This window comes from Rissa tridactyla, chromosome Z (assembly GCF_028500815.1).
Source record: "Rissa tridactyla isolate bRisTri1 chromosome Z, bRisTri1.patW.cur.20221130, whole genome shotgun sequence".
Classification (NCBI taxonomy): domain Eukaryota; kingdom Metazoa; phylum Chordata; class Aves; order Charadriiformes; family Laridae; genus Rissa; species Rissa tridactyla.
Genome location: NC_071497.1, coordinates 13,287,822 through 13,432,000, shown reverse-complemented (window position 1 = coordinate 13,432,000; position 144,179 = coordinate 13,287,822). Strand labels below are relative to the sequence as shown.

The following is a 144,179-nucleotide window of genomic DNA, read 5'->3' as shown; positions in this document are numbered from 1 at the left end:
GGAAAAATTAAGTGATTGACTATCTCAACATTTTCATTTTACAAATACAAAACGCAGATTTCACAGATAAAGCACTAAAAGCACTGTTGAATCTAAATAGTATTTTCTTTCCACATTTTCAAAACAGGCAGGAAAATTAAGTGCAGGTTTGTGTGGCATACAAGTGAGCACAATTAAGGAATCTTGCATTGTTGTCTCCTGAATAGACTTGTCACATTACTATTCAGAGCTTTTGTCTAGTGACAGTGGAATATCAAAAAGATACTGAATAATATAGCAAAAATCTATTGTGCCATGGGATCTAATCTTTGTCTGCATGTAATAGCCTTATTAAAAGATTTGCAAGCTTACTCTTTCTGTGATTCTGAAGTAAGCCACGAAAACCATGTTTAAAAAAAATAGTTAAAGCTTCTGAAACGCTATTCCCTGTGATATGACAATACTGTGTAACTTAAACTGGAAATTAAAACTACAGGCCTCTAGTACTATAGCAATGGTAAAGATGCTTCCAGTGCTGCAATTATCATGGGAGGTACAAGTGGCATTTTGTAGGTATTGTAGGTTTTGTCTTCCCCCCACACCCTGCCTCCTCTGTGAGTCTCGCCGGCTGTGATGCACCAGTGGCATGGTGTTCTGTAACGTGTGTTATGTGGCACCTCATCTTCTGTCTGCTGCTTGGTACCTGTTGGCAACAGCCAGCAGAGACCGGGTAGGACAGGACCCCCCCCAGCTCCCCCCCGTCCTCACGGCTCCCAGGCTGCCTGCAGGCAGAGCAGTGCCACAAGCCAGCAGCAGGAGAGAAGTAATTGCACCTTGCTGTTGCCAACACCCATTACAAATTGTCAGCTTTCATAAATAGTATGACTGGATGAAACATTTCTTTCAGCCCTTCAACCCATTTCCTTTTATTTATTGTGATGGTTTACTTCTTGACTCTATGGAATGCTTGGGATTGCTACCCTTAGCAACAAAAACGATTGCTTTTTTATCTGCAGATAAGGCAGCGAGACATAATGCAAGCTTCCCTACACAGTGTTGCGTTAATTCACCTCATGCTTGGCCTGGGCACACCATTCTTTTCAGCTGAAAGAGTAAAAGCCAATTTTGTTGTTCCATCTGTCCAAGGTGTCATTTCAGAAACAAGTTTCTTTAAAGCTTTGTCTCCTGCACTTTATTTTCACCTTCAGAATTTAAAAACATTGGTTTTGCAGTGGTCACACACAAAAAATGTGGGATTATTATAGAATCTAGCCTGAGAACATTTTACCCCTTGATAATTATATTTTGCCTTCAAGATAACCAAGATAAATTAGATAAAGATTCTCTAATAGTGCATACCATGCTTTAACAGTACAGTGTCTATTTACTTCCAGCATCACAAATGTGTACCCATAACTCAAACATAATGAAATATGAAAATTAAACATAAATTTATGCGGGTTATTCATTTAAACTTCTTGCATCCCGTACAATCTAAAATTACATGGCTAGGTCTTCATCTAGGTCTTTCTCAGAGTTCGAAATTCTTTTTTCTCTGTCTGTAATATAACCAAAAGCAAATGGAGCCAAATATGTACTTCATACAATGAGAAGAGATAAACACAAAAAATTAAATGAAGGAGCAATGAAATACCTCATTGTATATAGATGGCATATGAAGTTTGAAGTGCCTTAATAAATAAGTGATAATCTTACTTTAAATTGGATACTTATAATCTACTTTTAATTAGTATCATTAAGAGTAGGTTGAATAAAATGTAATCATAGATGTTATTTATAGTTCGTGTAACCTACACGTGCAAAGGTGCCTTTTTATGGCAAGAAGCTGAATAACCGTAATGAAAAGTTTAGAGATATATTTTTCTTAATTTGAATTTCATGTGACTTTGTGCCATTTGTAGACTACCATGATACCTAAAAGTCTACAGACAGCAACCAGCAGCTATGTAAGATGCACGGACTAGAGTGGGTCCTCTAAAACAAAGTTTTCATGTACAATGCAGTTCTCTTACGTGAAGCTACTGGCAGATGATGATGATTCCATGCAAACTTTTTTTTTAAAAACAAACAGAATGGAAAGCGTAAAGAAAGACTAAAAACCAGAGAGTCCATATCTCTGTTAGTGATTAGAGGTGCTGTTCTTCTACAGGAACATCAAGACCTTTAAGAGATATTAAAAACTCTTCATTTTCCACATGCACCTTAGGATGTTTTCCAAAAGACCAGAGGCTTTCCAAGATTCTGCCAGTTTGGTCACTATGGTTAATACTAGCACAACATTAAGAGTGGAGAAACAGGAATTTCAGGAGGCATGACTCTTCTTGATCACATTATTTGTAAACACAGATATACCCCTCATTTAAGCCATTTTGAGCTGTTCAGATCTGTTAATTACAGGAGGAGCTCTGAATGGCTTCGGTAGATTAAGCTACTTTATTTAAGAGAAGTCATAAATCTACTAAAGTGTACAATCAACACAAGTAAATACAGAGGGTATCCACACTGCTCCTCAACCCTGTATGTCCTTAACCTCCCAGCATTTGGCAAATTATGACCAAAACCTTGCAGAAGAATTTTCCTAGGAATTACCATCCTCGACCAAGTCAGCAAAAGCAGCAGCTGATTCATTCCTCACATTGTGTGCACCACCCGTTCCGCAGTGTCGAATGACAGAAGATAAAGTGAACCACTGAGCTGTAATCACATCTCTGCACTGGCAGATTTTGCACAGCCACAGGGATAAAATCTAAATTTACGTTGGGCCCTTTGTATAAGGCTGAGTTAAGCTTTGTTGCCCCAGGGAAATAAATACCGCTATAGAAATCGAAAGGCAACAGTTGTCCATAGTGTAGTTGCTCAAATCTGAAAAAGGAAATCATAATTTCTTAAACTGACTATTAACATTTCATCTTCAAAATACGTAAAGTGACATAAGTGATTTAAATGGGATCAATTCAGGGTTTCCTGTAATCCAATAAAACTTTTTTGAAAAGTAGGTGGACTAGGACCATTTCATTGCTTCAACCTCTGTTCCAATGCAGGAGAAAGTATAAAAAGCATCTGCTGAAGCGACGGAGTGCTAAAGACAACCAAAGAGAAATAAATATTTACTGAGAGACTTCACGATGTATCACAGGAAAAAAATAAAAAACCAACAAACAAACAATCAACTTTTCATTTTTTCCTGATCAGAATGCTCTGACATAAATTAATTTGGTTACCACTTATAAAATGCAAGCATATTCCAAAGAAATCATAAATAAGCAGGAACCTGTACAGGATGCAGGAAACATGTCTTAAGCACAATTATCAAGACCTCCTCACATTAATAAAAGGAAGATAAATATTGAATAGCCCACTCAAAACCACCCTGTCAAACTGAACTGTGTGCAAAGAGGTACTCTCTGCAGTGCACTTTAAACATGCACAAGAACTGGGGCTCTGCTGAGGAAGAGAGGAAAAAACCCTAAGGAAGCGACCCGTTACAGGACTTGTCCTATGCCTGAGTATTCCACGCTGAATAGCAAAAGCAATTTTGTAATATGCTTTATATATATACACACACATACACACACACACACACATATAATACATATAATATAATATAATATAATATAATATAATATAATATAATATAATTACACATGCAGAACTCATGCATTTCATCCTATTCTGTTTCATAATAAGATTTCTTAGCAGAACTGGAGAAGAGGATTATGAGAATACAGCAATTCTAAAATTCAATCCGCACCCTTCGACTCTTTGATGTTAAATTCTGAAATAATTTCTTGATATTGTTAGTGTCTGTTTATTTCAAACTTGTAAAAAATTTAGGATTTTTTTTATTATTATCTACATTCCAAACTTACAGTGAAAGCATATATCAAATACCATTTTGGCAATGTGACTTTATATCATCACATACGCAATTAATCATATAAACCAATCTGGGAAAGCAGAGCATACATCCAGGTGAGGCAGAAGATCATGAAAACATTGACTGGTAATACCCCTGATAGTTAACGTATGCTAAAGACATTAAGATGTTGTACCACTGCAGGACAACATTTAGTGTGCTTCCTTCTGAAACATTCTGGGGGGGCTTTTTTCTTGTTTCCATTTTTTTCTTTTAGTTGAGACCACCTCTTTAAATCATATTCTCAGCTTTCCTGCCAAAATGCACATTTATCATCCTTTGGCTGAATCTAACTAAAGAAATACTCAGTTATTCAGACTCTCAGGAATTGAACACCATTTAGACTGAGTTTCTGCAGCAACAGATACAAACCAGGGGTGGTCTCCCTAGCTAAAGCCTAGCTTGATCCTTTTAATTTTCCCTTGGCAGAACAGAGGAGAAGGAGGGATACAGATCGCCCAGCAGAAATGGAAGTGACCCTCCTGTGCATACTTCCCAACAAGGTGAAATGGTAGTGATGTCTCTTGCCCAGGAGACAGAAGAATCATGGTCAGAAGAGATGGTAATAAACTATGTACAAGTGCCAGAATGTCTACCAAATTGGAAAATTTTTTATATATCATGTAACATTATTCTTATTGAGAGCCATAAGCATTTACAGATTATGCAAAATTTCTCCAGTGAAGAAATGAATCAAATAAAATTTGTTGGGAAGGGAGAGTTGCAAATTGCCTATATAATGTCCACATTGGAAAAGTCAAGAATGTGTCATTTTTCTGCAAAATTATAGGACTTGCACCCCTGAAATTAGCTATTGTTTGATAGTGACTCGTTTTTACCTCCTCTGTCCTTTTACTTCTCATTATTCTTTCCTTTTACTTCTCATTATTCCTAGAACACTATTCAATACTTAAATCTTGTGATAATGATCTATTGTTTCCATTTCAAAACTAGTTCAGTTGTCACTGCCATGTTTGGTAGGATGTTTTGCATAACCCGAATGTTTTCAATACATCATTCATCCTGCATGTTTGTATAGCTGATAACTTAATTGTGCCACCCACATGCAAGGCAACCTTGTGGTGTACTAAAAAAACATGTAAACTGAAACAATTGCTAGCCAAAGAGAGGTGACTGTCTTTTGCTTTGATTTTACTAAGTATATATAAAGGCTATCAGTTGCTTCTTACCTTAGTTTAGGAAATTTGGACATGTTTTTTTGTTCCATAACGTCTTAAAAAATATGCACAGAAATGTTTTCCCTGATTGAGGTTTTTGCATATCTCTCTCATTTTGAAGACCTTGCATATGTCTGAAGTGCCAGCAATTCCAACAGCAGCAGTGGTGTGCCTGTCCTCACAAGTCACGGCACAGTAACACCCATGGTGGTTCTGTTTTTCATGAGTCTCACCTAGATTTATACAAAGATAATGAGGGATTCTGTATCTCACATGTGTATGGGAGGGGGAAACTCGCAGGGTAGTAGTGATTCCATGCAACAATCCATATATGATGCAATGATCAAAATATAACTAAGTTGTACCCTATTTCTGCGTTCTTATGTTTCCTTGGGCATCCGTCTGACTCACTGATATGCTGATTTCAGTCAGATACTTGTGGACCTCACAAAGAGGGGAACAGCTTCGGGAATGTGGTTATAAGAAACTAGTGGTAGCTAGAAAAAAAAAAAAAAAAAGAATCCAAATCCAATGAGAATGCCAGTGAAAAATACATTTTAGTGTCCATTACAAAGTTAGGTGCTCATACTAAAGTCTCACAAAATGTCTGTGGCTTTTTAATGGAAATTTAACTGTGTTTTGAATTTGTGTGTGAACAGCTCCATTACACTTCCCCAACCTAAATCATTCAGAGTATCCATTAATTACTAAAAAAAAATCTGTTACTTGTAAGAAAGAAGAAGGAAAAAAAGGAATTCTGGATAAAGTTTCTTATTTTAGGAATTCCAAAGTATGCAGCTGGAGTGCTGAAGCATCATTAGGCCATTGATCCAAGGTGGAAAAGAAAAATTTGGTCTAGAGGGAAAAATACAGTATTTATTTATGTTAACACAAAACCACAGCAAGTTAGTGAACGGGACCTCCTATGTATGCAAGGCAAGCTCATTGTCTTCCAAATTAAGCTACTTTTCCAACCTGCTGTGAACAGTGCTTTCTGAGTTTTGTTAAGCATTCAGGCTTAGGAAGCAATTCTTGTAGTCCACAGAGAAAAAATTGATTTTCCCTCCTTTCTGTTTTACCTGTGAATATGATTTTTGAATTAAATATAATCACAGGCTGGGGGTCTGAGGTGAGAATGGAAATTAATAGCTCTTGTTATTGATCCTTCACGCTTTGTAGCCATTCACCAGATTACTCAAAACATTATTGCTTGTCTGTAAAGTCCTGCTGCAGCCAGACTCTCACATACAACCCAGCACCGCCTCTTGTGTGCTGCATTTCGTGCAGGAATTCACTTGCACCCACAAACTGAGTTTATTGTGGTCTGAAATGCAAAGGGAAATCTTGTCCCCATGACAGTCAGCCAGGATTTCTCAAACAGCTTGTGAGGCCCTGGGTTCACACATGCTCTTCCTGCCGCCAACCATATTATGTCAAGACACAGTGAAACTAAAGCTGAAAGGATATTGGGACAGATTTTCATGTGGCATATGACCAAAAGTGTATTACATGCATTCTTTTGACTCTGTCTGGATGCCTACTCCAACAAGAAAACACCCTGCACAGCAAATTAACTGCGTATGCCCATACAATACATTTACAACCTTCTTAGTTTCCCCCTCCTCAAAAGCCTGGTCAGCCCGTGTAGAGCGTGTTCAAAAGCCTGACTTCAGCAAAGTGCCCTCTGTCAGACCAACTCACCAAATTAAGTTGAATCACGAATAAACCATAGAAATTTTATATACGCTTAACTGAAAAGTAATGTTTTCTGAAGAACATAAGGAGCCTTTAATTCTAGTGGTAATCTTTTGTGACGCTACCTCAAGGACTTCTGCACATATTAGAAGTTTATTACTATTACACATAGTAATAAAACATGCATAAGCTAGAAAGGTTTGTATATATACAGTTTTGCACAGGTGGCCTGGTACTTACCTTTGGCAGGAAATTCTGTCGTGCAATTCAGTAGCTAAATTAACAACGGTACCAACACTGGGGTTTGTATATGTTTCATTTTCTTTCTTTTTCTCTATTTTCTGTGCATATTCCTGAAGCCTTTAATCATGTCCAATGCCTATTTTAATCATCAACAGGAACTGGCATGGAGAGAAAAGAAAATTTGTGCTTAAAATACAGTACAAAGCTCTTGCACCACATTTTTCAAGTATATAGTAAAATCACCTGAAACTCTTTTCCAAATTTTAAGGTTTTCATCACAGGAATTCTAGTGATGAAGGAAATAGAATTTCTCATTTATTTTGACTCACTTTACCCATTTACAAAATGTATGATAAAAATGCACTTAACTCAGAATACCAAGAAGACACTGAATTAACTTCATTCTAAGATATTTGAGTGAAAGGCACTTTGAAAGCAAAAAATAGTTTTACATTAGAAACAAATCACTTGAACTGTGTTACCAAAATAATACAAATGTGTCGGTCTACTTATCTGTCTTTAAATCTTTCTTTGCCTAAAGGCAAGGATTTGTCTTCCAAAAATCCATCTTTCATCAAAATGTTTGTAAGATTGTCTTGTTCAAAAGAAAATAATGGAATTACACGTTCCCCCTATGACTACATCAAGTTAGTGTGAAAAGCAGGGTGCATTTCCTCCAGCAACCACAGAGTCTCCTGGTGATGACTGTACGTGCATTAATGCACATATCTAATCATAGTCCTCCTAATGAGCCTGCTTTGGCTTCTGTTCAGTGACCAGCCTCCAGAATGGCTTAAGCAATTCCTGAAAGAGAAAAAAAAAAAAAGCCCTTTACCATGCAGGTAGATAAAAAGGAGTGAACCACATACAGATATTTCTCATTAAGATGAAAAGCATTCCCATAAGGTCTTTTTTTCTAATGGATGGGGAGGGGAGAAATAAAGGCAAAATTATTTTGCAGATGCAGTGGTGTGATTCACGTGCTCGTAGTTAATTGTTACAACGGATAAATAATGCAACCCTTCAAATGGTACACAGTTTGGATGTGCAGACATTTTATCAGCCATCAGCTATATGGTCTCTCGTCACAACTCTCAAGTCTGTATATTCACTCTCTAAGTGAAAATTTCTTTCTGAGTTCATACTCTGTTCATTGTTAAACTACATTTTCGTGTTGGTTTCTGTTTTTTAGCATTTAGTGGGGTTCTTTTTATTTCCTAACCGAAGGCAGAACCTGCAAGGATGGCTGTGGAGGACTGAAACAACAACAGCTGGAAGGACCAAATTGAAAGTTAACACACTTCCTACCCAGGTGCTCCCAAGCAAAAATAAGTACCAGCTTCTGTAAAAGAGTTGTTGGCATATTTTTTTTCCTCTTTACTTCCCTGAATAACTAACTTTGAAGGAGTGGAGGTTCACAGCAGTAGCAGTTATAACATCACAGAATAGAGAGAAATCAAATACCTTTGCTGGGAAGACTGAGAGGAAAAGGTGGCATCTCTCTAATCATCATGAGGACATGAAGTGGGGTGAATCTCTCACTGCCTTTTGCAACTGGGCTTGGAGTGGAAGGAGCAGAAACTGAGTGATGTAGCATCTGTATCATTAAACTGAGTGAGTATGTTACGACAATGACTGATAATGATGATGCATCATTAGCTATTGACACAAAGATACCATAATGCAATGGTTTTGTGGCTCTCTGTAGTGCTGTTTGGTGACAAGATGTATCTCCTACTGCTAAAGGTTAAGTACTTCTGTGTTTAGAAGAAGAAAACATTACTCTATTAATAGACAAATTTTACACACTTTATCTGACCCTGCTTTCCAGCTGGTACCCAAATATCTCCAGGCCCCAAGGTAGAAGAAAAAATTTCAAACTACTTATACAGAATCCCAAATTGAAAGACAGAATGAAACAAGGCAACTCCTGTCTTTTCGGGTAGGAAAGTACCATCCTTTTCTGCCACAGGTGTGGTTATAACTTAAGGAGGCAGTTCAGCTACACTAGGGATGGTAGACCAAAGTCACCTCAGATGCCAGGAGATATATAGAGCAGAAAGTATAAGCCATCTCATCCTGGCAGAAAGCCAAAGCCAAACATTTATAATTTATTAATATTCACTTTCCAGAGTCCCGAATGAAGATGTTTTCACCCAAATCCACACTGAACAATGAAGCCTATTTTTTTTTTAAATGCTATTAGTAAAATAAAACACTCAAGTATTTATGGAACCAATAGATGCTCAGCAAGTTAGATCTAAAAATAACTCCACACACATGAACTGAAATGAAAAATATTAGCCATTATCCTAGAGGATATAATAAGAAGAATGTAGCAAATAGATTATATTCTGATGATATTTGCATTGGCTGATTAAAATCTGAGGGCATGACATTTGCCTAGCAGCTAATGAGAAATTAATTGTTCTTTGTTTGTCAGATGTTACATAAATAAGATTGACCTAAAAACACAGATTGTGAGGGCGTAAAATCTGCTGAAGCAGTGAAGACAGATACCCAAACAGGAGATTTAGTTTTATGAGAAAATTTTGCCTTTGAAATGTCTCACAATCAGACATTGTAATGACCCAAGAGCTGAAACTAGATGGGGGGTTGGAACTAGATGATCTTTAAGGTCCCTTCCAACCCAAACCATTCTGTGATTCTGTGATCCTGTGAAACCGAACACCCATGCTTCACTCAAGTTCAGGTATCTGCAACCTGGTATAAAATCCACCAGAACAGCAGACAAGCAAGAACAAGCTATAGTAAGAAGAACAAAAAAGCTCTCAGTCAGAAAGTTAAGTGATCCGTGGTAATCAACATGGTGGTATACTATCTGATCAATTTTTATTCCCAGACACATTTCTCAATACACCTATAGGCTAACCAAAAGGAAATAATTACCACCTACTCTCATGTTCTATATTAATTACTTTTTTTCTCATTGGTTGCATTTTTGGAGGGGCAGATATCTCATCAGTGTAAAGAAGACCTTTTTGCAAAGACACGGTCATCCTGGTCTCCATGAATTCTGGACAATATTGAGAAAATTCAATAATTTTCCAAAATGTTGCAGTAACTTAAAACTGGGCTAACATAGAAAGCAGGATTGAAATACACAGAAGAATGTAAGAGCAGACTAAAGAAAAGAAGTTATATTCAATTCAACTCCCACTGCAGGGCATAGTAATCTCTCCTTTGACTTCAATAGCTAACAGGATGTACTATCAATGAAGCAGAGTGCTTTTAAAAGCTGAAGAGGGATTAAGGACATTATGAAGTAGGCAAAGAAGGACATGGCTTCCCAAAATCAGTTCTCCTTGCAGGTACTACAGGACTCTTGCCTAGATGGTCTTTTGGAGCAAATATATATATTTGCTCTGTCTCTATATATAAATAAATATATATATCTAAATAAGAAAATAAGAAGGAGCGTAGTGCTCAACATAACCTCCATTTTCTCCTACTTTTATAATTTCTTCCGTCACAAACTATTCTCTCCTTTCCCACATCCCTGTACAAACACTGAACACAACACCTTTGCAACCGCTGAATGCTTAGGGACTTTGTTGAGGGATTTGCTCTTCCTAGCATTTAATGATGAGCTATCATCCCTTGCCATTGTGCGCTGGGTCTCAAAATCAGCCTTCGTGCAGGAGCAGAGCAACACGTCAACGTGCTCTACAGGTGGAACGAGCCTTCCTCCAAACACAAGCCTCCACCTCTCTGTCCACAGACATGGGCTCCTGTAGAGGCCAGTGTAATGTCTTACCCAGAAAACATTAAACTTAGCTCTCACGTCCCAGTTTCTCTCGCACAACTGGCGACAAAACCTGAGTTCTCAGGTGCAGTTGTCATAAAGTCAGCCTATGGCATATATGATCATGCATGAGAATAGTGGTATTTTTTTAAGTATGCATTCTGTGTATGTTGTTTTTGGAAATAAAGTATTTGAGAATTTTTTGTGTGCTCTGCTCTTCAGCTCAGACATAGAGAAATGCAGCTAATATGCAGCTAGTATACACAGACTCTCCTTTAATATTCTTCAGTAGGTACAAGATTCTCAGCAACTTTAATAACAGCATATTCATGGTGCTTATCATAGGTGGGGAAACAACAGAGAGAAGATGAGCTAGGGCAAATAAAGGACTTTCAAGAATTTTAAAAATTTAAGAATTAGATACTCCAGTATATGTCTTTGCAGCACTGCAGCCATATGCCTTTGCAGCACAAAACACAGAGTATATATGGTCCCTAAACACACATAGGGAAAAATGCTTCAGTAGAATAGTTCAGAAATTAACATTCAACAGTTTTAACATGTTGAAAAATTTCCCAGAATAATCCTGAAGTTAGAGACCAGTAATAACTTTTGCCCTATGTCTGCTGACAAAGGTATAGTTATGTGCTCTTTTCTTTCTCAACATTAATCTTTAAGTCCTTAAAAAATTCTAGCACAGATTCAACAAAAAGGCAGGTAGTTCCTACTCCTGGAAAATTTTCTAGCCATGGTGGGAGTTGGGAGATATGCCTTTGAGCATCCCAAGATGAAAAAGGTATTCCCAAATTCCTCCCATTTCCTACCCAAGTTCTCTGAGGTACAGCATCACGTATCAGAAGGGCAGCATCAGCAGAATCAATACCAGCATCACAGCTGCCTGCTGTGAAGGATCAGGTCAAGAAGAGGTTGGATAAAAGGAAAGAGCAGCGTTACAGACCTATCTGTCCTCTGCACCAGGACAGATTAAAATGAGTCTCTGGAGTGGCCATGGCACCTCCGTTACGAGCAGCTTTATGTTGAAGGTCTCAGGCAATATCTGGGCAGCTGAGAAAATGAAATTATCACCTAGGAAGTGTTCACTTCAGGCAAGGAGGTGAACCTAATAACCCCAGGCCACCATAGAGCAAAAGAGGTTTTAGATATCTACCCCTTGCACGACCAGCTCCTTGATTTGATTCATACAAAGTGGCTCGTCCAAGCTCACACCACGAAGCAAAGGAATGAGGGGCACTCTTATGCCAGGACAGGGACTGACCATTAGAAAGGAGCTCAGGTCTTCAGTGGACTCCTCAGGGGCATGAAGGGAAGTTGCTGGGTGAAGGAGGAGGAGGCAGCAGTGTGAGTTCAGGATGTGCAGGGAAGGCAGCCCAGTATTTTCCAACTAAAGGTGTCTATGGCCATGGGGTCCACAGCTCCATGGTGTACGGGCTAATAAACTAGTTGTAACCAGGGATGATGCCAATCTCTGGGAAGGAAAGGAGGAACAGTGTGGGGTGGTGTGTGTCAGAGCAGGGTATTTTGCAAACATGACAGTTCATGTGTGGATGCGCATGTTGGCCGCCAACACTCCACATGGCATTTGACAACACGAACCCCCTCCTCCCCGGCACATGCAAGCAGTATCTTCCTGGAGAAAGGTGTTAGACCTCCCCACCTCCAGCTGCAGGGGCTGAGGCAGAGGAACATCTTTAGGCAAAGGCTAAGAGGGTGCCAGGAGGGAAGCCCAGGCTGTCCCGGTTTGGGGAACCCAGTCCCACTGGGAAGGAGTGGGGCTGGGGATGCGGCGGCATCACATCAATTGCGGGGTGGGGAATGAGGAGGGGGAGGGAGTATCTCGAGAGGAGCTTGAAACAACCGAGGGTGTTCCGATCTGACGAGGTGAGCCGCATCCCCGTCGGGACGAGGCGCCGGGGGCGGCAGCGATCGGCGGGGGCGGTGGTGGCTCCGGCCAGCGACATCCCCGGGGCTCGGCCGGTGCCCCCCCGGCTCTGCGTGCCGGCGGGCTGTGCCCTTCTTTTGGGGGATTTTTTTTTTCTTTTTTTCCTTCTTTGAGGCGGGCGCTTCCTGCAGTCGTATGGGAGCGTGAATCCCTCCCCTCTTCCCACGCCTCTCCACCCACGTCCGTTGCTTTCCCTGCGTAGTGCGGAGAGGCGCAGGGGGAGGGTAGGGGGAAGAATTTTTGACCCGGGCTGCTGGGTTTGCCCTCCTTTTGTGCGGTGATTTCCAAACGTAATTTACAGCGCCGGCAATTCCCCCCACCCGCGCCATGCCCCTTCCCTCTTTGACTCTAGCACAACTGTGTTGAAAACGCATAAGAACGTCTGTGTGTGTCTGTGTTGGGGTTTTGGGTTTTGTTTTTGGTTTTGTTTTTTTTTTCCCCTAAGCCCATGACAAAGCACTATGAGGTCAGAAGGTAAGTATATATATGTGTGTGTGTGTATATATTTTACTTATTTTTTTAAAAATTATTGTAATTTCTTCTGGAATCGTGTTAAACAAAAAAAAAAAGGCAGGAAGCACCGTCGGTGGGGGCGAGCGAAGGAGAAAACCCTGGCACATCAACCTCGCCTGTAGCCGAGGTGCGGGCGGGGGCAGCGCGGATGGACGCAGCCGCGGGAGCGCGGAGCTCCGCCGTTGCCCCGGGCCGGGCCCCGCGGCCGCGTGGGCGGCGGGACGGAGGAGGGGGGCGGCTGGGCAAAGCACGCTCCGCGCCTCGTCGCTGCCGTGGCATCCCGGGAAAGGTCGCACCTTCCCGAGGGCACGTCGGGGATCCCTCCCGCTCCTCCGCGCCGCCGGCCGCGCCCCCCAGCCGCGGTTTTACGGGAGGGGCGGGTGGGATACGGGCTGCTGGCGACCCTCACGCCGGTCGTACGTCCTTTAGGGACCGCTGCTGCGGGGGGTGGGCGTAAAGATAGCACCTTTGCCCACCGAAACATGTATTTGTACAGCAAAGTACCCATTCTCACTCCTGAGGAGCACTAGTTCACAAAACAAGCCGGGCAGTGCCATTTGCGCTTTGATTATTTTATTTTATTTTATTTTATTTTATTTTATTTTATTTTATTATTTTATTTTATTATTTTATTTTAAAATTAATTTTATTATTTAGTTCCGTTTGGGTTGTAATTATTTTTAATATTTTCTTTTTAATGTTATTATTTTATTATTTTAGTTTATTATTTATTATTTTTAAGATTTTAGTTTAGTATCCTTTTTTCCTTTTTTTTCTTTTCTTTTCTTTTCTTTTCTTTTCTTTTCTTTTCTTTTCTTTTCTTTTCTTTTCTTTTCTTTTTCTTTTCTTTTCTTTTCTTTTCTTTTCTTTTCCCTTTCCTTTCCTTTCCTTTCCTTTCCTTTCCTTTCCTTTCCTTTCCTTTCCTTTCCTTTCCTTTCCTTTCCTTTCCTTTCCTTTCCTTTCCTTTCCTTTCCTTTCCTTTCCTTTCTTTTCCTTTCTTTTTTCTTTTCCTTTCTTTTCTTTTTGTTTTTTTATCATATCTATTTGATTTTTATTTATTTTTTAAAGGGTGGGTATTGAAGCTGCTTGAGCCAAAGAAAGGAAGGTTCCTCACTTCATGATTACTTGAGGTAACTTTCCAAGTCTTACAACATTTAGAAATAGGTTAGGGTTTATGTTCCATGGTAGACAGCAATAATTAACTCTCACTGACTTCTTTCTGTGGATATCAGAATAATTTTTGTAGAAAGCAACTGTAAGACAGTATTATTTAACTTCACCATTAGTTGAAGCAATACAGATAATTGTCAGCAGTGGTAAATCTAGTCACTGTTCTGATGACAATTTCAGGGTTTTGTCTATTGGTTAGTGACCAGAACTTAATGTAGTCTAAAGTGTATAAATGGGGGGAGAGGGGGGATAAAAAAAAATTAACTGAAGTCTGCAATGGCTAAGAAGAAGCCATAGACTTCTAGCTGTAGCTACAGACAGGGTTTATTTTCCTAAGATCATTTTATCTTTAATAAACAAGTTTTTGGTCTTCTTTAATTATTTTTTTTAATATTATCTGTCCAAAGGCAGTAATGTTTAGTCAATATCTCCCACAAATACAGATAGATGAACATGCAGGTATTACAGCATTAGCTTGCCTCAGACTGTCTTCTTTTCTTCTCAAAATTATTCTTCTTCCTCTGACAAAGTCAGTAATCCGTGAAATATAAGTATATGAGTACATTCAGTTTAATATTCGTTAGGGGCAGTTACTTCAGTAGAGTTTGACCCCGTGCTGCAGGCAGTTAGCTGAACCATTCTAATAGACTGCAGGTGGTAAACTGTACACATATTTCTGTAGCCAGGGTGGGTTTTTTTTCTGTCGGAAAGGCTGTTTCTCCAAGGAAACTGGATCCACCACATGTATTAATATTTTCCTTTTATAGCAACCACACAGAATATAAGTGCTCGAAGTATTTATAATTTTGAAGCCTCTTTCACTAATGGCTCACTTACCCTTTATTTCCGTTATATTTTAAGCACTGTGCAGGAGAAAAGTGGTGAGCAAGGAGACCAAAAGGTGTTGAATTTGTCAGGAAACTTCCCTAACTAGAAAGGAACTCGCTTTTCTTGTGGATGCTCTCCGCAAATGCCAGTAACTTCATGTGCAGGGACTAGACAGATTTACCTGTGCCCATTAGTCTGTTTTCTCGGCTCCTCTCAAATAGACGCGCTTGGCCTCGGGGGCGGCAGCCACCCACCAATTATGCAGCCCTTTCCTGCTCCCTGCCCAGAGCCCACCCATTCCGCCCCAGCGTGATGGCACGGGGGGTGCCTTCATTTGCCCTTACCTGCATCTGGTTGTGGAGATAGCACAGGTTATGCATTAGTTACTCGGACATTAAAAAAAAAAAAAAAAAAAAAAAAGCTAAGCAATAGATGCAATAGGTCAAATTTAACCCAAACTGCTGACAAAAGGCTCTGACAACTAAGAAAACTGGAAGATTTGGCGATGCAAGATTTGATAGAATTGTCTTGCTTTGACAGTGGCTAAGAATTTGACAGTCTGAGCAGATGATAGCAGAGGAAAGGCTTTATGTTTCTCTGTGATTGGAAGTACCTAGGAAAAAAGTCTGCATGCTCGTGCAAATACAGTGTATATTTCACCTTCCTGAAGAATATATGGATGGATGTTCTGATGGAAGTGGTACTGCCAACTAGAGTAGTGACTTTGAGCAAAATATACACAGACGACCCAGTGAAATTACAAGGGGCGGGGTGGGAAACCCATGTACATGCCTTACGGCAGATGGGTAGGAAATGAGTTGAAATTTTCCAGTCCATGTGACTATCAATCACACTTAACTTATTTCAAAGTCCAGCCTTAGTGTGAAAAATGAGAATTCAAATTGAAGGGCAACAGCAAAAGTACCAGAACTGCACCAAATAGTAAAAATTTTCTCAAAAATTTAAAGCAAAGGTGATTGTTTGGAGGTTCCTGGGCACCCTGTTCTGCTTCCTCAGGAGTCTCTAAATGATGGTTTGAGATTCTTTCCTTATAAAACCATCTAACAGGTGTGAAAGTTCCTGTCAGTTGCTAAATATCAAGTGCCAAAAAAGCACAGAAGGCATAGGTTATTTATTCTATAGGAAGAAAAAAGATAATTACAACAATAGTTTCATACATAAGACACTTACAAAACAAGGTGACAAGCACCTCTTGTTTTATCACCTTAATATAATTGTTCATTTGTTTTATCTTGAAGGATTATTACTGTAAAATGATTATACAGAAAGATATTCCTATCAAATGAGCACAGTTCAAATGCATTCCTATCTGCCAAAGTATTTGTATGACTTTTTAAGGTCTTGATTTATGATACTTTTAAAGTTTGTTTTGCAGACATATAATATCAAAGCATGATTTCTTATCAAGCTGCTTACTGGTTCAACTATTAATTTTCAGTAATGATACTCCTCCTCAGAAAAGAGTTTGAAATTTTGGGAATCAAAGTTCTGTATGAGACTCCTTTGCCCATTTTTACCGAACAGTTACGGAAAAATAAGATGACAACTATTGAAGGGTTTCCATCTTTAAAATAATGCAGATGTCTCTTAGAAGTGTGAGAAACATTTAAGAATTGATCTTAGCCTAATTCAGGAAGTCACTGCAGCACCTTACAAATTTTAAGTCCAGTTAATTGCACGCTTACATCTTCCACCTTATGAGATTTTAACCTGTGGAAAAATAAAGAATAAAAAAACACAGTCCTTTGATTGGAAGCTATCTGGGTCTTTTTGGACAAATATTGTTTAAGCCAATACTCTTAGAGAAATGCATATATCTTTCATGCTCCCAGCAATACCGTTAGGTGTCCCAAATCTGGTTCCATGCTATATTTATAACAGGGTATTGGCAGATACAGTTGCATGGATACACATGCCTCGTATTTATTACAGAGAACTAAACATTTGTAATTTTGCCTAGTCCTTGGTACTGAATTTCTTTCAGCATCTTCGAAGTGCAAAACACATTAAAATATACAATTTAGGAACCATCCTTTAAGTCAGTAAATCTTTTAAAATCTCAACAATTAAAACAAACTTTTTCTTTTTTATGTATTAGTGATAATAATACAAGTACTTCAGATTTCAGGCATTCAGAGACCTCTGGTATGAAAAGAGAATTTACTTAAGTATCTGTGAAGGAGAATCTGTATTGAAACCGAACCATTTAGGCAGCAGAGAGTGATCTTCATCAAAGCTGTGTTTTTTCTTGAAAGTTGGCTTCAACTGTTGTGTTGCGTGCGCCGGGTGTTGTTTTTTTGGTGACCTGGTGACAAAAATATCAGGCTAGTCTACCTTAGCAGAAGCAGAGCTGTTATTTGTTAGAAATTACAGGTATAAAAATCAGGGTTAACACGACCGGGCTGTTATTCTACTGAGCGGACAGTAAGTAGTTTTTATGGCTAGACAAGTTTCTGTGAAACGCACAAGGTATTGCTCAGTCTTTTGGTAATGTTGTGGTGTTGGTGCCTATGCTTTTCTCAGGGTCATGAGGAGAAGGCACCCTTCCCCTGGTTCACCTGATGCTTAAGTTCAGCCTGCGAGTTAAGACTTATTTCTCTTCCAGAAATCAGTCATCTATGGCCACAGAAGTGCAAAACTGGCACAGTTCTGAGGACTCTTTTTTTATTTTTCTTTTTTTTTTTTGTAGGAGGTCTAAATGTCATTAACAATGGCAAGAGGTATGGCCACATACAGCTTCAGCACAGGGACAAATATACAAATAATCCAAATTCAAACACTTTTTTTTTTTCCCCCTCCAATTTAATGTGAATAAAGTGTTTCCAGCACTAGTGACTTTTTTCTACATTGTGTCTTAGTTGCTGGGGTCAGCGTGGTCTGAAGTAAAGCTGGTTATTCCCCCTAGACATGATTTCGCGCTTTCCTGTAGCCCTACTGACCATGCAGACAATCTGCAGAAGTGACAATTTATAAACAGAGTGGCAGGAGTGGGCATTGAGGCCCAGCGAGTACAGGATGCTTAGTTTTAGCCAATATTTACCAGTAACTCAAGGTTTCTTCTGAGCTATAGAAGATCTTAATGCCTGTTGAGTTCATTATGTGTCTCTAGTTATGAAACGTTCATTAAAGCAGGCTGGGGTAATAAATCCAGATGCTGTAAAATGTTTTAATATATGTATCGAAGTATAACATTTTAAAATATATATATAAACCAAGATAAAAAAATTAAATAAAAAATAAAAAAATTACAAGGCAATTTTTTTTGTGGTGGTGGGAGGGGAAGAAACAAGAGCAAAAGTAGTTCCCTGACTAGTGTCCCACCTTCAGTTATGACTTCTTTAAAAATGAGTGGCCAATGGATTCCACATTAAACTGAATGTGCTGTGATGGGCTTTTTCATCCCATGGTACACCATGTTGTCCCAAGCATGCAGAATATGAAACAGATGGCTTGGGAAGACTGTCAAAAAGACCTGCTGGGCCTTCTCTGGTATTACCTTAAAGCAAGAGAGAGGATGAGTAAGTGTGCTGTAATTTTTGGCCTTAACACAGCGTTCAGGAAGTTCAGGCTTCTGAAGGAATGCTTACTCAATCACAGTAACACATATAAAAATAAGTATCTATTTGAGGATAATGGAACAATAAAAAATCATTTGAAATTGAGATTGATAATGAAAGGAAGAAAATGGAAAATTGCGGTGGAGGAGGGAGGAAGGGCAGACATTTGCTTGAAGATGCTCATCACAGAGCTGAACAATGCAGAAAAATAAATTTGGGAGTTTCAAAGCCCATCTTTAAATATTTCTGTGTACAATGTAGCACAAGTTAAAACCTGTGACCTTTAATTTTGATTTTTTAAATCATGATTCAGAAGTCTTCTTACAGAAGTAACAGTTGTACCTTCAAGACCTGCTCAGTTTTGGTATCAAAATCTCTAAGCACATAGTATCTCCTAGTCAAAGGTAAACAATCTATTTTATACTAGAGAAACTTAGGCAGGAAAAATAGACCCTACCGTATAAGCTTGAGTTTGCAAGACTGTCTTTTTTTGGTATTATAAATAGTAAACAATCCAAATTCCTCATATTTTTGTCCACAAAAATTTTTTGGAAGAAGTTACTTTTTTTGGAATCTCATTCCTGTAGCTGAATACTGTCTTATTTAACTGTAACAGAGAATAAGTAGACCTAGTATTTCAAGTCAAAATTACCAAAAGTACTACATAGCCAGTAGTATTAAAAAAGGTAATTCTTCCTGTGAGTTCACAGATTACTGAAATGAAGACTGATTTCCAGAAGCTCAAATTATTAGGTAACAGTTCAAAATGTGGACGTTGCAGCATAAGGAAAACAATTTTCTTTGCTCATTGCGAAATTTGTGTTAGCTATAAAAATGACCATCTAAAATGATCACTGAAAGCTTAAATTTTTTTATGCTACACAGCTAGTGTCACTGTTTGCAACTTATTGTCTGTTATTAGTTTCCTTTAGGTATTATCATTGCTCAGCTGTCTGGTAAAGCTGAAATGTGTAACTATCGGTCTCAGCAATATTTTTATTTTTTAGCTCTGGAGTATAGCACATGGCTTTGCAATACAGTTATCTCAGAGCTTTGGGAGATTAATACCTGCTAAAGTAATTTTATCTGTTATTTTGAAAATACACCTTTAGCCTATTTTTACTTAGTCTCTTTCTTGGCATTGGGTTTTCATTTCCATGTTTTAGGAAAATCCTATAAATGTTGTTATGTTACTACTTTGAAAAGGAAAAGAAAGGAAGAAACATGTAAAATACTCTTGAACTCATTTTGCTTGTGATTTTGAATAGCTTTCAAATTAGAATTATTTTCCCAGATTTTTATAGGCTTGCCCAATCCAGCTGTATATTTTATATGCTAATCTAAGTTCTATTTTTGTTCCTCTTGGGATTTTAAGTGATTATAATTGTTGCTCTTCAAAAGCCAAACAGATGATGATTGCTGCTTCAGGAATATACCAAAAGAAACTGGCTTTCATTAAACCTGCTCATCCACTTCATAATTATCTCCATTTTATCTCACTAAGAAGCAGGAAAATGGCAACTACAGTTCACTGAAGCCAGTTCAGTTATTTAAACATCACTTTACTGAGATAACAGGAGGTGTTAAAGTGGGGAGGCTTTTTCCTTTCACAAACTAAAATGTAGCCAGTACTATAATAGGGTTGCCAACTGGGAGACCAGACCCTTCATGTCAGCTGAAGACGGCAGAGATGAGGCCAGAGACGGCAGAAGGTACAGTGGTCTCTGCTGTGGTCGGGGCCACTTCTGGAGGACAAAACATAAAGTAAATTGACAGCTATTTTGCAAGGCATCTGCTGGTCTGACCGCTCCTCAAGAAACGAGAAACCAGAGTAAGCAGAAGCATGGGAGGGGAGGAAAGAAGGTTGGAGAAGGCACAAGCATAACGGCTAAATAAGATAATAAATAGGCAAATGATACAAGCTTTGATCATAGGTCCACTCTTCATATCTGTCAGACCTAGTGCTGTTTGGAATGAGTGGGGCTAGACATGAAGGTTTGTCAAGAATTTGTTTCAGTAATAAATTTCAGTTTAATTCCATTTTAAGAACATTAATGGAGAAATTTTGCAGTGAAGATCAGAGAGGAACAGGTCCCTGTGAATTGCACCAAGATACTGCAATATCTGGCAGTCTGTGAACACTGGCATAAACAGCATTAAAAAGGCACAGAGGTTTTCCAAGACCTAGAAATATGTAACCAGTTTTTAGTTCACATAATTGGTTAAAAACCTCACAAGTTCAAATTTCTGCATGTACATTCTAATGTTTTCCTTATCTTACAAATGCAAATAGTGTGTTTTTTTCTACCTGTTCTCTGAAGTGAAGCTCCTGCAATTTACAGGAAGAAGACTGACCATATGTGTTGCCATTTGTCCTCCACTGCTTTCTTTATGCTGGCAATCAGTGCAGCGCTTTTGGATAAATCACAGCTTACCACTCAAGGGGACCCGTAAAAAAACAGTACCATCAACAGTTTCTTCTTCAAAGACAGGCTGCAGCAGCTGTCTGAAAACCTGGTTCTTTCATCAAAGAAAGCTAGAATCTTTCACAGCTTTAGTCTCCCACGTGACACATTTCTGCCAAGGAGATGACCAGGAAAAAAGTAGGAGTTCACAAAGGGATGAATGGGTATTTTTATTTCTTAAAGTTAAATACCTATATGAAAGCAGAGGTTAAACTTGGCCAATCATCAGAAACTCCTTTCCATCAATTATAGAAGCAAAACTTCTGTCAACTCATGTCTTTCTAGCTTGTCCAGAATGTTGCTGTGTTTTGGCTATAGCATTCTAAGCTGAGAGAAAAATTGCATTGTTTACAGACTGGAGGGGGAAAAAAAAAAGTCAGTTTCAAATAGGGAGAACAAAGCTGAAACATCCACCGACTGCAGTTTTATCGGTACGTTGTGAGTCAGGCACTCACTCTTGTAAACTAACGAGGCCTTGCAAGCATCGGCAGTGGGCTCAGAACCTCCCTGAGACCAAAAGGCAGAGGGTGCAAATCCCAGAGCGCAGGTAACAGGCTGCCGGGAACATGGCTTGCTCCATTCACAAGCAGCTGTACTGAATACCACCAGCACTTTCGGGTCAGTTTCAGCTCCAGCTAGAGTGTCCCATAGCATCACATCGAGTCTCCCATGCAATGCAGGAGCCACAGCAGCAAGATCTGCCCCTGTGAGGGAAAATTGTTGTACCCCTCTCACTTGCAGATCCGGGTCAGGTTTTACAGTAGCAGTGGGGCTGAGCAATAGCAGAGCTGCTTTTCCTTTTGAAAACTAGCTTTCGGAGGAAAAACATTATTTATTTCCTCCAAAGGCCTTATAACTGCATCTACATTCTTCTCCATCTCCCTCGTTTAGCACAAGTTCCTCATTTCTGTTCAAAGCAAGCGGTGTTTCCTCCCCTCCCTCCCTCGCCCCACTGGGGCAGGAGGATTCCAGAGGCTGCAGCATCGACCTTCCTTGCACTTCTGCTCCGGAAAATGAAATCGCTTGCCAAAAGAAGAATAGCGACACTGAGATCAGTCCTGTCCGTAAGGCAAGTAAAGAATAGGAGACTGATGATAAAAGCAGATAATGTAAGAGTTTCTCAGAGCCATCGCCTGCTTTCTTTCATTATCAAGAAATGATTGATCACATCACTACTGCCTGAAAATCAGAGCTCAGCCCAGAGCAACAGGGTTCAGGAAATCCTGAGCAGTGAGTCCTATCTCAAAGTTTTACTTCTTTGCTTTGCTTTCCATCCTCTCTCATCTAACATGAATTTATATTAAATCAACCTCTAAGAGTATTTAGGACTCAGTTTTCCCATTACTGGGAATGCAAATATTTATTTCCAAAATGTCGTGAACTTAACAAGGAAGGAAGTAGGAGGTGGCTTTAAGAAAGCAGACCATAGAAAGAGAATTTTGCATTAATTCTTTTTATAAATGGTTTATTAAAAGAACCGCTATATCGAGGTTCTAAATGTATTGCCTTTTCTAAGGTAGCTTAATTGCTTATCTGCTTCCTAAACTATCCAAGATCTGTTTCTGCACTAGTGAGTTTGTAGTGTAACAATGTGCATTCTGCCATGTCACTCTCAGACCAAACTCTCTGTAGACGGTGCATTTTCACAATGACAAATGGTACTTCACAGTCCTCATTACAAACTAGCCATACTACATACTTTTAGCTATGAAGTGTTCTTAGATTTTACAGCTGGAGAAGTATTTATGCAGCTTCTGTAATTGCTTGCTTACATTTACTTCTTGTTACATTATGATTCAGAATAAGCATCTTAAGCCAAATTAGCATGGAAGGTATTGAAAACATATGCAAAATAAGCATTGAAAGAAAGTTGTGCAAAAGTAGAATATTTTGAAATGAATTGCAAAATATCATTTTCCATGTTAGGAGTGCCTCAGTAAACTGGAAAACGACTGTAGTTTGTATTTGGCTTTCTTTTTATTAGTTTTAAGGTTTTGCTTTTTTCATGGTAGATACTTTATCTTAACTCTACATTGTCTGCTTCTGGTGTGATTGCCTTGTTTAATTTAGAACTTAAATTTGTAGAAATAGAAAATATTCTTAGAGAAGCAGTAAACACTAATAAATTAGCTGTGATGTTATAAAGAAATTGATGAAGATGATGCCTCAGTACTTACAGCTATGAATATAAATTGACTATATGCGTTGTTGAGGAGGGTTTATTTTTAAAATGTGGTATCTTTATTCTCAAGCCTTTTTTGCGGAGTTTTATGAATTGTAAAAAAAATGAAAAAAAAAGCACAGAAAATTGAAATGTAGTATAGATAATGGTAATAAAACTAAGGCAATAAAAAAGAAAAGGCTTAACAGAAAATTACCAGAATAACAGGAGTTAAACAAAGTAAGGCTAGAAAGGAGTCTTCTTTCCTCTCAAACCTAAGGGAAGCATAGTAAGAATAAAAAGAGATGTTTCACAGTACATAATGTCAGAATAACTCATGAAAATATCTGTTGCTACTCAAACAATTTAAAACCATCTTTATTACAATTTACATTAAGGCATTTGACTTAGGGTTACTAACACAGTTCCTAAAGCAACAATAATGTTTTATTTTTCATAAGAAATTGCAAAAGGAAGGAGGGGTTGCTTTTAGTGTACATTGCTATTCCATTTGAGAACAGCTCCTACATATAGCACAAAAATTATCTCATGCAAAATGATACATGTATAGTGTTAAGTAATACAAGTTCTGGGCAGTTAAATAGATGAGAAGTGTTCTGCAGGTTTGACTTCACGCACTATAAATATTTCCATTTATCTTAGTAAGATTACCGTAACAAGGAGAGCAAAGAATACGTTGAAGTTTCCACAGTGTAATGGCTCCAGAACACTACTCCTAAGCCTTACCCAAATAGAAATGACCAAAGTAATTTTCCACAACAGCAGCAAAACTTATAAGCAAGGAAGAAAACATTCTGTCCACTCATTGGGACTATGCAAACATTTTCTGGGTTTGTATCTGTGCTTTTAAGGAAAAATAGAATAGCATAAAATCCTGTAGTTATCTCTTTTTTTCTGTCCAAAGCATTTTGCCTACTCAAGACAATACTTGGGTATGGCTGAATCAGCATTTTACAATGCAGAGTTGGGGGAGGGAATAGATGGAGGGAAAGTCAGAGAGGTGGCAATTATATAAAGACTAACACCAGCTTTGTTCCTTCATATCATCTCATTTCTCCTTGTGTCAACATTATTAAGAACCAGGAAAGCCATAGCCCTGTGGACTGATGGGAGATGTGAGAAGATGTCTCCAAACAGCAGAACTTGATCAATTATTCCCATGTGCTCTGGAGATGCAAGAAGGGCTGAGCCTCCTCTCCCCCTTTTAGTAGCTTGAGGATGAAGGTCAAGGGGAAAATTTTGGTTCTGAGGAATGAAAAGGATCTATTCAGAATTCAGTTTACACTTCTTCACCTCCCTGGCGTAAATCTCTCCCACCCCAAGCTTAACTAGGGTAACAACTCTCTTTTTTAATTTGTTGTAAGGCTCCTTGCATACCCGGAGTCTCTGTTTCTTGGTGGTTTCTCTCTTGTGTGTAAACAAGGCAGTCTCTCCCAACTCAAATACCTACAGCCTAAAATACTTTCTTCACTCGTTTATTTTCCTATTCTTGAATACCTCGTTTTTCTCTCTGTAGAGGAGACATTGCATGACCTCGCACTTGCAGCCCATCCAGTTGTTGGTGTTGCTTGTTTTCTACCCACACCTTCCAGACACTGGGTGATGCAGCATTGCCACAAGTTATGGCAAACTAGGTGGTGATGCTGTATAACAGGCTGTAATGAGAAACTCTTTTGCTTGTGACTTTAATAGCCTTTTTACCCCCGGTTGTGTAAGTAAGCAGCATGTAAATATGCATTTAAATATTGATTGTCTTAAGATACACACTATATCGAAACTATGGTGACTCTACAGGTGTACAATCTACAAATAGTTCATCCCTCTGTCTTAGTTTTCCATGGAAAGTGCAATTATTCCAAACAGAAAATGCCGAAGAATAAGTGACTGCCTGGACATCACATTACACAATGTATTTGCATGACACAAACCACTTATTTGCATAGTTATTGCATAGTAGACTTTTCAGACCTGAACCACCTAGTCAAAATAGAAAAATACAAGGAAGTATTAGCCTCTTTGAAGACGCTATAGAAACAGGGGGATCTGAATACATAAAGACTGGGAGAACTAATAAGATCCCATTTGAAGGCAAATAGATACCGCACATCTGAGTGGTATAAAGTGAGAAGATGGATATAACTTTCACAGTTCGATTATTATACTCTTATTCTGAATACTGGGTGACAGTTATAGGGATGTTTTACAAGGAGGATCTCTAGACAACTCTCCAAATAATTATTTACAAATTATCTCCAAGTAATTATTTGGAGAGTAACCTGGTATTTACCTTTTGTCTTACTGTAGCAGTTAGGAGCACTGAGTAAGTGCTAGCTCAAATAAATACATCTAGTATAAATCTTGTCAATCTAAAGACTTGTCATGCAGGGAAAAAGAGGAAAAGGACCGTGGGTGGAAAGATTAAGTAAGCCTTTCTACAGGATTTTTAATAATTGTGGCTTAATTTTTTTTGTTGTTTTCATACTCTTCCATGCACATTGGAAATCTGGATCTGATCTCATGTGTTTGGGAAGGAGCAATATGTTTTCAGAGTCTAAAAGGCAATATCCAGTCATCCCATAATGCTAATTCTCTCCCTTCTTTACCTGTCAACACATTAAAAAGAAAGGAAAAAAAAGACAAAAAAGAAAGAAAAAAGTTAACTTCTCCGTGCTTAAAGGTGACTTGAGGGAGGAAGGCAGGTCTTAGCTTTGGAATGCAAATTTAAGTAGCAAGATAGATATTTTATAGCTTCTTGACATACAATGTGACTTCACTTTCTGTTTTGTGTTAAATATAACATCATGTAAATCAGCTTTAGGTCTCATAATGTATCTTACATTTCCTGTAAAGGATGAAGAAAATAACCTAAATATGATTGTGGAAACATTTAGAAGCAAAATCTAGTAGAGTTTTGCACTGTCAAGAAAGTACTGTGGAAAAAAACAGTTCCTGTTATTAGGACCTATTTCTAGACCAGGAAAATCAAATCCTGGCTCTTAATCACATATATTTCAGGATTTTGTTATTTGAAGGTAAAATGCAGATCTCTTATGGTAGTTTCGCTTTGTACAGATTAGCAGAATCTCCAGCACTGTTGATCATGTCTGATTACAATGTCTAAACACAGAATTTTTTTCCTTCTCATAGAGAAGGCATTTGGTAGGTATGTGCATTTATGCTACTGATCCAGTGGGTTTTAGCCCAAAGTTTTCATTAGTAAGTTAAGTTGTCACCATTTTTAAGTGTCCAAATGGGAATTACAAAAGGATGCATGATTTTTCAGAATACGGATTTTCTGTAGCTAGCTTAATTCTGGATTCCCATGTCTCAAGTGGACAAAAAAAAAAAAAACAACAAAACAAACCACACAAATTAAAAATCAACAGCCAAACACTGAAAGGCACTTTGAAGATAGAGGTCTAGGAGATCAAAAAAACAATCAGTCTTTGAATTCATGTGGAAAAAAATGCTAGAATGCAAATAGCTTTGTTCATCAGACTTGTATTTGCTTGGTTTCAATGCTTATTGACAAAAAACGGAAAAACGTGTAGAGAACTTGTTTAGTACTTTACAGCTTTTTTCCTCTGCCTATCACCTATCAGATCCATTTCTTTCTTAGTTTTTTATGTGTGTGTTGTTTTTGTTTTTTTTTCTCAGACATTCAATTGATTATAAAAGACGTAAAGGGAAAAGCACTATTTAGAACTTTAGTCATTTTGGTGGTGGGGAATTATATCAATGAATCAGAAGTGTAAATCCCTAAGGAGCCTGAAGAGATCAAATAACGTGTCCTATTTCTCCAAGGAAAAATAGAGTGTATATCTAACTTTGCAACTCATCAGCTTTCTTAAGCAGCATGGTCCAGTTCTTAACTACTCTCAGAGAATGTTTTCTAGTTGCTAATCTAGATTTTGTGTGTTGTGAATTGAGCCATTTTCTTTTTTTTTTTTTTATTTACAATGCACATGAAGACTATTTGAGCATAATCTGCCAACAATAATCACTTCTAAAAGCAATTTCATATATCCTATGTCTATGTTGTCTTTGTTCCTGTTTCTAAACAATTTCTCTCTTAAAATATATTCATAGGTCATGTTTTCTAAAACCTTTAATTTTAAACACTCTTTTATGGGCCTTCTCCAATTTTCTTAAAACATTGGATACAGCGTTCTGCTTTCAGTTTATCAATGTCAAACAAGAAAGGCATTCGTGTTTGTCTTTTCAAATCACACTCTTGTTTATACATCTCAGTGTGAAATCCCTTTCTTGCAACATCATATTCCCATGACTCTTTTAGTATGATGCAGAAGTATCCTACAACCTCTTCTTCAGTACTGCTGTTATTTTATGGTTTTCATTTGCAGAGCTGATTATGATCTTACTTTTCTAAAAATCACAGTCACCTGCCACTTACCCTTTTTGAGCTTTATCTTACCAGTAAGTCCCTCTGTTCTGAAAAGATCATTTTGTATTCAGCACTTAACCACCAAATGTTTACAACCATTCTGCCTGATGCAGTCCACAGTTTTCATAACCATTCCCTATGTTCCATCTTCCAAAACATGTACAGAAATACTATCTTGAGCTTATAAGATATATTCCAGTAGGGCCTTATTTGATACAGCCATTCATTTGGCAATGAAGCATCACCAGGTATTCTCTAGATGTATTTTTTGTATATCCTTTTTACAGTAATTTAATTAACACTATGCTTCGTTTTCATCCCATGAGAATGCATTGGAAACTTATGAAAACCAGCATGTACTATTTCTCTGCCTTATGCATCATACTGTGATTGTAGAAGAAAATAGGATTTGCCCAGTGATTTGTTCCTGGTAGATATATGTTTCGTAGTGCTGTCATTTTGGTGGCTTCTTTTGAATTAAGAAACAGAAATAAGGCTGAGTAGTCTCCCTTCTCCTGAATTTCTGTTTAAAAAAAAGGAAAGAATATAGTGCCTTTAAACCCATTCTGCAGTGTGTATATATATTACCTAATGACCAGATATACAGGAGAACTTTCGGCAATGAGTAAATGTCCATGACATCATCAGAATCATTTGCTGTAACTTTATCACGTATGTTATTCCACTAAACCATATTACCGTGCAGTACTTTACTATTAGTTTGAATAACCTTTTAGATATTTGCAGCTACATGATCATTTACGGTCTGGATTTTGCTGATGACTCATCTCCAGCAGAATCAAAGTAGTACAGAGCTATGCATAATACTTCTGAAGCAAAAAACTGAGCTGTATAAGCAGAAGAAACAAAACCTCCAGCATTTAAAGACAAGAAAACTAGGCCAGCACCAGTGAAAGACCATTAAGTCATCCACAAGTGAGTAATTGTGGCATTAAAAAGAAGAAAAGTAGTTATTTAGATAATTTTTAGCTTGGTCCTTCGAAGTAAAATCTTCACGATGAGCATAAGTAAGTTAAGGGAAGTGCTTTTTGGAAGTGAGATTTGATCTTCATAGCTAGTTATTGCAAGGAATAATCAGCAAAGTCTAATTGTACTGCTGTCGAATATTGAGCCACTGCCTTAAAAAGAAATTGTAACATATGTAACATATAAAAGAGAAGTGTGAAGAACTGGGTGCAGTTATATGACAAGAATGAAGGGGTACATATGAAAGGCAGGAGGTAACTGCCTTTAATGTAATGCTAAGAAAAGAGCATTTTTAATATCCCTTCTCACACGTGTGTAGTTGTCCACTCCCCACCACTGAGCAATTATAGTAGGTGCATGTTAAAAAAATGATGAACTTTATCTGGAGGAGCAGGAAAATACACTACTTTCATACGTATTCTAAACTCCTACCCTAACACATTAGAGCAGAACACCACGTGTACCTCTGCGGAATCATAATTGCCAGCTGGGTTTGTAACTGAATAAAACAAAAGGTTCGAGTTGATACTAAAAATGATGTGGAATGTATTTAAAGAATTGCTTTACAAGGTAAAAAAAAAAATAATCCATCTACTACACATGTGATCTGATTATCTGAAAATTATCTAATTACATATTATACAAACACTCTGGAATTTATAAGGACTTTTTCAATAAAATAATAGCACCGACAGCCGTTATTTTACTCCACTATGCTGTCAGCAGGAAATATGCTGGCATACTGAAAAAGCTATCTTTGTGTAATACGTGCTTTTCCTTCAACAGATGAAAACAAATATAGGCTTTTGAAAAAGTAAAATCCATCTTTTCAGTCAATATTCCTATAGCTTTAATATCATGAGAGGATATACTAATTACAGTAAGTTTATAACCATACATCTCTTTCCTGGAGAAACTTATTGTTATGGTGGAAGTGCAATCTAACTGAATTGACGGTATTTGGGATGATTCACTGGAGAATTTAAAAGGACTTGTTATTTTTGGATAACAAACAGCATTAAAAATATTGATTACGTTTTTGCTTTTGATTGTCTCTTTTCCACAAGGTTATTTCTCCTCGCATCTACACAGTGCTTCACTGGCAAGGGTATCAATCACTTCAGGCTCTGGTTACATATTCCCCACAAATTAGAAGGGGCAAGGGCAAATATTTGGGTTCTCTGATTTGTGACCTTCATTAAACTGTCTAACTCCTTGTGAGCTACTGAAGTGCGTCTTAAAAACCAAGTGGTTTTCTGCATTTGGAATAGCCTCTTGGCACTAATTTGCATGTGTTAAAACCCCACAGTCCACCTAAGTTGCTGAACAAGTTTGACCTTACCCACATCTGCCTCCTGCTCTCTCCCAGTCACCTTGTGGTTTTGCTCTCTGAGACACCATTAGAAAGAACCCCAAATTTCAGAGACAAGCAAAGAGGTGTTTCCAACAAAGTGCCAAAGACACCTTCCCTTCCCACCCCGCCCCATTCTGCCTTTCCTCTTGACTGCGAGAAAGCATACTGTCTTAAAACATGAAAGAAATAAGTGATATTCTGGGTCCTTAATACTCCTCTTCCTCTTCTTCCTTGCTAGTTCCCCCTGGCAGGTATGTTTAAGTGACAGGCTAAGGCCACTTACATGTGGTTAGATTATCAGGCGGATAGAACTGGTCTCACCTCTCTGCCCTCCATTTAACAAGTCTGAGTGATAAGTCTTTAAGTTTCTCTTCAGGTTTCAAGTTCTTCTTGGCATAAGTACCTAGCAACTTGTTTTTTGTTAAGAAATAAAGTTAACCTTGTCTTAAATTATTACCCAAAGAAGATGGAAAATTAGCCTTAATGGCCAAAATTAGATAACATAATGGCTTACAAGCCCACGCAGTTACTCTGGCTCTTCAGGAATCAATCACAAGTAGTTAAGCGAATGTAGCCAACCCTTCTTTACAAAATAATGCTCTGTGACCTCAGGTTATATGCTCCATCTACATTCCTTTTAATTGCATTTTCCACAAAGCTTTCTTCAAAAAAACCCAGATCAAAGCTAAGCTGAACTCAGTCTAAACTAAGTATTTATGCTGGAAAAAGGTGGAGCTACAGTATTCTAATGTGATGCTATTACTCAATCAAAAAACACAGTTTGAAACAGGATTTTCTGCTTCTATGAAATGTGTTAGTGTGTACTATGGCTTACGTTTTGTCAAGTGAATAATTCCGAAGGTCATTATAGACCTCTTTCACATCAGCAATTAATTTTTGTTTATCTGTGCTCACAAACACATGCTTCTATTGTCTGTTACAGAACTGAGCTTGTGTGCTTTAATGTGAGCTTTGCTGGTTCTCTTTTATTAAAAATCACAGTGCAGTTCCTTCTCCTGCAGAGGAAATTGGGAATTGAAAATAAGCTACTGCAGTTTCAAAGTGGAAGTGTTTTGTCCTTTGTAAAGAACTTGACAGCCAAATGAACAGTTTGTTCTGTGACTCAACGACACATCTCAACCATGAAACAGATGAGGAACCCTCACCCCAGTTCAGGTACTGCTGGGACAGTGATTTGGGAAGGGGATGTTAAGGTGTTTTTATTAAAGCAGCATCAAGGAAAAGAAACCTATTTCTCTTTGCTGAAAACATTCTAATGACAGTTTACTTCACTGGATTATCAGCAACATGCTGGCTGTGCCACCTGAATTTTAATTTCTTAATTTACAGCGCAGATAAAATAGAATAGAGCTGGATCTCTGCTGCTCTCTACACTGGGCTGGTCTTATCAAGCGTGAAGTTTGGCGCATTGCAAACCTATTCAAGTCATTATCTGTTGAGGACCTCTTGAGCCATCTCCATCTCTGCAGTGTGCTGATAAGACAGCTGTTTCTGTAGCTGCAGTGTCTCTCTGGGCCTCGGTCTTCTTTCGGTGCAAACTACAGCTTTGTCACTGTGCCCTGATGCTGTCAGTTTGTCTGTTGTGCAAGCGTTTGATCCAAATACAAAGGAGGTTGATGGCAGAGATTGACTGGCAGGTGACACAGTCTTATTATTTTACAATTAAACGTGCATTACACACCATTGGAAATATAAATCCTCAATAAAAGAAAAAGCTACCTAAGCTGTGGTGCAGCAGAAATCTCCTTTTGCCTGGTCACAGTAGGAAACAAGCAAAGATACAATAATTTGAACAAATAGAGAGCTTCTTTCAGGTATTACATTTATCTGGATTAAGGCTCCACAGCTGTCTGTAGAAAATCTGAGCAGTTGTGGTTACCTTGTGTGGACCTGAGTTTTAAGATAACTTTTCACGCTCTGATGAAAAAAGTGAAACACCCCCCTTTCCTCTCCCCCTGCAAATGCTAAGCTCTTTTTGAAAAATAGCTTTTATTAATATTCAGACACTGCTGCATAATAGAATAGAGAAGAATATAGCAGCCTCAGTTGCAGTGTTCACACTACTGTATTTTTATACAATATCCCTGTCTTATGACCACAGAGAGGCTCAGAGAAGAAGAAGGTAAAACAATCACGCAGCTAAACTGAAGTGCAGGTATGTTTTGTATCAGGAAGTGTCTGTCTGAAGACTTGCTCAGAAGCCTTCATGCCTATTACCATTTATTTGTCAAACTTAAGGGAACAAACGTAAGCTTGCACTGTAAGAATGACCCGTGGAGTCCCCCGGGGTGCCGTAACACACATTCACACACACACACAAGCAGGCACGTACCCGTGTGACCGTGCAGTTTCGCACATGAACACCACTGGGCAGGAGCCGTTTGTCTGAAGTGCCTTCGAGCGAGCCAACCCCACAGCAACATCACATACCTTAACCGTGGTTTGTTTTTTTCCGGGGGGGGGGGGGGGAGGGGGATGGGGAGAAAGAGGGGGGCGATGGGTATATTACCACTTGTCGCGATGCTCTTGGTCAATGCGGTGCCAGCAAGGAACCCAGCCCGGTGCCGGCCCCGGGACCGAGCCGCTGCCCCTCCGCCCCCGCGGGCCGGGCCGGGCCGGGCCGCGCCGTCGGGGCGCGCCGCTGTCCGTGGTGCTGACGCGGCGGCCGGGCTCCCCCGCCCGCCCGGCCCCTCCCGCCGCAGCCGGGCTTTGCTTGCTCGGTTTCTTTTGTTTTTTTTTTTTTTTTTTTCTTTCTTTCCTCTCTCTTTATGCTGGTTGTGAGACTTCTTTTCCGCCAGCGCGTTGCACTTGCCGCTTTCACTGCCGTTCCGCGACCTCCCGGTCCCGGACGGGGGGTTCAGCATGCCCAAACAAGCAGTCCCCTTCCCTCCTCCTATAGCTTTCCCATGTCCAAACACTATTTAATAAGCCATACACGTTTTAGCTTAAGGCTATGTCCAGACAGCCAGCTACCGCTAATCATAAAGACTACTTTCCAGACATATTACATAAGCAAAGGCAACCTTCACAGAAAAACGTATTTTTCCTGGGAGAGGGGAGAATTTAGCTTTCCTTCTTCTGCCATTGCTGGCATCAAGAGCCTCTGAAAATGCACCAGAGACAAGAAGGGACGATGACAAGACAATTCACTTTAACAGCTATTTTCTGCCTAATTTCACTTTAGCACCATGTATCGACAAATGTGACAGACGTGAGTGCATTATCGGTAGAGATATTAAGCCTCGAAAGAATGCACAAAGTTTGGCTTCTGTTGCGAAAAGCTGGTCACTAATTATAGCTGGAGAATTGTTACTTTTTGGGGGAGGAGGAGGGGAGATGAAATCAGAATCCTGAGTATCAGACCTGACAGGGAAGCTGCTGATAGCAGAAACCTTTAATTTCCTGAAAGTTCAGAAAGACACACTTATGGTTTCTAATATACACTTTGGCTTCCCCTTTCAGACAAGTTTCTTTAGTTCCAAGAACAGCTGTGTATTCATATTTTTTTGGGGGGGCGGTCAATGCACTGAACTGCTTTGGAATTTCAGAGCGCTTATTTACTTCCTTTCTTCCTTTCCTTTTCTTTTTCTCTTCTCATACATTGCTGACTTTCTGCTAAGGAACACTGCTGTTGGCTTAAACACATTAGCACAAACTGCACAAAGTGAGAAAGTAACCAGCAACTAAATCTAGTAATTCCAAAAACGGCAACACAGTGCACAGGTTTTACAGATGTTTCCTGCATGGTCTTTGCCCTAACCCATGCTTCAAAACTCACCCCAGAACAAATAATCACTTTTTTTTCTGAAAGATGTATACAAAATTTGTTGATGTATGCACCCAGAGCATAAAGAACATGAGCAAGTTCATTGTTAACGCTGGTATCATTAGAATTTCAAAAGCAGTTTTGCTGTGTCAAAGGGTAAAAGTTGCCACAATCAGACAAGAGCGAGCATCAGATACAAGCTGAACCACAGAGTAAACTCAGAGGACCTTCTCGAGCACCAGCAGACACTGCTGAGGACACGGTTTACATGTGCAGTTCCACAAACTCTGGGTGAACAGACATCACTTCACGTAGGATTTTTGTACAAGCAGCTTTGAGGGAATAGTCCCATTCTTTATTTAGTCCTCAGAGGTGCTAGCTTGGCACAAGTTCCACCAGGGAGTTATTCCCTTTTTCGGAATGCTGCCGATTCAAAATGTCGGTGATAGATTGTAAATAATCAGCTAAAGACTGTGTGTTCTAGAAAAACATCAGATGCATTCGGCATGTAACTAATTACATAAAATGTAAAATCAGGCCCTGTATAACACTCAGGTTTTTGTCACAGTCGTAGGATACAGAGATTATAAGAAACAGATGATATAAGCAAGCACGTTTTCTCTTTCATTGTATTAATCATTTATAAACACTCAAGGACACTCTCAAGAAACACTGCTTTCTCTACTTGAAATTGCATGCCTCTTTATTCTTGTACCTTGCTACATGCAAATAGAATATTCTAAATAAGCATGTCCTTTCTGCAGGCCGTAAGTGCTTTGCAATCTGAAATACATGATATACACTTGTGTGTTCTGTGTCAGAAAAGACAGAAAAGAAAAGCCATCTCTAGAAAGCACTTTGGATTTGGAAAGAAATTACAATCAAATGCAATGAAGGTCAAGCAGTACACGGAATAAAAGGCATGTTTCTGAACACCATGCAGTTTTTTTCTTCCGTATAACCTTTTTCTCTGCGAACACGTATCTGTGCAAGACATAGGAATCAATCCACGCTTCCTCCCTCTCTCCCTCCCTCTTTCCTCTTTCTTTTCCTTCCCTTCCCTCCTTCCTTCCTTCCCTTTCTTCCTTCCTTCCTTCTTCCCCTCCCTCCTTTCCTTCCCTCCCTCCTTTCCTTCTTTCCTTTCCATCCTTCCTCCCTCCCTCCCTCCCTCCATCCTTCCCTTCCTTTCCCTTCCTTCCTTCCACCCAGACTATTTGTTAGGGGAAATATCACTCATTAATACGTCCACTCTCAGAAGGGCAAATCGCAAGAGCATTCCCTGGGGTAGTGACATAAACTTCACACGCGCAGCGACGACACACATACGGCCAGAACTGCGTGGAGCAGGGAGGGCGATGGAAGGCAAAAAAAATAAAAGAAAACAACCACCAGAAACGGGGTGCTTTCCCGGCAGCTCTCCCTGAGAAGGCACGGAGCACCGACAGCCGGCCGCCCTGGGCCAGGCCGTGACGCGCCGGCCCGCTCCCACGTGGCCGGCCGGGCGGACAGGAGCCAGCGCCTCCCCACGCAGCTGTCCGCGCTGCCGGAGCCCTGGCCCGCCGGAGCCCTGTCCTGCCCCGCCGCCCGCCGTGGGCCGGGACGCGCGGTGCCGCAGACACACGCGTGACCCCGGGCCGCGCCCGCCCCGTCCCCGCACCCACACGCGACCGCGAGGGCGGCCCCGCACGCCGCAACCCAGCCTGAGCCGCGGCGCCATGGGGCCTGCCGGAGTGGCGGGGCGGGCGGCCAATGGGCGGCCGTCGCCTGGCGGGGGGGCGGGGCGAGCGGACGGCAGCCGGTCCAATGGGGACACGCGCGCGGGGCGGCCAGCAGGTTGCGTTGCGCCCGGGGTGCGGAGACGCTGCCGCGCGTGGCGCCGGGGTAGGCACGGGGGGCGGCTGCCGGGCGGGGGGGAGGGGAACGTGGGGGACGGACGACGACACGGGAACGGGGACGACGGGGACACACGCCCACGCCCCCACGCGCGCACCCCCACGGGCGCGCCGCCGGGCGCGGCACGCAGACGCACGCAGCCCGGCGCGGCGGCAGGCAGGGAGCCCGGGCGGCGGGGGGCTGCTATAAATCTGCGGAGCCGGTCCGCCTCCCGGCAAGGCACGGGCACGGCGCGGCACCGCACACCGCACCCCCCCCTACCCCACCCCCCCCCCCACAGCACCGCACCGCACCGCACCCCACGGCACGGTACGGCGTCCTCCCCCCGCGCCCAACCCGCGATGCAGCAGCTGGCTCCGGCGGCGAGCCGCTAGGAAGGGACCGGCAGGCAGGGAGGGAAAGAGAGAGAGAGAGAGACGGTCTTTAAAATCGCCCTTCCATCCCTCTCCTCTTTGTTCCTCCGCTGCTCCCTCCCTCCCCGCTTTTTGTTCGGTGGGGTTGCGAAGGGAGGGCAGTCCTGTCACTCTCCTTTTTTTTTTTTTTTGAGTTCTCCCTTTTTTTTATTTTTTAATTTTCCACATTTTTTTTCTTGGTTTTTTTTTTTTTTTTACCCCCCAGTGTTGGATTGTTGGGGGGAGGGGGGGCAGAGGATTTTTTTCTTTTAGGGTTTTTTTTTTTTGCTTCCTTTTAGAACTGTCCCCAATTTAGCTTCTTGTGTGTTGTCTTGAGAGAACTATCCATCTGCCTCTTGCTCCTCTTTATTGGGAGAACTGCACCATTACTTTTATTTTTTAAGCCGAGGAGAGGAAGGTAAGTTGTGGCTTGATTCTTTCCGTGGGTGTGCGAGGGGGTTCACGCGAGCGCCCTGCGGTGCATGCCGTGTAAAATGACGTGTGATTACCTATATTTGCTCCCCGCGAACACCTTTCGTGCCCACCGCAGCCTGCCCGCTGAGTTGCTGGAAGTGTTGGCAGCGTGCGGAGGGAGGGAGGGAGGGAGGGAGGGAAGGCAGCTGTGGAAGCCCGGGAGCGGGGGGTGGGGGGCGGACGACGACGGACGGGGGACACTCGGCACCGCATCCCTACCTGACCCGACCCCGCCTCAAAGTTCCCGCCGCCGCCCCCGTCCAGCTGCGGGTACGTCCCGTCGAGGGGGAGCGGCCGAAGGGACGGACCCGCAGCCCACGGGTGACGGGAGGCGTATCGCTTTGAGGAGATAAACCTGCATTTGCAGATTAGCCGGGATAAGACACCCCCCCCACTCCCCCACCCCGGTAATTGCATTAGCCGCACGGCGTTCCCTGGCTTCCCGTGGTGCTGGGAGGCGGCTGCATGTCAGGGCGCACAAAGACGCAGCCGGCCGGAGCAGGAGCGCGCAGCGCCTAGTGTCCGCGGGTGCGGAGGGCGGGCGGCGGGGAGCCGGGGTGCTCTCCCTGATGACCGTCGGGGCTTGAGGGGGTGGGTGGGTGCCGTGGCGTTTCGTGGAGATGACAAACTGCGGGAGGGGCCGCGTCCCTTTGTTCGGGGCGCTGCGCGGTGTTGCGCGGCGGCGGCGTCCCCGATCTCTGTCCGTGGTCCTACCGGGGCGGCGGGGGGGAGGGGAGGGACGGGGCGGGGAGCGGTCCCCGGTGCGCTCGGGGGAAGTTTCGCATCCGGCGGCCGCGGCGGGGATCCGAGCGGGGCTCCGGGCGAAGGGACGGACGGGGCGTCCCGTCCTCCCCTGGCGCCTCTCCCGTCCTCTCGCCGTCCGTCCCCGCGGCGGTGGGAGGGTCCGGGCGGGAGGAGGTGGAGGAGGGGGAGGAAGAGACGATGGTAAACGCTGGCGCTGCAGCGTGTGCTCCCGGCAAGGACCGGCCCCGAGCACTGCCATTGTCGTTTAATTTATGCCCAGCACGTTGCTCCGTGCCCACCTATTTCAGACAAGAAAATAATTGATGTGGGAGCAAGCGGGGCAAATTGGTAGTTGCACCTGTTCCGCCAACTCGTTTCCAAGGGCCGGTGGTGATGCCGGCGTTGAGACGGCTTATTTTGCCTAGTCCTTGCGCGCTGCAGCGCCGGGAGGGCGGAGGGCACACCAAGCCGTGCGGCCCCCCGGGGACGGGACCCCCCCCTGTCCCAGTGACACCCCCTCGGGCACTCGCTGGGGCGATCCCCGCGGGACGAGCAGCGGCGGGCCCGAAGGAGCGGAGCCTCGGCGGGCTGCCGCGGCGCTCGGCAGCCGCGCTTCCCCGGGGGCGGGGAGGGTGGTGGCGTCCCCCCGCCGCCGGCAAAACGGGACGGTGCTGTCACAGCGGCTAGTGCCCATCGCGGGGGCTCGGAGCCGGGAGGGGGCCGGGGAGCGCCTCCCCCGTCGGACGGGCGGCTCGGGGCGTTCGTGCGCCCCGCCGGGGCCGCTTTCGGAGGGGCGGCAGCGCAGGACCAGCGTTTTGCAGGGAAAGGCGGCGAGCCGGGGAGACGAGCGTCGCTGGGGGGCGGTCCTGCCCCCGACCTCACCGGCGACCCGACGCCGGAACACTGACGGTAACGGGAAGGGCAAGCTCCCGCCATCCCGCTGAGCGCAGCCCGTTGCCGCGCTAGGCGGCGGGGCGGGGCCTGCCCGGCCGTACCGCTGCCTACCGGGGGGTGCCCGCCGGGCCCGGGGGCGCGGCCCCGCGGGCGGGGGGCTTCTTGAGTGGCCACCGGCGGCGTCACTCAGGCGGCGGCCGCGGGGGCGGGCGGTGGGGGACCTTTATCAGCCGTCACCGGAGGCACTGCTCTTTTTGGCGGCGGGGCGGCTGCGGCTCGCTGGGGTAGCAGCAGCACCGGCAGAAGCAGCGGGTGAGGCGGTCGCGGGAGTCGCGCAGCTCCCTCGGGGCAGCGGCCCCCCCCCCCCCCATCCACCCCCTTCCGCGGGCGGCGGCCACGCTCCGCGGGACCTGCCGGCGGCTCACCCGGGGCAGCGGGTGGCTAAAAGGACGGTGGGTGGATCGGGGAGGGGCTGGGAAGAGCGTGTGGGCATTGCGGGGAGCCGTCGGTTGGGTCCCCGTAAAAGTGCGGGGTGGGGGGGGGGACGCCGGGGCTCCCCACGGGGCACGCGTGGAGGAGAAGGGGATGCGGAGCGGGGCTGCAGTCCGGGCGGGGGTACGAGGGAAGGAGGGGCGGCCTGGGCAGGGGGAGGCTGAGTTAGGGGCCGCCGGTGCCACACCAGGGCCCCCTCTGGAAAAGGGGGGGGAAAACCCGGTGTGTGCCGGGACCGTGGCCCTCCCCGGCCTCTGTAGGTGACCGGTGGCTTCCCGCCGGCACCGGCTTGTTGCACAGCCGGTTGCAAACTCTTAAGGTGTTCGCGGCGTTACATCAAGAGGGGCTTCCTCTTGCTGACAGGGATTTATTTTATTTTTTTTCCTGCGAATGTCTCTCTGCCCCCTTCTTCGCGCTAGATGGGCTTCGTCGCTTTTTGTTTTACCCTTCAGGATTTTCTGAATGTGTCTCCTCCCCACCCCCGCCCCGTTCCCCATGTGGTGCTAATTGGGCGAGTTTAGCACCTGTTCTCCTGACAAAACATTGTTCAATAAACCCTTTGTTTTGTCTGCAACGTCCCTCCGAACGACTTCCCCCCCCACCACCACCTATTTCCTTCGCCGTGGCCCTGCCGCTTGAGCCTAGCTCCCATTCTTCCTGCAAGCTGCACCTCTTTTTCCCCTCTTGTTTGGGTCTGACCTTGCTCGAACCGGGTCGTTTGTGTCCACAATGGTGCATCTGCCGGCTCCTGGCCGCGCTTTCTCGTCTGGCGGAGCCGCCGCCTCAGCCCCGGGGGCAGCACCGGATGAAAACCGGGCGGGGGCCGTTCGCTTTGCTGACGGGGTCGGGGTGGGGGGGGTTGCTGCAGCCACGGGGGTGTTGCGGGTCCCGGCGCAGCTGGGCGGCTGCGGAGCCCCGGGGGGTGAGGGGGCAGAGCTGCGCGGCCGCGCAGCGCCCGCAGGTGCGGCCGTCGGGCTCCTTCCGATGGAGGAAGGCGCGGTATCCCCGGGCCGAGCACCCCCCGGTGCACGGCTTGTCGTCTCTTCTTATTTATTTCTTAACGCTTCAGGCGCGGCGGGGCTGGGGGCTCACGCCGCCCTGGGTCAGCTGGGGAGGGAGTCGGCCCATCTTTTTTGCAAAGGTTTTTTGTTTTGTTTTTGTTTTTTTAACCTAGGTTATATGTGTTGCCTGCCTTTTGGGTTCGTCCCGCCCTGGGAAGAATGAAGTCTCTTCGTTCTGGTGTCTGTGTGTAGGGGAGCGAGGTGGCTTTGTTTCATCTGCATAGCGCTGGGGATAAGATAACTGGTCCGAGCAGGCAGACGGCTCGGTATCCCTTTCACCTCTACAATCCCCTATCTACATCCGTTTAAATACAGGTATAATTTATTAGAGTAGTAAAACTGGTCTTTAGTTAAAAAAAAAAACAAAACCCAAACCCGCAGAGCGATAACCAACAAAACCTAAAAAAAGTAGTCTTATTGTAGTTGATTTACCTGAAGTCTGCAAGACCCAAATGTGTTGCTGTGTTTATGGAGTTTTTGAAGACCACTTTGGTAATATGGTTTCAGTAGCTACATAGGTCTTCACTGTCTGTTTTTTTGCAAGTGATATTTGATAAAGTAGCAATGCCTGAAGAACTGAGTATTTCACAATGCGCGTGTGTGTATTTTCTTGAAAGGTAAAAGGTCGTTGGGGTTTTTTTTTGTGCTAAAAAGCCCTCCATGCCATTTGACTTTGTTACTTAACTCTGCCTTGATGGCCAATGTTAAAATGTGGGAGTACGGAAAATATTCCAGTAAGTGGGAACCTGTTCAGTTGAGGAAATGGACACCAGGGTACTAGCTAAAGCTTCAATTTTGCATTTTTTCTTTTTAATCCCATGGATTCTGAATCCTGAAATTGGATTCAGTTTCTTCCTCCCTCTCTTTCCTGGCATTTTGGAAATACTGTATTGGGGGTGATAGTTTGAAGAGTGGACTTGACTCTGTTTCATAGCTATTGTGCATAAATCATTTAGTTTTCAAATACTGAGCTGGTAATTCTACATACCCTTTCAAATAGGGTATTATTTAATCAGAGATAAATGTAGATATTTGAAGTTTTGCTGTGATATATTGAGAGCATATCCAACTACAGAGACATATGAATGACCTTGAAACTGCTAAGGAATTTTATCGCACTTATTAAGATCTGACAAAGCACATCTTTAATGCCCCCTTCAAATGTCTTACGGCTGTACCTGAACTGATATTTCCACTCAGCAATAGCTGTTTTAATTTTGTATGTTTTAATTCTGGTAGAGTGGTTGATCCTTTCCATATGCAGTAGAGATTTTTAATTGCTTTAGTCTTTGCGATGGATACCTCTTCAATATGTTCATATTTGCGTAAATCTTCTCCTATTATTGGCTTAACTGTACCTGTATAATATTTCCGCCTGTAAATTTATTATGACTTTCCCATACTAATCAGAGAATGGTAGGGGTTAGAAGGGGCCTCTGGAGATCATCTAGTGCAACCCCCTGCCAGAGCAGGGTCACCCAGAGCAGGTCGCACAGGAACGCGTCCAGGTGGGTTTTGAATGTCTCCAGAGACGGGGACTCCACCACCTCTCTGGGCAGCCTGTGCCAGGGCTCTACCACCCTCAAAGGAAAGAAGTTCCTCCTCATGTTTAGGTGGAAATTCCTATGCTCAAGTTTGTGCCTGTTGCCCTTTGTCCTGTTGCTGTGCACCACTGAAAAGAGCCTGGCCCCATCCTCGTGACACCTGCCCTTTAGATATTGGTAAGTGTTGATGAGATCCCCTCTCAGTCTTCTCTCCAGGCTAAACAGACCCAGGTCTCTCAGCCTTTCCTCCTGAGACAGGTGCTCCATCCCCCTGATCATCTTTGTAACCCTTTGCTGGACTCTCTCCAGTAGTTCCTTGTTTTGCTTGAACTGGGGAGCCTAGAACTGGACACAATACTCTTCTCCCTGGTTTCATTTTAAACTCTGCTTTTCAGTGATAGGGGAAGATCCTTTCATCACTGTAGGTTTTGTTGTCATTGATTTATTTATTGCCTCTTCAAAAATTGTGAACTACCATGCTGCAGAGTGAGTGGAGTGATCCAGGTGTGGTGAGTTGAAACTGTTCTAAACAGCTGCTAGAGCTGGAGTATCTGGTTAAAAAAACCCAACCAAACAAAACCAACAAAAAACACAGAAGTGAGCCACAAAACCCTAGGTTTTCAGATTATTTCGCAGGTTTCTGGATGGCAATATTCAAACTACAGTGAAATTCTATTACAGGCTGAATTCTATGAAAGAGCCTGTAATGCTAAGCTAGATTTTTTGGGGGGCCAAAGCTAAGTTTGCTTTATTTGAGGACTAAGTAGGAAATAGATGACATGTGATGCAGTGTTCTAAAAGCCCAAGGAATACTTCAGCTTTCCTGTACTTCTTAAAATAAGTCAATGCCGTTGCAGAGGTGGACTTTGCAGGTAAAAATAGTACAGGGATGCAAGTGCAAGCTCCTTCCTAGTAACAGTGATGTTGAAATGCTGCTTTTGTAGGTAAAACTCTTGCTGTCTTAAAACATAATGGCTTTTGATTATTTTTTGACACTGATGTTCTTCATAGCAATAAAACCAATTGTTAGCTAATGGATAAAGTCAATTTGTGATGAACATACATTTCAATCTTGCTTTAAAGCGATCTTTGCTTTTGCTGTAATGCTTTTCTAATAGATGCTAGCATCTACAGAGGGCAGGGAATGTTACCAGCTGTTGCTAAGACTTTAAAAGTGAGAAGATGTTGCCTTTGTGCACTGAGCGTTGTTTTCCTGACAGCCCCCAAATCAATTGAAAAATCACAATACTATCCAGCAGGATTAGCTGATGATGCCGTGGGTTTTGTCATCTCTAGTTTCAATTCTGAAGGAAGCCGCTACATGTTTTTTGATCTGTCGCCTGTGTGAATCTACCTAATTTGACTTACTCAGGAAGGATTAGTTCTGGAGAAGCTGGTGTAACAGGGTTAGAGTTCATAGTGCTTAGCTACTACCACCGGTGGGCCAGATCAAGATGTTTTCTTGCCTAATCCTTGTTGAAATTTAAAAAGTCATCCTGAGTTTCTGGTTGCAAAATAACACAAAGAGGCAGGCTCCTCAACTGATTGCAGCTGAAGCTTGGAGAAACTGCCAATATCGAGCAAACTGCTTTTGCCCAGTAGGCATTGCTGTGATTTGAAGGGACTTCTAGCATCTAATATTTTGCCACTAAGCAACTAAATACCATGCTAAATTTGACAGAAGCTGTGGTAAGAGAACAGCTAATTGTTGATCTTCCCTGTATTTGAAGTGCTGTTTCGCATGGATTTTTTTTTTTTGGCATATGGCTCTGCAGAAAGGCCACCTTGGAAAGATTACCTCAGTGAAATACTTTGCTTTTAGTAGTCAGTGTTTTTGTAGGTAGTGCAGTTTTTCAGCTTTAAAACTAAGTGAAATAGTTATAGACAGCTTATGGCAGAAATCTTAAGGAAAGCATGCTTCCTCAGAAACTTATTTAAAAATTCTAAACCCACATCAAGTTTTTTGAAATAGCTCACAGTCTAAATCTGTCTTTGCTGGCAAAATATCTGGGGTTTTAGGCGCAGTAATTATATAATCACAGAAATTGTAATGGGAAGGTCTTACTTGGATACATTTGGAAAAAGCAAATTGGGAACAAGCTGAAGCTTTCCCGATGGAGCTTAAACTAGTGTCACACTGTTTTCTATTCTGTTTGAGCCCCACTGTTCCTCATGGTACTCCAGTACTTAAGCAACAGGGGTTTTCATTTGTTTTAATCATCATAGTAATCCTGGACATAATACAGTTTTGGAAAAAGCTGTAGTTCCCCTAATAGAAAGCTGGGATGAGTGTTATGTGTTTAAATGTCTTAGGAATGCTTCACAATTGTTTGTGCACCAGCCAAGGATCAGAATGAGGATCACTGTAGGCAGTCCTAGGCTTCACTTCATAAAAACATTGTGGTACTGATTCTTCATCCCCTCATACAGCCCTGACATTGCTGGTGGCTCAAGTAGTGCTGCTGCTTATCAGAATCTGCCCAGATGCTTAGGCTCAATAAGGCTGTAAGATGTTGCAAGGATGAGTATCTTGGTTTGCTGTGTTTAGCAGACAATGGGTATATCCCAGTAAACCTGCAGTGGTTGACCAAATGACTCAGAAGCTAGAAAATAATGAAGTGCTGAGCACACTGTAGGATGGTCTTAAGGACTCCAGACACTTTCTCTGGTGTTCAGCTGAGCATGGAGTAGATTTATAAAATGTTATACACTGGACAGTTACTGAATTGCTTGAATGTAATGTAAAGTATGTATGTGCAGTTTCTTAAATACCCAAGTACTGGTAAAATAGGGAAAATCAAATGTTCAAATGCTTTGTAACACCATCTACATGGAGGTAGGAAAGGCTGTTCCAGGTATCCTGGAACATTCATTGTGACGCACTGAGCAGCCTTTCTGTTGGTCTGTGCTAGCTGCATTTGCTTTTGGATTCCTCAGGGTGAGTTTGTTTAACCAAGTACTTATTCAGACTTAACTGAATAAACTTTATGTATTTTTGTGGAATGAAACTGCCATTGCATGATTGCTGGAGTACTGATGTTCTACAGTTTAAATCTTAATGACAGAAATGAAATTAGTAGGATTTGTTTTACAGAACGGATGAACAGAGCTAATTTCCGGGAAATTGAAATAAATATTTGTAGATAAATGCCTTAGTCATTTGAAAGGATTGAGAGAAGGAGATTCAGCTATAGAAAGGGAAAAATAATGTAAATTCAGCTTCTCTACCAGTAGTGTCCCTGCTTCTCACCCTGGTAACAATATTTTTCAATATAATTCTTATATATTCTTTAAGAAGTAGCATTATGGTCAGAAGGGGTACTTGAAGTCAGCTTCCCTTTGGCTTAAGTTGCCTGTTATTTCTTATTATATTGATTTGCCAAAGATTTCTGCCATATTAACCTGGAGTGAGGTGGGGGAGGATGGAGGGCAGAAGACGACAGGCAGATACTTTTTATGCAACTTCCACCTGGTGGGATTGCCTGGGTGAGGCAGTGGTTCCACTGGGTTTTGCAGATACTCAAACAGTACCTACATGCCACAGGGGCTGAACATGGGAAGGGAGCCCCTTGGGCTGACCTTGTCTTTAATTTCAAGGTGAGTAATGGATACATTCCAAGCATGAATGTTCCATGGTATCTAAATTGAGTTTGGTAAGGAAAAAAGTGTGGTTTTGAGAGTCTTGAATCTAGAGCTGTGTGTCTTTCTATACTGAGATTTGGACAGTCAACCTTTGCGTGCAGGGGGCTACAGGGTTTTGTTTCGGTGTAATGATATGGGAAGCCTAGTGTTAATATGGCTTAATGTAGATAAAAACAGCTAAGGCTTTCATGGTTATGTCCATTGTTAATAATGGAACTACAAAGTGCCTTCAAGAAATGGAGTTCCCTGTTTTAGGCTTGCTGCAACGGCTATCAAAAGTGAGAAATTAAATACCTAAACACCAGAAAAAGGGCAAGGGTTTGTCTGCCTAGTGTTTATACTTGTTCTAGTGAGCTTGGCACTTTTTGTTTTGTAAATACTTGTGGCTTGAGTGCTCCTCTGTTTCTAATCTGTCATTAACTTCAATACTTTAAGGATATCTGTGAATGCATTCTTGAGGTTATGGTCTTCCCCCTTAAAAGCTGCAGAAACAGCTGTTTCTGGGCTTGAGCAGCACCTTTGGAGAAGAGTATGCTGAATGGCTAAATACCTTTTCATAGCTCATGGAGTCAGAGTGGCACAGATGCACGTGTTTACCTACAGAAATAGTTAAGGTTCCTGCAACACTGTTCCAGGTCACACTGTGAGAAGTGCATGCAAGGTGGGGAGGATGAGGAGGTCCCTTGGAGCTCTGGTCTAGCGAAGGGGTGTTTCTGATGAGTAAGCTGGGTGCAGGAGGGAGTAGGTATTGTGACAGAGAAGAACATTATTAGGGGTTATTTGGTCTTCTGAATTTGCTTTGAGTATATACATGCACAGCTGTTGCTCTGAAATGGGTTAATATATTGCAAGAATGCTAGCAGCAAACATACCTTCACTATGTTCCCGTTTTATTTTTGTAATGGAGTCTTTGTTTCAGTGCCATCCATTTTGTTCATCCTCTTGCAATACCAGAAAACTAATGCTGTGACCTCTGTTTTTATTCATCCATTAGCATTAAATTTTGTATGCATCAACCCAGTTTTAGCGGCAGAGCAAGATCTTGGGATTTATTTATTTTTTCTGTATCTACTCTTCATCTCCAGTCTTGAACCAGCAAATATAATTAGCTAAAGGTAAGAGGTGAACACGATTGCTTGCATGTCACAATTGATTTAAGAAGGGCTTTTAAATCTTCTACATTTAAATATAAAAATCCTAATACCTGTGATAATTGTGATTAAGGATGTTATTTTTATCTGTAGTAACATGCAGAGAAATCTCGTCAGACTTCCTGCTGTGGTTCCTTTCTACCCAAACATGCAATAGAAGCTGCTGTTTCCAAAAGAGGGACAGCTAAATTCATAACTCTAAACCACCATATGCTTCTTGTAACAAACTATGCATGTACTGCATGCATGCAGTAGTGAAGAAATTAGTTTATTAATGAGTTAACTTTTTCAGTTTATGTGCTTACACCTTGAGCTGTAACCCAAAAATTGAGTTCCTGACCTAAAACTGTTGTTGCTAATCTGGTCAGAGCACCCATTCTGAAGGGTACTGGGAAATTGCTGACAAAGTGGACTGCATAAAGTCAGGAAGACTTTAGAACTGCTTTTGCATTCAGATAGCTAAACTGTGAAACTTGGCATAGCGATAGCACTTGCCTTGGACTGCATCCATGGTTGAGATGTTGGTAGGCAAGATGAGAATTACAGCCTCATTAACCAACTGAGTAGCTGAATTTTTTTCTGTAACAGTTGAGCAAACTGAAAGAAAATTAAATGGAGTCATGCTTGTCTTTTGATAAAAGCTATTTTTATAAGGAGAGTGGTTCTTGTAGTGAAATTCCTCTGAACCGGTACAGCTGAAGGATATAAAACTAGCCATCATGATGGAGACTGAGGCTTTTTTTGGATATAGCTCAAGGATCTCTTCTCTGCTGAAATTGTAACTGAGCTGTTGAATTACTTTTTTTTGTGTGGAAGGTTTCTCGCACAACTCTGAGGTGGTAACTGCTTCCACATCAAGTGGTGTAACACAAATGACACAAAGGTTTGTGTCTAGTGGGAAGGGTCCCTGCCAATGTCAGCAGTGTTGGAACTAGGTGATATTTAAAGATTGCTTCCAACCCAAAGCGATCTGTGAATCTATGATAAAATGTCAGGGAAGGGGACTTCATGTCCAAGTTAGGTAACATTAGGAGAAATGTAGATTCCATTTTTTGGATTTGATAATCTAGTCTTTCAGAAGTAGCTGTTAGAAAAGGAGTAGATACTGCAGACTTTTGCTGTGGTAAAAGTACAACCTGTTTTTCTTTTGTGTATATGGCCTTTTTTGATCTTTACAAATACTGCATGTGTGTAGCCAGGTGGAGTAAGGATTACCTGTTTTGAAACATGGGATGTCAATGTTCCTGAAGAAATGCTAAGTCAAATTGCCCAACTTTGGTGTGAATTGCATAGCATGATCAAATGCACCAAGTTTCCTGTTCGAAGCAATGCGTGACAAAGGATAATGAATTGGTAGTTTCTGTAGGAACAGTTTCCTTTTTTGGCTTAAATTAACTGTGCAGTATCATATTTAACTTAAACTTTTGTGTATCAATCCCATCTAATCTTGGTATGTACTGTCAGAATGTCCAACATGAAGGACCTAATTTTGATGGCTTGCTCAAATATTCTAGTACTGAAAATTAATGACCATCTAATTGTGTCTATCCTCCCGTTTGTTAAATTGGGTTGACTTTTTAAAAACTTATTTATATATCTTTTCATGACTCACCTGAGAAGGCTGTGCTGCTTTTATCTGAATACATCTGAAAAATCTGGCTGTTAGGCTATTAGGAAGAGCTGTAGGCACATGATTGTAATGATACGTTTGGTCAAAATTCAGATAACTGAGTAAATTCCTGTCAAATGCAGTACATGTATGCAGGACTGTCCATTGACCTACGTAAGTGGATATGAAATGATACACTCGGGTACAGAATGATGTAGACAACATCTAATACTACCTAGAGGTTTGAACAGTTGAATGCAGATGGTGGGTGTTTGTTATGTGTAACGCATATGGACTGAAGGGTTATTTAATCCTCGGTGGAAAAATACAGTTGTACAACAGGATTAAATGGGAATGGGAGCATCAATTTCTTGAAACATAGAAGTATTTGAATTATTGTGGATGTCACAAGAGGTGAAGATATCTTTCGTATTTGAATGCAAGATGAATAGTTTGAGCAGTGTCTGTGACCCGAACTTGTAGTAAAGTTAATCAGTTTCTTGGGACATCTGCAAAGGTATGCCTGACTCCAGTGCTTGTAATGCTCTTTGAACTCAGTAGACAGTGGGTATAGCTCATGAGTTCTTAGCTTCTGGATGTGCCCTTCCTTCTGGTACATGTCAGCTCTTTTTTTTCTTTCCTGGCCTGAGGAAGATGATGAGCTTACTTGCACGCGTATGACACTACATTCTTAAGTCAGTGACATCCTCCAAATCGAACTTTGGTGGCATCATCATGCTGTCATGTTAAACATTTTAAAAAGTCTGCTTGAAGGCTTGTGCTACCTGATGGTGTGCTCACTACAGAGGTTCTGCCCTGCTTTGACTTAAAGATGAGTGGGCAAACATTGAAGATTTTTTTCTTAATCTTAGATGGTAATTTTTTTGGTAGGTCTTAAGTCTGGCCAGGGAAGTCGTGCACTGTATATCCTAACATGAAGAGTAATTTTCCACACATTCTTGAACCAAAAAAAGTGTCAGACCAGGCTTTTAGCTACTCGGTCAAGAAAAGCGTTCCCTGAGGAGCAGTTTCTCACAGGTGTCTCCTCTGTACCAGGCACCCTTAGATGACAGCCTAAGCCTTTCTTGCTGCTGCTAGCTGCTGTTCAAAAATGGGTGCTTTGTGTGTAGCACCAAACTAGATGGGACTAAATAGTGAGAAGCTATTCCCATAGCAGAGGGACCTCTATGCCCTGTGGAGGTAGTTTATGAAGCAGGCTTCTTCCTTGCTTATTCTTCTGTGGGGATTTCTAAAAGCAGTTTTTTTCCTCCCCTTACTTTTCCCCCACTCCAGCAAAAGAAGTCCTCCATACGTTTCCATCTGAAGCTTGAGGGGTAAAGTTGATTTTGGTGACCTTGGACATGTTGGTTCCCATAGAGACTGTTTGGTGAATCCAGTGTCTCACAGGAGCAGAGGCAGATGCAGGCCCCCTGGGACCTGCAGTGGTGGGTTGGGAGATGCTGAAGAAGCGATTGGGAGGAAGCTCATAGGGCTTGTCTGGGCTTGAGGAGGCAGGGAGGAGAAAACACCATACCAGGGGTGACAGATCTCGCTTCCCTGAGAGGGTCGAGGGCAAAATGATCTTTTTTCAGTCTCTGTATCAGGAATCTGAAGGTCAGTGCCAAAGTAGCATGGGGAAAACAAAGTTTGTCCGGTAGTGTCTCCTGCTGCATGTCAGTGGAGGAATTCACATGGTGGTGGGCACCCAGATGGGGTGCTTCACCCCAGGAAAATATTTTCATTACTACTGGTGGAGCCCTGTGCTGGCTGAGAAATAGGAGCTTTGTCTGAGGTCTCAGCAGTTCTCATAAATGCCTGCAGTTCTCCTGAACTCCCTGGATTTTGTCAGGAAAGCAGCGATGAAGGAAACTTGAAGTAAGACTTTGAGGCGGGCTGCCTCTTCTTTCTCCACCTAGGAGATTCCTCGTCGGGTAAAGCTGATCTGTGCCTGAACCTGGGTGAGGTCTGGCTGCCTGGCTTTTCCCTCTGCAGAACGGCAGCTTGCGGCGCTGGGTGTCGGAGCAGGCTTTGCGGCAGGCCCTGCTCTCCAGGAGGAGGCCTGGGGCTGCCCATAGCAGACATGGCTGCTTCCAGCCAGATCCGCAGGGGCCTCATGGCTGCAGGACCCAGCTGGGGGAGTCCCTGGTGCTGTCATGAGAACCTGCTTAAGAAAGGATAAAGTAATGCATGGGTGGAGAAGAGTGAGGGGAAAAAAACGTGAGGAAACAGCCTTGTGAGCACCGAGGGTGGAGGAGGTGGTGGCGCTGGCCCGGGGCAGACATGGCCCCGCAGCCTGGGGAGGAGGCTGCAGTGGAGCAGGCCTTTCCCTGCAGCCCATGGAGAGGACTGTGCTGGAGCAGAAATGGCATGGCAACCCAGGGGAGGGCCCTGCGCCATCACAGGTGTGGGTGTTTCCTGAAGGAGCTGCTGGCTGTGGAGGGCTCTTGCTGGAGCAGGGGGAAAATTTGTCGGTAAACCCCCGTTCTCCTTCACCTCACTGGAGGGTGGTGGCGTGGGGGGGGAGGAGTTGGGAATGAAGGATTGAAATTGAGCCAGGGAAGATGGGGCTGGAGGTGAGAAGAAGGTGTTATAATCTTCTTTTTGTTTCTCACTAGTTAAATGCATTTTAATTGGCAGTACACTAAATTAATTTTCCTCAAGTCCAGTCCATTTTGCCTGTGACGCTAATTGGTAAATGATTTCATTGTCTTTTTCTTGACCCAAGAGCTTTCTCATCCTGTTTTCTCCCCTGTCCTGTTGGAGGCTGGGCAGGTGTCTGGCAAGCCCACCACACAGGTCATGGTCAGTGGCTTAGTCTGTGTCAGAGAGCAGCGAATCTCTCAAAAACGGGAAGACGTAGTTGGCTGACCAGAATGATATGGTGTGCGTGTGTTAAAAGGCTTCCAAATTTAGGTATGTGTGCTCCAATGTTTGTGTGCCTGTGAGATGTGGCTTCTACAAACTCTGTTGCCTAGTTAACCGGTCTTTCAAGTGGCAGAGGAATGTGCATCCAGGGTGTTATTAGTGAAACACTTTGTATTTTCTTCCATACTCCAAGCTGTGCTTGCAGGAAGAGGTGGTTGCTGTGTGTAAGTGTTGCAGGCAGGATAGCTGCTAGATGCATTTCTGTATGAGTACCTGTCCGGGCAACAGATTTTTCTCTTCATTCATGCTGACATTTTATGAAGTTTTTAAATGTTTGTGGAACAGGTATTCCTGACAGACACAGATCCTGTCCTTCCCAAGAGGGAGTCAGAACTTGGAGGTTTTCTTAATTTTTAGGTAGACAATAGTTCCATGGCGTATGACTTTCTCCATTCTTCTATTGTTTGCTAAACAAAGACATCAGCTGTTGAAGCTGGTCATATCACCTCTCTGTGGTCTAGGCAACTGTTGTTAATGTCTTGTGTTCAGTGCCATGATGAAAGATGTGCAGTCATCCTTCCCCAGCAGTGACAGGTCTTTGTCCCTTCTTTGGAGCAATGAAAGAGTTAGGGTATTGGTGTTAGTATTATGTGTTATACTCCAATGCATAGTAATTGCAACTTCAATTTTCTGGTCAGTCCTCCTTAACAAGTGGCTAGGTATTAAAACTTGCTTACTCAATTGTCTTTGCTTTTTAGCCAATGATAAGCTGATGGTCAGTCCCCATTGGTATCCTGTGTCCTGTTTTTCACTATCTATAGTAAATGAATGATGATCTCAATCTACAGTGTCAGTGCAGAGCCATAATAACCATGAATGTATAGAATTAGGGCCTGATGGTAGTGGTCAGAGGTTGACTTTACGGAGTTGCAGGGGCGTCTGCCTTACAGACGTGCTGTTGTGGGATGGTCGTTGCTGTCAGAGCTCTGTGATCCATGGTGCTCCAGAGGGCTTGGTGATGCTCATCCAGCTCCTGAACAATTGCCTACTATTTGCCACTTATCCCTGTGGGCAACAGTGGCAGCCAGGGGAAGACTGAAGTACATCAAGTGGGCCACAGAGCTCTGGGGGTGCAAGCAAAGGATACGGGAGCTCTGCGGGAAGTTTTCTCAGTTGAGAAGTTGACTTTCTCTCAGTCTTGTAGTTGAAGGGTAAGAGTTTTGGTGGAAGGAAACACTATTTGGCCATTAATAAATGGCTTTGCGGCTAGTGCTGCATACAGCATTTTGCCTCTTATGACAGTGCGTCCCTCTTTGAGGAATGAGAGCTGAGTGAGAGACGTGGGACAGCTGACAAAGTAAGGCAAGAGCATCTTTGCCAAAGGGTTTGCCAACGTGGGGAAAAAGACTTGAAAATAGGTATGATAAGTGGGTGTGGGCAGTAGTAATAGCTTGCAGTCAACTGAGGAGAATGGAGGTTGGGGCTCTAAATATAGGTAATGTTACAGGAATGAGAGAGTCCTCAGGAAGGATAAAGCAGGCCAAAACAAAGCCCACTTTTAGTGCCTGTACCCAAGTGTGTGCAGCCCACATGACAAACAGTGGGAGACAGAGGTCTTTGTGTGCAGCTGTGGGGACTGCTGGTGCAACTGAGATATGGTGGGACTGCTTATGTGGATGACCAGTGTTGAGGTATGCAAGCCCTCTTGGAAAGAGCGTGAAGAACAGTCTGTCCTTTGTCTGTAAGAGCAGCTCAGATGCATGGAGCTCTTCTGGCACTTAGGAAAATGAATAGTCCTGTCAGGCTTGGTTATACAGGAAACTCATGACTGAGTTCCAGTGCTAAAAGTTGTGTATAGGAGATGGCAGTGAGGACAAGACATAAAGGAGGAGCTTTGCCAGTGAATAAAGGGATGGTGTTAGAAACGCTAGTACTCAGCTGCAGTTGGTGAAGGATGTCAAGGGCAACAAGGTGGGTTTGAACCAATAATATAGCAGCAGAGGAATATAAAAAGGAGACTGTGGACTTGCTGCTGAATGGGATGGATGATTTACTGACATCAAACAGACAAGGTGGTGAGGTGCCCAGTGCTTTTATTGCCTCAGTCTTCACTGGTAGGGTCTCCTGAGCTCCTTTTGTGTAGGGAGAGGGTGCAAGGAGAAGAGCTGTTGAGAGGAACAGGTCTGGGATCTTTAGAGAAGTCTCAGCTGTTTTGGGTCTGTGGGTCTGAGGGTATCTTTGGGGCGAGTAGCTTTGACTTTCTGTATCTGACCTAAAAAACTAGAATGGTATTGGAGGCACAGGCTCGTGTAGGTAGAAGATGTCAAGATCAGATTCTGCTTTGTCATCTGCTCTTTAAGAGGTCACTGGTTTGGAAGGTGCACTATAGCTTTTAGTTTCATGTGATGTAAGCTTTATGTAGAGAAGCTGACAAACCCAAGCTGGAATATTTTAATAACTGAAAATGCCAGCACAGTGTGAAACTACTGGCTGTTCTTATGAGTGCCTTTCAAGGTGAAATTCAGTCCTTTGCATTATTTAGTAGTTGTAATACTACTTTGACACTGTCTTCCTGGCCTGTCTTTCAGGTTGTAGGTATTTGGGATAGCAGTTAGATGCCTAGTATTATTGCCCACTATGTGGTCAGCTGCCCTTGTGAGTCTACTTTACACTTAATGCGTATCATCAGTTAACATTTTTTCCCCAGGCTTTTTCATGAATAGTAGTCGAGCCAAATGCTTACCGATTCTGAGGGGCTGTACGGTGGTGTTCTTTTGAGAGGAAAGAATATAGTTGGCTCTTCCTCTACGTAAGCTGATCTGTTTGAAGAATAAATAGTGATCTGTCTGAACTTGTTTTCCTGGTGGGGATCAGCCTAGAGGCAAACAGAGTCCATATTTAGTTCTTAAGTAGTCTTCAGAGCCCTCTTGGAGCTAAAAGGCTGCACTTCTGCATGAACCACTCTCTTGAGAGCAGAGGCTGTCAGAAGGCTTTCCTGGAAATCCCTGAGGGCAGTTCTGGGCCAGACGAGGATCCTTTGACAGCTGGGATGTTCCGCATGTGGATGTTAGTGATGCTCTCTCTAGGTAAGAGGTGAGCTATAATGAGAGGACTGCTGGCCAACACTGACCCAGTCTGCCTGTGCCGAGTAGAAACTACTCAGAATGGTTGCTTGTATATCAGTTTAAGTGTGGGGTTTGGCTTTTTTCTGAGAATAATTATACTAGTTCAGATGGGAAAGGGGGTTTTGGGCACAATTCTTGGAGAACATGTCTGAACTTTATCCAGGCTTAGGCTTTTTTCAGAGGCAGGCCATCCAGTGTCCTATGAATCAGGGTAACTTGGTGTGGGCAATATCCACCTTTGTTAGAACAGGCTTTGGTCCAGTAAGAGAGGAAACGCAGCTTGAGAGGAAATGAAGAATGGAAAGATGTAGCTAATGAGTCAGAAGACTGAAGGTGGCTGTACTGATGAGAGTGACCTGTTCATGCAGTAACATAATGTAAGTCTGGTTTATTTTATGGTGTGTTAGACATGGATATCGCTGTTCTACCAGACGTGACCTTTGCTTCTTTTCCACGTTCCTGATTTGTGTAAGCAACTGTGGCATTGTATAGTTAAATGGTAACTTAAATAGGGAAGGCAAAGGACTGGTTGCTCTTCTGTGCTTTTATGCAATAGAGAGACTTCTGTATAGCAAATCAAAAATGTAAAAGGTTTGTCTATAACCGCTTACTTCTGACAATAATGCTTCTGGCCTGTACTTCTGCTTCTGGTTATGAGCTGGTGATGCTGCAGAAGAGGCATGCGTCAGCAAGATGCCTTTTTGCAATTAACAGTATGTGGCCACTGGTCACAACTTGCTTGTATCAACAGTACCTTACTTGCTGTCCATTTTTCTGTGTTGTATAATAGTGGGTGATCTCAGGAGGATTAGGATGCAGAGATACAGCAAAGAACTCTCCTGAGCATGAAAGGCAGTGGTGGCAGAGGAGGGGAGGGAGGGATCATAAGTAGTTGAGGTATTGCCTCTGGCTTAGATATTTCAACAGTAGCTAGCTGTCCTTGTTCTGTGCTTCCTTCACTTTGCTGCAAAATATATTTAACTTGTAATATGATATGGACACTTTTCTTAGAACTTGCAGGTAGGAAGGAATGGAATAGAAGGTTAAGCAGCCTTTCCCAGTGTCTTCTGTGGGACAAACAGTAGTTGTCATGAAACCCAGGTAACCACCTGGAGGATTATAGAGAATTGGAAAACATGACTATGTTAGAATGAGTAGATAATGTTCTGCTTCAGCATCTTTGCCTTGATAGTGATGTGTTCTTTGCTGCCTGCAGTCCTTCAAGTGCCATGCATACCTCATGTGGCAAAGACTATTAAAAGTAGGGATCCTAAATTGCACTTCTAATGTATTCCACCTCATGGGCATTCATTCTGTTTAGCAGTTGGGATTGTCTGTGCAGCTCAAAACCAAAACAGTTGCTGTCTTCTACAGTCATGTTACCTCTCCAAACCCAAAAGATGGCTCTTGAAAGTTGAACAAGAAAATATTGTTTTTAAATGGGCAGAGATAAGTGGATCTAAAACTGCTCATGTGGGACTGCTAGTAACTAGCCATTGTGGTGTTGAAATGGGGCTCTTGTCCTCAGCTTTATAAAACCAGAACATTAATCAAAGTTAATGTTTCAGTCTAATAAAATAGGATTAGTGATAAAGTCTTGTGCTCTCTGCCTTTCTGATTCCCACTTTTCTCAGGAGAAGCCTGTTGTGCAGGATTTAATGCTGAGAATAGTTTTGACGCATTGGAGTTGAGTGAGGTAGACTGAATAGATAATGGTGGGGCTAGCAAAGGTCCAGCCATGCAAACGAAATGCAAGAGTGACGTGGGAAAAATTGCTCTATCCAAGCTGATGAATCCAGTCCTGTGAATGGGTACCAAGGGAACGTGATAAGCCTGGAAATAGACTGATATGGTAGGTAGGGAGAAAACCTCTAGAGCTACAGGAGTAAGATAAATGCTTGGGTGTCCTTTTTTAATGCTTGTTCTGTGACTAGATGTTCATAGGTTGTTTTGCCACAATAGCTGCTCTCTAATATCTAGGCAAGACCTTCAAACTCATCCTTTCCAAGTGATGTCCAGAAGGAATCATATAAAAGGAATGCTTCATCGTCCTCTTCTGAAGAAGCCTACCTGAATTTTTATACATCTTTTCAGTCCAATGAATTGTAACAGCCTTTCAACTTAATAATAAAAAATAGCCTCTCCTCAAGGTCAGATTCTGGAGTGAACCAGGGTGATGTTGTCATTTTATTAAGGAGAGTGGTGTTTGCAATACTCTTAACGGTGAGCAGCTGGCAATCTCTGTGGCTCTTCCTCTAAAAGCACACTTCAAACAGTTATCTGCAGTATATTTTCCATGAACTGCTTTGCTGTTCCTTGATTAGGAAGTGCTTATGACTTACTGTGCTGTGTGGGTGTAGCTAGAGCACAGCTTCTTGCTGGCTAATCAACATTTTCCTGTTTTTTTTGCATTACGAAACCAGTCTTGCTCAAGCTAAATGTAGCCACTGTTAAAAGCTGCAACGCTACTGCTGTGTATCAGTAAAACATCCTTGGAAATAGTACAAGAATACAGACCTGTACTTTTCTTCTGTGCTTCTTCCACCCCACAAATACTAGGGTAGGGAAAGGATTGTGTGAACGTATGGAATGTAAGTGACCTGGAATTCATGTATTTTCCACTCTCTTTTGTGAGAAGCAGGGTGTAATATTCTATGAAGTTGTCTACCTTGCATGTGGTATTGTCTGATTTGGAGAAGGTGAGTGGAATCTGTGAGGACTTCAGGTAGCCATGTTCATTGCGGGACCTCCTGCCAAGGAGCAAACAATTGATACTGCAGTTATGTACTTTTCAGTCCAGTAGCAATAAGCTACTCTTGTTTGAAGGTATCAGCTGTCTTCTCCTTTTTTTCATGTAGATCTTATGCTAATTTTATGTAAGATGACTGAAGAAATGAAATATGCAGCTGTGCTGGAGTTCTTACCTGCCTGATGTCCTATGTGGAGTTCCTGGAAGTAGAAGTGGCCACTTAGAAATAGCTGTGGCTGGTTCTGGTGCATGCTGTTTCTGATGGCAGTTTTTTCCCCTCAGCATGAGCCAAGACACTGGTAAGACTAAGAAAGCCAGGGCCACTAGATTATACACCACTTGGATTGTTCATCAGTTTAGTGCTTCTGCTCTGCATTAAACAGGCATTAAGAATGCCTCCTTGTGTGTAATGTGTATGGCATTTGAAAACCCTATTCTATGTGGAAAAATGGTAACAGAGTTAATGTTCAGCTTCAGTTGATTGTTTCCAGTTATGGTTCTGCTGAATACTCAGACTCTTGTGTTTTGGGGCAGGTATTTGGTAAAAGTCGGGTTGACTGTAGATGTTAAGCCAGAAGTAATTGGAAGATGGCTAACTTGAGTGGTATCACTGAACCGTTGTCTGGTCACTTTTTCCTTCAGCTTTTTGAAGCAGTGTCTTGAGACTTCTTGTCATCCATCAGGATGGAGGGTGACGGGTGGGAAGCAAAACAGCTATCAAAAGCTAACTGAAGTGCTTGGTAGCTACAGCACTGCAAAGGTTGTTGTAACAAAGAGCACAGGTGTACTCAATAATCTAACAAGTGCACCAGGCAAGAGAAGGTTACACAGATGGGGTGTGTGTATGTGGAATTTTTTTCAGTATTACACAGATGTAAAACTTGGTGCTTTCAGGAGATGTTGGTGGAGCCTGCTTGGTGAAGAATTCCATAGGCAAGATTTGATGTGTGGAGGGAAAAAAAACCCTAGAAAGCCAGAACAGTGATGATGAACTTGCACAATGGATCAAGCAGCGATTGCTGTTCAAGGCAATTTCCTTCTGCTTCAATTAATTCCCAAGTGTGTTTTCCTTTTCTTTTTATAGCTTGCATACAGCTGTTCCTTAACATTGAAGAATTCAGTTCTGAAACCTCTGTAAAGGCATGACACATCTTGTCTGTCTCAAGTTGATAAGGAAGCTGTCACAAACAGCCTTGAGGAGGTAGACTGTGCAGTAGAAATGTCAGAACAGAATTAGGGAGATACACCAATTTGATATATCAGGAGTTGTATCTTTATTAAAAAATTTTGAAGCATAAACCTTTATTTCTCAAACTTTTTTGTTAAGTCTGTTAATTCATTGAGTGCACTGAGGGTAAGGGTAGTGTTGGCAGGACTCCTTTGAAAGAAACATTGTCTTGACACAGGTCTTGCTTTTACTTACCTATTTATGCTTGGGGAAAAAATGGCACTTACTAGATAAAATGGGGTATTCTCCTGAGCGTAGGTGGGATGCTTTAAGGTACTATTCAGAACACTGTTGTCCTGGACCACTTTCTAGAGTGTATTTTTTGCGATAAACAGGAATGGAATTGGATGGTAAGTGGAAGACTTTGTTGTCCTGGTTTGAGGCAAAACAGAACCAATTTTTCAGTTTTGTAATTTTACTTTTTAGGTGGGCCTCTTCTAACAGACTAAACTCTGAAATTAACAGCATATTGTTCAGAAACTGTTCACTTTGAGTGATAAGACCTGATTATACCAAGGAATGGTAGGCACAGAGGCTCTTGCATATACTTACTGCTATAACAACCAAGGTCAGGTGACTTCACTATTTGCCCCGTTAGAGGGTTGGAAGTGGGAAAGCATAGAGGGGTCCCACCTGCAGGAAGGAGCAGAAAAGACAGGTGACCCAAAACTGACCAACAGGGTATTCCAGCGCATCTGCTCTGTCTCTTCAAGGAGTTAGTCAATAAGAGCCCCTGAGAAATAGTCCTCAAGGACAAGGGTGCAGAACAGAGCTGGCGGATCTTCAAGGATGCTTTCCATAGAGTACAAGAGCTCTCAATCCCCAGGTGTAAGAAATCAAGCAAGAAAGGGAGGAGACCAGCATGACTGAGTTGGGACCTGATGGTCAAACTAAAAGGCAAGAAGGAACTGCACAGACAGTTCAAGCAGCTTCAGGCTGTCCTGGGAAGAGTATAGGGATGCTGCCCTGTTATGTAGGGAAGAGGTCAGGAAGGCCAAGGTGTGACTGGAGCTGAACTTGGCAAGGGATGCTAAGAATAACAAGAAGGGATTCGACAAGTATGTCAACCAGAAAAGGAAGGTTAAAGAAAGCATACCCTCCCTGAGGACCAAGAATGGCAAACTAGTAGCAACAGATGAGGAGAAGGCTGAGGTTCTCAACAACTTTTTTGCCTCGGTCTTCACTGCCAGCCTCTCTCCTCATGCCTCACAAGTTGAAGGACTGCAGGACAGGGACCTGCAGGACAAAGGCCCTCCCACTGTAAGTGAAGACAGGATTCGTGACCACCTGAGGAACCTGAACATATACAAGGCTATGGGACCTGGTGAGATGCACCCCAGAGTCCTGAGGGAATTGGTTGATGTAGTTGCCAAGCCACTCTCAATGATATTTGAAAAGTCGTGGCAGTCAGGTGAAGTCCCTGGTGATAGGAAAAAGGGAAACATTGCACCCATTTTTAAAAAGGGTAAAAAGGAGGACCCTGGGAAATACTGCCCTGTCAGCTTCACCTCTGTGCCTGGGTAGATCATGGAACAGATCCTTCTAGAAGCTATGCTAAGGCACATGGAGGACAGGGAGGTGACTCGGACAGCCAGCATGGCTTCACCAGGGGCAAGTCCTGTCTGACCAACCTGTTGGCTTTCTGCAATGGAGTGACTGCATCAGTGGACAAGGGAAGAGCTACGGATATCAGCTGTCTGGACTTCTGCAAGGCCTTTGACATGGTCCCCCGCAACATCCTTCTCTCAAGTTGGAGAGATACGGATTTGATGGGTGGACTGTTTGGTGGATAAGGAACTGGCTGGATGGTCACATCCAGAGGGTAGTAGTCAATGGCTCGATGTCCAGATGGAGCTTGGTGACAAGTGGTGTCCCTCAGGGATCCATACTGGGACCGGTGCTGTTCAACATCTTCATCAATGATTTAGACAGCGGGATCAAGTGCACCCTTGGCAAGTTTGCTGATGACACCAAGCTGAGTGGTGCAGTTGACAGGCCAGAGGGATGGGATGTCATCCAGAGGGACCTGGATGAGCTAGAGAGGTGGGCCCGAACAAACCTGATGAGGTTCAACAAGGCCAAGCACAAGGTCGTACACTTGAGTTGATAGAGTAGCCCTGTGGAAAAGGACTTGGGGGTACTCATGGATGAGAAGCTCAACATGAGCTACCAGTGTGCACTTGCAGCCCAGAAGGCCAGTTGCATCCTGGGCTGCATCAAAAGAACTGTGGCCAGCAGATCCAGAGAGGTGATTCTCCCCCTCTACTCTGCTTTCATGAGACCCCATCTGGAGTACTGTGTCCAGCTCTGGAACCCTCAGCACAAAAAGGACATGGACCTGTTGGAGGAGGTCCAGAGGAGGGCCATGAAGATGATCAGAGGGCTGGAGCACCTCTGCTATGAAGACAGGCTGAGAGAGTTGGGGTTGTTCAGCCTGGAGAAGAGAAAGCTCTGGGGAGACCTTATAGTGGCCTTCCAGTACCTGAAGGGGGCCTACAGGAAAGCTGGGGAGGGGCTGTTTGCAAGGGCACGTAGCGATAGGACGAGGGGCAATGGCTTTAAACTTGAGCAGGGTAGGTTTAGATTAGACATTAGGAAGAAGTTCTTTACACTGAGGGTGGTGAGACACTGGCACAGGTTGCCCAGAGGGGTGGTGGAGGCCCCATCCCTGGAGACGTTCAAGGCCAGGCTTGATGAGGCTCTGAGCAACCTGATCTAGTTGAAGATATCCCTGCTTACTGCAGGGGTGTTGGACTAGATGGCCTTTAAAGGTCTCTTCCAACCCAACACATTCTGTGATTCTATGATCTGCATTACACTCAGTATAAAAGCTGAGGGATCAAAAGGTCAGCTCTCTTTCTTCAGCGGCCGATGTCTGAGGAGGACCCTGTCTGTTCATCTGCCTTTAATCCCGATCTGAGCATTCCTGACTCCACATCTGGAATCCTGCTCCTGTGTGTTGCTGACTCCAGTCTGGGACTTTCTCTGTGCCTGCTGGTGACGCAATTGTCATCCTGGGAGCTGGATATGGTTTTGTATATATTGTACACTTTTTATTATTATTATTTTATTATTATTTATTATTTCATTATTTATTAATATTTTAATTAAAGTAGTTTAGTTCTTTTTCTAAACTTGTAAATCTCCTTATCTCTTCCTCTCCTCTCTTCGGAGAGGAGTGTGTGTGTGTGGCGGGGGGGGCGTCTGTCATTCTGATTGGCCAGTCCAGCTAAAACCATGACATTTGTAAAGACTTGTAATCTAGTGAGTGTGTAGTAAGCAGTATTGAGCTAATATTTGAAATGTTGAGTGCTACTCTGCCAAGTAATTTTTCTGGAATCTTGTGTGTGAATTCTGTCTCCATTTGAGGTGGTTAACAAAAGTATATCCTTTGCTTTACTGTTGGTAGTTTCTGTAAGGGACACCTTAAAGGTATCAGTCCATCCACAGAATGGTGATATGCCATCTTTGTTTTCCCCAACATTCATATGGATTTTAACACAGTAATAGTTTGGAACTTTACTAATAGCATGACCTTGGCTGTGAATTTAGGTCTCAGATACTGCTTAAGTCTCTCTCCCCCTTCTTTCTCACTGTTGCTGTTGACACAATTGTGGAAGGTAAAAATTGATGTGTAGATTTAACATAATGTATTCCTGTACCTGCAAGTGCATTTGAATGTTAATGAAATGTAGTATAAATGAACTCTTATTTGTTATTGCAGGTAGAATAATAGGATGACTACATGATGGATCCATAAGTTTCCACCACATATGGATGGTGGAAACTTCTCAGTAACTGTCTTCTCAATTGTGAGAAAACAGAATTGATGCAGATGTGTAATGTATTCTGCTTGTGTTCAATGCTGTTTTAATGATGAGAGCTGGTGCTAGTGGTCAACAGCCCTCTACCGCATACTTTAGCTTTTTTAGTCCATTAAAAACTGTCAAAGGTAAATCAATGAGTTAATCAATTATATTACTGACTGAAATGTTTTAGAATTGCAGAAGTTGGCAGGCACCTCAGGAGATTTTTCTGGTTCAACCCTCAGTTTAAAGCAGGGTCAACCTAGAGCAGGCTGCCCAGGACAATGTCCAGTTGGGTTTTGGATTTCTCCTGCTCTGCCCAGAGAGAGTCTGTATGCTCTATGGGCAAGCTGTTCAGTGCTGTCCATGTTCACTGAGTGAATAACCTTTCATATGTTTAAATGTAATATGTTGTCCTGACACTGTGTACTTCTGAAAGGAGTCTGTCTCAGTCTTCTTTACTCCCCTCCATTTGGCACTTGTACTGATGTTACCAGTAAAGATCAAGGTGAAAAAGGCATAGACTATCTCAGCCTCTTCCATGTCCATTGTCACCAGGTTCCCCATTCAGCAGCAGGCCCACATTTTTCATGGTCTTCCATCTGCCTTTCTTTTTCCATTGATCTAAGTCTCTAGCAATGCTGGTAAGTTGAATTAACTTCTGCAGTCTTAAAGTACACATTGTGTAATCAGCCAGCTTGCTAGCATTTTAAAAAATGCTTAGAATGCTTTTTCCTCCCTCTATATTAAGATTTAAGTGCTTGATTTTTAAGAGCCTGTTTTCACTGGCTGTTTTTAGTTCTGCTTTTTACACTTCTTACCATCATCAACAAAAAGAGCTATGAAGTAAAGATCCTCCAACTAAATTTTTCTGACTGAGAAGTTACCATGCTTTCCATCTTATCTAAAAGCAGTTAATATCCTTGTGTTTAAAGATGCAACTTGGTCAGTAGTTCAGAATCCTGTGTTACACCATGGGTATTTACTCTCTTTTGTTTCCTCTGCAGCCTGTTAGGCTGTTGCTGGAGACTTGCTATGGTATAGAGTGCATTATTAAGTGTTCTTTTTGAAATTAATGGTTTTTTTGTAATCTACTTTCTATATTGTGAGTTGCATGAGAAGGAAGCAATAGTTACTGGAGATCTGGTTTTGGGAAAGCTTGGGTGTGCAATACTGGCTAAGTTGTCATATTGGGGACTTCGTTAAAAGAATGTGTCTGGTAGGAGGATGAAGGTCTTTTTGACTACAGAATGCCAGTAACCAATACAGCTAGTGCAGAATGCCAAGTAACAAACAATGTCTAGAGTTTGCTTGTCATCTCTAACCTTTAGGGGAGGAACCTTGCACTGTCTAAGCAACAGTTTACACTGCTGTTGCACGGGGGGAAAAAGCCAACTCTAGTATTGTAGAAGAGGGGTAAAGTGCATTATTCATCATCAGCAGCAGCATTTACTAAACCAGTGAAGATTAAAGACAACTGATGGCGCAGTAAATGCGTGCTAACCTTGTTGTCTTTGCGTCTGTAGAATCTATTGCTAAATCTCAAGATAGACCTTTGCCACAGCTGTCTCCACATCATTTCTGCCACCTTTTGAGTTTTGTGGGGAGGAAGTCTTCCATCTGCATAGTACTTTACAGACTTGTTAGAGAAACTCTTGTTCCCTTTGTGTTTGGGCTTTAGTGCTAATAAGTAAGTTTAAGAGTTCTACCTGCATGCAGGACCGCTTGGATTCTAGTGGAACCTGAAATTGTAGTAGGTACTTATTTAGACTGTTTCTTTTGGTAAGTTTGTGTTGTAGCTGAGAGCTAACGGAAGAAATCCTTGTTTGTAATGTTCTGTGAATTTTTTTATTTGCATGCTGGCATTTACCTTTTCTGTTTCTGGTGTTTGCTCTTCTTTTTCCTTGTGTTTGGCATCAAGGGTGCTACATGATGACTTTGAACTGATGTACCAACAAAAATCAGATAATGTTAAAGGTAATAATTTTCTTGTTACAGAAATAGCTAAATATCTTACTTTTCTGAGCCAGTTCTCTAGCATCACTCTCCTATTTTTGACAAACTCAAGCATTTCCTCATCTCAATTTGAATGATTTCTAAATAAAGGACAAAAATAAACTGTCAGAAGTCAATGAGCTCAGCAAGAAGGTTTTGTAGTGCTTCTCAATGTCATTTCTGTAAAAGGGATCTATTTTGACAAGTTTAGCCATTGACAAGATCTGTGGGAGAAAGCGTTCTAGCGTACCAAAGGCATGATGGTTAGAAGTATCTCTGGGTAGAGTATATAGAAAATATCATAGATTCTGGACTGGTTTCGTGTGAGAAAGAAAAATCCCAAGAGTCTTTGTCCTTAGTGGACCAAAGTTTGAACTGGAGCTGGTGTTTGTATGGTTTGAGCAAGACTGAAGCACCTTGGACAGAAACTCTTGTGTTGGCTGACTCAATGGATGTTGGACGGCTTGCTTTTGTGGCCCAAATAGGAACTCTGCGCTTTAACAGGTTTTGACTGAAATTGTTTCTTTTGAGTAGAAAAAGCAGCAGATGTCTGGCATCTATTTAGGTAGTAGAAGACGGTGATGAAAAGGTAGAAGACAGGCGGAACCTGTGTACGGTGGTCTTTCTAAGTCCACTAGACTTACAGCTTCAGAGCAATACCTGCAGTTGGCAGGTTCAGTAAGTTCCCTGGCTTATCAGAAAAACAGGCCTAGTGAGCACATCCAGGCTTGCATGGCTCTTTCTCTTAAGTCTTAAACTCACAGGAGAACCGGCCATCTGTTTTAGGTTGTGTGTAACTGTCACTGTTTAAATAACTTCATTCTGTGCCAAAACTTTGTGTCCTGTGTACCAGTTGAGCTAAGCTGGTGCAAAGAACAGAAAATAGAATTAAAAGCACTTTGGCAATCTGTACAAAAATGAAGTGTGTTATGAGCTAAAGAAAAAGTTACTATTTTGTGCTTCATGCCCATTAACACTTCCAATAAGCTTGAATCATTCATTATGTGAGATTTCCTGGTTGTGAGACAGTGTTACCCCTGTATGACAGATTGTGCTGAGGAGGAAGGTAAGGGTTTAGCTCACTGAGTTAATGGATTGAAAGAAATTCAGTATAAACAAATTTGAATGGCAGTGTAATATTTGATGCATGAAAATTACTTGAAAAACTGATTTAATAAAAGGGATTGGGTAGGGTGGTAAATTGAAGTTGATGTAGCATGTTGACGCAGCCTGGCACAGTTTTGTTTTTCCTTTTTTTTTTTTTTCTGAGGTCAAGTTTCTCTTCAGAAGCCAGGTGGTATGGTGCACAATGTTCTGTGTAAGTATCTGGTGTGTCAAAACTTGGTATTGAATGCACACAATTTCTGAAGAGAAGCAGGTAGTCTGGAAATACTTGTTTTAAAAGCTAGAATAAAGATGGGGCTGGACCTCATTATTTTTGAACTCCAGTTGTCTCCTGATGAAAGCAACTGTTTTTAAAATGAGATTCTTTTTTCACAGAGAATAGAAAGGGAAACCTAGAAGTTTCTTATCTGACAGTTTATCTGCCAGAATTGTGTGAGATTGTTGGTACTGGTGTATGAAAGATTAAAGGAAACCTGCTTGAAGAAACAGCTTGTCTGTTGCAGCATTTAATGTGCCACAGGTTTATTGGAGCAATGCCAGGAAGCAAATGGTTTGCCTTAGATTTGAGACATAAACTGATGATGCTTGTAATTATCAGTAACTTTTTGTCCTGGTTTGGGGTAAGAGAACCAATTTTCTTTTCAGTAATTTTACTTTTCTGCTAACTGTCTTGAAACTAGCTGCATTCTCTGAAATTAATGGCATATTTTTCAGACAATCTCCACTTCTAGCGGATAAGGCCTGATGTTTATAGTGAATACCAAGGAATGGTATGCAGAGAGGCTCCTGTTTATACTCTACTGCTATAACAACCAAGATCAGCTAACTTATTTGCCCTATTGGAGGGTTAGAAGTGGAAAAGCATAGAGGGGTCACACCTGCAGGGAGGAGCGGACAGGAGAGGTGACCCAGAACTGACCAACAGAGTATTCCATCCCATCTGCATCATGCTCGGTATAAAAGCTGAGAGGTCAGATGGGTCAGCCTCTTTCTTCAGTGGCTGGCTTCCAAGGAGGACCCTGTTTGTCTGCGTTTGATCCCGATCTGCGTGTTCATGAATCCAGATCCAGAATCCAGTTCCCATCTGTCACTGAGTCCAGTCTGTGACTTTCCCTGTGCCTGCTGATGATGTGATTGTGATCCTGTGGGAGCTAAATGCAGTTTTGTATATATTGTATATATTTCATTATTTTCTTAGTAACATTGTTGTCTTTTATTTTTATTATTTTATTATTATTTCATTGAAGTAGTTTTGTTTCTTTTCAACTCATAAGTCTCTCTCTCTCATTCTTCTCTCACTTGGAGAGAAGTTAGAGAGCATCTGTCACTTGTTTTAGTGCCCAGCCCAAACCATGACACTTCTGATGACTATGTATGGCTACTGCTTATCACTGTCAACTTGGGATTTCCCATTTTCATGCAAACATTATATGGTTTGGACTTCTGAAACTTCAGGTGTGAAGAAAGTTGCCTTTGGAGTGTGTTGCAGGTGGATCTTCAGGGATCATTGGTATGAAAAAGCTGAAGAGAGAACTGCGAGGTTGTTGAGTGTTCCAGGTGATAGTGTTCTGGGTAATTAGCCACAGAACTATGGGGCTTTTCTGTCTTCATGATTCGTATCTTTTTGTGTATGTACTGCCTGTAAAGATGCAAGTGGTCATTGATGAGCTCTGAGACTTAGCACAGTACCCAAGGTACAGATGGATCTCTCGTGTGGCATCAATGAAATGCTTTCACAGCATCCCAGAAATGGGAGAAATGAGATTTTGGATGAATGTCTTACCAAATTTGAACATAATCTCCTGGGTCATGGTATCTACCTAGGGTTTGCATCATTAATAACTGAAATCAGATCTCCCTGTAATTCTGCCTATCTTTCAAGGAAACCCTTTGCAAATGTATTGTGGGGATTGCTATTTTTTTGATTCAGTTTTTTTTTTTTGATTTTTGGTTCTTTGTCAAGCCACTGAAATGGGAAATACTCTAGCTGTCATGACGGAGGAGGGCTTCAAATGACTTTTACTCACAGTGGAAAGTTAGAAAATTACTTAGAAAGTCACTTAGAAATAGGAACAGTCTCCTTAAGTTAATAACTCTTCAAAACTTGACCAAAATGCTCTGACCATGAAATTGTTTGGGAGTGATAGTGGAGGGTTAAGTCTGTTGCAGACAGACTGGTGTAGATTTTACTAAAGTACTAAGTTAGCAGCCAGTGGTATCTTACATAGATAGGGTTTCATATCCATTGATATACTTCCAACTTGTTTTGTTCTTGTTCAAATTCTTGAGGTAGGTTTCTGTGTTTAGTTATTAGGAATGAAACAAATTTAACTATCTATTTAACAAAACTTCTGCCTGGCTTATGCCTAGATATGTACACTCTTCTGGTCTCCTGAGTTCAGGAGAGACATGAACATAGTGGAGAGAGCCTAATGAAGGGTAATGAAGATGATGAAGGGACCGGAGCATCTCTCCTGTGATGAAAGGCTGAGAGCTGGGACTGTTTAGTCTAGAGAAGAGAAAGCTCAGGGGCATCTCATTAACATATACATAAATACATGCAGGGAGGTGCATAGAGGATGGAGCCACGCTTGTTGCAGTGGTGCCCAGTGACAGGACCAGAGGCAATGGGCATGAACTAAAGCACAGGAGGCTCCGTCTGAACACCAGGAAACACTCTTTATTGTGAGGGTGACTGAGCATTGACACAGGTTGCCCAGAGAGAGGGTGGAGTGTTCTGCTTTGGAGATGCTCAAAAGCTGGCTGGACGTGGTCCTGGGCAGCTGCTTCTAGGTGGCCCTGTTTGAGCAGGTGAGTTGGACCAGATGATCTCCAGAGGTCACTTCCAACCTCAAACAGTCTGATTCTGTGATTAGTTGATCAGTAATTCTAAGAATAGTGTATATGATACTTTAGTGAGCTGAATGGAAAACAGATGTTACAGCTGAAGCAGCTGTGGGAGTTGAAAGATGGCAGGGTCTGCGAAATCAGGGTTGCAGGTAGAAGGTCTCTTTTCTGACCTTTGTGCATGGATTCTGAAATCTTATATAGTAATTAAAATTCAGTTAGTAAGTTTGTGTTTGACTGTTTTTGTTGCTGAATTCTGCTTTTTGCTGGTGACCACGGGATTAAATACTGATGTCCCTTACTAGGACTTTAGTCTTTTTTCACTTAGTAACAAGACTAAGTTTAGAAAGCTCTCCAAAGCCCTCTAGTTAGGGAAGGTATGGTGTGGACAGTCCCTGTTTCCAGACAGGATGGAGGCATGCTCTTTCTAGGTGCAGTGACTTGTTTGATCACTCAGTAACACCGACAGTCTTGGGATGCTCAGCCTGTGTCTAAAACCCACTTCCTAAAAGCTGTTGAGGCATATCTGACTATAGCAGGCTGTAAGGATTGATAACTGGTAGCTTTTTAAAAGGGGTAAAGGAAACATTCAAATATGCAAGGCTTGGAAATAAAGATCCTGTGTAATGTATGGCTCCTAGCATCCTAGAGCTCACATGTATTGATGTACTGATACGGCTTAACATTTTATGTCAGTTTTGACTTGGGACATCCTTCTCTTCTTGAAGCTTCTTGTAAATATTAATAGTAAAATCTTAAGGTGTTGAGCCTTCAGTTCTTTTTTTGTGTGTGTGCTTTCAGGAGCACATGTTTCTAGCTAGGAAAATAACTCTTTTCTGTTTTGCAGTCTTGTTTAGCCCCAGTGTTCAGGGGACACAGCTTCATGGGGTAAGGAGTTTATTTCATGGAGGTGAAAGAGTGTTTCTCTCCATAATGGACTCCCAAGATCCCACGATTATGTGCTGTTGAATAACTGAATCATGAACACTTTGCTGAAAACCAGAAGGAACAAGCAGTCCCAGGAGGAGATTGCTCCCTGAGGTGAACAGAATCTGCTAGGTCATCTTACACTGGTGCAGTTTATTGTGGGTCAGGTAATCCAATTGTGATAGGCTTGCGAAACAATTGATGCCACATTTTCTCCACTTGCTTGTCAAGTGTGCTCTCTCAGCCAGCCGAATCACATCTACCACTTACTACTTTCTGAGGTCTGTTGAAAGATTCCTGCTGCTTCCTTTCTGCCACCTGTCTCAATAAATGTAAAAATCCATCCCCGGAGTCATACCTCTTAGTGCTTCAGAGAAGAGTCTTGCTAATAATGTTAGGCTGTGTAGCTAATCCACTTACTGTAGTGGATTCTGTAGAGAAATATAACAATCTGTACTTTGCATAAGCAAATTAGACTGTAACAGACTGGTGTGACAGTTGGGAGACTGCACTGCTTACTGTTTTTTAAAATATTGGAACTAAGGATAGATTTGTTTTTTTCTCTACCATTTTGTATTAGTTTCTCATTTACTGTTTAGAGACCGTTTCCCATAGAACGGTGTTTCTGTTGGTTTTGGGAGCCTGTGGGGGGGTGGTAGGGGAAGAAATAGTTGCTACCTGTGGTGTAAGTCAGCTATGAGGAAGTGCTTCACTGAACAGGCATTGCTCACAGATTATTTTTTTGAAACTCTGGATGAATAGAACATTAAATGCTTTCGCTGCTGTGTGAAAAATCAAAAGGCAAGAGAAATACAAGAGCAATTCTTGTGGAAGCAATCCTAGTCTTAGGCTGTAGTGTTTCAGTTTACTAATATACTTCTAAATACCTGTTGGCCTCCTCAGCTGGAAGACTTGTTTAAAAGCACTGCTGCTGTGTATAACAGCTTGGTGTGTGGTTGATCTACCTCTTTTCCTTGAGGCTTATCTGGCTTCCTTCTGAAGAGTTTGTTTAAGGATGCTGACTTAATTTTGTATTTTCTTTGACTAATGAAGTAGAAAGCTCAAAGTTCTCAGTATCACAAAAAAGTAGTTTATTGTTAAACATCCTAGAAGAAAATGCTTTTTGTTCCTCCCTCATTCTGTGTCTCTCCAGTGGATTTGTGAATCTTTCCACGTGTTAAATGCTACTGGAAAACAAAGAGTGCAGCTGTCGAGTAAATTGGTGAAGTTTCTTGTATTCAGCATAAGTGTCACGTTCCTGTTATCAGAGAAGGGAGACTTTTAATCTTAGTGATTTTTTTTTTTCATATAGACAGTGCTTTTTGAAGCACCTGGTCTGGATCAGGCTTTGTCAAAGCTGAAAACATTGAGTAGCTTCTGAAGCTTCTCCAGCACCACATCCCTCCCTTCCCTCTCCCCTTTCTGATGTAGAAGATGAAGTAAATGCATTTAACTTAATCTTGAATACTTAGATTACTTAGTATGTTTTTATGTATTTTATGTACTGTTCTATTTGGATCTGGATAACTTGCAGTCAAATGACTCAGTCAGGAGACACTCTGGAGACCAGAAGTGTTTTTGTAAGACTGGAAAAATGCTAGCAAAATTTTGGAAGAGGATATGATGAACTTCCTGACACAACCCTGGTCTTAAACAGCGAGCTTCATAAAAACATACTGGTATATCAACGGCCAGTTGTTACCAGTGAACTGCTCAAATTCAGGTTTGAGAAGTTCTTGGTGGAGAGAACTGACAATGTTCCAAAGTCTTAAGTTTGAGTTTAGTAATCTGTCACTTAGACTTAGTGTGTGCTGTACACTTCTGTTCATTTGAAGTAAAACTTTCACATAGTTCTGTGTGGGAGCTCCTAAATGATTTTTTCTCTGTGTACAACTAATGGATGGATCTGTTCCTAAGAATATTTGTCCAACTTTCATCAAGACCTGATATTTTTAGATCACCCATAGTCTCCTATTGGAAAGATGAACTTGAAAGTCCTGCATGCAGGTTGGGTTGTTCATCAGAGTTCAGTGTGGTTGATCACAAGCTCCTGTGTTGAAGTCTTTGACTTACCTTTAAAAGAAGGACTTCTGTTTTTCTATGTTTAAAGCAAGTGAGAACAGGCGAGGTGTCTGAGGACTGGAGGAAAGCCAGTGTCACTCCAGTCTTCAAAAAGGGCAAGAAGGAGGACACAGGGAACTACAAGCTGGTCAGCCACACCTCCATTCCTGGAAAGATGATGGAAAAGCTTGTTCTGGACATCATCTCAAGGCCTGTGGAGGAAAAGAAAGCTATCAGAAGTACTCAGCACGGATTCACCAAGGGGAAGCCATGTCTGATAGCCTAATCTGATAGCCACCTATGATGGAATGACTGGATGGATAGATGAGGGGAGGGCAGTGGATGTTGTCTACCTTGACTTCAGCAAGGCTTTCGACACTGTCTCCCACAGCATCCTCATAGGGAAGCTTAGGAAGTGTGGGTTGGATGAATGTACAGTGGGGTGGATAGAAAACTGGCTGAAAGAGAGAGCTCAGAGGGTTGTGATTAGGGGCACGGAGTCTAGCTGGAGGTTAGTGACAAGTGGTGTTCCCCAGGGGTCAGTACTGGGTCCAGTCCTCTTCAATATATTCATCAATGGCCTGGATGAGGGGACAGAGTGCACCCTCAGCAAGTTTGCTGATGACACAAAGCTGGGGGGGGGTGGCTGACACAGCAGAAGGCTGTGCCACCACTCAGAGAGACCTGGACAGGCTGGAGATCTGGGCAGAGATAAACCTTATGAAATTCAACAAGGGCAAGTGTGGGGTGCTGCACCTGGGGAGGAATAACCCCATGCACCAGGACAGGTTGGGGGCTGACCTGCTGGAGAGCAGCTCAGTGGAAAGAGACCTGGGAGTCCTGGTGGACAGCGGGATGACCATGAGCCAGCAATGTGCCCTTGTGGCCAAGAAGGCCAATGGCATCCTGGGGTGCATCAAGAAGAGTGTGGCCAGCAGGTGGAGGGAGGTCATCCTCCCCCTCTACTCTGCCCTGGTGAGGCTGCATCTGGAGTACTGTGTCCAGTTCTGGGCTCCCCAATTCAAGAGGGACAGGGAATTGCTGGAGAGGGTACAGCAAAGGGCTGCTGAGATGATTCGGGGGCTGGAACACCTCTCTTATGAGGAAAGGCTGAGGGATTTGGGTCTCTTCAGTCTGGAAAAGAAAAAATGACTGAGGGGGGATCTTATCAATGCTTATAAATACTTACAGGGTGGGTGTCAAGAGGATGGGGCCAGGCTCTTCTCAGTGCTGCCTGGGGACAGGAGAAGAGGTAATGGGCACAAACTTGAGCATAGGAAGTTCCACCTAAACATGAGGAGGAACTTCTTCACTTGGAGGGTGTCAGAGCCCTGGCACAAACTGCCCAGAGAGGTGGTGGAATCTCCAACTCTGGAGATATTCAAAACCCACCTGGATGCGTTCCCATGCAACCTGCTCTGGCAGGGGGTTGGACTGGATGATCTCCAGAGGTCCCTTCCAACCCCTACTGTTCTGTGATTCTGTGAGTACTTCAGGCATCAAGGAGTGCAGACATTCTTTGCCACCAAACATCTGAACATACCAGGTAGCATACCCTATCTGATGCCTCCTTGATAATGTATCCAAGAGATTACAAATCGGGGGGCGGGGGGGTGCGTGTGTGTTCTCTGTGTTGGTTTTATCTGCAGTGCAGAGATCATTCAGTAGCTGATACTGAGTACAGCTAACTGAAGGATGCTGGAAACTTGGAGAGTGTTCAGCCACTGAGCTCTAAGCTGTGTCGCTTTTATTGCAGCAATAAGCTTTTCTTTGTGGTTCATTAGATGCAGCTGCAGTGAATTAGAACCAGCTTAAATATAACTCAGTTGATCTGCTTTGAATGCTCTAGGTATTTTTGTCAGAAGTTACAGGCTTGCTTTCCTTTCAGGTCCTTACTAGAAAGGATGTTTAGTTATGGAAGCTAAACGCACTTTAAAGAGGACACAATGTTTGAGTTTGAGCTATGTTAGTTCTAAAAATTATCCCAACTTGCCTTTTCTATATGTGAAAGATAAAAAAATCAGATGAGGAGCTGGTGGTTTGGAGACACCCATGTGATTTCTGTAACCTCTGATACTTAACAGTCTAAAAATAGTTACCATATGGGATGTCTTTATTGTGAGGACAGTCTCTGCTACTTGAGAACCTTTCTGTGTTTAAGCACTTTCTGTGCCTAAACATTTTTAGCTATTTCTTCAACTAGATGAATTTGTCATATGGCTTTGAATGAGAGCTGCTGTCATTGTCCACAGTTCTAGCAGGAAAGGGAGTTATTTTCTCCGATTTTAGTAGAGGTGGATATGGCAGGATTCTGTGTTTGATCTTTTTTTCTACTGGGTCTGTTTCAGATCTTAGTTAAAAACAAAATGTAAAAAACTTTGATCTTACACCAGTGAAAAATGCAACAAATTTTAATATTAACACCTGACTTGTATCTATTTCGAGCCTATTACAGTTTAATCTTCTAGCAACCTACTAAGAATTCGTACCTTCAGTGGAGGTTGTTGAGATGTGCGTGAGACCCTACTTCAGTAGCTGTTCTTGCTGCTGTAGGGAGTTCACAAACTGCTGAGAAGTAAGAAAACATGTGATACATGGCCTATGCTGAGTCCATTTTCCAGTAGGCTGTTGTAAACAGAATAATCCTTACAAAGCAGTTGCATGTCCTTTCAAGGTGCACAGTAAACAAAGTAAAATCTAAACTTCTACGCACTTGTGTGGCACAGGTTATAATTATATGTGATATATCCGGTATTTTTCTGCTGGCAGTTTGTGATAGGTTTGGGAGATAAGTTACTGGTAGTCTCCTTTTTTGCAAGTTGGAAATAATTACTGTACTACAAGCTCTTTTCATCATCAGTCAAATAATGCTTGGTGGCAGGTCCTCAGTGTTAGGATGCTGCTCTTCATGTTTTACTTGTGCGGTATCCTCATTTCACCGTCCTTCTGTCCCTGCCTCTTCTGGTGGCGTGGGCTTTCTCTAAAGTGACTTGTAGGTTTGTGACTTTAACTCTGTGACTTCACCTTTTCCAGCCTTCCCATGCACTGGCTTTTTAAAAGTCTTTGCAACATCAGGCCCCAGAACTTTGGTGTGGTTAAATGAACTTCTGCAGTCATGAGTCTCAAACCAATGTCTTCTAATAATTTTTTTCTATAAGTTAACAAGTTTACTGAAGATGCAGATGTTACTTGTCTTAGGCAGCTACTCCTGATGTGCCTTCCCTGCCTAGAGTAAAAGAGCTGTAAAGCTTTTGCATTACCCATTACGCATAGGCTGAGCATTTACAGATGTGTTAGTTGAGGCACCGTCTTGCAGAAGTGACTTGCAGGTAAATAGTAGTGACCATGTATTTTGTACAGTATTTATGCAGGATTTGCAGTAAGAGAGGTTTAAATACTTTTTTCTTACTGCTGTTGCTAGGAAGCATACTTGAACCTATTTTTCTACTACTTTCCCCCAAAACTTTTACAAAGCAATGAATAAACTTCTGAAGGTTAAAAGTTGAGCATTGACTGAATGGTCCATTTATTGTAGAATTGTGTAACGTGCCTGCAGAGTGAAATAAATCCTTTTTGACTTCAGAGTTGGTTTAAAAATAACCTAACAAGCCTATGTTCTTGTTCTTCTATGTTATACCTATATAAAGGGACATCTTTGTGTGGGTTACTGATATCAGGGCTTCAGGATTTAGAGGTGCTGGTCTGTATGTTAGGAAATAGGTGGAAGATAGTTCAAATACATTTTGACTTCTTTTTGGTAGCAGGGGAGGAGGTGGAATGATGGCACTACTTCTAAGAAAATGTAATATTTTTAAGTAGTTACCTGCAGTGCAAAAAAGGAAAAATCCTTGCTTCTGGCTGTGAGACAGTACAGTGCTTTGTATAACTGACTTCTTTCAAATTTTGGCTATTGTGACTGAGTTCATTTCCAGAAGTGGATGGTTGTTTTGTCTTATGCCTATATCCTTAGTTACGCTGTTCTTTTAAATGCCCACATTTAAAATGTGGGCAGCAGAGCTTAAATCAACAGCCTGTCTAAATGAATAGCGTGGAGTAAATAGTTTTCTTCCTGATAGACTTTCTTTTAGAGCTAGATTGTGCTGACACCTAAAGAAACAGACTTTTTCAAACTCAGAGCTGCTACTATTATAATTTGTTGAAGAATCTATTCCAGTGTAATCTGGATGGCACTTTTTTGAAAATGGGATCTACAGAAAGAAGTTCAACTCCTCTAAACTAATTAAGTAGTGTAACTTTTACCTTTTTAACTGTTTGGGTGTCCTGTGTATTTTTTAGTGGGAAAGTATGGTCATACAGGATAGTGAGAATCCCTGCCTGATACCAGCAAGGACTTTAATACTGACAAGAGCAGTTTGTTCAGGCTTCTCCATAGCACTGATGCCTTTTGACCTGTTGTCAACATGTCTCCAGTGCTTTTTTTGGTGTGTTTGTTTTTTTTTTGGCTGAGTAAAACGCATTCTTTACTTGATGCTGGTAAAGTTTATGTATAAATATCCTGTACTTCAGGAGATTCAGTATAAACCACTGTTACCTTTTTTGCAAGATAAAAATGCCAGGAGGGAAAATGCATACTGTTTCTGAACAGCCTTTATTAATTTATTGATGCCTTTGCTTCACAAGACAACCCCTTCCTCTCCAAGCATAATGTTCACCTTGTGAAGGTGGACTTGTTGCCCTTTTGGTATTAATTCATTATGAACCAAAGACAGAAACTTCCAAACTTAGATTCCTCTCTCAATGTCCGAGGGATGTCACACTATAAAATTCACCATCTGGTTTATTTTGAGATATTCTTCAGCACTTGAGAGGTCAGCCTTTAGGTGCCATGGCAAACAATGTGATTTGTCAGGTCTGCTATAAAGGATGCGAGAGATAAGCAAGGTCTTAACGTCTTGACCTCAGACTTGAGTGCTGGGTTGTCCTGGTTTGAGGCAAAACAGAACCAATTTTTCAGTTTTGTAATTTTACTTTTTAGCTGGGCCTCTTCTAACTGACTAAAGTCCGAAATTAACAGCACATTGTTCAGACACTGTTCACTCTCACAGTGATAAGACCTGATTATACCAAGGAATGGTATGCACAGAGGCTCTTGCTTATACTTATTGCTATAACAACCAAGGTCAGCTAATGTCACTATTTGCCCCATTAGAGAGTTGGAAGCGGAAAAGTGTGGAGGGGTCCCACCTGCAGGGAGGAGCAGACAGGACAGGTGACCCAAAACTGACCAACAGCATATTCCATCCCATCTGCATCAAAGCTTCGTATAAAAGCTAAGGGATAAAAAGGTCAGCTCTCTTTCTTCAATCGCTGGTGTCCGAGGACCCTGTCTGTTTGTCTGCCTTTGATCCCGATCTGAGCATTCCTGACTCCACATCTGGAATCCTGCTCCTGTCCGTCGCTGACTGCAGCCTGGGACTTTCTCTGTGCCTGCTGGTGACGCAGTTGTCGTCCTGGGAGCTGGATACGGTTTTGTATATATTGTATACTTTTTAATTATTTTTTATTATTATTTATTATTTCATTATTTATTAATATTTTCATTAAAGCAGTTTACTTCTTTTTCTAAGCTCAGGAGTATGGAGGGCCATCTATCACTCTGGTCAATCTGGCCAAAACCATGACAGTATCTTAAGTCAGATACCATCAGCATCATATTTTCCAGCTGTTGATTTTCTCAGGTTGCTGCTTTATGGCTCATTTCTCTGCCCAGGTTCTTTTTTGTTCCGTAGTGTGGGTTACAGGAAGGTTTTTGGAGCGTAGGGGACTTTGTAGTGCTTGATGTGCATTGATACAGGGCAGGAAAGTGTGAGTTTATTCAGAGCTGTGTGCTGTTGGACTGATGTTCTTGCTATCGTGCTGTCTTGAGACTTCTCACCAACTTTTTTGTAAACAATTCTCTTGATTTTTTTTTCTTTGTTACCAAAGTTTGAAGATGTGCACAGGAGAATAAAAAAAATTGGGAAAAATATGATTCTGAGTATTTGGGAGCCGTTCTGCAGTGGTTTACTTCTGTGACTGTTTCTCTTGCTATTGAATTAGGCATATAATTAGTTTTACAATGAAATGGGCTGTTACTTTTTTGATGCGATGCTAAAGCTCCTAATACAGTGAAGTCAGCTTTTCAAAACTAGTTTGAAGGAAAATTGCCTAATTCAGGATTTGCTGTTATGAGATTTAGATTTCAGTAATATGTATATACAATGTTCAGTGGGTTGGACATAGATAATAGAAGGGCTACTGCGTAAATATATCAAGTTGAAGTTTCATTAGGTTTGGGTATAACACCTAGCATTGAACAAAAGGTTAGAAGAAAGACCTAGAGTGTACAGAAGCCAAACGGCCCCAGAAACTTCATATTTTCTGGACAGAATGATAGGAAAATATGATTAGGAATGTTAACTATGATGTATCCAATTCTTAGATGTAACAGAGGGTTTTGGCATCTTGGCTGCTATGTTTCTGTGTTCTTCAGTTTATGTTTGCGGAGGGTTTCCTGTCTGCAGAGGTCAGAAATCTTAAGACTTGGGTAAGATTTCTGCGCTGACTGAAATCAAGAGCAAGATTATTTTAAAATAGGAAAGGTTCTTAAGTATCCATCTCTGCATTTTTAGTTGGGTTATACAAAAAAGATTTCTACAAGTAAGTCATCTCAGTACAGCATATGGATCTGTCATGTTGTGTCTTTGTTGCATTATTCATTACTTGTGGTATAGCAGGATTAAGGAATGAAGTTCTCTTCATCTGCTACTGGAAGTCTGTGCTGCATTTATGGAACCACAGTGACTTCCTATCCCTGGTGGGGCAGGCAGGGCGGAGTCATAGCTGTCTCTAAGCTTGTTTTTTCTAAAAGATGCGATGTATTAAATTCCAACCATCAAGAATGCTACGTAAAAACTGAATAGTCTTTATCTGTAATAGGTGTTCAGAGCAAACTGTCTTTGGCCATATTTTTTCATAGTAGTTAATTATGAATTGTCGAACAAGAATGACTTGTTGTCTTCAGTCTTCCTGGGTGAGATTAAATCTTTTAGGTGAAGTAATGTAAGCCTCAAAAGTCTGTGAGTGAAGTCATAGAATGATAGGGGTTGGAAGGGACCTCTGGAGATCATCTAGTCCAACCCCCTGCCAGAGCAGGGCCACCTAGAGCAGGTTGCACAGGAACACATCCAGGCAGTTTTTGAAGTCTAAGCTACTCTTGACTGAAAGGGCAGAAAATGCTAACTGGGAGTGTTTTGGTCTGAACAGTGTTCCTTTTGCTCTTCCCAACCCTCATGCCCAGCTGTGGGGAAAAAAAAAATAGTGCAGCTCAAGTCAGTTGGTGCCACAGATCCCTATTTTCTTTGCCTTTCATGCTACTTTTTAGACTTTTCACCTCGAGGGATAAAGGCGGGTATTTAGTATTTGTATAGTGTTTAATGTCTGTAAGATGTGATCTGAAGTCATTGAAGCAATTTTGGACAATGTCATGTCTTGGTCTGTTCAGGTAGTTTGCTGTTACATGCTGAGTTCATGTCAAACTCCAGTGCCTCTTGCCCTGTCTCACTAGTTGAGCTGTTTTTATCAAGATCTCTCCTCCCAAGAAGGTTTAATGGAAGGTTTAATTTTTCCTGGGCAAAAATGACTTGATTCTATGTGTATGTAATGTTGCATGTTTGTTTGGTTCAAGTACTTCATGTTGCACATAAGCTTTGCTTGTCATCAGTTTTAGAACTAAAAGAAGGATGCTGTCTCCACCTTGTGACATGGCTGTGTGTCAAGAACTGGTGATCTGCGCTAGTGGAGGCATTGAGTGTGCAGGATTTGTGTTGCTATCGCAGCCTGACACCACTTTGAAATGACTTGTAAAGATGGATATGGAGGAAGGGAGAGGCATGGATGCTCCTGAGTTTTGACTTTCAGCTGCTTGGTTTTTTTTTTCCCTTTTTATATGGGATTGAGGATGTTAGTTGCCTAACTAACTAGCTATGTATGTGCGAGCTTAAGGGATATTCAGTCATGCAACTTCTTCCCTACCCTACATTTGAGATCAAAGTTTACAGTGACAGAACAAAAACTTCCCTGAAGGGAGGAAATTGAGGGGATTCATCCTGTGGTTTGAAGGGTAGAACAATGACAGAGATACCAAGTTCTCAAAATCTGGCTTGGGGTCTGCATGGGGTGTCTGGGTTTTGGGCCCAACCATCTCCCCGCTTTACCAGGGAGCTGTGAGCAAACGGAGTGCTGCCATGAAAAAGCAGGAGAGCAGAAGTGTTCCTCTACCTAACCTTGTCTTCAACCTGGAAGATGAGTCCTGTCATCCATTGTTGGGCAGCTGAGGATAGTTGAGTGTATGAGGGACAAAACCTTTTAGCTATGTTCTCCTTCAGGGACAGGAATGGGAGAGTAAATGGAGTAGTGGGTGGCCTTGAAGTTGACACAGGCTTTCTTGATCAGGATGAAGCTGTTTTTCTAACTTTTGTTTTTAAATGTGGGCATCTCTTCAGAGTCAGACTAACCTGGTTAGCTTCCTTTTCCTGGCTATTGGTAAAACTTCAGCTTTTGAAATTGCCAGTGGGGCAGAAGGATGTGACTGCAGTGTGAAAGAGGAAAAAGTTTTACACGGTCCAACTGGAATAGTGAGATAAATGCTGAAAAATTGAAGTAGGCATCCTAGCCAGTTCAAGTGGAGCAGGCTCTGTATGTCTAAAAGTGGATGTTGACTTTGAAACCCTTCAAGCTGTCAAGATGCTGCATTTGAAGAGTCCTCAAGTTGTCCCCTTTCACCCCATTGAATCTGTTTTCTTCTGTTGTTCTCAGTAGGCTCAAGAGGACTGCAGATGGGTAAGGCTGAAGGGAAATGTCTGCAGTAAGATTCTGTTACTTCTTGCAGGATACAACTGTGTTTTGACAGAATTGTATTGCCTTGGGAGAGCACTTTGCTAGAAGGCTGGGAGCTAGCACATGAGACACATGGGACAGCATATGCAAGTGTTTAAAGGAATAAGAGCAAAAACTGTAGTTGGCAATATTTTGTGAATGGTAGGGTGCAGTTGAAAAGTCTGAGCATATCCCGTCCTTTAAACAACGGTCTCATTTATAGTATCAATCAAGTCTGAAATTATTGACAACTTGTTGGAGGTTTGCTATTTGTTTCAGGCCTCAATGACTGTCTGCATGATCCAGTGATAGTTTTGGTGGGTCTCTTGAAGAACATCATCAATATTGGCTGTGTTCAGACGGGCCCAATTTGACAGTTAGGCTTTCTGTTATAACAGAAGTAATAATTTCTCCTCAGTTGGCTTTAAACTTTTTTAAATGAAAGAGGGCAATGAAAGGATTGCCCTTTCGAAGGGCAGAATATGGAAGGATAGGATAGGAAGAATACGATTCTATGCATAAGCTAATGAATGCTGCATGTTGATGCTCTCTTTCTCAGGGAAAAAGTTATGTTGGTAGAAGTAGTTATGTGTCTAAATTGACCTGAATAATGAGGAACATAAAAATGATTTTACTTTATTGGAGTCTCACTTGAACAGATCACTTGACAGAATGCAGGTATTTGTTTTCTTTACAGAAGTCTATTAGAGTTGATATTTCTAGTATGATTTCTAAGATAACTTGAATTACCCTGTATATTTCCCTCCCTTTACTGCAGCTGACAAGGTAGTTAGTAGCTGCAGTTGCTCGAAGAGCTCCTGCATGGTCTCTGGATTACTCCATTGTCAAGCAATGTCCTCACTTTGTTGTTCATGTATTGTTTTTTCAGAACTGCTTGCAAATCTTTATGCTGGCTTCTTTCCTAATACACTAGTAGCATTAGTGCCGCATTGCTTAGAGCACCCCACAGGTTCTTAGTTGTTTTACAGGAATGCCAAGTGTTTCTGAAAGCGTTGCATACTGTGTGGAGACACTTTTTTTTTTAATCTGTGTATTCATTTTTAGTGTTCCCTATAAATTTCTACATTCAGTAGGTAACTTGCCCTTTCTTCCTTCTATCCGTTTAGTGCAGTCACCAGGACTATTAAGGTTTTTTCCTGATAGCAGAATTCATTCCTGTACTGATGGCTATTTCTTATTTAGTTGTCCACTTGTCTTATTTCCTACGTGGAATGGGCAAGTCTATCTAGCTATCTTCATCTTTGCTAAAAGCTTCTGCAGATTAACTTTTGTGGCACCAATCACAAGAATGAAAATGCTTTTGCTTACATCCCATATGACTATTTTTTTTCATATTCATCTTCCCATCTCTTCACTCACTTTCTCACCATGCCTTTGAGGTCAAGGTGTAGAAGTGTAAGTGGTATTGTTCAGTGATTCATACAAGAGCCAGTGTGAAATGGTTTCCCTCGTAACCTGTCACCTTAGGGAGGCTATGTAGTTGGGTTTTATTGTTGTGTAGGACTCCTCTGCTTTCTGGTCTTACACTTGCCTGTGTTTACGTTAGTAACTTTCTAAGTTACTTGGAAAATTTTGAGGTGACCTTATCAGAAATTAGTTTTAAGCTTTCTGTCAGGTTTTTTTTGGTCTTTGATCAGTATTGTATCACAAAGTTCTTCCTCCTAACTATGGATAAATCAAGAGATACTCTTGTTGGTTGGTTCTCTTGGGCTGAGTGAGTTTTCTTCTGGAGCAGTGCCCTAATCTAGTTTGTGCCACAGGTTTTTTCAATAGTGTAATGGAGGAAATGACACAAATGAATGGACATGCAAATAGAGAGGGCTGCTAATGGAGAAATGCTTGTTTATGCTGTTATAACAGTGAAAACACAGACGAAGAAGTCAGCGTGTTTTAGCCTGTTTGTGCAGACTCAGAAAGCACAATATGTGCTATTAAAGTGCGGACATCAGAGTAACCATCAGGCTCTTCTTGACAACTATCCTTCCTACAAGAAAACTGAAAGAATGAGTAGTGTTTTGTTCTGACAAGCAAGGCTGTTGACTGAAGAGGTGCCCTCTAGGCCTGTATGTGCTTTTATCCATAAAGAAGTTTGGGCTCTTCTAGCAGCCTATATATTAGTTTTTGCATATGTTGGCTTCATCAACCTCCATGATCTCTTACTGTACAGCTTTTTTAAGAATGCACAAATTAATGCTGCTTTCATGCAGGCTCATAAGATATTTGACTATTTGAAGAAAAAGAGACCTTCAAATCAACACTCTAGTAAAAATAAAAATTAGTAAAGAGGAAGCATTAAGAATTACAGCTATTCAAAGTACAAACAACTATGCATTTAAATATTTTTTTTGGAACTGTTAAAATTTCTTGCTGAATTCTGTTTTTTAAAGCAAAATTCAGCATCTAGGTTATGTCAGGGCTATTGCCTTTCACTGAGCCCTCAATGCTTTTTTTTTTAAGATGTTTAGCAACACTTCACGCAGACAGCAAACAGCTTATCCTTGCTAAATGACCTTCATTACCTGTTGTGAGTCAAAGTAGGTGGTATAAATTATTTGTAAAACACACTGAGCATTTAAATTTAAAAAAAAGAATAATTTTTTACAAGCTCATACTAAAGTTCTAGTTTAGACCTTCATATCTGGAAGATACAAAGGATGTTGTTCTCAGCTGTGGGGTTCTGATTGTTCTGCTAGATGGTATTGTGAAAACAAAACCTAACATCTGCTTATCCAAATAGCAACATGTGATAATGGTTACATGCTTCCATTGTACTGTCTATACCCAACAGGAAAAAGGGACAAATAATGAATTTTAAAGCATGTTCTAAAAGCCTCCTGGTGTGTAAGTCTTCAGGAGGTTCTTCATGAGTGTGTTTAGGATCTCCTAGGATTTTATCAAGAGCATTGTATCATCAGTGACCCTTGAGGCTGGAAGCATCTCAGGGTGCAACTTCAGTTGCCTCTGAACAGTGGTAACCTGTTGGAGGAGGCAGAGATGCTGAATATTTGGTGTCTGGCCACTTAGATTCTGTGTGCTTATTTTTCTGTAATTGCCTTTATATAATAATACTATTTAGAAGTATATAGCTTAACAAGGGCAAACATCTGTGCAGTGATTTTTTTTTTTATGTGGTGTCTATAAATAGTAGTAAATTCTGTGTATAAAACCTGTGTGAAATAACTTTTTTCCTCAATGACAGGGATGCACAGGTATGAATCAAAACAAGTGGTAGAAAGGCATTAGCCAGAAGTGTGATGTACTAAAGGTTTCTCCCTAACATATACACCTGAGGTGGTAAGTGGTTGAAGGCTTTTCTGTTTTGTCAGCTCACGTTGGTTCTGCCTCAGCACTGCCAGCATCCAGTCTCAGCTTCCATTTTCATCTGAACATGAGCAGTAAAGTATGGTACATACCAAAATACCTGTTTTGCAGGGAAAATTAGTAGATCACTGTGACTATGGTTTTGCTGGTCTACCTCTTGCTAGCTCTGCTTTATTTTCAAAAGGTCTCATAAAAATCTACTGTTATGGTCAAAACTGTTCTATAGCAACCAGAACTAATCACACAAACCGAATGGCTTTTTAATTCCTGATGTCTTTGGTCTTCAAAAAAAAAAGCCTAGTTGCTTCTCTGCTAGGCAAACCTTACTCATGACTGGCTTGAACTGAAGCTATTCAGAAACTGGAATTCAGTTAATGCCACGAAACAGTGTTTAAGAGTGTTTGGATTTATAATCTTAACTGTGCTTGGTGAATTAAAAGTAACCTTATTGAAAGGTAGATGGTTCCCAAGCACTTACAGTGTTAACAAAGGGAACCACTCACAGTTTGCTGAACTGAACAACTTTGTCTTTGGTTCTGCTTCCTTTCAGGACTGTGAAGAAAGAGCAGATTTCCTTTTCCAGCTTCACTTACTTGTTCTCTTCTTAATCTGATTGTATTTTAAGACAAACTTGCATTTCTTCAAGAGGCATAGAGCCCTGTTTCCTGAACTTACTAATTTCTTAGGTTTTTCTGAATGCAGTAATTGCTGAGCTATTTCAATAATACAAAGTGTAATACTGTCTTTGGGAGGCTAGTAGTCAAAAACTATATTAACTCTTCTTAATGATACCTCGTGATCCTTCAGTAGCTCAGTATTTTAAAACTTTTTTGGAGACTGTTTACAGCTCAAATTCTATGTTAATGTGCCATTTTAATTTTAAAGTACACTGTTTAGGCTGGAAACTGATTTTTAAAAAAAAAACACTTTTTTTTAATTTGGCTATATCTTTTTTCAGGTCAGTTAAAAGTGCAAGTAAAAGGGTAAGAACTCTAGTTTTTCAGACTGGATGTAAAAGAGCATTCTGTACAGCTTTGAAAGTAATAAAAATGGTAAAAAATTCGGTAGAGCAAAACTTGTTTTTGAAACATAGTGGTATAGTAGTTAGAGAACTGACTTGTCATACATTGATGCAAGTACTTCGTGGAACTCCTTAGTGAAGATAGGTGTGTTATGCAAAGTGGAAATACTTCAGATGAGATGTTCTTTGTTTTTTTGAGAAGTGCTGTAATGCTCAAAGGCACAGTGAAGTCTGTGCAGCGAGCATACTGAAGTCCTGTACACACAGGTAAGCTGTCCTAATGGAGTTCTGTGTCTGCAGCCTGTTGCTCACAGGAAGCAAATCATCTATCAGGTCATGCTGCTCTGAGAGGCATAGAGATCCAAATATGTCATTTTATGCGCACCACTACAGTCTCTGTAGGACAGAAAATTTGTAGACTGCTGCTTTAATGCAATCTCCTTAATAAGGCTTATCTGGATTTAAAAGTCATCAGTTGAGAGTTCCATTTTTTCTTCATGTAATAAGCAGTTCATCAAACATATTTGCCTGTATACAGCGGAGAGCTTCTGAAATGCAGTTGTTAGCATTGGTTTTGGGTTGAGAGCAGAGAGAATGGCTTGCAAACTTGCAGCTGATACAAAAGCCTCAGTATTTTTCATAAAAAAGTTGATTAAAGGCATTTATTGACCTCAGAAAAAAAGACCGGACATGAAGTCAGCTAGCCATATTTTGACTTCAGTAGCAAACTGAAATGAGGACTTAGTTACACTGTTTTAATTGTTTTGAAGTATGTTTATAAACCCTGGATGCAGCAGCTTTCCAAAATCTGAGTCCTTGTTTTTTTTATCAAGTTTAGGCTTAACCTCATCTCCTAACCAGAAACAAGAAGGATCTCTTGTATTTACACCAGTCTCAAGCTGTGGCAACAGTCAGGAGTCTTCCTATTTGTGCAAGTATTGTGGTTACACTTAACATCTGGATTACTTGTAATCATCTGCAAATGGGCCATTAGTTTTTTTGGTATCCTCCTAGCACTGTTGAATTAAAATCCAGCTGGGTTTGCAGTGATATTTTATTTAAAAACAAACAACAATGTGCTTGGGGACAAAAATACCCTTTTGAAGAACTGTCTTGCATATTTTGCTCCAGTTATTCCGCTTGAGAAATTCTTGACTCTACTGCCGTTTGTATGTCCAGTGGTACTCTTAAAAAGCTATTGCAAGGAAACTTACTGGATACCATCTGTGCAAGATTTCAATTTACTTAATTTTTAAAACCTAGGATTTTAAGAACAGACTGTTTTAGTAAAGCAGTTTTTCTTGTGTATTTTTTTTGTGGGCTGGGAAAGGCATGTAAGGGGAGCTGTTTTTCAATGGTGCATGGTCATTTTATGTGCTAATGGAAAACTGACTCACTGCATTTTCTTCCTTTCATCATCCTTCAGTCTTGAAGACTTAATATGTTTTGTGGTATAGTTCCTTTTAGACATGGTGTGGTTCTGGAGGTAGTTTCCAGGATAGATGCAGGGGTAACTAGACTGCGTTATCTTTTAAATCTTACTAAAAATAAGTATCTAATTTCATGTAAGAAAAATAACTTCAGAACTGAATTTGGAAAGATTAGATTGGAATTGCCTCAAATCCAATTAAGCCACACTGCATGGACGTGCTGGGAATATAAATGCAATTATTGTAAATTTGTACAAATTGATTTGTTGCATTATCTTGCTAATCTAACATACGGTACTTTTTGTGTCCATATTGCAGACGGCAACTCCAAACTAACATGGCAGTCAGACTCTGTGATGTGGCTTCTCTGCTTAGAAGTGGTTCGTGGGCAGCAGAGCCTTGGACTGGGGTCTGTGGGATTTTTCTTAAATTCTGTAGGCTACTTTTTTCCATGTTAATAGTGCTGAGGCCATACCAAACTCTTTAATCTCCCATTTGAAACTTAACTCCCTTCTATCTTTTGTTATAGGCTGTAGGTTGTGTCCTTTTTCTGTGAGAGCCTAGAGCGCACTGGCGTACCATGACAACTTTTACAATGATATGGTGATCTCCTGTACAAATTATACTGCAGTGGCTTGCCTTTCTTCTAATGTCAATTAGATTTTAGTACTAATTCAAAATACCCGGTGGATAATTGAAGAGTAGCATTGTACTAAAATGGTTTTGGTATGGTCTGAATACTAAATTGCAGTAACTTTAAAAACTTGTATACTGTGTATTTATGATTACTATTTTAAAAGTATATTTACAAGTCTTATTCTAAAAAACTGTTTGAAAACTGTAAATTTATCTCTTAAACTATTTTTCTGGGTGGAAAATATTTAGTAACTGCTAAAGAAGTGCTTTGTGTTTTGTGAACGGTTGTATTCAACCTATCAATAGAATATGCATTATTTGTAAAACATATTAGTATCACTTTATTCAGAGCAGATGGTTCTATAGCTGAGAAATGCTGTAATTTCAGCACACACAGGCTACTGCAGCTGTTCACTTGAGTGTTGGCTTAGAATCTCATTCTTGCCACCTGAACATGAAAATAAATGTGCAATTAAGTAAGGATTGTTTGTTGTCTTTGCTAAATCCTGCTAATTTTGATCAATGAACACTTAAAATTTGAGGAAAAAAGAAAAAGAGGATGGGGAAAAAAATCAATCCCAGAGAGCCTCGGTCAGAGCACAGCATTTGTGGCTACTAACTCTTCCAGATACACTAGTGTTTTGAGAATTAATTTATCCTAATTGGGATCATGTATTTTGTCCTGTTTTCAGCAGGCTTGTTTCATCACAGTGCCAGGAGCAGGTTACCCCTTGCAGTTCATCCCAAGGGAAGAAAATGCTGTTCCAGTTGTAGCTCCTCAGGAAAACTAGATCACATTTTTGTATTAAATATTCTTAACAGATTAACCATCCCTTTTTTGTGTTTTGTTGAACTAACCTCTTGGAAAATACTTCTGCGTACAGAACATAGAAATGTGTTCTCAGGAATGTATGAATTGTAGCTTAAGACACTCAACCCCTTTCATGTTTTTAGGAAACTCAGGTTTGTACTCCCTGAGTACAGTGTCCTAATCAGGTGTTTGGGTATGCACTGATTGCATATGCTGCTTTGAACAGGACAGTTAGGACAGATAACCTCCAGAGGTCCTGACGCTACATTGTGATTTTACAGTAGGCTTTTTTGTGTGAGAACTCCTCCTAGAAATTTAAGTATGGTGTTGGATTTTTTTTTTTAGTGAAACTTCCTGATGAGTCTTGCTTCTGTGTTGACATTTATTACTGGAGAGTTAATTTATTGAATTTTTCTGTTGGATGTTGTCCTGTATAGTTGGTCTCAAACAGGGTAGGCTGCCTTTAAAAATTCACTATATTTACCAATTATTGCCCTTCAGTGACTGACTGAGATAGCAGAGAGCCTTTTGTACATGTGGTAGCTTATGGGCAAGTACTGAGACTTCTCCAAATGATTGTGGCTGTATCTAGCAATCATACAGTCAGTTACTTTGAGGTGGAACACAGCAGTTCCTGGAGTGGTGATCATTCCCTTATTTTGATGTCTAAAAGTAAATCAAGTTCAAACATCAAATTTAACTGTTTTCAGGGTGCAGGGGAGGGAAGAAGTGAGAGCCAGGAATTGTCAGTTTAATCAAATACAAACATTTGGAAACCTACTTCCAACCTGTGGTGACAGAATGTTGACATAGAAGTTATCAAGGAAGAGGTTGTTTTCCCTCCCCCTGCATTCATACATCTCAAAAGTATTTCATTAAATTACTAACCTTGCTTTCTTCTATTGCTTTTGAGAAATAGACTCGGGCTACAGTTAACACCCACCTCTTTTTGAAAATAACCAAATACTATCACTTTAAAATCTACATTTCACATCATTTCAGTTATCAGTTGTAAGTTAATGCAACTGATTCCCTTTGCAACAGGCCAATTCTGCTTGGTAACTTCTATGATAGAAAGGCTGTGATGCCCTTAAATGAGGGGAATGGGGGAGGATGGAAACTAAGATTTGAGTGTTGACTTCGTTGAGGGAGGTGCTAAAAAATTGTAGTGACAACTTTATTTTCCTGTAAGTTTTGAAAGCATTACCTTGACTTACCAGTTAAAATGCTTCTCAACTGGTGGGATATTTTTGCACATAGAGGCAGTGTGTGGCCCTGGCAATACCAATTCTGCATAGTGACAGGTCGTTTAGATTCTTGTCTGGACTGTCCTAATAGGTGGTGAGATGTGAATTTTGATGGTTCTTGTTTTCTTTGTTTTTCAGCAGGTGATTGCTGCCATGGAAACACAACTGTCTAATGGACCAACTTGTAATAACACAGCCCATGGTTCAAATACCATAAACAATTGCTCGTCACCAGTTGATTCTGGGAACACAGAAGACAGCAAGACCAATTTAATAGTCAACTACCTTCCACAGAACATGACACAAGAGGAGCTGAAGAGTCTGTTTGGCAGCATTGGTGAGATAGAATCCTGCAAGCTTGTCAGGGACAAAATAACAGGTATGTGGGTTTGGGATTTTCTGCATCTTTTAACTTTCCAAACAGTGGGCTGTCAGATGTTGTTCTGCAATTCTCTTAAATCATGGAATAAAGGCAGAAGAAACCAATGCTGATGTTGCTAGCCAGAAGGAACTTAAGTTCATCGTTACCTAGATTATACACACAAAAAATTAAATGTGTCTGTATTTGCATTTCATCCAGGTTTGTATGAGTGCTGTAAATGCTAACAGGGCATTTAAATCTTATGAGCTTTAGAGTCTTTGGAAAGAAGATTCAGATGTGGAAAAGCATATATTTATACAAGGTTTACTTGAGTTTTTATTCAACTCCATTGGAGTCATGACTTCATTAGCCCTAGTTGATGCATAACTTCCTTTTTCAGGGATGCAGGTAATCAAACTTGTACTTTTGGACAAAGTGGGCTTCATTTATTCAGCTTTGTCGGTCTTTGGGTAAAGCTGCTTTTGCATTGCAGCAGTTGAGTAATTTCTTCAGGATGCACACTTGAATCACTATGTGCTGTCTGAGGGCACAAGTGCGAACTGCAGCGTGATGCATTCTGGTAGTACTTGATTTTAGTAACAACTGGTGCACATGTTGCATGTATTTAGACCAGTTGTTTAACTTTTAGAGAACTACCAGATGGATGCTTGCACTTAAAAACAAGAATGAAAGGGTGGTTGGCAGAGTTCAGTTTATCTAATCTCCATTTCTCAACTCTAAGCTCTCAAATTAAAAAACATTGGTGTACCACTTATGTCGACATGTCATTAGTTTTGTTCAGAAATGTTGACTTTCGTACTTTATTCCCCGGTGGTTTTTTTTCAAAGTCCTCAAATATCCAGCTTTCAAGAACACATCTTTAAGTTATGTTCTTGGTTGCAACTCTTGAATGTGCTAGCTAGCTTCTGTGTGTTTAAAACTACACCTCTTCAAGGCTGCATGTTCTCTGTGCTTTGGTTTAAGGGATGGAAGCTAATACTTTCCTATTACTGAAAGGTAGTGGCAGAACATGGACATTTTTCTCACAGTAAATAAAAACTTCCTTGTGACTCAATGTTCCTTGACCAGTGACAGTTGGAAGTGGGAAGGCAAAAGCCTTAGTTGATGCGGGTTGCTTGTGGCTTCAGTCCCTCTACAGGTGTTTGTGTTGATGGCTTGAGTATCTCCTGGAGAGATGTGTTTGCCAACTGTGTACGTGAATAGTGGAAGAAAAGGCCTGGAAAAAAAGGAAAAGGTCTTCAGGCAGCTCTAGCACCAACCCTAGGACTTGTCTTTGGCATGCAGCGCATGCGTTCTTCTCTTGTCCTGATGACATATTCACTCTTCTAGTGTGGCAGAAAGAAGTTATGCCACCTTTTCCCACATTGATGCAGATACTACTGTGTCATTGGTACAAGGATGATGCTTAAACAAGAATCTGGCAGCAAAAAGATACTACAGGGATTATTTCTTGTGTGTTTAGTTCAAGTACATCTGCACCTGCTGAGAGTAACCAGAGTGAACTAAGTTAGGGATCTCTTCTAAATTTGACCATCTAGTCTGCACAGTGAGACTGACTTTAACCTGTACCTTTTTTGAATAATATGAAGTAGTTTAGTTGCCACTGCTCATGTACCTGCATTCTGCTAATATACAATAGGGAAAATACTGATGTGACACTGAATAATCACCACCTTTTTTGAGAATGCTTTTTTCTGTCATTATTCTCTGCATGCTGGAGACAGTATTTGTGACTGTGTCCAAATAGATATTTACTTGTGCATGGTGTGATAATAACCTGTTACATACAAAGGGATGTTTTTGGCATTGGTTACTCTTGATTATAGGTCTTGGCTACTGTCCTCTAGACAGTTTTGTTGCCCTGCACTTCTTTTTCCCCAGTCACAAGGTGCATTCTCAAGCCCTACTTCCGTGCAGTTCAGCTTTATACAACATCAGTCAGTTTTATGCTTGACTTCAGGTACTGCACAAAGTGGAAACTAAAGAGAAGGCGCAATGTCCATATTCAGGCCTGAAGAGAGGTGAGGCTATCCTTCTGAGGCTGCAATAATGGGATTTTTTTTAAGTCTCAGTGCTTTCTACTGACTGTTCTACACACAGTTTGTTAATTTCAAAGCAATTTGCCCCAAAACAAGGGGATCCTGCCTGAAGAGTATGACTTTTAAAAGATGACTGACAAAACACATGCTTCTGTCTTGGTGAATTCACTGGGCCATGCTTCATGGCTGTTCCTCATTTCAGTTGGTGATTGCTGGCAGCCTTACCTTTCCTGAGGTAGGGATCAGTTAGTGGCACAAAAGAGTCAAGCTAAGAGACTGCTTAAAGCCCAACACTGACCTTTTGGCTTCTTTCTTATTGAGTAGTCTGACTTCTGAAGGTTGCTTTGCCTCCCTTTGGATCTGAATGATGAGCACTTCTTCCCATAGCAAGTGGCTTGCTCTTGAGCCATAAGGTAGTGGAATGGCTAAATCTGTAAAGTACCGTGCTTTCAGCATGGTAGGCTTGGCTGCTGAAGCTGCTGCTTTTAGTCCTTCTGGGCTGACCAAGCCTCAAAGCAGTCTCTACGTTTCATTGTGAAGAATACCTAATGTGCTTAGGGATGCCAAAAAAACTAGACTGGGCTTGTGCCACACCTTGCTGTCTTCAGCTGAAGGCTGGTGGGTGCAGAAAACAAGCCTGTGTTCTCTATAGGTCATGACTTCAGTGCTTTGAAATAAAAAGTCTTTCACTTAGCGGTTTCCTGACCTGTTGTTCCAGCAGTGGAAAGATATAACTGGTTCTTGATCAGTTAGTGAGATGGCTATTCAAAGTGTTTATCTCTGTCTTGCAGATCTGAGTTCACATATTTAGCATTCCTTATTAAAGTTGCTTAAGGATTACATGCTTCTCCCAATTAAGAGGCTGCTGCAGGCACACAGAAGTGAGCCTCAAGGTCTTAATGATGGATGTGCAAATTGCCCACATCCTTAAATGATGGTTTTGATGTTTTATATACAGAAGCTTACATTGCTGCTAGTTGGTGTGAAAAGACTCCTTGCCTGGGACTTAACTGCAGACCTCTTGTTTGAAGGTATTATGTCTTCTGTATAGCATAAAGTGATGCCTAAAAGGGTCCTGAATTTAAATTACATCCTTAGTAGGTGAGAACTTCAGGGTTGGAATTATTGGAGATATAGTTGATGTTTCTCCTTTATCAGAGAGCAGATCATCTGCTTTGAGGCATACTTTCAGCTGCCAGCAAAAACATTGCATCAGTCTTGTTCCAAAAGGCTTTAGTATAAATGAGATTGAGAAAAGTGGTGTCTGACCTTATAGGTGCATTGGGAGCAATACTTCTGATTTAAGTAGCCTGGAGCAAGATTACCTTGTGTTTGTGGATGCTGGGGAGATGCTCTAGTTCCAGTCCTGTTCTTACTCATTTTCAGGTTTTCTACAGAGTTCTTGAAAAGCAAATTTTCCTTTTCTTTCTACATCTCAGAACAGGGATTGTTACTAGGTTGCTTTGAAGGAAGAGATTTGGCATGCATTTCAGAATTATATTGGTTTAATTCTTGTCTTAAAGCAGTAATCTTTTTCCATCTTAAATGAACTGTCATGAGTACTGCATACTTGGTGAATATCTTGAATTGATGAGAAATTTAGGGGAGTGTAGAAATTGAAATACACTTTCATACAGGCTAAACTGCAAATGAGAATTGATATAGGGCAAAGCTTTGGTCTGCCTTTGACTGATTCAGGTTGGCCCATAACAGTATTGGATGCATCCTTCGTTTATCACACCCTGGAACTGAGAGCTGCCTGCCAAGCAGATTAGCCAGCTCCAGTATAGAAACACTAAGAAATCTGGTATTATCAGCATGGGTGAATGATATTAAACATACAGGTGAACTATTTCTCAGAAGTGAAACATTTGATGAAGAAAAGAAATTCTAACCTATCTGTCCATATTAGCACGCAGCGTCAGTGCCAGACCATACCTCGTTAATGTGATCCACTAGTGTAAATTTAAAGACATGAAGAAGTCTGCTACATACTGGGTCATGAAAGCCACATGTTGAAATTCAGAGGCATTAACAATGGCTACTACTGTCTTGACTCAAATACTTGTCAGAATATCCTGTGGATTTGCACTAAGTTATCTCCCACCCTGTTATTTAATACTCAGTCTGAGGTCAAATCTGCAACACTGAAGTGCATTTAATACTGCTAGTGCCCCAGTTCCTTGAAGCTGTCTGCACTCGTTAGGATTGCAGTGAGTTGAGCTTGAGGGTCTTGCTGCCTTTGGAAAACCTATTAGGAGGGAAGGGAGGCACCCTGGAGTTAATTTTTTAATATCGTGTGAGTACTCTGAAGCCCTGTTTCAAAAGGGCTGTTCTAGTAGTTTCAGTAATGCTTTTTTTCATGGTGTGGAATTTGTTAAAACAACATCTTAATTGTTTCAACCAGTGGTTCTAGTTCCATGCACTGTACTGTGAACACAAAGTTTATGTCCCTTACTGATTTTTATGTAAAGGTTTAGTAGTGAGGGAGGTAGGGAAGAAGGCTGAATTGCAGAAAGTTCTTGCTGGTCATCTCCAAGCATGTGGTTGGTTCATGGGTACAACTTGCCATTGGGGCAACATTGGTAGGTGAAGTGAAGTTCACTTGCTCAATTAATGGAAAAACACTGAAAGTGCTCTCAGCAAGCATTAAAATAGCTGATTATTGTTCTGTTGTTCTACTGAAGGTAGAGAAATTAAACCTTGCTACTAATGAACATTTTAAAGGATGTTGAATGAGGGTCCGTTTTTCATGTGAGAATCCCATCAAGAGCAGCATCTGACAAGTGGGGCATGAATGTCACTTATCTTCACTTGCTAACAAGAGAATCTGGCTGGAATCAGTCATTGTGCCCAGATATTTTTAGAGTCTATGTTAACTCTCATATGCTTTTGACTAAGGTAGATGTATGTATATACAAGGTACGGAACTACCACATGAACTAATTATAGTTGTACAATAGGTGGGAGACGCTGATCTCAACAAAGTACCGTAATGGAATTCTTACCAGCTGCTCTAGGTAGCAGTTTAATTTAGTTTCTTAAGTGTTTCTACATATTTAAAAGCTGCAGATAACATTTTACTTAATTCAGTGTTGAACATGTGTAATTATAAAAATTAAGCTAAAAATACTTTAAATGTAAGAGAAGAAGATAAAATGGGATAAAGTCTAATTGTCAAACTGCCCCAGTTCAAGCACTTAACAGCGCAAACTTTCTGCTCATGCATGATAGATGGATTTGGCACCTGTTAAGAAAATGCAAGGGACAGCGGTAGCTACTACGTAAAAATGAACGCTTTAGTGTGGCAAACTACGTTTTCTGGTCTTGAAACTTGAGTATGGGTAAAAACGGCAATGAATGTGGTGTCCTTACAAAGAAGACTGCACTTTTTTTTTAGCACCCACTGTCATTAGTGCAGATTCAGTTGTGCATGTAGAAGATAAATGCTTAGTTTTTGCATTGTGCTGATTTCAGGCCTTTGCTTCTTGGTTATTTACCCAGGAGTACTTACGGAGTTGTTAGCTAAACTGACACTTTGTGGAATTGAGACTCTTAATTTCAGAGAGCAGCTGAAATCAGACGTCATAAATTTGTGAGAATTTCTTAGTTTTCTTGGCTTCAAAGCTGTTGTGCTCTTCTCCTGTTATAATAATCATATGCTCATAAAATTAACTTTCTTTAAAAGAGAACGTTTTTGTTGATAGGTCAGTTTTTCTTGTCTTTTTAACAGAATGCGTTTAAACTAGTAATAATGCATAAATGTAGACTTGATTTTCAGTTTAGCATACCTGATAGGTAGGCTGGAGATGGGTATTTAGAGATCTAGCCTGGAACAGTAGTTCACATCCATAGACTTGTGTGCTGTGAAGTCCTGGTAACTGTTTTATTCCATTTAGTAGGAGGAGGCAGGTGCCCTCCACCTGAAGGTTTCTTTTTGCATCACTTCCTGCTGTTAGACTTTCTGCTTTCTAAACCTGAAGGCAAAGAGAAAGTCTATTTCAGGACATTCTTGCAGATCACTGTTATATGGGCCTGTTTTTTTTAAAATTGATCCAGCTGCCTCCCTGTGAAGCTTAAATTTTGGTTGAAAGCCTGGTCCTTTTGCACACCTCTTTCCAAAAATCTGTATTCCCATTTGGCCCTGTGACTGATAACTATCTGTCACATTGCAGTGGGGTTTCATTATGGTCAACTTTATAGGCTCTCAGAGTAAAGGCTTCAGGTTTTATTATGTGACCCTTAAAAAATTTTGTGGACTTTTACAATCTAGAAATAGTAGAGTGTGATAGTCATGTAGAGGAAGGGTCACATTTCTTTTTCCTTCTGTTGTGCCAACTTTAGTCTTATGGAAATAGGCCTATCTGTCTTGTTTAACTGTGCATATTTCATCTTGCTGTCCAAGTTCTCAATACCTGGAAGTATTGTTCCATTACTGTTTTGCATATAGTGCAGATGCAAAATGCGGCACACAACTCGGAATCTGTCTAGAACTACAGTTCTAAAAAATTTCCTAGAAGGTGAACACTTCCAGAAAGTTGTGGATGCAGCTGTAGTTGGTGTGTTTGCAATTAGAGTTTGTGCAGAAATAGTTGTTAATACCAAAGTTTCTCATACACTTTCTCTCTATTCATTGAAGAACCATGGTAATAAATGCAAAGGATTCTGGGGTTGGTCACAGAAGAAAATAGGAAGCATGTATGGAGTTGTACGTGACGTCATCAGAGTTGAGCTTAGGTTGTTAACAGCAGTAATAGTTCTAGTTAACACTGGTCATAATTCAGTGTGTGCAGTGTATACGCGTACAGTCAGTGCAATGTTAGGAGGAACTCTGTGCTGTCAGATCCTTGGTTATAGGGAACTCTATTCCAGCGCAGAGTCTGAGGAAACACCTGGTGACAGTGCTGAACTGTAGTTTGCCCGAACAACTGCAGCTGTGAGATGGAGAAGGGTTTTTCTTTCTGTGGGGTAGGTGCTCTGTCTCAGGAGAACAGGGGTGAAATGAGGATCTCTTAGTGATAGCTCTAATGCTTTTTGTGACTTCTGTAGCAATCTTCTGGTAATCAGGGCGAAACGTACTGTGACTCCTCAGCGCAAGCAGTAAATGTGTGTTGTCTGACTGGCTCCTTGAATCCAGAACATGTGAAACTTCTTAACTTCTGCAGTTTTCTTACTTCTATCATACCAATGCAAAACCTCCTAGCCCATGTTAGTGTCTGGCAAGAGCAGAACTGTTGGAAACCCTATTTCTTGTCAGCGCTACTGCAAAGCTCCTGACTTATTCTGTACATGAACTTTAAAGTTTCAGAGTGATCTCATTGTTCAGTTGAGCCTAGGCTGGCAGTTTCTTTTGCTATTGCTTTGAACAGTGTTAGCTTACTTTTCAACCTTAAATCTTTTGCTTGCCTACACTAATTCTAGGGCATCTAAACCAACCTTAGAGGAGTGTGGGAAGAAAGTATGGTCATATACTTAGGCCTTAACCTGAGACTCTAGACTTGCTGACACCTTGAAGTATTTTATGTGGAGATGGGGTAGGAGACAAACTGGGCAAGTTGTTCTCCTTTCTCCATGTTCCAGAGAAAGCAAGAGAAGACAAATAGTATAGCATATCTGTGGAGTGGCTTAGTCTGGAAGGTAACTATTTATCTACAGTATAGAAAGATTTAAACATTGCTCAAAAAAACTAAAATTTTGAGGATGGTTGGACAGTGAGTAGATGGAATTCCAGGTATTTGCTTATGTATCATAACTGCGTCATACAGGAAGGACCACATGAATGAACAGGCAGCTCTTTTCCAAAAGAGGTTTGCTATTTTTGTGAAACTCCACAGCTCTTCTTCCTTCTCAGTCCTTACTCCCAGTGTACGTGATGTTTGCAGTCCTATACCACTCTAATCTGTCAGATGTTTCTGCAATGTTTTGAGTGCACTTGTAGTGGGAGAGTAGTTTGGCAGCTAATGGAGGAACTCACTGAAGCTGGCTGCTCTTTTGTGGTGTGCTGAGTCTGTGAGAGGCAGAGGTTCTTGCTACCTGCTGCTTCGTGGTGTGCTGAGAGAAGGAATGAGTTCTGCCAGCCTGACGATTTCTGATTTCAGCAGGGACGTGGACAAAAGATGTTGCCAGGCAAACTGTTATCTTGCTCGCAGGATCCCTTGTGCAGAACTTAACTAAAATGTGAACTCAAGAATAAAAACCCAATGGGATTGGAGGCAAATTTATATATAGTGACTGTTTGATCTCTTCTCTGGAGCAACTTGCTTAAGGTTTTTAAGCATGGATTTTTCTGGGGGTGGGTGTGCAGGGGGAGGGTTGTTCTTGGTATCAGCTTTTTAATTTTCAAGATAGGCCATGTTTTGAACTCTGCAGCTGTTAAAATGCAGTCTCTGATGTGGCCTAGGGACTCAGTGTGTTGTAGCACAACAAGTAATTTTGAACTTGTGTGCTTGTTTGGAAGAAAGTACAACAGCGTAGCATTTGTCTACTTAGCTCATGGTTGGAGTACTGTCCTGTTGTCTGGACTGCAGGAATAATCCTGAAGGAGTTATGTTTTCAAACAAGCATTATGCATGGATCCGGAGCACTGTTAATGGAGGCTTGTCTTAGGCCTGTTAATATTGTATCCTAGAGTTACTTTTCTCTGATTCTGCATATCGCTATTTATGTTATTGAAAAGGATTTAGGGGCGTTAACTGTGCTTTTTCATAGTAAACTGCATAATGTATTGGACTTTGCATGTTTCCTGGAAATGAGTCATGCAAGCAGCTGGGGATGAAGGTACTTGTCTCATCTTATGTTTATCAAGATAGCACTTGATTGTCTTAGCATTTGCATCCACTTGCTTTTCACTCTTTTGCAGGCACTACAATGGTTTTGGAAGTTTATAGGCTTTGTTTTTAAAAATAAATGGTAGAAAAAAAACCCTGTTTGACTAAACCTGCATAGCCTGTTCAGGGATTCAGTTAAGTTACCTAATTAGTCAGTTCTTAATACTGACATTGTGGAAACAAGCCATTTTTTTAAAATAATTAAACAGTTTATTCATCCATATATTAACCTCAATTAATGAGGTGATGTCGATATAAAACGTAAGCAAGGACTTGATGTTTTAAAACTGGAACTCTTTTTATAAAGCTAAATATGAGCAGGGACTTCTCTGAATGTGGTGAATCAGATCATCTTCATTAAATCACTCTGCTTTTCAGCAAGCACTGTGCTTTTTGATGGGAATTAATGCAATATACATTCTCTTGCACTTTTCTGCAGATAAATTAAAATTCACTCTCGTCCTTGATTGCAGTAACTTAAAAGAAGCCTGTGAAAATGTTGGGTCTTGCAAATTGGCACTGGTCCTCTAGTAATGTGGGATATCTTGTGCGCTTTCAGCAGAGGTGGTGCTCTTTGCTTCCCTTTAGGAGTCCCCAGCCTGCCTGTTTGGCATGTCTTGTCACCGCTTGCTCTTTCATAGTTACTTGTAGGTGTATACTGCTGTTATGTCCTAGTGATTCTAGGATGGCTGTTTGAATAAATGCTAATTCTAGTGTGTGTGTGTGTGTGTTAAGAGACTGAGTAATGTGTTTTTATGGGCATCTCGCTGCCTTTCAGGGTAACTGTGCTGTGAGATTACTGTGAGGTATTTATAATAATCAAGGTGTGTTTCAGTGAAGTCTACCTCTGGATAGTAGTAGTGTTACAGACCTGCACACCCTGAAGCCCTTTCACTCCAAGGATGTCATGTGGATTGTAAGGACCTGGGTATCCCTACAGAAAGTGGGTACTTCCTCTTAGTCATGACAAGCAGAATGCTAAGTAATAAGACTTCAAGCTGCAGATGGTCCTAACTGGTTCATGGTTAGTCTATTATGTATCGAAGCAGCTGGTATATTGCAGTATAGAAACAAGACCTTAAATACAGGCAAGGAACTTTCTTTAGCTTCATATACTTATACTTGCTCTATGAACGCATTTTGTTTTCTACATTTTATTTGCTTTCATTGTGGGACACTTAAGATGGCAGTTCTTACAATGCTAATTTGCCAGGCTGACATCATCTTTCTGTGTGCTCAACTGCAGAAAAGGATTTTTTTATGTATTTTTTTTGTCATTAGTGTGAGTAGGAATACATTGAAAGTTGTAGAAGGCAACAGAAGAAAAATGTTGTAAGCCTCTGGTTTTAGTTTCATAATACTTTAATCCACATATAAAGGGAAAATAACTGACAGATACAACTCTGATCCTGCATTTCACTTTATGATTCCGTAAACTATTTTTGTAAATCAGTCAACTACCAGAGTTATCAAAGGCACAGCCATGTTACCTTCAAGCTATTCGAGACATGGTAGAACTAACTAAAACAGAAGGAGACTTGTAATCTGAATTCTTTCCTGTATTCTGAGTTTCTGGATCTGTTGAAGATAAAAGTTGCTTTTTATCTTCTGGTCTTTCTGGTGGTACCTATGGCTTTATGCAGGTTAAGCCACAGCCTAATGTTGCTGCTCAATGATTATGAAGTCTTGCATCTATAGCAAGATGCATTGATTATTCCCCCCCGCCCCACCTTTTTAATAACAAAAGCTTCCTTCTGGAAGAATTTTGCTGTGTTGCTGTAAGAATTACTTTGTGTAGACATGTTTCAGTTTCAAGTAATGAAAATGTGAGCTTTTCTTAGCATATCCTTTTCCTGCGTGTATTTACCAACTACAATAAGTGGCTTCTTTTCTACTATTCTGTATTGCAGGTTAGTAGTTGTTCTTGTTTGTTAATCACAGCTATTAAAACTGAAAGAAGGATATTATCCTTTGACATACTTGCAGGGACATATTTTTTGAGTTGACAGCTAACACTTAGACTAGGAAAATAAAGTAGCTTTTGGCAACAATTGTTTTTCAATCATCAGTAAAGACCAGAAGAAACTCTACGATTGAAAGCAATACTGCAAGTTAACTTTTGCAAAATGTGCCCTAGGGGGGAAAAATAGTTTTCAGACTTTTCATCACAGTATGTCTCAGGGTGTTTTTCAAAACTCTGAGATAACGTAGCAGATAGTCTGAAAGAAAAACAAAACCCCAGCAATAGTATGTGTTAATGTGAAGTTTGGGAAGAGAATTTGTTCTAAGTGTCATGCTATTTCTTTAGTTGGGTGCAACAATTACCAAATGCTTCTAAACACCTCAGCAGTAAAGCAAAGTGCGTTACCCACCTGCTTATTATTTAATGTGACTAGGTGGTACAATAGGGCAGAATATTTAACACTGCCGGCCATATTCCTGACAAGGAACAAATTGCCTGTGAAAGATAAAACTTCTCAGCTGCATAGAACATGTTACTACTAATAATGGTAAAAATTAAAAGGTAAAGCCAGCTTTCAAAAAAATAGCCAATTCCACAAATTCTGTCGTATGCTTTCACGTTAGCATAGGAAGGAGCTTCTACTTGTAATATGACAAGCTAGTTTGTAAGAAAGTGTGGTCCCCAGGTCAGTCATCGTTATTTCAAGCAGTTCATGGTTGTCACTAGTTATCTTCGAACACAAGAGGCAAGACTATCAGTGTTCAACCACCTGTAGTGTCCATAAGCAAATGCCCTATTACTTTTGCTTGTGCAAAAGCATACACCTTCCCACACAGTCCTTGCTTCCAACTGTGTTAATAGTGTTGAGATTTCCTATTTGGATGTGGTATGTCTGTTAGTAACCCCCAGTTAATGTCTTTTCTGGCTTATTGAACATCTTAGATCAGGTTCATGTAAATCATAGCATCCACAGTGCCCCCTGCCCTTGACTTTCTCTGCCTGCTGTGGGGAAGAACCAGAGCTGCACCCTCATTTTTGTATCCAACATCAGCATGCTTGTGTTGATGAAGTAGCAGATGATGTTCATCACATGTGAAGAACAAGATGCAAGGCAAGAGGATGGCACTAAGTTGATAAAAGGGTAGACTTGTACCTGGCTGAGATGAAACTTCAGTTTCTTATCCTGAAAAACTCTGACTTTCAGGACAGGTCTGTTTATGTCTGTAATTAAACAGCTATTATCTTCTTACTGGATGTCAGGATAAACTGTCAAGTACTTTGATCAGTGTTCGATCCTTTTCATTCAGTCTCAACTTCCATTTTTCCAGATTCAGAGCAATACCTGAGAAAATGGGCTTAGGAGAAAGAGGCATCTAAGTATCAGATACTGAAATCTAGTAACGATCATGATTTACAGGCATATTTTTGCAAGCTGACTAGCTTGCTAGCTCAGTAGTATATTAATTATGAGTGGTCAGTAGATAGAATCCATCTACTGGAACTATGAGCAAACTGCAGTTAAATTGGAGATCGCTCGGTGGCTCGTGCAGTTTCCTTCGTTTTGCTGAAGCTGATTTTAAAATCCGGTTCAAGCCTTAATGCAAACTTCAAAGGATTGTGAAACTTGAACAATAACTTACGTTAAAAGTAAATGGGAAGAAAGCAATGCTGGTGGTGTTATTTGCATATTCCTTTATCCCCTCTTGTTAGAGATACCATAGGTATGTTGGTAGTTTTAGGAACAGTGCTGCAGTTAAGTGAACTGCATGTCTGGGTGTGTGCTTCTCGCCTTATTCAGTGTGAAAATACTACTGTGGTAATCTCAGTGGTTTGAATCAGATGTAGTTGAGAATGGTGATTTATGAAGATACAGTAACTTTTTTCTGAAAAAGAGCTGGTACCAGCTGAACGATCCTCCTGTCTTGGCACAAGAGAGTCCTCTGTGGGCTTGTCTCTCAGGAGGATCAGCCTTGCATATTGTGGAGCATTTTGATGTCTTAAATTGCAAATGCAGACTAACAAAAGGTTCGAGTGTTTCTTGCTGCTATGTCTGAAACTCTTTACCAAATTGTCATGCTCGTGAAATTGCGCTAAAGGCCAGAAGTGCTGTTGATCTTACCCATGGCCATACTGTCTTACCTTCAGGACATCATAGGCTGTGACTACTTGCAGTTTTTAGGTTGACCTTAACATAATGCTGTGTCTTTTATACAGTGCCACTTCTGCTTTTGTGTGCTGGTCAGGGAACACATCTCTGCTTTGAAATTTTAGGAGACTTCTGAGAAATTATATGGGTTGATGAGATGAATTCAAATGAGAGCCTTTGTATATAGGCTTGTGATGTTGTCACGTGTGTTTCTTTTAACAGCATTCTTCCACCAGTATGTGCAACTTCAGGAGTGATGAAAGGTAGAATAAAGCCTTACATCAGATTCCTGTGAACTTGACTTGGTCCTGTTTATAAAGATATGAGGATGACTTGTTCTTACAATACTTTAGTAGGTCTTTACCAATTATCTTCATACACAGGGACAGAAATTTATGGCTTTAAACAAAGTTATGCTGAGTTTATTAAAAATAGCATTTGATGTAAAATGAATACTTGCATGACTGGTGGCAGAAAATGTATTAATATTCACTAGCAAAATGGACTGCTCCCTTCCAGTCAGGGACTGGCTGGCAGTCCTTCAAGGAGTAAAGCACTGAAGGCAGCATATGTAGCTTAAGTTAAAGTATAAAAAACAAAGTCCTCAGTCTGTTAGAATTCTTACTTTTTTTTTCTGTAGGCTTACAGGCATTGAGTTTCAGCTTCTAGACTTCACTACTGAACCTCAGAAGTGTGTTCTTCTGTCATCTTTATGCAAATACTATGTAATTTTTTGGAAGATAGGCTTTTTTAGCATTTCTTCTGTGTGGTATTGTAGTTCTTGATGGCTATATTCCTTTAATTCATTATTGTGCAGTATGATGACTTCTTGCACAAGTTGAAATGGCCTGAAATGTCACTATACAGAAATCAATGACTGTATTATAGAAATAACCTATTTTTTTAAATGCCTACTTATCTTAAAATTTTTTGATTGCCCTCTGTGGAAGGTAAATGCATGAATACCTATTATTTGCTATTGAGATTTTTAATTTTTCAGAGTATCATTAGCGTGGGCTTGTGGTAAATGTTTGTACTAGACCGTGAAACTAGTTTTATAATTTAGCAGTATGTATTAGTTTTCAGATGTATTATTAACCAAATGTAAGTGTTCTTCAGGGGTTTTTTTGCTTTTTATTTAATGTGCATGTCAGAATCATAATCCAAAACTGAATGATAGTTTGGGGTTTTTTCTTTTAAGAATTAGCACTGACAGCACTCAATTACTGGGGCTACTTTTCTTACACTAATGTTACCTGTTGAGGAGATCAGTAAGTGGAGAAGGGCAGGTGGAACTTAGAAACTACCTAAGCTTGCTCGTTAAAAAGAACCAGTTCGTTTCATGCCACTCATTCACTCTCACCTTACCAGAAGCTGATTATGTACTGAAAAGGTTTCAAGAGCTCAGCTGATGGTAGTGTTTGTTTTGTCTTTAATTTTTTGTTGGTGGAAAAAGCGATTCCTTGAAACCGTTGATTTTCTAGTCTGTCTGCAGACCTTACAGGAATGTTTAAGAATTACAGACAAAGGTACAGGACTAGCTGTATAGTCTGTTAATTTAATCAACCATTACTTAAGGAACGTAGCTTGCTCAGTTAGCCTTTGCCTTGGGTGTTGGATGTCTCTGACGGGGAAACGGCAGCCAAGGGCTCCCTCGTGTGGCGGGTGCGACAAGGAGTCACGGGCATCTGGCCACATGTTAAAAGGCAAGTATTCTGGTTCACAGGAGCAGGGAGAACATGTTCAAGTAACACAAGGAGTTGACCCCGGGAAGAAATGCAGTAATGAAAACTCTTCTAGTACCAAAGCTGCTGGTTTTTCAGCACCTGTTAGTCATCTGGTAATAATGCCATTGTGTACTAATGGAGCAGTGCTGAAAAAAAAAAAATACCAGCTGTGTGCTTAAGCAAAAATAAAGTTCTACAATGTTGGCTCTGGATTTTGTCTGGGAAGACAGGCTTCTCAATCATGCATGTAGGAAAATTATCTTCAGCATTAGCTATTTAGAGAAGAGAGTTGTGAGGACACAGATTCAGTAGACAACTGGACAGCAAGAGACTTCAAGACCGGAAGATAAGTAGGCTTGATATTGGCCAGAGATTCCTGGGGTAAGACTTAATGTTGCTGCCCAAAAAACATTCAGAGAAGACCTAGTAAATTGTCAAGATGCTTTAATTAGTCATGAAATAAAACTATCTTATTAACCAGCTATTCTCTAATCATGATGTTATGCAGAAAACAATATGTATTCTTTTTCAGGAGTGATAAAATGTTGCAAGACTATTGAAAATGCAGCACTTGAGTTTGCTGTGCATTTGTAACATCGCAGAGACTTTTCCTGTGTGTTTCAGCTCTCACAGCATTTCAGAAGTAGCTTTTGAAAGGGCTTACTTAGCATCTGTTAAGTAAAGCTAATACTTGTCTACCTTTGGAGCCTTTCTTGTAAGGTATAACAGATGGCAAATGACACTTGAGCACTTTCAGGCAAACAGGACTGCAGAGTTCAGATGACTGAACTCTCTCTTACTATGCATCCAGCCCTGTACCATTGAGAAAAAAGATGTTGAAGATGCTGCCTTTTGGCACTTTTGCCTAAAATAGTATTTATTCTTGGTTCTGAGGAGCCTACGAGCTTTAGGGAATGTTTATCCTGAAACTGAGTTTGTAGCTCATAGGTTGAAAATGTAACAGAAGCATTTTGCAGCAATTCAGCGCTCCTATGTCTGTTATATTATCACCCTTTGGCCACTGCAGAAGGGAGCAGGCACACAGAGACATTCCTGCATATCGATCTAGTGTCAGAAGTTTTCTTATGTTACATGCTGTAGCCACATTTTTCTATTTACTTTCACCGGTTTTCCAGGTTTGAGTATAATAGTCGAAGGGAGGGGGTATCTTTAACTTGGCCTTCAAGGATGCTGTCTGATCTGAAGGCTCTTGCCCTTTCTGGAAGAGCAGCATGGAGGAATTTAGCTGTTATGTGGCGAGTATATTACAGCTATAGAAGACAAGCCACTGTCTGTGGCTGTTGTCGCTGCTTCCAAAAGTTGAAAAGGAAGGAAGTGAATGTTGGCGAGTATACTTTCTCTTGCAAGAAATATTGTCAGGTAGGCCACTTCGCAGGGAGGTTGAGAGGGGAGGCTGTAAAACATCTTAATTGCTGCCCCAGTGTCATTGGGCTAAATGGCCTGGTTCAGCTGTGTGTGTAACTCCTTAATGTTAACAGTAGACTCTTAATGCAGGTTTGCTGGAGAGAAGAAAATGGGCTTGGTGGAGGCAGATAATTTAGTTTGGAATGTCTTTCAGTTTTTCTTACCACTGTAGTGGTAATAAGTTGGAGTACCACTTGGAAATAAGTTCTGTGTTCTCCAGAGAAACAGGAAGCTTAGAAGACACAGTAAAAATTATTTGAGAAGAACAAACTCCTCAGAGGTGGCAATTACATATAGATATCTGGGGAGAGTAAAACCTTTGTCATGTTATCGTGCACTTGTCTTTAACTGGTCATTACTATGTACGGGTGCTGCCCTCAGTCCAGTTGAGGCATAAATTGCTGCCTTGGACAGGTGATCAGCACTATCAGTCTAGCCCTTGAAACTGTCTGTCAATAGACGGACAATAGCAAGGAGGCACCACCAGCTTTTAGAGTGCAACACTTCATTTGCATCTAGAAAAAGAATTGTGCCTCATGTTATAATCAGAATATGTGACCTCTAAATGTGTAACAAAGTAGAGAGGGGTGTGTACGCAGCTGAGAATGGCAGCAGACAAGCAAAAAACAAGTTATGTCAGCTTCCCCATTCAAATGGGGGACATGAGTTGTATTTACTATGGAAGTGGACTTGAAGTGAAACCTTTACACTAAAGCAACCCATAGGAAAATACATGACCTGTTGCTCCACACTCTTCCTTGATAATGTCCTATTAATTGTCCTATCTAGAGCAATCTCTAGTCTTATGTGACAGGTCTCACTAGCTGCTCTCCCAACATTGAACTGGGGGATGCCTTGGGACACCTAGGCTGTTCCAGGCAACCAAGTATCGCATACGTGAACACTTCTCCAGCAGAAGAATTTCCTAGGTATTAAGATGCATCAGTGTTCAAACAGCTTCAGTAGTTATCTTGCTTTTTCGTGTCACCAACACCCTTACTTATCTCTCCATTATGAATAATTTGGGTAGCAACAGGGCAATAGGAAAAATTGCATTGTCTCTATATCTCATATTCCTCCCCAAGTTCGTAAGAGAGCTTTGCAAAAGTAAGTAATGGTGACCAAGTAAAGTGATCTGGCTTGTAATTGCTTTTGAGCATTCAATAATTAATCAATAACCCCTTTTAGTTGGTGTAAATATCTGTGCCTCATGAAAATGTACAGTATAGTGATGCATTTTTTTTAAACCCACAATCCTTCTGAGTTACCAAGGAAAAACTAGACTTGGCTTGCATTTTGCTAAACAACCTGTTAAGTTTCTTGATCTTTTTGTCATTTCTTCATTTGTGTCACATCTCCGGTAGTCCAACCTAAGTATTCATTGATGTTTTTACTTCTAAAATAAAGTTCTTGGAACAGGACTCTACTATAATCTGTCTACCTAAAAATGTTGAAGCAGTTGGAAATAGCCAAGGAGTCCTTTCATGTAAGTTGAGTTCCAGAGTGAGATTATTCTTATTCAGAAAGTTGAATGTATTTGTTATCAGGAGAAAGATGTTTTACTAACTCAACTAAAAGGGCTTTATTCTGCTTTAAGTAATATTGCTGCTACTTTTAAAAGCAGAATGTTAAGAGTGGACAACGGGCATCACTATCACATCTACTTTGTATGACCGTTTCCTCTGTGGAGATAGCATCCATTTGAGTCTTTCTCTGAATGTTGTACAGCAGAGATTTTTTTTCTTTGGGCTTTTGCAGGTGTGTGCAGTTTTAAATAGGCTTCACTTGTAGGAAATAAGAAGACACTTGTGAAACAACCTAGGCAAGACAGACCTGGTTTCTTTGTGTTTCTTCTCTAAGTATTGTGAATTGGAGCCTGTGTGTTTTTAAAGCAAAAAAAAAAAAGTGACATTTTTTCAAGGCACAGTAGTAAATTCAGGAGCACCGTGACCTGAAGGCTATACCTTCCTACTAGTTTATTTCCCCTCTTCCAACTTGAAACTTTTTTTTGATCTTTCGCTGACCGGTGCCTGGGAAGTCTTTCTGCTTTTCTTTTCTAAATACTGAATCAATGTGTTCTTTACTTGCTTCTTATTTAATGTTAAATCACTTTGCCTACGCTTCTCCAGTGTGCATGTGGATGTCCACTCAGTCTCTTGAGCAGTCCATTCAAACACTGATTAGAATGAAATTGTTTTAAATTACTTTTTGCCCCTCTTCTCTCAAAATCAATTCTGTTCTGTATATTGACTGTAATGCCAGAAAGTAAATTGGCATTATCTAATAAATTACTGTTTAATTTACATCATCATCATCATATGCGGTGGTCAGTTGATATTTATGAAGCTCAAAAACTTGAAACATAAACGGAAGAGTTTACTCTGTTAAAGCGAGAAGCATACTGCTTTCCCATTCACACTTTCTTAGAGGTTGAACATTTATCAGTGATGCACTTAGTGGTGGATATAGCACAGATAGGTTCACAGTGATGCCTGACTGAAAGGGGGTTTTGCCACTTGTGCTTGAATTTGACTTTGTTGCAAGTGTCAGTTACATAAAACATAAAATGTAATTAATGAAGATCAACTTTGAAATCATAACCTTTGCTTTAAGTCCTTCGCTATCTTACAGGCTTGCAAGATGCACTTCTACTGCTATGTGGTCTTTGGTTTTTATCAGATTTTGTTGAAGCAAAATTCAAGTCATACTGCTTTTCCTCAGTTACTTTGTCTTTCCTTCCAGATCACTTCATCATTTTGACTTTCCCTATTTCAGGTGAATTCTTCTTTTACCAGTCATTTAATTAACTGTTGTTTTATTCTGCACCACACCATCTAATTTTCGTAGTGTCCCAAGCACAAAATCTAGTAGAAGGTGTACAGAAACAGCTTTAAACAGTGCTGTGAAATAGCCACGAGAACTACTGAGAAGCTCCTCAACTGATAGTTTAAGCATGTAACTTCTGAAGTATTGCTCACTTCTGCAAATGATCAGAATATTCCCCCTAGAAGGTGGTGAATGTTTTCTTCTTACTGGCACAAGTAATAACTCACAAAACTAAGAAACTCGTAGTCTGTCCATTCTTTAGGATAACCTAAAAATAATACAGTATTAAATTTGCGAAGTTATAGAACCTGATTTATGGAGTCTGAGTTATGGAATAAATAGCTGATGTGTGCAGATAGTCTCTTGTCTGTGTTGAGGTTGAGTGGGTCATAACTTTGAAGATCTAGGAAAGGCTAAACTGGATATTCAAAATACCTGAACACACAATAGTAGATAGAGCACCAGGACAGCTCAAGAGTTCAAGAGGTGTCAGAGGCTTTTCAGACTGTAGTGTCATTATGCACAAATTGTAAAGACAAAGCTGAGACAAGAGCCAGATCGAGCTGACCCTGTCTCAAAACAGTAAGAAACTAAGCTGCTTTTTGATATACATTTAAATCTGAGGATTATTTAACTCATGGACAGCTATAGATTTACCTTCTTTCTTCCATCACCCCGTTGTGGACTGAGACACATAATCTACTTTAACTGTGTTCCTAGATTTTGAAACAAGTGTGTGTTCTGCAGGAGACTTCTATCTTGGCAAGTGGAGTTTAGCGTAGAAGAGGCACAGATGGAAGAGTCCAGAGCTGTTTTCTGTCAGTGTTTAGTTTAATCCTTGGCTTCAGGCAATACAAATTAGTCATTACAGTTATTAAATAATGAAGTTCCTCCTGTTAGATATTCTAAGTGGTGGCTGATTTGGCTTAAGTGTATCTAGCTTGTACTCGGTTGGTATTGAAAGCAAAAAGTTTAGACATTGAGGAGAAGGGAAAGGCTGCACAGAGGGAGAACTTATTTGAATTATACTAGCCAGGTATCTCTAATTTTATTTGACTAAAATTTGTGTTCAGTGTGTATGCTGCCTTTTCTCCACCTGAAATCCACAATGAGATGGGGCTTCTCTCTGGCTCATACAGCCGCAGTGGTACTAGCATAAGTCTGGACTGAAGTCCTGTACATCAGGGAAACACTTAGGAAGAACTGAGCTTCTAAGTTCTTGTAACCCATTTCGCACTTTTGCACCAAGTGAAAAAATACTACCAGCTGTCAGACATACTTCGCAATAATTGGGGTATCTGGTGGGTCGTTGAAACAGCTGCTTCTACTGCATTTTGTGAAATCCTTGTCTAGATTTACAAACTCAGACATTTGTATATGAACTAGCAAACCTCTTAAACATTTTCCCTTAACACAAGCAGAAAGACTTAAAAGTGGTCCCTCAAGCATCTGATTCCAGAAATCATGTTCAACTTCCAATTATTCGTATTGCTTATTGAGAGCCAAGATTCAACTTATGTGCTTCTGTGGAGGAAGTGATTTTTTGACTCTGAACTATCGATAATGCATAATGAACCACTAATCTTCAGTCAAAATTTCAATCTCTATGAAGTTTTACCTATTCTTAACCTTTTCAAATACAAGGCCTTTGGACTGTCAAATCTGAACATCTTTGAATCTTAGATGATAGCCCAAATTAAACAAAACAACTCGATAAAAGAAACCATTCACAGAATCATTAAGGGCGGAAGGTACTTCTGGAGGTAATCTAGTCAACTCCCCTTCCTCAAGCAGGTTCTCCTTGAGCAGGTTGCCCAGGACCATGTCCAGTCAGACTTTGAGTATCTCCAGGAATGGAGACTTCACAGCCCTCCGGGTGACCTGCTTCAGTGTTTCACCACCCTCACAGTGAAAGCTCTTATTAATTGCAAAATTGCAGAATAGACCCACAGGAATGAGTTAAAGTTTGTCCTGAATAAATTACTGGACTTTGCGCAGCTTCCTAGGCTAGTCTACTAGGACTGATCCAAGCTTAACTAATAGAATGTCTCCAGAAGAACTGATCATGGATGATATCCTTTGTAACAGCTGGATATGCACTGTGCCTGCAGTGGTCGAGATGTTTTTAATGCGGAAAAATAGATGACATGAACAGAAGGGTAGTAGGAATAATTTCGGCACATCTTTTTCTGTTCACTCTAGAATTAGTGAGTAGTGTATTGGGAATGTCTTAAATGAAATAGCTTTCTCTTTGAGATTTTAATGTCTTTTAAGGTTGTTGTTTAAATAGGTTCCTTCCTAGGACATACTTAATAATAACACTAAAAATCAGCATTTCTGTATTAGGAGATAAGAATAAAAAGCACTGCACAAAAAGAGATGTTTCTTTAAGTTGCTCTTTTTAGAAAACAGTGCTGGGAACAGCTTCTGCAGACAGTGGGAGTGATGCAGGTGACAGGTATAGAAATTGCTCTACTGTAATCAAACTAAAAAGGAAAAAAGTGCTTCTAGAATAAGGAACTTTGCTGTATCTAGGTAAAGCTGTAAATTAATACAGAAATGCTTCTGCATATTTCCATATTGTTTGTTGCAAAAACACAGCATTGCTGAGGTTGGAGGTGCTTCTAGAGATCATGTAGTCCAACCTCCAGCTCAGAGCAGGGTTGTCTAGAGCAGGTTGCTCAGTACTTTGTCCTGTTGGGATTTGGATGTGTTACTAATAACTTTGCATATATTAACATGTTCACGGCTTCATGTAGACAATTTATTTGTGTGTGTGCTGTTTTGAGGAGGAGATTGGGAAGAATGGGGGTAGCTTTGGGTGGTGGGGGTATGGTGGTGTCCTCTAAACTTTGGTGCTATGGTAGACTACTTTCTACAAAATTATGAATGCCAGCAGTGGCGGGCTTGTTACTAAACCCTCTCTTGTCTTACTTAATCAGTTACAAACTTTGCATCAGTTGTTTGCTTTATGTACTATTTAATACATGCTGTATAGATACCATACAAGAACTTGATACAGACAGCATAGGTTCTTTTATATCTTTGCTGGCAATAAATGAATTTGCCATTTGTGCTTTATGTAATATCGTTTATCCTTTTATGTGTTTGTATCTCCAAGCTAATCTTTCAAACAAGTGTTTTGTGAATTAGATATATTGGATGCTTCCCTGTGGCTTGTTGGCTGGTTTTTGGACCTTGTTGATTCTAAAAAAAGAATGGTCAAGAGGTGCGGGAGACACTTTCTGAAAAGTTTGTGCTGATGAAGGATAGTAGTATTACTAAGTGGTATCCTTTTGCTAATGTTACTTTTTTTTTTTACCTGTTTGGATACTTATGCACTAAAATATTTTTAAAGGAGTATGCTAGTTAAGGATGGTATACTTCAGGTTTTGAAGTTGTCCAGAGATGACTACTGCTAAGCTCTCAGTGTTTAATAAGAAGTGCTTAGACAAAATACACTATTAGAAGTGGGCTGTGGTTCAGTGATTAAGAGCTAATTAAAAATGCTTTATGCCCATCTATCATCCGAATTACCAATGCTAAAAGAACCTGAAAATGTTGCATTTTTGGATGATATTTAGCTCATGACTGGTTACTTGTACTGGGTGTTCTGAATATAGAAACAAAATGAGCCTTTGAACTCCTTATTACTGAGGGGCTCTATTTAGTATGTGATAACACCTGTAGAAATGTTTGGCTTCAAATTTGGCTCAAATTCTGATACTGAAATAAATTTGAAACACACTTATTTACAAGTACTGGTCCAGAATTTTACCACTGTATTTTCTCTGTTCAATTAAGAAGTTCAAAAGTGAGTAGTGGATTTTTGATGTAGTCTCAACTGTGAAGCTGCTGCACTTCCTCTAGTCTCTAACAGATCGTAACAAACTACTGAACCTATTTTGCATAGCAATTTTTAAGTCTTTCATTAAACTGACTGTAGCTATTTCTGCATTGAACTTAGGGCAGTCCATGGGAACGGAGGGAGCTAGTTAAAAACCGCTAACCTTACTGGAAAAATTAGGTGTTGTGAGCCTTTGAAACTTTATCTGGGGCAGATACTGTTCTTTAATGTAAGCAAGTTTTGCTCAGTGTGTCCATATAAGTTTTAAACATGGTTAGTTACCCATTGCGTAGCACTGCAGTACTAATTATCACTCTTCTTCCTCTCTTTAATCAGGACAGAGCTTGGGTTATGGTTTTGTGAACTACGTTGAGCCCAAGGATGCCGAAAAAGCTATCAACACTCTGAATGGATTGAGACTTCAAACTAAAACCATAAAAGTATGTATTGCTAACTATGATTTTTAAAGCAAATGAAGTGTTTTGACTTCTTGTTGATCAGATGCATGATTTGTTTTCCCTTTACACATGTAACTTAAACATTCTACTAATGTCTATAGAATAGACTAGGACTTCACTATGTAGCAGATGGTTAGTGCTTTGTAGTCTGTTTAGATTTAGATTATGATTAAGTATAGAAAATCTAGATTTTTTTTGTGTACTTGATAACATTTTAGATGTGAGCTTGAATTGTTTTAACTGAGAAATTGTACGTTTCAGTTGCAGAAATGCAATATTACGTATAATCTAAACACTGCACTGTGTTTCCTTCTTACCTTGTCAAAGAAGATGGTATAACTTATTAATACTGCCTTTTTTAGGTTGCTAGTGTCTAGTTTCTTTTGCAAATTCTTAAAATGAAATGCTGAAATAATTATTTTGGTTATCTATGAACTGTGGGAGTCCTAGGGCTCTCTGGTCTCTAATGTTTTGGATTCCTGTTTTTTCTGTTTGTCTTGTAATTGTTTACTAAACTCAGTTTCTTAAATGCCTAGAAGTAGAAATCTTAGAGTTACTTTTTCTCATCTACTGTTAATCCATTATCGGAAGTGTGAGGATACTCATTGGAGCAGTTGTTTGGGCTCTGAAATACTCAGAGAGAGCAGATGAAATAAATTTTATTGGGGAATGCAGACGTTTGAACATTGCCTGAAGGCCATCCATGTTCCAATCAGCCTGCTCTTTCTCTTTAAACAGCAGGGTTTGCTAGCTGATCATTTGGGTAGTGACTGCCCTCTAACTAGGATCATATTTAAGCTGTAAGATAAAGCTCACCTGTAAAAAGGTTTGACCTTAAGCAATGCGGAGCCACTTCAAGATGACTGAGACAAAAATAAGATGGCAGTAGTTGTGTTCAGAATGGCCTATCTGTTCTGGATTCGTAAGATTTAATAAAGTGGATTACACTATTGAAACTTAAATACTGCTGTTAACAAACAGTGAATTGTGGCTCACAATAACAATGGATGCTTTGCTGCAGAAAGCTTCTTGCGTGCTTCTGGCAGACTTCTTGCCCACAGGCAGTCTCTCCCATTTTCTGCTTTAGGGGAAAACTGAGGAAAGTAATTTTGTGCTCTAGTTTCTTGAAAGAGTCTTTTGGGTGGAACTGGGTTTGCGTTCCAGTGGCATTGCAGGTACACTGTATCTTGGATCTTAATGTCTTGGATTGGACAAATGAAAAATGCATCTGCCCAGGGTAATAAGTTGGATTTACTTTCAGTTTTAGAAAATGGATGTCATTGAGATTTGTGCATATACCTTCCCATGAAAAATATGGGATAGCCTAGTTTTACTGGATATTTTTGACTTCAAAGAAAAAAAATTGTTTGTTCTATCTATACATTTTTGGGACTTCTGTAGAAATGTTCACTAGACTGATGGCTGAAAGTGTTTCCAATTGGCCTATAAAACTGGAAGTAACCTCATTGGTTTGGTGACGGACCCTCACATTGTGGCTGAGCTAAGAACACTCCCATTCAGAAGGAACTGTCCTGATTCTGATGTGAGGTGTTACAGACTGGGGCCTCTGATCCTCACTTGCCTCTGATCCACTGCTTCTATACTAGCCCATTAGTCATTGGATATATTTCTCTAATCCCTAATAGGGTATGCCACCTACTGTTTTCTTCAAATAAAATATATTGAAAAGGTGAATTTGCAAAATGTTGGCTTAGGTTTTTCTGTATGGGTAGAGATAGTAAAACCTATTACCTGATACCTTTTTAAAAGGAAGAACAACCTGTGGAATGCTTTATGAAACACTATTGAACTGTTTGCAAACTATCTTAACTGAATTTCAGATCCACACCTCCAAAGCAAGTCATAGCAGTCTTAGTCTTGTTTAACATGATGCCAGTTTGTGCCTTCTGATTTGACCTGAATATTAAAACTGTAGGGCGGCACAGTTCAATTGATGTTGAAGGCACGTCTAGATGTGTTGGATACCTGAACCCCACTCTGCTAGGCAATATACTTATACATATTAGATGGTGCCCTCAGTGGCATAATTTGATTTATTTTCAATGTGAACACGCTTACTTGTATTGCAGGTAGCCTGTGAAGTTTGGGCTTAATTTAATTACACAACTTCATGAAAACCAGTTGTATCTTAGAATTTTCTGGCTTCTCTTCTGGAAGAAGCTGCTGCTGGGAAGGACTTTGGATCTGCTCTATTGAAGAGCCAGTGAAAATGTGGATTTCTGTGTCTGGAGTGATTTTTCTGCCTACCCACTTGTTTGTCCATGACTTCATTTGGATTGTCCTGGAACCAAATGTGGAAAATGCAGAGGAGCAACTCAGCATGTCAGGGTCATTGCCTTGCACATAGTGATAGGAAAATTCAGTGCATGGTTTGCTGGCTTGGCATCTGCTTGGGAGGAGGGAAATCCTCGGTGGCTTCCCCTCCCATTGCTTCTGGGAAAATGCCTTCAAAAAAAAAAAAGATACAGGTGAATTTATTGTCAGATTATCCGAACAGGAATATCTTTCAGTGTGGTGTAAAAGACTTCAACATTAACACGAAAGTTTAGTAAGATTCTCTGTCTAAAGAGGAGTGGGTGGTGGAGAGCTTTCTAAGATCATGAATAGGAGACAGGTTTTTACCTAGATTATTAGGGGTAGCAGGAGCACACAGGAATGGCTTTTCTCCATGGATGCTAGATGGCTTGAATGATGGACATGGTCTTTTGTGGATTGTAGCTGCCAAGGGGACGCTGCAGATGGCAGTAATGGAGTGCTTCTTCCTCCCTTGCCAGATGAACTGGGGCTGAGGAGGTTCCTGCTGTCCTGTTCCCAGCTCTCCGGTGTGAGAGGCCTGAAGTGGCAGAGCCTCTGTGTGCGGGAGCTGGCAGATGGGTTTTATTACTGGTGATGGGTTTTATTATTTTATTTAATGCTGGTGATACATGTGTAGATGTGTATGCAAGTATGTATTGGAAAGGGGAAAGAAAGTAGTTTGTCCAGGCTAGCAGCCTAGGAGTTGTCCTTCTTTGTAAGATAGCATTGATTATCTAGTTGTATTTTACCTAGCTAGTGCCTGCTAAAAATCATATTTAGTAAGGTTTCCTCCTTTTATAAATTCTTTGGACTATTAGGGTGTTTACATGGGTAATTATCACCTGTCAGGGGAATAAAGATTTAAGAAGAAATAATTTATCTAAAGTATTAAATCTGTAGGTTTTCTTCCCACTCCTTTATAGCTTTGCATATTTAAAAAAAAAAATCAGGCTTAACATGTAACATTCTGCCAACTTCCTGTTGGAATGCAGTTTGACAAATTCTTTGTCTACAAGCACAGATGGCCTACTTTGCCATCATCACCTAGTTAACTGCCCTACTGTAGAAAGCTGTGTAATGAAAAGAGCTAGTTATGACTTCAGTTGAAGAGTGAATACTGAACTATCAGCTTTACAAATGCCTCAAGGGCAGTACGGCAAGGGAAGACTGGAAATGAGAGATGTGCCACAACTTCATTAGTGGCCTCTGAGGCACGGTGTCCTTACGCAATAGAGTTTCACCTGGTGCCTTGAGCCATTACTTAGATTTACAGTAAGGTTCATTTTAATGGAATTATCCTTTAACCTAACTGCTCAAGATCTCCACCCTTATGAAATTCTGCCAATGATAGTACTCTTGCAAACACTGTGTAGACTTAATGGAAAATAACAAAATGCTGAAAAAAGCCATGCTTGTTTGATTTCTGAGTTAGTGCAGCAGGTGAAAGATTGAGATTGTTCCTGTCTTCACCATACCTTCACTTGTAGGGGAAAACTTTGATAGTGTCAGTTTTTATAGTAATTTTTTCATTAAATAACATCCCTGGGGAGCAATGAAATATGAGTTTTGTAAAAAAGCCTATTAAAATACCAGAGGCAAGCGAGCTGTGAAGGTGAGAGAAACCCTCCTTGCCTTCCGTATTTTTTTTCTTCCAGCACTAAGGAACATTGATCTAGTGAGTAGCAAAAGGGGATCCTATTTGGAGGTTTAATTAAAGCTAGTGAGCTTTACTGGTGCTATCAATCAGCAGAGATTGAGAGAGGGGGCACGGTGCCAGACCATTTAGTGGTCTTGACAGTGTAATTAAATACCTCAGAACTGTATTCTCAAGGTAAAATTGAAGCGCTCTAGCAGATCGGAAGCAGAAGAACAATTTGTCTTGGAACAAAGGTAAAGGTGGGTTTTTTCCCTTAAATTTCTGCAGGAGTTATATAAACGGTAATTATACAGTCTTTTAGCTATGTTACAGTTAAAGCTTTGACAGCATTTCCATTTTAAACCCCCTCCCCACCCCACACATGCCTTTTCACCCCCAGGTAAAATTTGTTCTTCACTGAAATTCAAATCCCCTCAGACTTTGAATGTTACTTAACTAGCTTAAGCTGGATGCTTGTTTTTCATGTTGCTGAATAATATTGAGAGGAGGATTCACTTCTAAATGCATATTGCTGTCACTTTCTGTAAGCCACATTATGGCCACATCGTTGTTCATTAATGCCTAACCACTCTGAGGAAAATAACACCGCGTGTCAGACTGAACTACAAAATGGGCTAATCTCACCTTCCGCCACCACATAGGTTGTTTTCTCTTTGGACCCCAAGTGCTGTGTTGCAGATGACCAGAGTTTCCTGCAGGAGTCTTTCCCGGCTTTCCCTGGGGCAGAGGATTCTTAGACCAAGGCAGCTCACCCTGAGGCTGCTGAGCAGGTTTGGAGCAAAAAACTTCAGTGGTGCAGTAAGATCCTTTCTGAACCTGCATAAGGGGTTTCTGACACAGAAATGCAGATGTTAGAAAGGCCAACAGGACTGTATAGAGCTGAAGGAAGACTGCAAGCATTGTTCAAAAGCCAAGCTCTAAGCAAGCGAAAAAAGCCAACAAAAACAACAAAAAATTGCTTGTTGCTACTGAGGTCAATGGTGCATCTTCTTGTCCTCTGCCCTCTCATGCTATACAAAGTTCTTTAAGTAGGATACGGCTTTCTACATGGGTCCAAAAATGCTGCAAATGCCAGTCATGGAGATCTGTCTGTTTCTTTTTAAAATCCAAATAGTTGTCTTCTCCATAAGAATGCTTTTACTATTGTAAAATATGTCTGCATGTATTTTTGAAATTATGGAAGTCTTGAGACAAATTGACCTCTATTAAACTAGTGGCTTTCAAGTTTTTGACATCTTAAATATTGACTCTGGGTGTCTTTCATCGCTGTAGTAGTTTTCCCTGAAAGGTTGTAAGATATTCCAGTAAAGCAATAACTATAAGTGGCAATGGATAAGTGTTTTGTGCATTTCTATAAGGTGTGTCTGTGCAGTAATGCAAGAGAGACCCAAGGGAGATATGATTGCCATTGTCTCTGTCAGCAGCAGTAGCTCCCTAGACACAAACATGGGGAAGCTGAAGTGTACTTTTTTTCTTCAGAAGAAGGGAAAACTAGTGAACAGATTCATTTCAAGTCTTAAAACCAGAAGAAGAATTGGGGTCTGCTGTTTTGAGATTTTGTTCTTTTTGTATTATTCCTGTGGAGGGATGGATATTATCCTGTGTACTCTTGTTCTCCAAAGTATGAAATGATATGTGGTTTTTAATTGGAAGTGTCCAAAACTTGTGGTGCTCATACTCACTGGTTGGACATGAGTGGGGAGGGAGTGTTCATCAGATCAGAATGAGGAATGCAAAGTACAGAGGAAGGACTTCGAGGCTATAAGAGAGACATAAGAAACTGAAAATGTTTGGAGACTGGTAATTACAACTGCAATTTTTTTAATGTTCTTCTATATTAGTCCTTTTAAAGGCAAAACAGCAGAATCATTGTTCTGTGATTGTAGTGCATAATTCCCATCTCCTGCTTTAGTGTAGAGAGAGGCCAGTGAACTTAATTATTGTCGTTCTCTTAAAGTGGTATGATAAACTTCTGATAATATAGGTAAACTGTTGTACTATTGCAACTACTTCTGGGAAAACCTGTGATTCTGTTTTCGTCCATAGCAGGATTTCCAGTTGGTTTCTGTCGTTAACACATATGTACTATTATATTTTCTTCTGTTCACCAAATGGTATTTTTGTGTCTCATGTATTGGCTTTAGACCAAATCTTGTGAAAGCCTATTTCTGGTGTTCTTTTGTGGCACGTACAGCAGCAGTTTTACTGCTGATCTTCCTCTGAGTAGTGTGCTGTCCTTAATCGGTAATACTCTAAGGAAGACTCCTTGTTCTCTTCCTCTCAGTCATATAAAGACTGGTCTTAAATCTAAATTCTTCCTGGAAGAAGGCTGTCATAAGAGATTGCTAGTATAATGGAAATGTGTAGACCTAAATCTAGTAAAGAGAAACAGAAGAGGGGGGAAAAAAAAACCACACACACAAACCAGAAACAAAACAGAAAAAACATAATCAAGAACTAGGAACTGAAGCTACCAACTGGAGATGGAGTCCAATGTCAAATTAAAGTTGGAGAAGAGCTAACCAACAAATGTGGTGACTTCCGTATTTCAATTATTCTACTCATCCACTCTTTTCTTATAGTACAATACATGTACTTAGAATTACCTGAAGATTACAGAATTAATTTAAATTCTAATAGGAACAATGCAGTTTAGGTCACATTCTAGTAGAAACAATGTGGTTTAGAGCCTATCCAACCTGGTCATCGTACCTGTCCTTTCTGATCTTAACCTTTGCAGCCAACAGCCCCTTTTGTCTTCATCAGGTCTTATACCAGGAAACAGAGAAGGAAAGCCAGTTCACCCTTTGCAAGGTCAATCTCTGTGGATACTTAATCTAAAATTCATTGAGCCATCCTTGCAGAACACAGCAACCATTGCTCAGGGGTGTCCTTTGGCTTGGCTGTTCTTTCTGTCTCTCACACTGCTGCTCTGAGAACACGGATGCAGCTTTTTGCATAAGTTGACCGTATTCAGAATACATTGTGCTACCATTTTACAGTTGGCTCTGAGCCTATGCGAGGCCAAAAGGAAATTTAGGAAGACTTCTTTTTTTTTTCTGTGACATTGGAAAGTTCTCATCTGGTACTATGACATGCTCTGTAAGCATCCGTTTGCTAACTTTGGTTAAGGCTTTGAGTTTTTTTCAAAGTCTAACCTTGAAAAATTGTAGGGACTTTAGAGTTCTTGTGTTTAAGATTCTTAAGGCATATTCTTAACTGATGTCACTGATGTTTGAGGAATGTTTGCAGAGAGCTGGTAGAACCATACAAACATGCAAGATACCAGGACAGTGCATTTATTAAGAGCAAGATCAGTTTGATCTGTCCTTGCTTGCTGAGTCACAAATTTATCACTCGTACATGAAATAAATTCAGATATCTTTGAAATAGTTGCCTGCAGAAAATTCTCTTACAAATTGGAAGAAACTTCTTCGCAGCCATGTTCCTCCTAAGAATTGCAGAACCAAGGGATTGTTTTCTGGTACCTACTGAAAGTCAGAACCGGCCTGCTGATACAATTGAAACCACGCAAAGAAACCTGTTGCTTGCAGACAGCCTTGTCAGACATGCAGTGAACTCTAGTTGCTAGTTTTCTCTGGCTTGTAAGAGAAACCAGGGTATAAATCCTTCTGGAGCAGGTTTAGTTGCTGGAAACTGCTGCACAGAGTGACGTGAAATCCCATAAGGGTGCTATTTTCCAACATCATGACTGCTGCTCTTCCAAATGAAAGATGGTTCTCTCAGATAACGCAGTGTTATCCAAGGGTGTGAGACTGAGTTAGAACCAAGGCTTCCTGAATCCAAAGCAAAGGGCATCCATCTAGCTGGGTACTCTCAGCATAGGGTGAAGCTGGGGAAGGCCCATTAAATTCTCCTTGAAACTATAGCTCTGATCAGGCCTGTTACTGCTATGCATGTTCAATTTGATACCATTATTGATCAGTATTGCTCCTGCCTAGTGATAAGAACTGGCCATGTTTTATTAGAAAACCCATGGCCTAAAGCTAGCTTGATAATGACAAGGAAGATGAGGTGACGAATTACTGATGGAAGGCCAAGGATTTATCTGAACTATCTCAATGTGAGTGCTCAGGTGCTTTACACAGTGGGTCTTCAGCATATGGGAAAACATCTTGTGTTCACAAGGAGGTATTTCAGTATTTTGTTTAAAATAACCTGAGGAATAGTACTGGGAAAAAATGCTTCCCAGACTGGAGATTCCCATGCTTTCTTACAAAACACTTCTTCTCAAGAATGATTAATTATGAGCTTTCTCAGCTTCTCGGTCTGGTTGTCTCTAATGTCTTACTGCTATTGTAGGCCTTCATCAGTCTTCTCATCCAGATGAGACTTGCTGATGGCCTCAGTTCTTAAAACTTGCTTTACTGTGCTGAACTTGCTGCTTCCTATGCTTTAAAAATGACTAAATGTCCCATTCTGAGGAAATCTCAAATGTGAGAGAGGACTGGATTAAAATGCTGAGCTAGGACTTAGCCAGAGTTGAAGCCAGATTTTTCCTTAGATTTAATGCTGATCTGAGTAATGTCAGCAGCTAGCTCAGTTTCCTAGCTTTCTGGCGGAGCTAGGGCTTTTGACCTGCTGTTCGCTGGAAAGCGGGGCAAGTGTGGGCTGTGCTGCAGGCGAAGAGTGCGAGTGGCTGCGGTGGTTGTTTCCTGACTGACAAGAGTCAAATACAGAAAGGTGGTAGAAGAGGAATGACAGTAAAAACATCTTTGAGCTCTGGTACTCGTCGTATCAGCGGTGGTCATCTCTGTCCAGTAACTAATCTGAAAATTAGTGGAAGCCTCAGATGCTGGAGTCCTTATATCCAGTGTCCATACTGTACACTAACATGCTTAAGAGTGAAGGTCATAAATACGTAAAGGGTGAGCAGTTACTTACCAAAAGCTGCAAGAGACTACTTCTCTAAGGAGGCTTCACTTTGTTTCAGTGTACATTAGCTGCAGAGAGGTCATTCCTTAGTTGTGAAAAACACATCTCCTGCTTTATGTTTTCCCCCAACTCAGAAAGTATGTTGGGCTTGTATTTGTGAGTCTTAGTAGATGTGATGTGGTATTTTCAGCCTACAGCTCTTTGGCAGATTCGTATTATCTAGATAAAATTATCCTAGTTCAAAGGAAGAGCTTCATAAAATACAGGTGCTCCTGTGTTGGCTAGTAATGCTCATGTGAACTGCTATGCCTGTCAGTAATCACTTTGAACATCGTATTTTAGGCCTGCTTATATAAGAAGATTGTAGAGGAACTGGAGCTTCAGCAGTGTTTCAGCTTTTGATTTGGACGTGGCTGCCCTGGTCAGTGTAGTGCTACTTGTGTGCCAGGGTTGTAGATGTGTTTCAAGAGTGCATGTAGCAACTGACAAATTACTCTGTGCTGCAATATCCTGAGACAATAACTGACTTCACAGGTCCCTTACAAATATACCTTGTTCTGTGCAATCCTTGAGGAGAAAGCTTTGATGTCAGGGCAATGTATTGATGAGCCATTTGTCTCTGAGGCGTAGCTCATCATGATCTCCCACCAGTTAGTACTTCATGGCCAGATCTGGTTCTACTTGTGTCTGTTTTGTGGAGGAACAAAATATCAGGTGGGTCCATTCATGCCCTCAGCTGTTCAGGTACAGAACAGCCATGGATCCCATAGCTGACCTCAGGGCTGCAGCTCTGGCACTGGTTGGAGCTGCCAGAGCTGGCACTCTTCATGGGATGTGGACTGAAATAGCAAAACCTCTTCTGATGGTAGTGCTGAAAGGCTATTACTTCCTTGTCCATTTATTGAATACATTACCTGTTGCAGGACAGGCTGTAAAAGTGAAGCCTGTATGGCATATGGCTGTATTTATTAGCTTAAACTACATGCTATAAGTGAAGCTGTGTTGAGTTATATGTTTTTGTAGTTCCACAGAGTTGAGTCTAAATTGCCTGTAAGCCTGTTGTGTTTCCAATTTGCTTTGCCCACAGAAAAAAATGCTGCTGCAAGCTTCCACCACAAACTTAGTCAGCACAGCATGGACATGTTTAACAAGGCAGTCTTGTGTATACTGTGAAAAGTGACCATCAAGCTTTGTTTGGAAGGGAACTGTCTTTCATTTGAGGGGAGAGAGAATGAAAACTTGACGAATATACAGCAACGTACTCTCCTGTTTCAGACAACATCCTATCGCTGGCTAGTGACAGCTGAGACCCGGTCTCTGCTGTGTGCTGCAGCATCTTGTTACTAGAAATCAAATTAAGAAGAGTTCTTGAGTCATGGTGTCTCACATACTAATTTAAGTGCAAGTTAAGAATGCTTGCCTGGCACAATGGTATCAGAACACTTCTGTAACAAAAACAAAGAAATACGTCCTTGTTCTTATTATACTTGCCAAGGTGGCTTACCCATTTTTAATGTATTCCTCTTCCCAACATAAATCTGTCTGGCTTGCAGGAAGGTTTAACCCATTTTCATCTGCACAGACTGGGTGGTAATTTACTTTTTTGTTGGATTTTTTTTCTTCCCCAATGAAACATGCATTTTAAAAGAACTGGATGCTATCCGTAAGGCAAACAGTGTTCTAAGCTGAAAGTTTACACTGGAAGTTATTTTATGCAAAAATTTACTAAAATCCTGATTTAAAGATTTCAGATTTAAAGTCTTGCAAGAATACCTTAAGTAGAGGTGTTTAGAATTTAATATAACTTCTTCCTGAAGTTCTTGCAGGTAATACAAATGCTCTGCCCTCTATACTGCTAATAAACTGTAAGATAACAAAGATGGAAGTATGATGCTGAGGTGTCTAAAGGTAGTAGCAGGTAGTAAGAAACTGAAACATTAATGTTTTAGGGACTGGGTCACTTTTTTTTGTCAACTTCTTTAACCTGTTAACTTCCACAGTTTTGACTTCAGGATTGTAAATCAGTTCGTCTTGATGTTCAGAAATTTAAAATATTAAAGCAGTGAGAACACTTAGATTTGGTATGGTGATGTTTGCATTTCTAGAAACAAGTATCTGTCTTACTGGAATTTTCCACTGCAGTTTGTAAAACCATTTTTAAATTGGTCTCTCCAGAGTAGCTATGTTCAGTGTTGTACAGTGTGTGTCATCATTAAATATTTAAAACTGTAGGCTTTCTGGCTGCTTATGACTTGCATTGTGTTCGATGGTTTTGATATCACGTAACCTTAATGTTTATCTGTTAAATATTCACCTTTTGAAGTGGCTGTGGAAGTAATATTTTAGCACAGCTATTAATTTGATGCATATGTATATTGTTTGAAGAGATTGAATCTAGAACTATCAGCAAGTAATTACTGAACGAGCAAACTGACAGGAAGCAGGTAGGGAGATTAATCTGTAGAGTATCTGCTTTAAAGTGAAATAGCTGGACTTTAACATCAATAATGAATAGAAACTGTATATCCCATACTTCAGCCAAGCTTCTTTTGAATGGGAATTAGTTCCCTTATCCCTGTAACGTTTTGTGGTGTCTGTGTCTAGTGATGCTGATTTGCAGTAATCACAGATCACTACTAATGTTTTGCCAAAGAAAGTCAAACTTCAATTACGTTGGGTTTCTGAAGTTCTAGGTTTCTTTCAGATTTCTTGCGTGGCCAGAACTTTTGCTGCTTAGCAAGATGACTAGAGATAGTGTTTGGATATTGGTAATGAAGTAGTGATTTCAATTTGATGTATGTTATTCCTGTGACTAATCTGCCCAGATTCTAGTATGCATCAGTCAGGATACAGGAATAGTCACTGGAATGTTTTCCATGTAGGGTAATCTGTGATCAGCATGTGTTCTTAGATGTTAAAAATACCTTGTAAACACACTTCAAGAATTTAAAGGGAATGATACTGAAACTGAACTTAAAATGGTAATATTTACTGGTTAGAGCTTACTACTTTCATTTACTTGCTTTCTTTGAATTCCATTCAGTATAGGCCTTGACTGCTATGTCAAACTCTATGCCAAATAGCATTTACCAGCTAGGGCATGGGCAATAAACATTATTGGATCAACTGTCACTGTGAAAAAACTCATACTCATTTGACAGAAGAAAAGTGAGAGGAGTTTTGCAGATACGGTTTTATTTCTTGACAGATACCAGTTCTGTAGCATAAGGCAAACTTGTAGTAAGTTAGCAAACATTTATTGTGGGTTTCCCCTCTTCTGAGGGGCTCAGAGTGAGTTAATATCCTTGATATGTGACAGCATGTGTCCAGCAGTGTGAATTCCCCTTTGGAAGACAGTGTGTCTCTTTCAAATTTCTCTTGGAAGGAGTAAGGGGGCAATAACTGTACCACTGATTTTATACAAAGTGTGAATCCTCTGTCTTCACTTAATTAGCTTCGCTTGATCAGAGTTACTTCCAGAGTCTGGGTAGAAGTTGGTTTTGTTTAATATCTTTATTAGTGGTCTGGATGAGGGGGTTGAGTGCACCCTCAGTCAGTTTGCAGATGACACCAAACTAGGTGGGAGTGTTGACCTGCTTGAAGGTAGGAAGGCTCTACAGAGGGCCCTGGACAGGCTGGATCGATGGGCCAAGGCCAACTGCATGAGGTTTAATAAGGCCAAGTGCTGGGTCCTGCATTTCGGTCACAACAACCCCAAGCAACGCTGCAGGCTTGGGGAAGAGTGGCTGGAAAGCTGCCCAGCAGAAAAGGACCTGGGGGTGCTGGTGGACGGCCAGCTTCACATGAGCCAGCAGTGAGCCCAGGTGGCCCAGAAGGCCAACAGCATTCTGGCTTGTATCAGGAATAGCGTGGCCAGCAGGAGCAGGGAAGTGATGGTGCCTCTGTACTCGGCACTGGTGAGGCCTCACCTCAAGTGCTGTGTTCAGTTCTGGGCCCCTCTGTACAGGAGGGACATTGAAGTGCTGGAGCGTGTCCAGAGGAGAGCTACTAGGCTGGTGAGGGGTCTGGAGACCAGGTCATATGAGGAGAGGCTGAGGGAGCTGGGCATGTTTAGCTTGGAGAAGAGGCGGCTGAGGGGAGACCTCATTGCCCTCTACAACTGCCTGAAAGGAGGTTGGAGAGAGGTGGGTGTTGGCCTCTCCTCCGAGGTGAATAATGACAGGACCAGAGGAAATGGTCTGAAGTTGCGGCAGGGGAGGTTTAGATTAGATATTAGGAGGAATTACTTTACTGAAAGAGTGGTCAGGCCCTGGAACAGCCTGCCCAGGGAGGTGGTTGAGTCACCATCCCTAGAGGTGTTTAAGAAACGTCTCGATGTGGCACTTCAGGGCATGCTCTAGTGGCAGCGACTGTAGGTTGTTTGGTTGGACTCGATGATCTTAAGGGTCCTTTCCAACCATGAAGATTCTATGATTCAAAGAAATCCCTTAAGATTTGTTAAGTGTTGCGGCAGAAGCACAGAATGGCTGAGGCTGGTGTGGCCTCTGGAGGCCTCTAGTCCAATCCCCTGCTCAGAGCAGGTTTACTATAAGCAGATCTCTCAGGCCTTGGTCTGGTTGGATTTTGAACATCTCAAGGGGTTAGACTCTACAGTCTGAGTAACTTCTTCCAATGCTTAACCACCTTTTGCCATGAGAAGGTGTTTTCTTATGGAATGAAATCTATATGGAATTTCCAAAGGAACTTTTCTGTGTTTCAATTTGTGTTTATTGCCTCCTGTCCAGTCAGTCACTTGATACTACAGAGTCTGGCTCCATCTTCTTTACTCCCTTCATCAGATTTTTATGGCTGAGATCCTGCTGAGCTGCCTTTTCTCCAGACAGAGCACTCCCTGCAGAGATGCTCCAGTTCCTTTTGTGGGTCCCTCTCCAGGCCCACTTTTGTGGCCTTTTACTGGACTCGCTCTAGTTGTAAATATCTGTCCTGTAGTGAGGAGCCCAGACCTGGAGACAGCCCCCTAGAAGTGTCTCACCAATGCTGGGAAGGATCACCTCCCTTGACCTGCTGGTAATGCTTCTATTAATGCAGTCCAGGTGGCCCTTGGCCATCTTTCTTGCAAGGGTACATTCTGCTGGCTTACAATCATCTTGGTTTCTACCAGGACTCCAAGGTTCTTTGACAAGATGCTTTTCAGCCAGTTGGCTCCCAGCATGTGTTGGTACATGGGATTATTCCTCCCCAGTGGGAGAACTCTACTTTTCCTGTTTGCCCAATTCCTCAGTCTGTTGAGGTCCCTCTGGGTGGCAGCACAACTCTCTGGCCTATCAGCCACTCATCCAAGTTTTGTATCATCTGTGAAGTTTCTATGGGTGCACTCTGACCCATCACCCAGGTCAGCAGTGAAGATGGTAACCAACATTGAATCCAGTATCGTTGGACACCAGTGACAAGCCTCCAGCTGTACTTCATGACACTGATTGCAACCCACTGGGCCTGGCAGTTCATGCAGTTTTTAGTCTATGTCACTGTCCTTAATACCTATAAGTTCACTGTACTTAATACTTATCTAGTGTGTCCTTAAGTGCACATAGGTGTATTTAATGTGCAGTTTGTGAGGCTATTATTGGAGACAGTGTCAAGTCTTACTAAAGTTGACATAAACAGCATCCACTGTTCTCCCCTTGTCCACCAAGGCAGTCATGTAATTGTAGAAGACTGTTAGGTTGGTCAGACATGATTTCCCCTTTATAAACCCGTGCTGACTACTTCTAGTAGTCATTCACGTGACTGCAGGAGATTTTCATGATCAGTTGCTCAGTCACTGTCCCAGAGATTGAATTGAGATTGACTGCCTGTAGTTGCCCAAAGAGCAAGAGAGTTTCTTGCCACTCTAGAAGATGGGCGATACTTGCTTCTTCCCGCTGCTCGGAAACCTCCCCTGTTACCCATGACCTTTCAAAGACAAGAAAGAGTTGCCTTGCAATGACATCCATCAGCTCCCTCAGCACTTTCGGGTGCAACCTTTCAGACACCATGGACTTTAATCTGTGCAGTTTAAATATTCCTCAGTGTGATCTTCCTTCACTAAGGGCAAGTATTCTTTATTCTAGACTTCCTACTATCTCATGGGCTTGGGATTCCTGAAGGCCAATTGTACTGGTAAAGACTGAGGCAAGGAAAGTACTAATTATCCTGTCCTTTTCTGTGTCCCTGGTCAGCAGTAAGTTGGTATTTTGCCCAGTCTTCCTTTTGCTGACAATATATTTGTACAGATCTGTTTTGTGGCCCTTCAGATCTCTCATCAAATTCAAATCTAGGTGGACTTCAGCTTTCCTAACCTCATCTGTGCATGATCAGACACCACTTATATATTCCTGCTTTCACATCCTGTACACATTGGTTTTGTGTTGGAGTTTAATCCCTTGTTAATCCAGGCAGGCCTTCAGACACCTCTGCTTGATTTTCTGCTTGCTAGGGTGGACCTTTGACTTGGAGGTGATCCTTCAGTCACTGGAGATGGTAAGCAGGGACATCAACATGGTTTCAAGACCTATAAAGCTCTTCTAGCAGCTTGCTTTGCAAGAATTGTGGCATCCACGCCAGAGGCAGTCACCAGGGAGGTCCATCAGTGTGATGTGTGGGTAAGAAGGGAGAATTTTAACTTCATTCTCAGCACTACTGAATTTGAGCTGCAGATCAGTCGGACCTTGTGAATTAGTTATTTTCTTCTAGCCTACCTTAGCGTCACTGACCAGGAAGGAAAGAAAGTTTAGGTATTAATCATTGCCTCAGAGGTCGCTTATTTGATTTAAGGTTTTTCTTTGCTTTTTATGTCTTTGTCCTTCCATCTTCATAAAGAACACAACTCTCTTATTTCTGCTTACGTTGTACTTCCTCAGTTTTATACTGTCTAACATGTCGAATCAGAATGACTTTGACAGTTAGCAGTGGGCAGCTGGAGGCAAAGTCCAATTACTGCTTTAGATTGCTTGGAAAATGGAGCTATTTAATCTATCAGCACCTATAGAAGTACCTCTAGAGCAAAGTCTAGATAGTTTGGAGACTGGGAAAACAGTAGCACCATAAAGTATGGTTTAGGGGCTTTGGTATCTTCTGTTCATACAGATTTCTTTTATCCTGTTTGAAAGGAGGTTGTGAAGCTTAGATTCTGCAACCTCTGTTCTGAGTGCTTGCAAGCATGCATGCTTAGAAAACAGCTTAGTAACAGGTATTTATCTGAGTTCAAAGCTAATGTAAAGTCCACAATACCTCCTTAATCTTCAGCAAACCATTGCTTTGGGGTTTTTTTGAGTTTCTTAGTGAAATGTTGTTTGACCAGCAGTCATATAGCTTTCTTGTTAAATATAAATATAAGTCACTGTTTTTCTCCCTTCTTTAGCTGATGGTCACTGCCGGGAATTCTGACTTTGTTCCAGAGGACCTGGCCCCAGTGCGTATGGAAAGGAAATCTTGTGTCTGGCACCTTAAACAGGACTGGATAGAATGGTTTTCAGTGTATCTCAATTCCAGACAGAATTAAAAACTGACAGATAAAATTGAGATGTGCTAGTGATGCATGCAGTTACACATCTAGTTTCTCTCTAAGTGGTCCCTGTCCTCACCTGCTTCCATTGCTGTGAAACTTTACATTAATTCATTGTGTTCAGTTACAAAATGGACTTTGCTGTGCCCTCCTGCCATGTAGGGTTAAATTTGGGTAGGTGGAAGGGTTCCTTCTGAAACCAAACATTTACTCAGTGGTTCAGAACTGCTTGGGTTTGATAACTCAGGATTTTGTTGTGTCTAGTCTGTCCCCCAGGCAGTCTGTCTCCATTCTCTGGCCTTGGGTCTCCTGTGAAGTGTGGCATGGAGCTTTATTTGTTAAAGGAGCTCATAGCTGAGTAGGCAAGTAGGGCAAGTTCTTCTGTTGTGTTTTTCTACTTGTATCTTTTAACGATAATGTAAAGGAAAACATGCTTGGATCTTCTTAAATTTCTTTCCAATCTTATAGTAAGCTAACTGGGAACACTTTTTCTACACCAAGGCTTGCTGGAGTGTGTACCTAGCTTTTCTCCTTTATTTGCAAGTACTCCTTAAATTATACAAGAATTCATGTAGCCAGCCTGTGTTGTGTGTTCTGTGTTGCATTCCTTCGGTGTTTTTACAGAAGCCAACATAAAAAAAAATACTTAACTGTCTTTGCAAGGTAACTTTTCTGGCCCTTAAAACATTTCACTGTCGCAGAAAAAATTACACTGTCCTATTTCAGCTGGTTTAAAGTGTTTGATTCCTATTTTTTTCACTTTTTCCTAAGGTTTCCTATGCGCGACCAAGTTCAGCTTCTATTAGAGATGCAAATTTGTATGTTAGTGGACTTCCAAAAACAATGACCCAGAAAGAACTGGAACAGCTCTTTTCCCAATACGGACGCATTATTACTTCTCGAATTTTGGTTGACCAAGTCACTGGTAAGTAGGCAGTTTTGCACTTCCTCTCATTTTTGGTCTGGCGGTTTAAGAAATATTTCACCTTTCAGTACAATAGTCTTGTCTCTAGAATATGTGAAAGGTGTATGTAGGCCAGAAAATGCAATTTTCTGCTGGAATTGTTCATAAATATGCATGGACAAAAATAGATTGTGGAGTGTACTGAGCCAGCTTGAGTCATTTCCACCCTGAAGGTGCAGGTTTGAAGCCTGTTTCATGGGTTGTAATAAATTTACAGCTGCTATAATCTTCCTTTCCAAGCTGCTGCCTGAAAATAGTCCCCGTGTGCCTTATGAAATACTATTAAACACTTTTTTTATAAAAATAAAATTTTATGCAGAAATGCACAGCTGGTTCTCTGAGGCTAGCATTACAAAAGACCCAGGCTGGTAACTGCTGGTAAGACTGTTTTCAAGGTTGCCTCATTAACTTTGGGCACACTGAAGAACATGAACTTTGAGTTCCTCAGGAGCAGATAAGTTCTGTGCTTAGCAGTGCCCTAAAGAGCTAAGCTCTAACAGGTTAGTTGCGTCGTTACAGTATGTGTCCTAACTGGTGAGTGAGTGTCAGGTGACGCTCTGTGGTAACTCTTCAGACTTGGGCAGTAGTGCATGTATTTTTGCTGGCTCAAATGGGTGATCTTTGTAATTTACTGCTCTTATAATTTGGCAGCTTTATAATTTGCCTCACCTGCTTCCAGCAGGCCTGTTCCAAAAATAAGCAATCAAGTGAAATGCCAAGTACATGACAGAAGTATTGAGTGTGCAAAGCAAAATGCAAAGGAGCATGGCTCTAAAAATTCTGATCTTTCCAAAAAGCTAGGGGTGTGAGGCAGAAGAATTTATTTACTCACGTAATTATTCCCTGAATAAGAAGCTAGTTTGGATTTTTTCATAGACGTACCTTTTCAAAGGTATATGTCATTGGGTGACAAAAAGCTTTCAGCTGTAGGATGTCATAAAAGTTTTCAAATGGTCTTACTTTGAAAGGGTTGTGCATGCCAGTGTTGGACACTTGGCTGACCTGTAGAGGACCTCCTATGTACTATTTTGCAATTCCACTATGTTAACAGAAATCTAAATATTTAAACGTTTCAGTAGTGTAAGTTAGTGAGAGTGTAGAGAGACAGGGAAAGGAAAGCTAAAGGCCAAATAGTCACTTATAGAAGCAGCAAACTTGCAGGTCAAATTTCCTGTTTCTGTGCAATAAGTAGCTGCTTTCAGTATGGTCCTTTATGTTCATGCATAGAAATGGTGGGATTTGACAAATGGGCCAAATAAGTAAATGTAATTAAAATTTTAAATGTTTACTGCAATTCTAAGTACTCCCTGGCATAGACTGTTCAGGTTTAAGCTTTTTTCCCTCCTCCTTCTTAGTAATTTGGAAGAGGTAGACTCAAAATGGTATGAATAATAAGGTTGTGACACTAACTGACAGATAAAAAAATTCAAAGTTGAAGCTGTGACACTCGCCTCTTTAAAAATTTCTTATGCCTGCTCATTGTCACTCTGATGGTTTAAATTGTCATCGTTTATGAACAGAATACGTTTCTTGTTGCTAATGTCTTTCTCAAGGGAGGGCAAGCATCTAACTTGTCTGTTTATTCATGAACCAGAATACAAGAGGCCTCTAAATGGATTTAGGAATATTATAGCAAAGCATGCAACTAACTAGTGTTGGCTGTAGTAGCTTAGTGTTAATTGGTTCAAGTATTGACACCTCAGTGTGTTTATATTTAAGCCACAGTATAAATTTTGAGGTGTGATGTTCCGAAGACCTTCCACAAACACTTACTGATCCCCTTGCATGTTATCTTTGATTTTTCTATACCAAGGAAGAATCTATGGCCCAAGAAAAGTTTCCTTCGAAAAATAATACCGACAGAAATGTGGTGGTATGCTGAAACTGAATCTCTTGCTTAGCGGTAAATATGGACTGTTAAAACAGGCCCGTAATTCCCATTACTGCAATCTAGAACTTGCACTCCATTCTTTGACCTCCCAGCATATTTGCTCCAAAGGGGACTGCAAGGAGTGCTGCAGGAGGGCATAAGTCACTTCTTGCTGCTGGGGAGCAGATGACTAAATTATTTACAGAATTTCTGTGAATTTAGATACTTCAGAGTAGCAAGAACTGAACAGAGGTTACAATGCAGCTGGTTCCTGGTTCACTTCCACCCTAACCACAAATGGCTTTGTTTCAGAATTACCCTTTGGCTCACTATATTTGTCTCCACTGTGTTTTCCCTCAACCTTCCAAGCTTTCTATGGAATGTATCTTATGTCAGGTAACATAAATAATAATAAAAAAATTACAGTGTAAAAGCCTCTGAATTCAGTTCTAATAAGCTCAAAATGATGTGTTCACAGCAGTTGGCCGTTAACATAGCAATTGGTTATGAAAATCAAATGTTAACATTAATATGCCAGAGTCTCTGAATTATTTATTATATACTTTCTTCACCCTGTGCAGGGGTATCAAGGGGCGTGGGGTTTATCCGGTTTGACAAGCGAATTGAAGCAGAAGAAGCTATCAAGGGCTTGAATGGCCAAAAACCTCCAAGTGCCACAGAGCCCATCACTGTAAAGTTTGCTAACAATCCAAGCCAAAAAACCAATCAGGCCATCCTTTCCCAGCTGTACCATTCTCCAAACAGAAGGTATCCGGCACCTCTAGCTCAGCAGGCTCAACGTTTTCGGTAAGTCAGATACATACTTGTGTGCAACTGTGCTGGAAACCATGTATTCCCATAGACCTGTTCATTTCCCTCCACTCTTTCCCTTCCCATTCAGTATCTAATAAACCTAGTTAGAGTTAAACCGAGATGACATCTTTTTCTTCTACACAGTCACTTAAAAAAAAAAAATCCCTTTTAAAAGGTTATTTTTAATTCGTAGATTATTGTTGATTAATGTGCAAGTTGATCCAGTTAACATTGACCTAGACGATTCCATTTTCTTCTTAGCCATATGGCATGCCACAGCCAGCCTCTCTTTCCACACCCCCTGTCTTTCCTCCCCATTCTGGCTTTCAGTTTTTTTTCCTAGTCAGTTGTCTGAATCCTGCATACCATGCTTTGTCTTTGCTCATTACAAACTTCTGTAATGAAGATTATTCAGATACATCCACAAAAAACACATGCAGAAAGTATGTTCCCATCATGTTGAAACTGCAGCCATACAGTTCCCTGTGATATTTAGTGTATTGAAAAGGACAGATGGTGAGAACAAAGTGAAACAAATATTGTATTATCTACATTCGTGAGTACCTCAGATTTTTTTCAGTGATTTTGATCGTTTCTTCCTACCCTCTGCCCTGCGCTATGTGACTGGAATGTGCTAAACAGTAATAAACAGTTTCTATTTTATTTTTCAAGAAATAAAATCAGCTGACAGTTTGCTTCAAAGAGAATATATCAAACTTCAAAAGCTCTGCATTGGCCACCCTACTTTTAGGCTAAACTTTCAGAATTCATGGACTGAGCGTCTGGCAGAACCTCTGAATTCTTCTTTTCTTCAGCTTTTCAGCCTTATGTGCTCCAAGTGTCTCACAGGTGCAAACGTCAGCACTTCAGTAGGTTTTCTGCCCTAAGGGATAACCAATTTTATTTGTTGTTTGGTGGATTTTTTTACCATTTCTTTGGGAATAAAAGGGTTAATTTAAACAGCACGCTGAATATTGAATAAAAGTAGGCTTGCCAATTGACCATAGGCGGAGCATAGGGGCAGAAGTTACAGGATGGACCCAAGTGCATTATATGAGATATGATCACGAGGGAGCTGTTGTACAGCCTGTGTGTTACAGCATTCAATGTACTCTGGCAAGTCTGGCCTGCTGACTCCTTGAGTTCTTCTGAGTGCACTTAATCCCAGATACTCAGCTGTGTTCGGTATTACTCTGATACTGGCTGGGATACTATCTGTATTTAACTGATACTCCAGGTAGATCTGTCATGATTTGTAAAAAAATCTTGAACTTTTGGAGTTTTTTTTTCTCTGGATAGGACCTGAAGTTCTTTGTAGTAAAGCAATTTAAATAGACTACCCCTGTCCTCCAGCATTAGGCTTTGAACCTTAAAAATTTTATTTGTCTGTGATTTATTTTTGTTTAAAAAGGAAGTATATTTTTGTGAAAGCTCATTTAAATTTCACTGGAAAGCTGTTATTTTTCTGAGAATATTAAGTGTGAAGTGATGCCTGAAACAACCATAAGAGATACTGTGATTTGCTGCAGTTAAAACTATGATGGTAACAAAAAGCGCTGAGTTAGGTCTGTAGTGAATAGGAGGGGGAGTAAAATCTTTCTCACTTCTATTGGTGTGGAAGGAAGAACAAGGTTGAACTGACTAGTCAAAAGTAAACTGGGGTTGCAGACAAAATTAAATTATTTTTTTTTATAATTTTTGGGGGAAAGCCTTCAGGCTTCTGTTTCTTTAAAAGAGACAGCCCTGCTGAATTTTAAATTTTTATAACTCTAAAGGGAAGCGTGTCTTTTTTCGTTTCTTAGGTCTCTGCTTCGTTGCTGTTGCAGCATTCCAGCTCTGTCGCTGACTACGTAGTTCAGATTGCACCAATACATCAGATCTTTCATGTCTCTTACATGCAAGAAATCTTAGCTGTTGACATTTCAGGACTACCTGATGCATTTTCCCTGTCTTGGTTAAAGGCTGAAAAGAGAGTCAGCATAAATTTTAGTAGTGAAGAACAATAGGATCACTACAATGCTCCTTTTTTCTTATTAAGAAAAATATTGACCTGAACTTTCAAAAGCAGCTATATATAACTGTTTCTCAGTTCCTGTAGCATGTGTAACTTAAAGCATCTTTGAAAATTGTCCAGTGAATGGCCCTGAGAATTTTTCCAGAATATTTTTAAGTCATCCAGGTAACTGACGAAAAGTGTTAGGGTGATACCGTCACTGTATGAAGTCCTCAGACAACTGCTGGACAGCAAGGACTTGGAAGTGGTGGTGTTTCTGGAACTATTCACCTTCCTCTCTATCCCTAAATGTTAATGACAATAGACCTCTGTCATCCATACTAAGTCTACTGAAGTAGTCAGGCTTTTTAAATTTACTCTTTTCTTTTAGGGGTTCAGTGGCTCACTTTCTTGTCAGTGCATCCCACAAACCCTGCTCGCTGCAGAATCATAATGCTCTGCAGTTTGGTCTTCACTTAGCTGCAATCAAGACCAAATATATTTTCTCGAAGCTTTTTTGTGCACAGGTGTATTAACACTACTACAGCGCTTGAATTTGGATTCTGTGTACCAGTAATGGTTCTTAAACCCTATAGCTCAGTACTGGAGAGAAATCACAATAATGCACAGATCTGTAAGGTAGCTGTAAACCAAAAACTAAATCAAGTGTACCACTTTTACGTAGGCACGTGTTTTGTGGAGTCCTTTAACAAGACTTTCTTTCTCTTCACATGTCTGAGATTTGCCAGGAAGAAACCAGAGCTTCTTTAGGGCAGAAATTATCTTACAGAAACACTTTAAGGAACTTGAAGAGTAAGATTAATAGGGCTGGTAGGTGCTGTAATGTTCTGAGTATTGTCAAGGTAATTCCAAAGGGTTTAGAATGGTGTTTGCAAACTCCAGACTAGCAGCTTGGGGGAAGGTGAAGGAAGAAATACATGGAGAAAGCTTGCAGTCTAATATGTGTGTGTGTGTATTCTAAATCTGCTTTATTATGGAAAAGAGTAGGAAATTGAAAAATCTTTTTTGGAGTTCGTGTTCTGACCTTTGTTACTCCTCCAAAACCCTGTGTCTATCTGGGTATTCATGTCAGAAAACTGTCAGAAGCCTCAGTAAATTCTTCATCTAAAACAAGTTAGTAATCTTGAAAATTTCACTGAGGTGGTCACTGATTATAAATTTATGCTAACAGTATTTGACTTAGGCTAAACTTGTGGAATGGTGCACTTTCTGAACTGAACTATTAATGGTTGTGGATACTACAGAAGAACATCTGTTTTGTATTCACTAACTGTATCAGGTGTAATAAGGTGCCACAGCTCTTTTAGTGGTGATACTTTAACTTTGCATGAGATTCTGTACAGTGCAAGGGATGTGGCAGTAATATACCAAGTTTCCTTAAGATTAAAGGGTGTAAAAGTCTGAAGACTGAACACTTTGCTAAATGTTTTGCAGGTTGGACAATCTGCTCAACATGGCTTATGGAGTAAAGAGGTAATAAAGGACTATGAGGTTCATGATAACCAAATTATTTTTAAGTATTTTGCATATTCTTTTTCAGTAAGACTTATATTGGATTTTTGCATGTTGAGACAAGCTGAAATTGTTCATTTTGATACACTGTGCATGAAAGAGACAAACCTTCTGTAGCAGTTCCATGGAATTCTGTTTCAAATGATTTACTAATGCTCACTGGTTTTATAGCATGCTTTTATTCTGTTTTTCTATGTTACTTCATTTCAGACAGACCTAGCACTGTTCTCCCTACTTGTGTATAGTATTGTACATAGTATTGGTGCAGCTGGGGAAGAAAATATTTGTGATGTTACGTTTTCAGTCTGGCCAACATGTTCATGCTGTGAAAAGCCCTGTGTCATTTTCTCTTTTATTTTGAAATTTCTTTGCTGGGATTTTCTGTGAACGGCTACTTTATGATTCTGTTTCCCTCATTCTTTAGTAGGTTTCCCCCAATGACCATTGATGGAATGACCAGTTTGGCTGGAATTAATATCCCTGGACATGCAGGAACTGGATGGTGCATTTTTGTGTACAATTTGGCCCCTGATGCTGATGAGAGTATCCTCTGGCAAATGTTTGGACCCTTCGGAGCAGTAACCAATGTGAAGGTCATCCGTGACTTTAACACCAACAAGTGCAAGGGATTTGGGTTTGTGACTATGACAAACTATGATGAGGCAGCTATGGCAATAGCCAGCCTGAATGGATACCGCCTTGGGGACAGAGTACTGCAGGTCTCCTTCAAAACAAACAAAACGCACAAAGCCTAACAAGTTTATTCTCAGTGCATTAATACATGAAAACTATACAACAAAGGCAATTTACAAGAAGCTTTATGCATTAGTAAATGCCTTTGTTGTATGTCAGTGTGGAAATGGGGATAAAATGACTACTTAGCATCCTAAGAATATGTGAGATTTTTTATTGCTAATATTTGAATTAAAACTTCTTAAATATCTTTTGTGTTTGAATATTGACAAGAAGTACAGGGTTTTTACCTGTCACAATGCATATTCTATTGCCTTCTTTGAAGAAGGTGGACCTTTTAAAATGTTTCAGCTAAGGGAAGAAGTTTTTTTCTTTTTACATGACTGCCTTTAACCTATGAGTAAATATTGAGGCTTTGTGTTATATTTTAAGTTGTTTTTTGTTATTTCTTGATTTGCCTTGTGTTTAATTTACATTTTAATTGCATTGCTGTTTTTGTTCAAGAAAAGTATTAGAAGTTTACATTTAATTTATAAAGTTATAAGCAGTATTTATTTTATAATTATCATTTGGGTCGGGGAATGGGAACACATTATAAAAGCTTATTGTAAGAATACTGGAGAACTTTTCGTAAAGCAGTACCTTGCCAAAGAGATAAGAGCCTCTTTGATGTGGGTTTAAAAAAGCATCTATTTTTATAAAAAAAAAAAAAAATTTGGAGAAACTTTTTACTGGTCCTGGAACAAATATTTTGACTTGAATACTTTGAGAAATCTCTTCATATGACACCTAGTGAGCTTTTAAAACTTACCAGGAAATTTGCTGTTGTTGGGGAAAATTTAGAAAGATTTATGATGTAGAAATACTTTTGAGATCTTTGTATTAAGAAGTAGAGTCAATGGGATGCACTGTTGGTTTCATTTTTGTAATCATCAGTGGAGTCTTTGATCATCCTGGTTATTAGGTGGCTCACATTAATTTGTGCTTTTGAAACAAATGAAAATTTAAAAAAAAAAAGAATATAAGAGCAAGCAGGAAACTTAAAATACTGAGAGATGGGGGAAAAAAAAAATCTGTTCTTCCTAAAGAATTCCCTTCAGATAGAGCTCATGGTGTTTAGTGATGTACTTGCTATTGTTTGAAGAATTGTTTTGTCTTAAGAAAAGACATTGAGCATGGTTTGCGCCGTAGCAAATCAGCAGAAGTGGCCTGAGTTGGGTGTATTTGGAGGTATTTTGAAAGTTATGTTCAAGGCTAACACCTGAGCTTTGTGTAATGTAAATAAGACCTTGAGTTACGAACCTTTCAGCTAATTTTGGTTTCAGTTAATTTTTTAAGTTACATGCCAAGTGATGTTAAATTTTGAATGTTTTTGTATCAGTTTTTTCTTTGTAAATGGCATTAACATTGTTACTTGAGGTCTGCTTACTCATTTTTGTTGTCCTGAGGACTTGAATTTACAGTGCATCAGATCTGTTGCTATTTTTGTCTGTAGATAGTCTAGCTTCAGCTGTTTATGGTGATGCTACATTTTTGTTTATAAATATGTTTGTGGTAAAAACGAGTATAATCATAGGTTTTGAACAAATTTCCTTACATTTTTCATACAAAACCCATAAATACCTGTATGCTATTGAAATTTAACTTTGTATGATGCTTAAATCACTATTTGGGGAAATAGAAAAAGTCTTTACCATGTATTGAAGAAATTTAAGAAGAAGAATACAGAATATTTTCTGATTAGCATCTAGCTTATAATTAAATTTTTAAAAAAAAAAGCTGAGGGTTTGATGCCTTCACCAGGATGCACTGACAACTATGTAGTTACGTCCTGCTTTTTGTATAAACTGAGATGCTCATATGCTTCCCCTTAGAAAAAGCAATGTTCTATGCATAACATAGTTGTACACTATCTTTGCAGTTGCTTTTGGTTCTTATTCTTTTAAATTGTAGTTATAAATTTTTCAGTATAGTACAGTACATATACTGTGAAGCGCGTGCTAAAGTGACTAAGCGAGTTTTCATGCTGACCCACTCAATGCTATTCAAAAATCAATTGGCTTCCTGAGCACTTCCTCATTCTTAGGTGCATTTAGATTGTTAAAGCTAATCCTCTGCATTAAAAGTTGTATATACTATAGAAATCACAAACTTTCCAATGTGGGGAAAACAGTAGCTACATGCTTCTTTCCTATACTACTGTAGCAACTAACGGCATTGATGAGAAGGCATGTAAATTGGGCTTCACTTTACAGTGTTTATCAGAGCACTTAGTAAAATATAAGGCTCGTATTTATTTGAAGTTGTATAGTATGACTTAATTCACATCTGTTGGAATAGAAAATATATTCTGTTGAGTATTTAAGAGGTTGTACATGTTTTCTTTTGTGTTTGGATCCTTTGTACTTTTTCATGTTCAGTACATCAATAAACAAAGTTGAAGGGAAAATAGTGTCACGAGGAGGTCCTTTACCGTATTGTTCCCTCTGTAAGTAATCTGTAAGTGAAAGCAATTATGGTAAGCAATCCAAGTGAAAGGTTTCCACAAAGCTCTTGAGCTCCTTTTAACTTAGCTTGGGGTCTTAGTTACCAAGAAGGAGGTAAGACAGTGGAGCTGTGTACCATTTCTGTTATGTTAGAATTAGTGTTGAATCTTTTCACTTTGGTTTTATATGAACCACTCAATACTTAAATTGATATAATAAATGAGGATTGTTAAACACATTCAGTAAAAACTTAATATGCTGTCTGTCTAGCAGACTGCTATTCAGTGTAGCTAAGTTAATGCCCTAGTGTGTTAGAATAAATCCAGAGGAGAGGGAAGGATTTACTTTTTATTGGAATGTCCATTTGCTGTTTAATTACTGCATTAATTTCTGGGCTCCATTAATTGAGTGGATATTCAGTTAACCTTAGTTTGCTGTTCTTTTCACTTACCATCTCTTGAAGAAATTCTTTAAAAATTAGTCAGTTGTCTCTTGCCCTTTTAAAGTACGTATACTCCTAAATTTGTGTGCTTTACTCAATTGAATGAGAGTAAATTTCCACCAGTGAGAATACAATTCCAAAAGTAGCTTATGCAACATAGCTTTTATTTCTAATTGTTTTCTTTCCCCTTCTCTTTTATATCTTTACTGTGAGATATTATTTTTTTTGATACAAAACCTTGCAGCATGTGTTGTGGTGTGGAGCATCTCCCATCACTACAGTGTGATAGAGTTGAGTTTACTTGGATGATGGGGTCATAAGTCTGTGAAGAAGACACATAGATAACTACATCAAGATGCCAGTCATAACCAGTGCAAGCACACTGACTCTTTATATTTACTTATAGAAATAGTGTGTACCGATGACCTTTTATGTGGTTGTGTTCTTTGGTGGCTGGAGTAATGAAAGGATGCAAGACAGTGCTTGGCAGCAAGTGAGGAGCTATATTTGGAGTTTATATTCCAGCAGGGACATCTGTGTGTTCAGCTTGCACTCTTTCACGGAAGGATAGTTTTAGTTCTCAACTTAGACCAGTTGGAGTTCAGTGTAACTAGCCATGGTTGAATTATTTTGTTATATGGAAAGGAGGAAAAAAGTCTTTATGTAGTTGCCTTCAGTTTAAAATCAAAACTGGTTATATTTTGAGGGTTAGATGCAGATAAGCAGGCAGTCAAGGAGCAACACTAAAAATTATCAGTCGTAAGTGCAGTTGCCCAGAGGAAAGGTCAGTGCTGAAAGCACCCCTAGGTAGTGAGAGCTCACAAGTAAGGGAACCTGATGCAAACTTATGCAGAGGTAGTACTCTTCTTACTATATTAAAGTTTTATGATAAAGCTAAGGAAGAAAATGTGAAACTGCTTCATGCAATACGGTGGAGGACGACTAGTTCCTTTTGAACCTAAATAGTAAGAGTTCTGGGAACGTCTTTAATGTGTGATACTAACAGTGGCAAGAAAGACAAGCTGGAAGCATGACCCTGGCAGACAGTGAGCTGTAAGTGGGGAACATGGGTGTTAACTGGGGCACTTGTGGAAGGGGTTCGTTACTGCAGAAACATACTTGAGGCTTGTGTAGCCTCTTCTGCGAAGGATTTATGCAGTGAAATCAACCACAACAGCTGAACTTCCCACCTGTGTATAGAAGAGCCTGCCTTTGGCAGGAGTGTGTCTTCCCAGTGCAAATGAAAAGGGTGCATTTTTGTAGAGCGGATGCGATGGCTGTCTGCTGGGGTTGTACGTGGTGTGTATTCACTGCGTGACACCCAGGGGTCATCAAGGACTAGTAAATGTGAGATGCTCTTACCTGTACTGCTGAGCAGGACTGACTGATGGTTAAAATCCATTTCCCTTTGTATTGTCACTTCAAACACAGTGCATGAAGCTGACAATGTGTAGGAATGGTGACTTGAGTTAAATCTTGAAAAGCAGCAACTAATTAGCTTTAATTTATAATTTATTAGTTTATAGTTTTATTTTATGACTAGCAGAGAGTATCTCAGGTGTTTGGGTTTTTTTCTACTGTAACAGTTTGAGAAATGAACACAATTTGAGATATGCTCCATCACGGGCAAAATGGAATTTTTTTTTTTGCCTGGTATTGTGCTATTTCATCCCTGTCAGCACTGTTGATTCAACTGTGCTTGCACCTTCTTTTATGCTGGGCTTTGTCTGCCTAGTTGTGGCATTTGGATTTCAGCATTTTCATGTACGCATCTCAAAACAAAGAAGGATGCATCTGTTTTTACACTGAAATTTCCCTAATTAGACTTTTCTGTAGAGGCATCTGTCAACAAAACTACTGCTGTGATGCTTTGGGCCAGCAGATGAGCTAGCACATCAGAGGTCATCTGGGACAAGCAACTTAAAGCTGGCGGAGAGATTGGGTCTTCTGGTGGGAGGAGGTGGAACAGGTACACTGTGTTAACATGGGAAGCCTGCTCTTGGGGTGAAGAGAAGTTTTAATCTGAAAAGCTTGACTTGCTGACCGCACTTCTAGTGACTATGAGGAAAAAATTGAGGAAGCAATGTAAACTTTGAGGTACCTTCAAAGCAACATGAGTGACTAAAGTGGGTTAGGAGGTTGCCTAACTTATGCTATCAAGTCTGATGCATTACTGTCTTATCTTGTAAGTACTCTGCTGTTTTCTGGTTTTGACCAACATTCTGCTCTGAGACATAAATGGAGACAAGGAAAACTTTATTTTTTTTGTATACGTAAGGCCACTCTAAAAACCAAGCATAACTGCAGAAAGCTAATAAACCATCTGATTTCTTATTTTATGTAATATATCATGTGACTCCTGTACATAAGTGAATTTAAGTCAACATGACACTTTTAGTGACCCTGTAATACTGCAAGGAAAGTTGCTACGACTGCTGACAGAGTATTGGTTATAAACACTGGATAGTTTACAAAAACATAAGGGCTGAATTTTAATTTGAAGCAACTCTTACTAAATTACTCTCACTTAAGTAGTAGGACCCTTCCCTAGTATAGCACATGTATTTTTGTTGTTTTGAATGCAAGGTTGTTCTCAGTTTCAAGTGTTTACATGAATGTTCTGCTGATAAAAGCTTCTGCAGGTCACCCAGCTGCTGATACAACAGGGCTATTTGCTAACACTTATGAAAGACAATATTCTTAATTAAATAGCCCTGAAAGTTAGTCCACCACTTCTTGATGTCTGTCTCAGAAGTTTGGTATTAACTTTTAGAAATGCAGGGTATTCTGTAGCAGCCTGTTGTGTCAGAAGGAAGGTGGAGATAAGTCAAAGAAAATGTTTTGGTTTTTTTTCTCTACTACTATCTATACTTTGTGTCATCATACAAAAATACAACAAGCAAAAGCGTCGTGGCAGACTTTATTTTTTCTGTCCTTGGTTAACATTGGCACTATTCTTATGGATCCAAAACAGTTCTGTTGTACCCTTCGCTTCAAGCTGCCCATCTTCCCTGTTCAACAGTTCATGTTTTCTGAGAAGTTATACCTTCAAAGACTTTCTGGTTGAATTACTTCTTTCTTGAAGTGTTGTGTTGAGTTGCATATTTATTGCAAACAGCTGTAGTATCCATTTTTATTGCCACAAACCCAGATATGTTATAAATCTGAATTTTGAAAGTAACTGTAATGCTTGCTGTTAATGATACCCACTTATGGCAGGCTTCTTGTATATAGGCAAAATATTTAGGAAAGTGAGTTTAGGCTTCCTCAGATTGCTGTTTGTTGTGCTAACACTCCCCAGCCACCCCACATGTGTGTGTTACCCCAGCCCACCTCTCTGATCTGTTATTAACCAACCCAGCCTTTGTGCATCCAGTCCATGCAAAGGGATTTGTGCAAGTAGCAGAGGGAAAGCTTGAGAACAAGAACACAGGCTACATGTTTTACAGACCAGGGAAGACCCGAAAAGGCAAAATTAGTCTTCTAATTACTTCCATTAGGTTGCCTATACAGGACTTACATAAACTGATCCACAGCTGATTAATAACTTTCTAGTGAGAACTCATTTCTAGATGCTACTGCTTACTTTCCTGGTTGGAAACAGCGTCTTCCACGTTCTAGATAGCTTAACAATGTTTGCCATAACCCCGAAGCTGATGCTTTAGGAATTTATATGGCCATCCCTTGGAACAACTCGGGGAAGAGAGGAGGGAACCCTGAAGTGGTCAAGTCTGGACCAAAAAGGAAAGTTTAAAAAGTTGTTGAAAATTCAGATTATGTTGGATGCTCATCAAAACTTCTCTTCTTTCAAAGATTACCCTCTTTAGTCCTCTGGCTTGTTCTTGCTTTCTCTGGGAAAATGGGTATTTCATTTCCTGCTACCTCTCCAGAAAAGCAGAAACAAAGCAAAAAAAGGGTGTGAAAAAGCCAAAAGCAAAGGCAGCAAAAGCCTGAAAAGGAGCTTTCACATTGTGACACCAAATTTCAACAATTCTGTCATTTACTAGTGGGCTTCTTTGAAATCTATGCAAAGCATGGAGAGCAGAAAAACTAATTAAAAGTAAACTAAAAACTTAAAATTTAATTTCTAATAAAATGAAATTTTAATCATAGAATTAAATAATAGAGTATTATTTCTTCTAACAAAATAAAATTAGAAGTGAATTTACTCTTTGTTTGACTGAACTGCCACCACTGAAATGTTGTATATTACTTGAGGACTTCACTTGGTCACAGTAAATCTTTGAGGAGACGCATGCTTTAAGCATTTGCTCACAATAAAAGCCTGTAGCTATTACCTGGGAAAATGAAGAGTTGAACAAATTTGCTTCCAATGGAAGCAAATGGAGTTTGAAGTAATTATTACATGTATCAAAATAATTTACTTTATTCTCTGTTCCACACAGACGTTTTTCCTCAGCAGCAACTCTAGATGAGGATTTCTGTAGGACAATGAAGGAATTGGTCCATACCAGGCACTTAAAGGCGAACTCAGTTTTCTTGGAAAAGGTTGATACTTCTCCAACTATGCAAAGTTCCTGAAGGTGCTGCTGCAAAGCCCTTCTTTCACCTCTAGTCTCTGAGAACTATCAGGAACTTCTTCCATTGATGAAGATCAAATTTCTAAAATATTCCAGGTGGGAATATTTTTGTTCTTCTTCAAGGTACTAAGGCTGAAATCACCTCATAGCATTCTCTAGTTCTTAATTTTTTTACTTTTATAAATTTCAAACTGTAAACAAGCCTTACAAGGTCTAATCCAGGGAATATGTGGTATATGATTTCAGGGAGTCTTGTCAAGGCATTATGTGACCATGTTTGCTGCTATTTGACAGCATTTTCTTCCTAGATGATTCCTAAGCATGAAAGGTCCGTCAGTAATATGGCAGTATTGTGACAGATGTCACAAAGTATTCTTCCTCAAATGCTGATCTTTAGCTTTTTCCAAATACCCTGTTTAGAAGACAACCCGGTAATCTGGTGAGTCTACGCAGTGTCAAGTATCCCTTCAGCAGAAGGAGCTTTGAAGAGTTGGGTAAACTTGCAAATTCAAAGCTATTTGTCAGAATCCAGAAGCAGTCATGGTAACAGTTACCAGCAGGTTTCTGGACTGGAAGCTTATTTGGGATTTTGTGTGGGTTTGGGCAACGCAGTCTTCTACAAGTGTCCACACATTGGGAGAACACAGGGTCAGGCTCTGGGAGAGACCCCGCTCCTATCATAATCTGCTTTCGCTTAGCCACCAAGACAGGTGGAAAATTAAGAGTTGAGACTTTGGGTTCAGAAAGTTGCTTTGAACTTCTTGCATGTTTCTCCAGGAAAGCATGTACTAGGCAGTGGAAGTCACCAAAGTGACA

General features: G+C 40.8%; 1 protein-coding gene across 6 annotated transcripts; it reads left to right on the top strand.

Annotated features, from left to right (window-relative positions):
* The first annotated feature begins 35,887 nt into the window (after positions 1-35,887).
* On the top strand, positions 35,888-138,300 carry ELAVL2 (ELAV like RNA binding protein 2). 6 transcript variants are annotated; one of them, XM_054185565.1, is made up of 7 exons: positions 35,888-35,908; positions 88,157-88,394; positions 111,534-111,637; positions 128,800-128,953; positions 131,444-131,669; positions 135,124-135,162; positions 135,626-138,300. In XM_054185565.1, the coding sequence occupies exons 2-7, from the start codon at positions 88,169-88,171 to the stop codon at positions 135,954-135,956; spliced, it is 1,080 nt and encodes a 359-aa protein (XP_054041540.1). In that variant the 5' UTR covers positions 35,888-35,908; positions 88,157-88,168; the 3' UTR covers positions 135,957-138,300. The 6 variants fall into 6 exon arrangements, with proteins under 6 accessions (XP_054041540.1, XP_054041539.1, XP_054041538.1 ...); XM_054185564.1 differs by lacking the exon at positions 35,888-35,908 and adding an exon at positions 36,601-36,730 and having other exon boundaries at positions 88,154-88,394; XM_054185563.1 differs by lacking the exon at positions 35,888-35,908 and adding an exon at positions 85,645-85,730 and having other exon boundaries at positions 135,629-138,300.
* Positions 138,301-144,179: the final 5,879 nt, after the last annotated feature.

What these genes read in the sequence shown, in the direction of transcription:
- ELAVL2 (XM_054185566.1), top strand. Translation starts at nt 85,659, where the DNA reads ATGGCAGTCAGACTCTGTGATGTGGCTTCTCTGCTTAGAAGTGGTTCG. An exon ending in CAGCAGAGCCTTGGACTGGG is followed by an intron (nt 85,731 to 88,153) that starts GTCTGTGGGATT and finishes TTTGTTTTTCAG; the next exon opens with CAGGTGATTGCTGCCATGGA. An exon ending in TTCAAACTAAAACCATAAAA is followed by an intron (nt 111,638 to 128,799) that starts GTATGTATTGCT and finishes CTTTTTCCTAAG; the next exon opens with GTTTCCTATGCGCGACCAAG.